The sequence below is a fragment of the Bombina bombina genome, chromosome 4, assembly GCF_027579735.1.
Source record: "Bombina bombina isolate aBomBom1 chromosome 4, aBomBom1.pri, whole genome shotgun sequence".
Taxonomy (NCBI): Eukaryota; Metazoa; Chordata; class Amphibia; order Anura; family Bombinatoridae; genus Bombina; species Bombina bombina.
This window is the reverse complement of record NC_069502.1, coordinates 1,211,035,771-1,211,179,949: the sequence shown is the minus strand read 5'-3', so window position 1 is coordinate 1,211,179,949 and position 144,179 is coordinate 1,211,035,771. Positions and strand designations below refer to the sequence as shown.

General features: G+C 40.7%; 1 protein-coding gene across 2 annotated transcripts; it reads left to right on the top strand.

Moving 5' to 3' along the window:
* The first annotated feature begins 37,529 nt into the window (after nucleotides 1-37,529).
* LOC128658189 (epoxide hydrolase 1) lies at nucleotides 37,530-124,059 on the top strand. Of its 2 annotated transcripts, none has more exons than XM_053712709.1 (10): nucleotides 37,530-37,587; nucleotides 52,551-52,703; nucleotides 62,020-62,233; nucleotides 85,825-86,005; nucleotides 96,572-96,799; nucleotides 99,354-99,483; nucleotides 106,533-106,747; nucleotides 120,320-120,428; nucleotides 121,604-121,729; nucleotides 123,305-124,059. In XM_053712709.1, exons 2-10 carry the CDS (start codon nucleotides 52,675-52,677, stop codon nucleotides 123,504-123,506), a joined length of 1,434 nt encoding a protein of 477 aa, XP_053568684.1. In that variant the 5' UTR covers nucleotides 37,530-37,587; nucleotides 52,551-52,674; the 3' UTR covers nucleotides 123,507-124,059. The 2 variants fall into 2 exon arrangements, with proteins under 2 accessions (XP_053568684.1, XP_053568685.1); XM_053712710.1 differs by having other exon boundaries at nucleotides 37,565-37,587; nucleotides 52,593-52,703.
* Nucleotides 124,060-144,179: the final 20,120 nt, after the last annotated feature.

Genomic DNA, 144,179 nt, shown 5'->3' with positions numbered 1-144,179 from the left:
GCCGACACCTACCTACACTTATTAACCCCTAATCTGCCGAGCGGACCTGAGCGCTACAATAATAAAGTTATTAACCCCTAATCCGCCTCACTAACCCTATCATAAATGGTATTAACCCCTAATCTGCCCTCCCTAACATCGCCGACACCTACCTTCAATTATTAACCCCTAATCTTCCGATCGGAGCTCACCGCTATTCTAATAAATGTATTAACCCCTAAAGCTAAGTCTAACCCTAACACTAACACCCCCCTAACTTAAATATAATTTACATCTAACGAAATAAATTAACTCTTATTAAATAAATTAATCCTATTTAAAGCTAAATACTTACCTGTAAAATAAACCCTAATATAGCTACAATATAACAAATAATTATATTATAGCTATTTTAGGATTAATATTTATTTTACAGGCAACTTGGTATTTATTTTAACTAGGTACAATAGCTATTAAATAGTTAAGAACTATTTAATAGTTACCTAGTTAAAATAATTACAAAATTACCTGTAAAATAAATCCTAACCTAAGATATAATTAAACCTAACACTACCCTATCAATAAAATAATTAAATAAACTACCTACAATTACCTACAATTAACCTAACACTACACTATCAATAAATTAAATAAACACAATTGCTACAAATAAATACAATTAAATAAACTAGCTAAAGTACAAAAAATAAAAAAGAACTAAGTTACAGAAAATAATAAAATATTTACAAACATAAGAAAAATATTACAACAATTTTAAACTAATTACACCTACTCTAAGCCCCCTAATAAAATAACAAAGCCCCCCAAAATAAAAAATTCCCTACCCTATTCTAAATTAAAAAAGTTACAAGCTCTTTTACCTTACCAGCCCTGAACAGGGCCCTTTGCGGGGCATGCCCCAAGAAGTTCAGCTCTTTTGCCTGTAAAAGAAAACATACAATACCCCCCCCCCAACATTACAACCCACCACCCACATACCCCTAATCTAACCCAAACCCCCCTTAAATAAACCTAACACTAAGCCCCTGAAGATCTTCCTACCTTGTCTTCACCATACCAGGTTCACCGATCCGTCCTGGCTCCGATATCTTCATCCAACCCAAGCGGGGGCTAGACATCCACTGAAGAAGTCCAGAAGAGGGTCCAAAGTCTTCCTCCTATCCGGCAAGAAGAGGACATCCGGACCGGCAAACATCTTCTCCAAGCGGCATCTTCGATCTTCTTCCATCCGGTGCGGAGCGGGTCCATCTTGAAGCAGGCGACGCGGATCCATCCTCTTCTTCCGATGTCTCCCGACGAATGACGGTTCCTTTAAGGGACGTCATCCAAGATGGCGTCCCTCGAATTCCGATTGGCTGATAGGATTCTATCAGCCAATCGGAATTAAGGTAGGAATTTTCTGATTGGCTGATGGAATCAGCCAATCAGAATCAAGTTCAATCCGATTGGCTGATCCAATCAGCCAATCAGATTGAGCTCGCATTCTATTGGCTGTTCCGATCAGCCAATAGAATGCGAGCTCAATCTGATTGGCTGATTGGATCGGCCAATCGGATTGAACTAGATTCTGATTGGCTGATTCCATCAGCCAATCAGAAAATTCCTACCTTAATTCCGAATCGGAATTCGAGGGACGCCATCTTGGATGACGTCCCTTAAAGGAACCGTCATTCGTCGGGAGACATCGGAAGAAGAGGATGGATCCGCGTCGCCTGCTTCAAGATGGACCCGCTCCGCACCGGATGGAAGAAGATCGAAGATGCCGCTTGGAGAAGATGTTTGCCGGTCCGGATGTCCTCTTCTTGCCGGATAGGAGGAAGGCTTTGGACCCTCTTCTGGACTTCTTCAGTGGATGTCTAGCCCCCGCTTGGGTTGGATGAAGATATCGGAGCCAGGACGGATCGGTGAACCTGGTATGGTGAAGACAAGGTAGGAAGATCTTCAGGGGCTTAGTGTTAGGTTTATTTAAGGGGGGTTTGGGTTAGATTAGGGGTATGTGGGTGGTGGGTTGTAATGTTGGGGGGGGGGTATTGTATGTTTTCTTTTACAGGCAAAAGAGCTGAACTTCTTGGGGCATGCCCCGCAAAGGGCCCTGTTCAGGGCTGGTAAGGTAAAAGAGCTTGTAACTTTTTTAATTTAGAATAGGGTAGGGAATTTTTTATTTTGGGGGGCTTTGTTATTTTATTAGGGGGCTTAGAGTAGGTGTAATTAGTTTAAAATTGTTGTAATATTTTTCTTATGTTTGTAAATATTTTATTATTTTCTGTAACTTAGTTCTTTTTTATTTTTTGTACTTTAGCTAGTTTATTTAATTGTATTTATTTGTAGCAATTGTGTTTATTTAATTTATTGATAGTGTAGTGTTAGGTTAATTGTAGGTAATTGTAGGTAGTTTATTTAATTATTTTATTGATAGGGTAGTGTTAGGTTTAATTATATCTTAGGTTAGGATTTATTTTACAGGTAATTTTGTAATTATTTTAACTAGGTAACTATTAAATAGTTCTTAACTATTTAATAGCTATTGTACCTAGTTAAAATAAATACCAAGTTGCCTGTAAAATAAATATTAATCCTAAAATAGCTATAATATAATTATTTGTTATATTGTAGCTATATTAGGGTTTATTTTACAGGTAAGTATTTAGCTTTAAATAGGATTAATTTATTTAATAAGAGTTAATTTATTTCGTTAGATGTAAATTATATTTAAGTTAGGGGGGTGTTAGTGTTAGGGTTAGACTTAGCTTTAGGGGTTAATACATTTATTAGAATAGCGGTGAGCTCCGATCGGAAGATTAGGGGTTAATAATTGAAGGTAGGTGTCGGCGATGTTAGGGAGGGCAGATTAGGGGTTAATACTATTTATGATAGGGTTAGTGAGACGGATTAGGGGTTAATAACTTTATTATAGTAGCGCTCAGGTCCGCTCGGCAGATTAGGGGTTAATAAGTGTAGGCAGGTGTCGGCGACGTTGTGGGGGGCAGATTAGGGGTTAATAAATATAATATAGGGGTCGGCGGTGTTAGGGGCAGCAGATTAGGGGTACATAGGGATAACGTAGGTGGCGGCGCTTTGCGGTCGGAAGATTAGGGGTTAATTATTTTAAGTAGCTGGCGGCGATGTTGTGGGGGGCAGGTTAGGGGTTAATAAATGTAATACAGGGGTCGGCGGTGTTAGGGGCAGCAGATTAGGGGTACATAAGTATAACGTAGGTGGCGGTCAGCAGATTAGGGGTTACATTTTTTAATCGAGTGGCGGCGATGTGGGGGGAGCTCGGTTTAGGGGTACATAGGTAGTTTATGGGTGTTAGTGTACTTTAGGGTACAGTAGTTAAGAGCTTTATGAACCGGCGTTAGCCAGAAAGCTCTTAACTCCTACTATTTTCAGGCGGCTGGAATCTTGTCGTTAGAGCTCTAACGCTCACTGCAGAAACGACTCTAAATACCGGCGTTAGAAAGATCCCATTGAAAAGATAGGCTACGCAAATGGCGTAGGGGGATCTGCGGTATGGAAAAGTCGCGGCTGCAAAGTGAGCGTTAGACCCTTTAATCACTGACTCCAAATACCAGCGGGCGCCCAAAACCAGCGTTAGGAGCCTCTAACGCTGGTTTTGACGGCTACCGCCGAACTCCAAATCTAGGCCTAAGTCTGTGAACATAGCTTACCCTCCCCTCATGGGGATCTTGTCAGTCTTCTAGCATTATCTCGGTCTTGTCTAGAAATAAATGACTGAACATACCTTATTGCAGATCACCCTGCAAACTGTTCCCCCCAACTGAAGTTTTCTGGTACTCCTCAGTCGTGTGTGGGAACAGCAGTGGATTTTAGTTACAACATGCTAAAATCATTTTCCTCTCAGCAGAAATCTTCATCACTTTTCTGCTAGAGAGTAAATAGTACAAACCGGTACCATTTAAAATAACAAACTTTTGATTGAAGATAATAAAACTACAATTCTAACACCACATTCACTTTACACTCCCGAGAATGACCCTAGTGCTTAGAGCCAGCAAAGAGAATGACTGGGGGGTGGAGCTAGAGGGGGAGCTATATGGACAGCTTTGCTGTGTGCTCTCTTTGCTACTTCCTGTAGGGAATGAGAATATCCCACAAGTAAAGGATGAATCCGTGGACTGGATACACCTTGCAAGAGAAAAGCAATTTCTTTTAGTCCTACTAAGTGCTATACAAATACTAGTTATTAAGACTGCATGAAGGTGCGGTTCTCGAACCAGTTCTTCTGGTGGGGGGCAGATTAAGTTATTTTTGGATGGATTCAGTCCAAAGTATATAGAATATTATTCTTAGGGTTTTGAATAGATTTTTAGAATGAGACCTTCTATGGGAAGATTCTTTCTCATGTTTCAATACACTCTGTGAAGGTTCAGGTTTTTTCTGAAATATATTTCAGAACTGGAATTTTTTTCAGGGGTGTTTGTACCAGTTCCTTAGCAGGAACAGGGTTTGAGTTTCTATTAAAATCTATTCTTTGTCCCAAAGAAGGAAGATTCATTCAGACCAATCTTGGATCTGAAAACTTTAAATCGTTTTGTGAGTATCCCAACTTTCAAGATGGCGACTATAAGGACTATTATGCATTTTGTTCAGCAAGGTCATTACATGTTCACAATAGTTGTATGGGATGCTTATCCTCACATTCCAATTCATTCAGGCCACTTTCGGTTTCTGAGATTCTCTTTTCTAGGCAAGCTTTACCAATTTGTCGCTTTTCCATTTTGTCTAGCGACAGCTCCAAGAATCTTTTCGAAGGTTCTCTGTGCCCTTCTATCTGTAATCAGAGAGCAGGGTATTGCGTTGTTTTCCTTATTTGGATGATATCTTGGTACTAGCTCAATCCTTTCATTTAGCAGAATCTAACACGAATCAACTAGTGTTGTTTCTTCAAAGACATGGTTGGAGGATCAATTTACCTAAAAGTTTTGTGATTCCTCAGGCAAGGGTAATCTTTTTAGGTTTCCAGATAAATTCAGTGTCCATGACTCTGTCTTTAACAGTCAAGAGATGAATGAAATTAGTTTTAGCCTGTCTAAACTTTCAGTCTCTATTATTCCCTTCAGTGGCTATGTGCAGGGAAGTTTTTAGGTTTCATGACTGCAGCATTGGACGCGATCCCCTTTGCTCATTTTCTTATGAGACCTTTACTGCTTTGCATGCTGAATCTATGGTGCAGGGATTATTCTCAGGTATCACAGATGATATACTTAAATCCCAACACTCAACTCTCTCTGACTTGGTGGTTAGACCATCATCATATTATTCAGGGGCCTTCTTTGTTTGTCCTTCCTGGAGTGTATTCTTATGGATGCAAGTCTTACAGGTTGGGGAGCTGTCTGGGGTTCGCTGACAGCACCAAGGGATGGAAACCTCAAGAGGCGAGGTTACCAATCATTATTTTAGAACTCCTTGCTATTTTCAAAACTCTTCAGGCTTGGCCTCATTTTAAGAGAGAATGTTTCATTAGTTTTCAGACAGACAATATCACTACTGTGGCATATGTCAATCATCAGGGAGGGACACTCAGTCCTTTAGCGATGAAAAGAAGTATCTTGAATACTTTTTTGGGCAGAATTCAACTCCTGTCTAATTTCTGCAATTCATATCCCAGGTGTAGACAATTGGAAGGTGGATTATCTCAGTCCCCAGACTTTACATCCATAGGAGTGGTCTGTCCATCCAGATTTGTTTTTTTTTCAGATTGTACAGATATGGGGCCTTCCAGAAATAGTTCTTATGGCCTCTAATCTAAACAAGACATTTCCCAGATACCTTTCCAGGTTCAGGGATCCTCAGGAGGAGATGGTGGATACATTAGCAGTTTCTTTCTTTTTTTTTTTTTTTCAATCTGCTTACATTTTTCCGCCTCTGGTTCTTCTTTAAAGGGTGATCTCGAGGATCATAATGGAACAGTCTCATGTGTTTCTGGTAGCACCAGCATGGCCTCACAAGTTTTGGTATGTGGATCTTGTCTGGATGTCCATATGCCAGCCTTGGACACTTCCTCTAAGGCCAGACTTTCTATCTCAAAGGCCGTTTTTCCATCAGGATCTCAAATTGTTAAATTTGAAGGTATGGAATTTAAACGCTTAGTGCTTAGTCATAGAGGTGTCTCTGACTCAGTCGTTAACACTATGTTACAGGCTCATACATTTGTTGCAAGAAAGATTTATTATCGTATTTGGAAAACCTATATTTCATGGAGTTCTTTTCATAAATTCTCTTGGCATTCCTTTAGAATTTCTAGAAATTTATAATTTCTTCAGGATGGTTTGGATAAGGTTTTGTCTGCAAGTACTTTGAAGGGACAAATCTCTGCCCTTTCTGTTTTCAGGCTTTGGTTCGTATCAAACCTGTTATTAAATTAATTTCTCCTCCTTGGAGTCTTAATTTGGTTTTAATGATTTTGCAGGCTCATCCTTTTGAGCCTATGCATTCTTTGGATATTATACTACTTTCTTGGAAAGTTTTGTTTCTTTTGGCTATCTCTTCTGCTAGAAGAGTTTCTGAGTTATCAGCTCTCTCTTGTAAACATCCTTATCTGATTTTTCATAAAGATAAAGCTGTTTTGCGGATTTCTTTCAAATTTCTTCTTAAAGTTGTGAATTCTGTCAACATTAGTATGGAAATTGTTGTTCCTTCTTTGTGTCTTAATCCTAAGAATTTTCTGGAAAGATCTTTACATTTTTTGGATTTCAGAAAGACTTCTAGTCTATTTGTTGTTTTTTTCTGTTTCTAGGAAAGGTCAGAAAGTCTTTGCCATTTCTTTCGCATCTTGGTTAAAGCTTTTTTGATTCACAAGCTTATTTGGGGGCGGGGAAGTCTCTGCCTCAGAGAATTACAGCTCATTCTACTAGATCAGTCATTTCTTCTTGGGCTTTTAAGAATGAAGCTTCGGTTGATCAGATTTGGAAAGCAGCAACTTGGCTTTCTTTGCATACATTTACAAAATTTTACCATTTTGATGTATTTGCTTCTTTTGAAGCAGTCTTTGGTAGAAAAGTTCTTCAGGCAGCTGTCTCAGTTTGTTTCTACTGCTTATGATTTAAGTTTTTTTTTAAGTTTATAAATAATAAATAAATAATAATAATAAATAAATAATAAATAAGGAATGAGGTGTATTTATAGGCATTTTGGGGTTTGAAAAACTTTGCCCCCTCCTGGTAGGAATGTATATCCCATACGTCACTAGCTCATGGACTCTTGCCACTATAAAAGAAATTAATTTATCAGGTAAGTTCTTACATAAATTATGTTATTGTGATGTAAGGGGTTGGCGGTTAAGGGGTTAATATTTGAATTATGTTATTTGTGGATTAGGGGTTAATTACTTTATTATTTAGCGATATGGGGGTTTGCGGAGGTTAGGTTTTTTTTGGTTATACTTCGTGCTGGCAGGTAGGTTTTTTTGTTATACTTTGTGAGGGCGGTTACATGTTTTTTATTTATTTCTTGCAGGGGATTACATGTTTTTTCGATATTACGTGCAGGCAGTTTTGTTTTAAGGCTTCGGGTTTGCCTACGCTGCATCTAGGTGGATTCCAAAAATGGCAGGGTGGTGAAAGAATCCACCAAATCTTTCACCACCCTGCCATTTTCGGAATCCACCGGGATGCAGCTTTGCTGCATCCAAGTGGATTCTTTTGGCTGCGTGCGCAGCCAACATTCTTTTGGTTGCCTCGTGCAGCCAACATTCCTTGAGGATGCGTGCGCAACTGGCGACACCGACGGATGCATTACAAATGTGATTATAATATAGATAAAAAACAATAGCAACTACCCCTTTAAGTAGTATACAGTTTGCCTTTTATTCACATATGTGATGAAGATGCTGTTATATATTTTATACTATATATTTTTTATATATCTAATATTTTAAATATTTTTTAAATTAGATTTTTTATATATTTACATATGGATTTTATAGAATTAGTGAAGGAGATTTATTATTATGTACATATGTGCTCGCATTAGTCCAGGATAAAATTATCTTTCCAATTCTTATCTACTTTCCATATATTTCATATTTGTTGTTGCTTGTACAACACTTGTTGTTGCTGGTAATGTAAAGAGAGAAATGAGGACATATCCATTTAAATACCCTGAAAAATTATTATTGGATTGGATGGCAGGTGATTTTGAATGCTTTAAAAGGCTCAACAGGAAATGAGAATATCATCTTGATAAAGGCAGTTTGAAAGGCTGAAACACGTAGATGATGCCACTAAACACATGGATTATAAATTTAGTTAAAACAGAGCGCTCTGTGTAACTCCAAAAAGGCTCAGTAACTTCCTGCAATGCGGAAGTAGAACCACAGTACACCATACCTCCCAACATTTCAAAATTCAAAAGAGGGACACACACACACACACACACCCCGCGGCAAAAAAAATGAAATGTGGTGGGCGGGGCTTAAAAAATCATAAGAGCAAAGTAATATAAATAAAATTCTTAATAAAGTCGTATATTTTAATACACTTGGGCAGCAAATCAAACAGAAGCTCAAACCACTGGTATGGCTATGTGAGCTATGTATTTAATTAGCCTTTGCAAAGACATTGCTAAATATTTTTATCTTAATTGGACATTTAATAATAAATTCTTTAAGACTGCTCTATGCATTCCCCAATAATATTCTAGATTCTGGCCTTTAAAGTCAGCAAAAATGCACAGTAGAACACTACATAGCATACACTTACACATTCAGATACACACACACTACATAGAATACACTTATACATGCAGATACACACACACTACATAGCATACACTTATACATGCAGATACACAAACACTACATAGCTTACACTTATACATGCAGATACACACACTACACAGCATACACTTATACATGCAGATACACATACACTACATAGCATACACTTATACATGCAGATACACAGACACTACATAGCACACACTTATACATGCAGATACACACACACACACTACATAGCATAGACTTATACATGCAGATACACACACACTACATAGCATACACTTATACATGCAGATACACAGACACTACATAGTATACACTTATACATGCAGACATGCACACACTACATAACATACACTTATACATGCAGATACACACTTATACATGCAGATACACATACACACACTACATAGCTTACATTTATACATGCAGACACACACACACTACATAGCATAAACTTATACATACAGATACACACACACAGTTATGGATACAGATAAACACACACTACATCATATATGGGTATCTGTAATTCATTGTATGGGCTCCTGGGGTTGGCAAGCACATCAGCTGGCAGTCTGCGGCTGCCACTGTTCGTTACCCTGGTATTAGCACTGCTCATTGTATAAAACTGAAGGCATGCTAGTATTATTATCACCAGGGGTTAGACATCATCACTACCAGAGGTAGGTTAGAGAGGTCACCATTACCCGTGGTCAGAGTGTATACAGCCTTTTTACTCCTGCTTAACCCACACACCATTCCTTTTCCACAGGGAATATAACAGGTATCTAACCCTGTGAGAGCAAAGCCTGCTGCTTCTGAGTATGGGCCCAATAGAATTAAAAAAAAATAAAAAATTTTTTTTTTTAAATGCCTGGGGCAAATCGGGACAGTTGGGGGGTACTACACTGAAGAGAGAACTGAGTCACCACTGAATACCCACACTAGGACTGGAGGACGCCTAAGAGGCAGAGCCGTAATCCATCCGAGATCAAGAGGTGATCAGCGGGGAAGGTCCGTAGTACATCAAGGGGTTCATTGCAGTCCATCTCTGGTAACGTATAACGTTAAGTTTTAGATCGCTCTCAGAGCCATAGGAAAGTGTAAAGCCAATTAGGCTTGCAGCGCCTTAAGGGTTAAGGCTGGCAGTGAGTGGGATAGAGGGATGGTAGTGGCAGTTAGCTGCAACAATGTTGCATGGTAGGGAGTGGCTTACCTTATGTCCTATTGAACCTGGAGTTCCTCCTCTTTTGCTGCAGGACAAGAAGCTGTCAAGTTGCTGTGGCTGCTCTGGAAATTTCTTTCATCATGAGGCGTTCTAAGCGTTATTCAGCTCTTCCTTTGAAGTTCAGGGATAGCATCAGTTCTCCTTCTGTATGCAGTGATCTGGATCAACAGATAAGTGTGCAAGAATTAGATGATATTGTTTTACCATCTCAAACACCCTCCCACAAAATTTCTAATCCCATTTCAGCTCCACAGTCTAATAAAGATCAAAATGCCCTTGTGGTGGAGGTTCATCAACCCCAAACAGGCATTTTACACAGCCCAATTCATAATCCAGAAAATGTGGTTATGGAAACCCCACCACACGAACAAAATCCTCAAATTGCAGGGTCTAATTTAACTGCTCATGATTTTTCAGCTTCTTTGGTGCAGCTATTTGCTGCATTACCTCAACCTGCGGCAGGTGCACTGGCATCCCTGCTTACTAACCTTGCTACTGCTATTTCTGGGGGGCATCTGGCTTCAGGCCCTGCTCCTATTTCAACTATAGTGAGGACAGGGCAGTTAGACACACAGGCTGCAGGGCAGGGGCCTGATTGTCCATCTAATATGCCTGGTCCTGTAGTTTCAGGACATCCACAGGCCTCTCAAATAGGGGAATTAACACCTAGTGTGGGCCCTCTCCCTAACCAAGCCGAAATTGTGCCCCCATTGCATTTAACTAATCCGACGGTGCTTTCTGCTCAGCAGCCGCCGATTTTGCCCCCAATAGCATCTACTGTGGATGCTCTGATAATTCCTGAGGGTCCGGGGGTCTCGGGCCTAGTTGCGCAAAATGGCGCTAACTTTCAGGCCCATTCCATATCTTCCCCTCGATTACTACCTGCCCACACTACTCCGACTTCAGATACAATACTTACCGTCACTTCCGGTCTTCATCCTGAGCATCCTCCGGGTCCCGTGCGTGCTCTGGTAATGGCCGCTCCTCTACTTCCGGCATCGATCAACGTCACTTCCGGTGACATCACGGGACCTCAGACACAGTGACGAACGGGCAGGACGACCATCAGGCGCATGGCAGGTGAGCACCACAAGCGCTCACCGCTCAGTAGCCAAAGAGCGCCTGGTGGGTCGCCTGCTAGGGAGGCAGCAGTCCATAAGAGGATCAGTTAGAGGGCGGAGGTTGGCTAGTAGATCGCTAGAAGGGTGCAGTGGAGCCATGCAAGGAGGAAGTAGGCAAAAGGTTATGGCACATGCTGATATGGGGAATACTGGTTATAGTGAAGGGCCATAAGGGGTGGCAGCACCTGTCAATCAAGCGCATCGTGTGTCTTTTACACACACGCAGGGTATTAATGTTGTGGCACAAGATGCTTACAATAAAGGGACACAGATCTTGGCACAAGATGCTTACAATAAAGGGGCACAGATTGCATTAACCCCTCTCAATAGGGCTCATACTGGTAACGCTTTACAGGATCAGTTATTGCAGGGAAAACAGTTGCCTCAGTTAGCTAGGGATAATGCAGTTAACGCTTTGCATCAAATAGCAAGTCAGGGACAGGGTGACCAGTTATTGCAGGGACAGCATCTGCAAGGTCAGTTAGTTAACCAGTATAGCATGGCAGGGATGCAAACATTTTCTGGTGCCAATTATGTACACAGTCAGGTAGCACAGGCAGGGAATAATGATGTTAGTCAAACAGGTTTGAATGTGGGGATGAATGTTGGTAGTGTGCCATATGAGGCTGCAAATATGTGTGGGGGAGTGCAGCAGTTTGGGGGGGGGGGGTTTCTCAGGCCACACCTGGGCTCTCTTTAGCTACTGGGCAAAGTGCTCGCAGTATCTTATCTGTTTTGCAGGAGGCCCTTTCAGCAGTGGATCCCACTCCTATGGCTCCAATGCTCTCCTCTGTGGTGGTCGGTTCCGGATTGCAGCCAGGGTCCAGACAAAGGGACAACTCAGTGCCAACCGCAGTCAATCCTCCTCTGCCTCCAGAGCCATCATGCCCATTTGCTCCATCTGCTCAAGCAACATCCTCAGGGCCAGCTGTTCAGGCAACTGCTGCAGGACCTTCCAGTGAGTCTTTTGCTACTAAACATCGTAGGGATCACACATCAGGCTCCTCCACATCAGATTCAGATTTAGACAGTGATACATCCCTTGGCTTAAGATCCAAAGGGCAGAAAAGAATGTACAAAATGCTCAAACAAATGAAGGCGAGTCAGGCAGGTAAAGAAAAGGCAGGGGAGGACCCCCCAGCATCAGCACAGACACAGCTAGCAGTGCTTGGAGACACTCGTAAGGCGGCATTAGCGGGGGATACACTTCCTTGTCCAATCTATTCCCTGCATGCGCATTTGAAAAGTAAAATAGTTAGGAGAATTCAGGAAGGGAGATATGTCAATATTTTTTAACTTTCCTTAGAGGCACACAGGCAAAAAGAGCGAAGTGCGGATGGCACAGGCCCGAAAAGAGTCAAGAGGCCGGAGACTTTTGACGAGTGGCTGAAGTGTTTAAGAATCTTATCTTCTTGCTACCTGGAGAAGCACCCGGACCAGGGTCAGGCACTTCTGAAGCACTCAGCCACTATTCATTGGATTTACCAGCACCACAGGGAGGGAGTGTGGCGCGATTATGACTCTGAGTTCAGGAGAAAAATGGCAGGTAGTAGTATTTTATCTTTCGGTTTTCAAGAGATGCATTTGTGGCCCAGAGAGATCTGTGTCTCCCCCTCCCTCATTAGGCCAGGGGGATCGTTTTCAAGGTAGAAATAGAAGACGGGGGAGAGAGATGTGAGAAAGGCACTTCTTGTATCTTCAGACATGTCTGTAAATTTTGCGGAGGGTACCATGCCGGCTCGGATTGTACCAGCAAAAAGACATCTAGTGCAGAGAGAACTGTCTCCAAGTTCACCCCTGCAGCTAAGGGCACCCACCCCAGTGAGGGTGGACGCTCTTAAGCCATGGCTTCAGTTATACCCAGATAGGCAGACAGCGGCCCTCCTGTTGTCAGGTTTCTGGGACGGTTTTGTTATACCGGTTAACAGACCGGTGGTGGGGTCACATACACATCGTAATTTAAAGTCTGCCTATAAATATCCAGGGGTAGTAAGGGAGAAGCTGGCAAAATAAATTGCCATGGGAAGGATCTTGGGCCCCTTCCCTAACCCTCCTCTTCACAATTTAGTCATCTTGCCATTAGGTGTAGTTCCGAAAAAGGAAGCTGGTAAGTTTTGCTTAATTCAGCATCTCTCCTATCCCAAGGGTAACTCAGTCAATGATGCTATTGATCCTGAGTTAAGCTCTGTGCACTATCAATCTTTCGATAGAGCTCTTGATTTGGTCCGTGGGGCAGGTAGAGATGCTTTATTGGCGAAACTGGATATAGAATCGGCCTTTCGCCTTTTACCTCTTCACCTGGTTTCATTTCCCCTTATGGGCTGCAAGTTTGAAGGTAGTTATTACATTGATCGCTGCTTACCTATGGGTTGCGCTATTTCTTGCTCCCTGTTCGAATGCTTCAGCACATTCTTACACTGGGCAATAGCTAAAGTTATGGGGGCAGACTCGGTGGCCCACTACCTAGATGATTTTTTGCTGGTAGGGGAAAGGGACTCTATGAGATGTTCCCTCATTATGTCTGAAATGAGAAGTTTGATGAAGCAGTTTGGGGTCCCCCTCGCGGAAGATAAATCCCAAGGCCCATGTACGAGACTTACATTCTTAGGGATTGAAATTGACACCGCGGACATGGTGTGTCGGTTACCGGTAGACAAGGTCCAAGAAATGCTAGTAGCAGTTCGGGCAGCTATGGCGCAACCGTTTATATCGCTGCGGAAACTCCAATCCCTACTAGGATTGTTGAATTTTGCGTGCAGGGTCATACCAATGGGTAGAGTATTTAATAGGAGGCTGTAAAGACAGCTTAAGGGCAGTCCACGAGTGTCCTCTAAGATTAGTATTTCTCAGGATATGTTAGAAGATTTGAAAGTGTGGGAGGCATTTTTAGTGCAGTTTAACGGAGTTAGTGTTTGGCGTTCGGGCCCTCTCTCTAGTCAATCCTTGCATCTGTTTACCGACGTCGCGGGCGCATTCGGCTATGGAGCTTACTTTCAAGGTGAATGGTGTGCCGGACCATGGGAAAGATTGGGCTTCACTAGGAACCTCACTCTGCTTGACTTGTTTCCCATTGTAGTTGCAGTTGAGCTCTGGGGGAGAGGCATGCAGAATCAGTCAGTAATTTTTTGGACGGACAACACCAGTGTGGTATTTTCCATTAATAGGCTATCTGCTTCCTCTCCTCCTGTGGTTCGCCTGTTGCGGCAATTGGTATTGAGATGCCTCCAGTTTAACATACACTTTCTTGCTAGACATGTCCCTGGTGTTAATAATGTTTTGGCAGACGTCCTTTCTAGATTCGACTGGCTGACATTTAGGAAGTTGGCTCCCTTTTAATTTGTTCCAATTTTCTCTGGCAGCTGGTGGATCCTGGCATTCCCTAACCCCCTTAGTGCGCTCTTCTCTAGCCCCAGCAACATGGCGGTCCTATGTCAGGTTATGGAAGGAGTGGGACCAGTTCTGCAGGGATCGCAACGTGGATGCCACAATCGCTTCTCAGGTGACCCTGTGTGAATGGCTTGCGCAGTTACACAAGACAGGTGTTAAAAAAACATAATTTATGCTTACCTGATAAATTCCTTTCTTCTGTAGTGTGATCAGTCCACGGGTCATCATTACTTCTGGGATATTACTCCTCCCCAACAGGAAGTGCAAGAGGATTCACCCAGCAGAGCTGCATATAGCTCCTCCCCTCTACGTCACTCCCAGTCATTCGACCAAGGACCAACGAGAAAGGAGAAACCAAGGGTGAAGTGGTGACTGGAGTATAATTTAAAAAATATTTACCTGCCTTAAAAAACAGGGCGGGCCGTGGACTGATCACACTACAGAAGAAAGGAATTTATCAGGTAAGCATAAATTATGTTTTCTTCTGTTAAGTGTGATCAGTCCACGGGTCATCATTACTTCTGGGATACCAATACCAAAGCAAAAGTACACGGATGACGGGAGGGATAGGCAGGCTCTTTATACAGAAGGAACCACTGCCTGAAGAACCTTTCTCCCAAAAATAGCCTCCGAGGAAGCAAAAGTGTCAAATTTGTAAAATTTGGAAAAAGTATGAAGCGAAGACCAAGTTGCAGCCTTGCAAATCTGTTCAACAGAGGCCTCATTCTTAAAGGCCCAAGTGGAAGCCACAGCTCTAGTAGAATGAGCTGTAATTCTTTCAGGAGGCTGCTGTCCAGCAGTCTCATAGGCTAAACGAATTATGCTACGAAGCCAGAAAGAAAGAGAGGTAGCAGAAGCCTTTTGACCTCTCCTCTGACCAGAGTAAACGACAAACAGGGAAGACGTTTGTCGAAATTCCTTAGTTGCCTGTAAGTAAAACTTTAGGGCACGAACTACATCCAGATTGTGCAGAAGACGTTCCTTCTTTGAAGAAGGATTTGGACACAAAGAAGGAACAACAATCTCCTGATTGATATTCCTGTTAGTGACTACCTTAGGTAAGAACCCAGGTTTAGTACGCAGAACTACCTTATCCGAATGAAAAATCAAATAAGGAGAATCACAATGTAAGGCTGATAACTCAGAGACTCTTCGAGCCGAGGAAATAGCCATTAAAAATAGAACTTTCCAAGATAACAACTTTATATCAATGGAATGAAGGGGTTCAAACGGAACGCCTTGTAAAACGTTAAGAACAAGGTTTAAACTCCATGGCGGAGCAACAGTTTTAAACACAGGCTTAATCCTGGCCAAAGCCTGACAAAAAGCCTGAACATCTGGAACTTCTGACAGACGTTTGTGCAACAGAATGGACAGAGCTGAGATCTGTCCCTTTAATGAACTAGCAGATAAACCCTTTTCTAAACCTTCTTGTAGAAAAGACAATATCCTAGGAATCCTAACCTTACTCCAAGAGTAACCTTTGGATTCGCACCAATATAGGTATTTACGCCATATCTTATGGTAAATCCTCCTGGTAACAGGCTTCCTAGCCTGTATTAGGGTATCAATAACTGACTCAGAAAAAACCACGTTTTGATAAAATCAAGCGTTCAATTTCCAAGCAGTCAGCTTCAGAGAAGTTAGATTTTGATGTTTGAAAGGACCCTGTATCAGAAGGTCCTGTTTCAGAGGTAGAGACCAAGGTGGACAGGATGACATGTCCACCAGGTCTGCATACCAAGTCCTGCGTGGCCATGCAGGTGCTATTAGAATAACTGATGCTCTCTCCTGTTTGATTCTGGCAATCAATCGAGGAAGCATCGGGAAGGGTGGAAACACGTAAGCCATCCTGAAGTCCCAAGGTGCTGTCAGGGCATCTATCAGGACTGCTCCTGGATCCCTGGATCTGGACCCGTAACGAGGAAGCTTGGCGTTCTGTCGAGACACCATGAGATCTATCTATGGTTTGCCCCACTGATGAAGTATTTGGGCAAAGACCTTTGGATGAAGTTCCCACTCCCCCGGATGAAAGGTCTGACGACTTAAGAAATCCGCCTCCCAGTTCTCCACTCCCGGGATGTGGATTGCTGACAGGTGGCAAGAGTGAAACTCTGCCCAGCGAATTATCTTTGTTACTTCCATCATTGCTAGGGAGCTTCGTGTCCCTCCCTGATGGTTGATGTAAGCTACAGTCGTGATGTTGTCCGACTGAAACCTGATGAACCCCCGAGTTGTCAACTGGGGCCAAGCCAGGAGGATATTGAGAACTGCTCTCAATTCCAGAATGTTTATTGGTAGGAGACTCTCCTCCTGACTCCATTGTCCCTGAGCCTTCAGAGAGTTCCAGACGGCACCCCAACCTAGAAGGCTGGCGTCTGTTGTTACAATTGTCCAGTCTGGCCTGCTGAATGGCATCCCCCTGGACAGATGTGGCCGAGAAAGCCACCATAGAAGAGAATTTCTGGTCTCTTGATCCAGATTCAGAGAAGGGGACAAGTCTGAGTAATCCCCATTCCACTGACTTAGCATGCACAGTTGCAGTGGTCTGAGGTGTAAGCGTGCAAAGGGTACTATGTCCATTGCCGCTACCATCAAGCCGATTACCTCCATGCATTGAGCCACTGACGGTTGTTGAATGGAATGAAGGGTGCGGCAAGCACTTTGAAGTCTTGTTAACCTGTCTTCTGTCAGGTAAATCTTCATTTCTACAGAATCTATAAGAGTCCCCAGGAAGGGGACTCTTGTGAGTGGAACGAGTGAACTTTTCTTTTCGTTCACCTTCCATCCATGTGACCTTAGAAATGCCAGTACTAACTCTGTATGAGACTTGGCAGTTTGAAAGCTTGAAGCTTGTATCAGAATGTCGTCTAGGTACGGAGCTACCGAGATTCCCTGCGGTCTTAGTACCGCCAGAAGAGCACCCAGAACCTTTGTGAAGATTCTTGGAGCTGTAGCCAATCCGAATGGAAGAGCTACAAACTGGTAATGCCTGTCTAGGAAGGCAAACCTTAGGTACCGGTAATGATCTTTGTGAATCGGTATGTGAAGGTAAGCATCCTTTAAATCCACTGTGGTCATGTACTGACCCTTTTGGATCATGGGTAAAATTGTCCGAATAGTCTCCATCTTGAACGATGGAACTCTTAGGAATTTGTTTAGGATTTTTAAGTCCAGGATTGGTCTGAAAGTTCCCTCTTTTTTGGGAACCACAAACAGATTTGAGTAAAACCCTTGTCCCTGTTCCGACCGTGGAACTGGATGGATTACTCCCATTAACAAAAGCTCTTGTACGCAGCGTAGAAACGCCTCTTTCTTTGTTTGGTTTGTTGACAACCTTGACAGATGAAATCTCTCTCCTGGAGGAGAGTATTTGAAGTCCAGAAGGTATCCCTGAGATATTATCTCTAGCGCCCAGGGATCCTGGACATCTCTTGCCCAAGCCTGGGCGAAGCGAGAAAGTCTGCCCCCCACTAGATCCGATCCCGGATCGGGGGCCCTCAATTCATGCTGTTTTAGGGGCAGCAGCAGGTTTCCTGGCCTGCTTGCCCTTGTTCCAAGACTGGTTAGGTCTCCAGCCTTGTCTGTAGCGAGCAACAGATCCTTCTTGTTTTGGAGCAGAGGAAGTTGATGCTGCTCCTGCTTTGAAATTCCGAAAGGAACGAAAATTAGACTGTCTGGCCTTAGGTTTGGCCCTGTCTTGCGGCAGGGCGTGGCCTTTACCTCCTGTAATGTCAGCGATAATTTCTTTCAAACCAGGCCCGAATAAGGTCTGCCCTTTAAAAGGTATATTAAGTAATTTAGACTTAGAAGTAACATCAGCTGACCAGGATTTTAGCCACAGTGCTCTGCGTGCCTGAATGGCGAATCCTGAATTCTTAGCCGTAAGTTTAGTTAAATGTACTACGGCCTCCGAAATGAAAGAATTAGCTAGTTTAAGGACTCTAAGCTTGTCCGTAATGTCATCCAGAGTAGCTGAATTAATGGTCTCTTCCAGCGACTCAAACCAGAATGCCGCCGCAGCCGTGACCGGCGCAATGCATGCAAGGGGTTGCAATATAAAACCTTGTTAAACAAACATTTTCTTAAGGTAACCCTCTAACTTTTTATCCATTGGATCTGAAAAGGCACAGCTATCCTCCACCGGGATAGTGGTACGCTTAGCTAAAGTAGAAACTGCTCCCTCCACCTTAGGGACCGTCTGCCATAAGTCCCGTGTGGTGGCGTCTATTGGAAACATTTTTCTAAATATCGGAGGGGGTGAGAACGGCACACCGGGTCTATCCCACTCTTTAGTAATAATTTCAGTTAGTCTTTTAGGTATAGGAAAAACGTCGGTACTCGTTGGTACCGCAAAATATTTATCCAACCTACACATTTTCTCTGGTATTGCAACTGTGTTACAATCATTCAGAGCCGCTAACACCTCCCCTAGTAATACACGGAGGTTCTCCAGCTTAAATTTAAAATTTGAAATATCTGAATCCAATCTGTTTGGATCAGAACCGTCAGCCGCAGACAGAAGCTCTCCGTCCTCATGTTCTGCAAGCTGTGACGCAGTATCTGACATGGCCCTAGTATTATCAGCGCACTCTGTTCTCACCCCAGAGTGATCACGCTTGCCTCTTAGTTCTGGTAATTTAGCCAAAACTTCAGTCATAACAGTAGCCATATCTTGTAATGTTATCTGTAATGGCCGCCCAGATGTACTGGGCGCCACAATATCGCGCACCTCCCGAGCGGGAGATGCAGGTACTGACACGTGAGGAGAGTTAGTCGGCATAACTCTCCCCTCGCTGTTTGGTGAAATTTGTTTAATTTGTACAGATTGACTTTTATTTAAAGTAGCATCAATACAATTAGTACATAAATTTCTATTGGGCTCCACTTTGGCATTGGAACAAATAACACAGGTATCTTCCTCTGAATCAGACATGTTTAACACACTAGCAAATAAACTTGCAACTTGGAATACAATTCTAGTAAAATATTATGAAAAACGTACTGTGCCTATAAGAAGCACAGAAGATTTATGACAGTTGAAAATTAATAAACTGAAACAGTTATAGCATCAATCCTTGTAAACAACACAACTTTAGCAAAGGTTTGTTCCCATTAGCAAAAGACAACAAACTCTGATAGCAGAAAAAAAATTACAGAATAAACGTTTTTTATCACAGTCAACTACAATCTCACAGCTCTGCTGTGAGAATTACCTCCCTCAAAACAAGTTTTGAAGACCCCTGAGTTCTGTAGAGATGAACCGGATCATGCAGGAAATACAATGAGCTGCTGACTGAAATTTTTGATGCGTAGCAAAAGCGCCAAAAAAACGGCCCCACCCCCTCACACACAACAGTGAGAGAGATCAGAAACTGTCAGAAATTAGATCAAGCAACTGCCAAGTGGAAAAATAGTGCCCAAACATTTATTCACTCAGTACCTCAGAAAATGAAAACGATTTTACATTCCAGCAAAAACGTTTAACATAAATTAAGAGTTATTAAAAAGCCTGTTGCTAGTCCCTGCAAAATAGGCTAAAGTTTTATGTACACAGTGTAATTCCAGTGAAGTACCATTCCCCAGAATACTGAAGTGTAAAATATACATACATGACATTATATCGGTATGGCAGAATTTTCTCATCAATTCCATTGTCAGAAAATAAAAGCTGCTACATACCTCTTTGCAGATTAATCTGCCCGCTGTCCCCTGATCTGAAGTTTACCTCTCCTCAGATGGCCGAGAAACAGCAATATGATCTTAACTACTCCGGCTAAAATCATAGTAAAAACTCTGGTAGATTCTTCTTCAAACTCTGCCAGAGAGGTAATAACACACTCCGGTGCTATTATAAAATAATAAACTTTTGATTGAAGATATAAAACTAAGAATAATCACCATAGTCCTCTCACACATCCTATCTAGTCGTTGGGTGCAAGAGAATGACTGGGAGTGACGTAGAGGGGAGGAGCTATATGCAGCTCTGCTGGGTGAATCCTCTTGCACTTCCTGTTGGGGAGGAGTAATATCCCAGAAGTAATGATGACCCGTGGACTGATCACACTTAACAGAAGAAAGGGGCAATACAGGCACGCCTGGCCGGGCTGACTTTATTTTACAAAGTGCTTGGTCTTCCGGACCCCAGTGGTTCCTTTTTTATAAGGCAGGCTTTGAAGGGTTGGGGTAGATCTCAAGGAAAAATAGCGGATAGCAGAGAACCTATTATGCTAGGCCGGTTGGAATGGCTGGTAGGGATCTTGCCAGAGGTGTGTGCTAACGCGTACGAGGTGTCGCTCTTTAAGGCAGAGTTTGTGCTGGCTTTTGCTGGAGCCTTAAGAATTAGTGAGCTGCTATCCCCTAGTAAGAAGCAAGTTAATAAGGTTAACATTGTTATAATAATACACGTTTTACCTCTGTAATTACCTTGTGTCTAAGCCTCTGCAGACTGCCCCCTTATTTTAGTTTTTTGACAAACTTGCATTTTAGTCAATCAGTGCTGACTCCTAGGTAACTCCAAGTGGGTGAGCACAATGTTATCTATATGACACATGAACTAACACCCTCTAGTGGTGAAAACTGTCAAAATGCATTCAGATAAGAGGCGGCCTTCAAAGTCTAAGGCCTAGATTTGGAGTTTGGCGGTAGATGGGCTGTTAACGCTCCGCGGGCTTTTTTCTGGCCGCACCATAAATTTAACTCTGGTATCGAGAGTTCAAAAAAATGCTGCGTTAGGCTCCAAAAAAGGAGCGTAGAGCATATTTAACGCAACTTCAACTCTCGATACCAGAGTTGCTTACGGACGCGGCCAGCCTCAAAAACGTGCTCGTGCACGATTCCCCCATAGGAAACAATGGGGCTGTTTGAGCTGAAAAAAAACCTAACACCTGCAAAAAAGCAGCGTTCAGCTCCTAACGCAGCCCCATTGTTTCCTATGGGGAAACACTTCCTACGTCTGCACCTAACACCCTAACATGAACCCCGAGTCTAAACACCCCTAACCTTACACTTATTAACCCCTAATCTGCCGCCCCCGCTATCGCTGACCCCTGCATATTATTATTAACCCCTAATCTGCCGCTCCGTACACCGCCGCTACTTACATTATCCCTATGTACCCCTAATCTGCTGCCCTAACATCGCCGACCCCTATATTATATTTATTAACCCCTAATCTGCCCCCCTCAACGTCGCCGACACCTGCCTACACTTATTAACCCCTAATCTGCCGAGCGGACCGCACCGCTACTATAATAAAGTTATTAACCCCTAACCGCCTCACTAACCCTATCATAAATAGTATTAACCCCTAATCTGCCCTCCCTAACATCGCCGACACCTAACTTCAATTATTAACCCCTAATCTGACGACCGGAGCTCATCGCTACTATAATAAATGGATTAACCCCTAAAGATAAGTCTAACCCTAACACTAACACCCCCCTAACTTAAATATAATTTACATCTAACGAAATAAATTAACTCTTATTAAATAAATTATTCCTATTTAAAGCTAAATACTTACCTGTAAAATAAATCCTAATATAGCTACAATATAAATTATAATTACATTGTAGCTATTTTAGGATTAATATTTATTTTACAGGCAACTTTGTAATTATTTTAACCAGGTACAATAGCTATTAAATAGTTAAGAACTATTTAATAGTTACCTAGTTAAAATAATAACAAATTTACCTGTAAAATAAATCCTAACCTAAGTTATAATTAAACCTAACACTACCCTATCAATAAATTAATTAAATAAACTACCTACAATTACCTACAATTAACCTAACACTACACTATCAATAAATAAATTAAATACAATTGCTACAAATAACTACAATTACATAAACTAACTAAAGTACAAAAAATAAAAAAGAACTAAGTTACAAAAAATAAAAAAATATTTACAAACATAAGAAAAATATTACAACAATTTTAAACTAATTACACCTACTCTAAGCCCCCTAATAAAATAACAAAGACCCCCAAAATAAAAAATTCCCTACCCTATTCTAAATTAATAAATGTAAAAGCTCTTTTACCTTACCAGCCCTGAACAGGGCCCTTTGCGGGGCATGCCCCAAGAAAATCAGCTCTTTTGCCTGTAAAAAAAAACATACAATACCCCCCCCCAACATTACAACCCACCACCCACATACCCCTAATCTAACCCAAACCCCCCTTAAATAAACCTAACACTAAGCCCCTGAAGATCTTCCTACCTTGTCTTCACCATCCAGGTATCACCGATCCGTCCTGGCATCCGGTGCTGAAGAGGTCCAGAAGAGGCTCCAAAGTCTTCCTCCTATCCGGCAAGAAGAGGACATCCGGACCGGCAAACATCTTCTCCAAGCGGCATCTTCGATCTTCTTGCATCCGGTGCGGAGCGGGTCCATCTTGAAGCAGCCGACGCGGATCCATCCTCTTCTTCCGGCGTCTCCCGACGAATGACGGTTCCTTTAAGGGACGTCATCCAAGATGGCGTCCCTTGAATTCCGATTGGCTGATAGGATTCTATCAGCCAATCGGAATTAAGGTAGGAATATTCTGATTGGCTGATGGAATCAGCCAATCAGAATCAAGTTCAATCCGATTGGCTGATCCAATCAGCCAATCAGATTGAGCTCGCATTCTATTGGCTGTTCCGATCAGCCAATAGAATGCGAGATCAATCTGATTGGCTGATCGGATCAGCCAATCGGATTGAACTTGATTCTGATTGGCTGATTCCATCAGCCAATCAGAATATTCCTACCTTAATTCCGATTGGCTGATAGAATCCTATCAGCCAATCGGAATTCGAGGGACGCCATCTTGGATGACGTCCCTTAAAGGAACCGTCATTCGTCGTTCAGTCGTCGGGCCGGATGGATGTTCCGTGCTGGAGGTCTTCAGGATCCTGCCGCTTCGCTCCGGATGGAAGACCATAGAAGATGCCGCCTGGATGAAGACTTCAATCGGATGGAAGATCCTCTTCTGCCCCGCTTGGATGAAGACTTTGACCGGATCATGGACCTCTTCAGCCCCCCGCTTGGGCTTGGATCAGGACATCGGAGGAGCTCTTCAGGACGGATCGGTGAACCTGGATGGTGAAGACAAGGTAGGAAGACCTTCAGGGGCTTAGTGTTAGGTTTATTTAAGGGGGGTTTGGGTTAGATTAGGGGTATGTGGGTGGTGGGTTGTAATGTTGGGGGGGGTATTGTATGTGTTTTTTTTACAGGCAAAAGAGCTGAACTTCTTGGGGCATGCCCCGCAAAGGGCCCTGTTCAGGGCTGGTAAGGTAAAAGAGCTTTTAACTTTTTTAATTTAGAATAGGGTAGGGCATTTTTTATTTTGGGGGGCTTTGTTATTTTATTAGGGGGCTTAGAGTAGGTGTAATTAGTTTAAAATTGTTGTAATATTTTTATTATGTTTGTAAATATTTTTTTATTTTTTGTAACTTAGTTCTTTTTTATTTTTTGTACTTTAGTTAGTTTATGTAATTGTAGTTATTTGTAGCAATTGTATTTAATTTATTTATTGATAGTGTAGTGTTAGGTTAATTGTAGTTAATTGTAGGTAGTTTATTTAATTAATTTATTGATATGGTAGTGTTAGGTTTAATTATAACTTAGGTTAGGATTTATTTTACAGGTAATTTTGTTATTATTTTAACTAGGTAACTATTAAATAGTTCTTAACTATTTAATAGCTATTGTACCTGGTTAAAATAATTACCAAGTTGCCTGTAAAATAAATATTAATCCTAAAATAGCTACAATGTAATTATAATTTATATTGTAGCTATATTAGGATGTATTTTACAGGTAAGTATTTAGCTTTAAATAGGAATAATTTATTTAATAAGAGTTAATTAATTTCGTTAGATTTAAATTATATTTAATTTAGGGGGGTGTTAGTGTTAGGGTTAGACTTAGCTTTAGGGGTTAATCCATTTATTATAGTAGCGGTGAGCTCCGGTCGTCAGATTAGGGGTTAATAATTGAAGTTAGGTGTCGGCGATGTTAGGGAGGGCAGATTAGGGGTTAATACTATTTATGATAGGGTTAGTGAGGCGGATTAGGGGTTAATACATTTATTATAGTAGCGGTGCGGTCCGCTCGGCAGATTAGGGGTTAATAAGTGTAGGCAGGTGTCGGCGACGTTGTGGGGGGCAGGTTAGGGGTTAATAAATATAATATAGGGGTCGGCGGTGTTAGGGGCAGCAGATTAGGGGTACATAAGGATAAAGTAGGTGGCGGCGCTTTGCGGTCGGAAGATTAGGGGTTAATTATTGTAAGTAGCTGGCGGCGACGTTGTGGGGGGCAGGTTAGGGGTTAATAAATGTAATACAGGGGTCGGCGGGGTTAGGGGCAGCAGATTAGGGGTACATAAGTGTTACGGTTGCCTCCAGGCTGGCTGGAAGTTGGACCGTAGAAAAGGATGCTCCTAGCGCTCACCAAAGGAGCAGCAGCACCGTGGACACTATAACTGCTGCGTAGCCACCATAAGTAATGCAGACTCTATGAACCACCGCTGCTGGGCTGGTATCTCGCCGTCTGCTCTGCGCCCTGGACCTATGACCAGGCTCCAGTAGGTGAACCTCTTCCTTCTGTAGCAATCCCTGTAGCTAAGGGAGTATGAAGAGCATAGCAATCCCTGTAGTGATTATAAGCTGTATCCTACAAACATGAGTCAAAGCTTCAAGTTAGAGGGTCAACATAGGTCTCATGTGCTGGAGCACACAGCCTGCTTTTATTCAGGTTACATGCAAACAGGACACTCTCAGGGGGAGGCATAAAATCCCCCATCACACATTTGATATTAGATAGAGAGACACTCCCTTTGACAGGCCACAACATTACTTCAGCAGATAACATTTTACACACAATAAAACAATGTAGTCCACCTTATCACTACTAGAAGTCTGATTAGACAATGGGAAAGTTGATCACTAAACCTAATTAGAGCTAATCCCAGCAGACTTGTATTTAGAATAGGTTTCTTGAAGCTGAACAAAATTTAACTCTTAATGGCACACAATGAAACTGAACCAAGTGGGAGAAAGCCAGGGACAAGTCATTTCACAGGTCTGGGGACATAGTCTTAAAGGGGGCATTGTTCACCAGAGTCACAATATGTCCCCAGACGTTTCCCAAAGGGCCACACACACCCAACAAAAGTCAATATACTCTCAGGGGCACAATCTTCCAGGGGCCATAGTCATGAGGAAGGAGGCTGGCAAATAGGCTTCTCCAAAATCCAGGGAAGCAGGGCAACCTTCCATTTAAAGGGCCAGTCACAAATAGCAGTTTGTAACATATCTCCCCTTTTGGAGGGAGACTAACAAGGCACCTGACCTTCTGTCGGTCAGTGCCTAAGTTAGTCTCGCAACCCACCCACAAATAAACACTAGCAGCAAAGCAGCCCCCCCACAACAAGTAGCACTGGCCTGTAGGTTCCAGGTTATAGGATGAAAGTGTAGCATCCTCTGCCTTCCTGGCGCAGCTGTGCAAATAGCTGATGGTACTTGGGGGGCAGAGGCCAGCGGCACTCTGCCCTGGTGCCAGCGCTTCTGCTGGGGTGAGGGGTTTGCAGGCCAGTCCTGTAACAAGGGGGTCTGTAGGGCAGAGGCCAGAAGCGCTCTGTTCTGATGCCAGCTCTTCTGCTGGGGGAATTGGGGCATAGTCCTGCCCGGTGGCAAAGGGAACGTGGGGGTCAGTGGGGGTTAACATCTCCACTGTTAACCCTGGGCCCAAGTTAGGAGTTAGCTGGGGAGGGGGAGATTGGCTTACCTCCTCCTCCTGATACTCCGGTGGCCGTTGGGAAGGGAGGTCGATGCTCTCCGCTTCCTGTGGAACATGCTGCGGCTGGGGAGAGAGACCGGCTGTCTCCTCTCCCTGGAAGGCACACTCCGTCTGGGGAGGGAGGTCGATGCTCTCCCCTCCCTGTAGCTGGGTCTGTCGCTGGGGATCTGGGCCGCCTGCCCAGCATCCCTGTAGGGCCGGTAGAGAGACTGCGGTCCCATCTCCACCTGCCTGCTGGGGGTCCTCCCAGGACCAGTCTATGAGGCCTGCTGCCTCTGGTATCTCTGGCTGGGGAAGGGGACTGGTTGTCTCTTCCCTCTGCACGGTATACTGCCGCTGGGGAGGGAGGTCGCTGCTCTCCTCTCCCTGTAACTCTGGCTGCCGCTGGGAAGGGAGGTCGTTGCTCTCCGCTCCCTGTGACTCACTTTCTCGCTGGAGACCAGGTGTCCAGACCCTCAAACTCCACAGTTGGCGCTCAAAGGCTCGTGCCGCTTTGTTCTCCGTATCCAATTCCCGGATGATGCGACTGACTACCTCCTGTGCAGGGTCTGGACCATATCGGACTAGCCGCCTCTTTACCTCTGGAACGAAATCCGCGCCCTCATAGCGACGGATCAGGTTGAGGTGCTCTTCACAGGGTTCTGAATAGTGTCTTGTCAGCTCCATGCTGCTGTAGGTAGGGACGCTGCGCAGTGGCTAGCGTTGCCCTCAATAACTCTCCTACGATACCAGTGCTGTTGTGGTGCTGCTCCTTGCGCTAGGACGCTATCCCACCGCTGCCGCCAAATGTTACGGTTGCCTCCAGGCTGGCTGGAAGTTGGACCGTAGAAAAGGATGCTCCTAGCGCTCACCAAAGGAGCAGCAGCACCGTGGACACTATAACTGCTGCGTAGCCACCATAAGTAATGCAGACTCTATGAACCACCGCTGCTGGGCTGGTATCTCGCCGTCTGCTCTGCGCCCTGGACCTATGACCAGGCTCCAGTAGGTGAACCTCTTCCTTCTGTAGCAATCCCTGTAGCTAAGGGAGTATGAAGAGCATAGCAATCCCTGTAGTGATTATAAGCTGTATCCTACAAACATGAGTCAAAGCTTCAAGTTAGAGGGTCAACATAGGTCTCATGTGCTGGAGCACACAGCCTGCTTTTATTCAGGTTACATGCAAACAGGACACTCTCAGGGGGAGGCATAAAATCCCCCATCACACATTTGATATTAGATAGAGAGACACTCCCTTTGACAGGCCACAACATTACTTCAGCAGATAACATTTTACACACAATAAAACAATGTAGTCCACCTTATCACTACTAGAAGTCTGATTAGACAATGGGAAAGTTGATCACTAAACCTAATTAGAGCTAATCCCAGCAGACTTGTATTTAGAATAGGTTTCTTGAAGCTGAACAAAATTTAACTCTTAATGGCACACAATGAAACTGAACCAAGTGGGAGAAAGCCAGGGACAAGTCATTTCACAGGTCTGGGGACATAGTCTTAAAGGGGGCATTGTTCACCAGAGTCACAATATGTCCCCAGACGTTTCCCAAAGGGCCACACACACCCAACAAAAGTCAATATACTCTCAGGGGCACAATCTTCCAGGGGCCATAGTCATGAGGAAGGAGGCTGGCAAATAGGCTTCTCCAAAATCCAGGGAAGCAGGGCAACCTTCCATTTAAAGGGCCAGTCACAAATAGCAGTTTGTAACAATAAGTATAACGTAGGTGGCGGTCGGCAGATTAGGGGTTAAAAAATTTTAATCGAGTGTCGGCGATGTGGGGGGACCTCGGTTTAGGGGTACATAGGTAGTTTATGGGTGTTAGTGTACTTTAGGGTACAGTAGTTAAGAGCTTTATGAACCGGCGTTAGCCCAGAAAGCTCTTAACTCCTGCTTTTTTCCGGCGGCTGGAGTTTTGTCGTTAGAGCTCTAACGCTCACTTCAGCCACGACTCTAAATACCGGAGTTAGAAAGATCCCATTGAAAAGATAGGATACGCAATTGACGTAAGGGGATCTGCGGTATGGAAAAGTCGCGGCTGAAAAGTGAGCGTTAGACCCTTTAATCACTGAGTCCAAATACCGGCGGTAGCCTAAAACCAGCGTTAGGAGCCTCTAACGCTGGTTTTCACGGCTACCGCCAAACTCTAAATCTAGGCCTAAGAAATTAGCATACGAACCAACCTAGGTTTAGCTTTCCACTAAGAATACTAAGAGAACAAAGCAAAATTGGTGATAAAGGTAATATGGAAACTTGTTTAAAATTACATGCTGAATATTGGATTGCCTTACTGTTGATGAACTCTGCTTGCCTCTGACTACGCTCCTGTTTAACCCCTGAACTGCTAATTCTTTGGATTGCCTTACTGCTGCTGAACTCTGTTTGTCACTGACCACTCTCTGCTTAACCCTTTGGTACTGTAAGGGATTGCACTGTCTGCCTGGTATTGACCTCTGCCTCCCACTGACCACTCTCTGCTTAACCCCTTGGTAATGTGAAGGGTTGCACTGTCTGCCTGGTATTGACCTCTGCCTCCCACTGACCACTCTCTGCTTAACCCCTTGGTAATGTGAAGGATTGCAATGTGTGTCTGGTATTGACCTCTGCCTCCCACTGACCACTCTCTGCTTAACCCCTTGGTAATGTGAAGGATTGCACTGTCTGCTTGGTATTGACCTCTGCCTCCCACTGACTGCTATCTGCTTAACCCCTTTGTACTGTGAAGGATTGCACTGTCTGCCTGGTATTGACCTCTGCCTCCCACTGACCACTCTCTGCTTAACCCCTTGGTAATGTGAAGGATTGCACTGTCTGCTTGGTATTGACCTCTGCCTCCCACTGACCACTCTCTGCTTAACCCCTTGGTAATGTGAAGGATTGGACTGTCTGCCTGGTATTGACCTCTGCCTCCCACTGACCACTCTCTGCTTAACCCCTTGGTAATGTGAAGGATTGCACTGTCTGCTTGGTATTGACCTCTGCCTCCCACTGACCACTCTCTGCTTAACCCCTTGGTAATGTGAAGGATTGCACTGTCTGCTTGGTATTGACCTCTGCCTCCCACTGACCACTCTCTGCTTAACCCTTTAGTAATGTGAAGGATTGCACTGTCTGCTTGGTATTGACCTCTGCCTCCCACTGACCACTCTCTGCTTAACCCTTTAGTTACACCTACTCTAAGCCCCCTAATAAAATAACAAAGCCCCCCAAAATAAAAAATTCCCTACCCTATTCTAAATTAATAAATGTAAAAGCTCTTTTACCTTACCAGCCCTGAACAGGGCCCTTTGCGGGGCATGCCCCAAGAAAATCAGCTCTTTTGCCTGTAAAAAAAAACATACAATACCCCCCCCCAACATTACAACCCACCACCCACATACCCCTAATCTAACCCAAACCCCCCTTAAATAAACCTAACACTAAGCCCCTGAAGATCTTCCTACCTTGTCTTCACCATCCAGGTATCACCGATCCGTCCTGGCATCCGGTGCTGAAGAGGTCCAGAAGAGGCTCCAAAGTCTTCCTCCTATCCGGCAATAACACTAAGCCCCTGAAGGTCTTCCTACCTTGTCTTCACCATCCAGGTTCACCGATCCGAATGACGGTTCCTTTAAGGGACGTCATCCAAGATGGCGTCCCTTGAATTCCGATTGGCTGATAGGATTCTATCAGCCAATCGGAATTAAGGTAGGAATATTCTGATTGGCTGATGGAATCAGCCAATCAGAATCAAGTTCAATCCGATTGGCTGATCCAATCAGCCAATCAGATTGAGCTCGCATTCTATTGGCTGTTCCGATCAGCCAATAGAATGCGAGATCAATCTGATTGGCTGATCGGATCAGCCAATCGGATTGAACTTGATTCTGATTGGCTGATTCCATCAGCCAATCAGAATATTCCTACCTTAATTCCGATTGGCTGATATAATCCTATCAGCCAATCGGAATTCGAGGGACGCCATCTTGGATGACGTCCCTTAAAGGAACCGTCATTCGTCGTTCAGTCATCGGGCCGGATGGATGTTCCGCGCTGGAGGTCTTCAGGATCCTGCCGCTTCGCTCCGGATGGAAGACCATAGAAGATGCCGCCTGGATGAAGACTTCAATCGGATGGAAGATCCTCTTCTGCCCCGCTTGGATGAAGACTTTGACCGGATCATGGACCTCTTCAGCCCCCCGCTTGGGCTTGGATCAGGACATCGGAGGAGCTCTTCAGGACGGATCGGTGAACCTGGATGGTGAAGACAAGGTAGGAAGACCTTCAGGGGCTTAGTGTTAGGTTTATTTAAGGGGGGTTTGGGTTAGATTAGGGGTATGTGGGTGGTGGGTTGTAATGTTGGGGGGGGTATTGTATGTGTTTTTTTTACAGGCAAAAGAGCTGAACTTCTTGGGGCATGCCCCGCAAAGGGCCCTGTTCAGGGCTGGTAAGGTAAAAGAGCTTTTAACTTTTTTAATTTAGAATAGGGTAGGGCATTTTTTATTTTGGGGGGCTTTGTTATTTTATTAGGGGGCTTAGAGTAGGTGTAATTAGTTTAAAATTGTTGTAATATTTTTATTATGTTTGTAAATATTTTTTTATTTTTTGTAACTTAGTTCTTTTTTATTTTTTGTACTTTAGTTAGTTTATGTAATTGTAGTTATTTGTAGCAATTGTATTTAATTTATTTATTGATAGGGTAGTGTTAGGTTTAATTATAACTTAGGTTAGGATTTATTTTACAGGTAATTTTGTTATTATTTTAACTAGGTAACTATTAAATAGTTCTTAACTATTTAATAGCTATTGTACCTGGTTAAAATAATTACCAAGTTGCCTGTAAAATAAATATTAATCCTAAAATAGCTACAATGTAATTATAATTTATATTGTAGCTATATTAGGATGTATTTTACAGGTAAGTATTTAGCTTTAAATAGGAATAATTTATTTAATAAGAGTTAATTAATTTCGTTAGATTTAAATTATATTTAATTTAGGGGGGTGTTAGTGTTAGGGTTAGACTTAGCTTTAGGGGTTAATCCATTTATTATAGTAGCGGTGAGCTCCGGTCGTCAGATTAGGGGTTAATAATTGAAGTTAGGTGTCGGCGATGTTAGGGAGGGCAGATTAGGGGTTAATACTATTTATGATAGGGTTAGTGAGGCGGATTAGGGGTTAATACATTTATTATAGTAGCGGTGCGGTCCGCTCGGCAGATTAGGGGTTAATAAGTGTAGGCAGGTGTCGGCGACGTTGTGGGGGGCAGGTTAGGGGTTAATAAATATAATATAGGGGTCGGCGGTGTTAGGGGCAGCAGATTAGGGGTACATAAGGATAAAGTAGGTGGCGGCGCTTTGCGGTCGGAAGATTAGGGGTTAATTATTGTAAGTAGCTGGCGGCGACGTTGTGGGGGGCAGGTTAGGGGTTAATAAATGTAATACAGGGGTCGGCGGGGTTAGGGGCAGCAGATTAGGGGTACATAAGTATAACGTAGGTGGCGGTCGGCAGATTAGGGGTTAAAAATTTTTAATCGAGTGTCGGCGATGTGGGGGGACCTCGGTTTAGGGGTACATAGGTAGTTTATGGGTGTTAGTGTACTTTAGGGTACAGTAGTTAAGAGCTTTATGAACCGGCGGTAGCCCAGAAAGCTCTTAACTCCTGCTTTTTTCCGGCGGCTGGAGTTTTGTCGTTAGAGCTCTAACGCTCACTTCAGCCACGACTCTAAATACCGGAGTTAGAAAGATCCCATTGAAAAGATAGGATACGCAATTGACGTAAGGGGATCTGCGGTATGGAAAAGTCGCGGCTGAAAAGTGAGCGTTAGACCCTTTAATCACTGAGTCCAAATACCGGCGGTAGCCTAAAACCAGCGTTAGGAGCCTCTAACGCTGGTTTTCACGGCTACCGCCAAACTCTAAATCTAGGCCTAAGAAATTAGCATACGAACCAACCTAGGTTTAGCTTTCCACTAAGAATACTAAGAGAACAAAGCAAAATTGGTGATAAAGGTAATATGGAAACTTGTTTAAAATTACATGCTGAATATTGGATTGCCTTACTGTTGATGAACTCTGCTTGCCTCTGACTACGCTCCTGTTTAACCCCTGAACTGCTAATTCTTTGGATTGCCTTACTGCTGCTGAACTCTGTTTGTCACTGACCACTCTCTGCTTAACCCTTTGGTACTGTAAGGGATTGCACTGTCTGCCTGGTATTGACCTCTGCCTCCCACTGACCACTCTCTGCTTAACCCCTTGGTAATGTGAAGGGTTGCACTGTCTGCCTGGTATTGACCTCTGCCTCCCACTGACCACTCTCTGCTTAACCCCTTGGTAATGTGAAGGATTGCAATGTGTGTCTGGTATTGACCTCTGCCTCCCACTGACCACTCTCTGCTTAACCCCTTGGTAATGTGAAGGATTGCACTGTCTGCTTGGTATTGACCTCTGCCTCCCACTGACTGCTATCTGCTTAACCCCTTTGTACTGTGAAGGATTGCACTGTCTGCCTGGTATTGACCTCTGCCTCCCACTGACCACTCTCTGCTTAACCCCTTGGTAATGTGAAGGATTGCACTGTCTGCTTGGTATTGACCTCTGCCTCCCACTGACCACTCTCTGCTTAACCCCTTGGTAATGTGAAGGATTGGACTGTCTGCCTGGTATTGACCTCTGCCTCCCACTGACCACTCTCTGCTTAACCCCTTGGTAATGTGAAGGATTGCACTGTCTGATTGCTGGGTACTGAGTTATGCACACTTGATCCTGCTGTCTGCTAAGGTATGTACACCAGACCCTGCTGTCTGCTGAGTTATGCACAACTGACCCTGTTGTCTGCTAAGGTATGCCCACCTGACCCTGCCTTCTGCTGAGTTACGCTCAACTGACCCTGCTGTTTGCTGAGGTATGCCCACCTGACCTTGCTGTCTACAGAGGTATGCACACGTGACCCTGCTGTGTGCTGAGTTATGCACCCCTGACCCTGATGTCTGCTGAGTTTTGCACACCTGACCCTGCTGTCTGCAGAGGTATGCACACTGTACCCTGCTGATTGCTGAGTTATGCACACCTGACCCTGATGTATGCTGAGTTATGCACACCGGAGCCTGCTGTGTGCTAAGTTATGCACACCTGACCCTGCTGTGTGCTGTATTATGCACACCTGACTCTGCTGTCTGGTGAGTTATGCACACCTGACCCTGCTGTGTGCTTAATTATGCACACCTTGCCCTACTGATTGCTGAGTTATGCACACTTGATCCTGCTGTCTGCTGAGTTATGCACAACTGACCCTGCTGTCTGCTAAGGTATGCCCACCTGACCCTGCCTTCTGCTGAGTTACGCTCAACTGACCCTGCTGTCTGCTGAGGTATGCCCACCTGACCTTGCTGTCTGCAGAGGTATGCACACGTGACCCTGCTGTGTGTTGAGTTATGCACCCCTGACCCTGATGTATGCTGAGTTAAGCACACCTGAGCCTGCTGTGTGCTAAGTTATGCACACCTGACCCTGCTGTTTGCTGTTATGCACACCTGACCCTGCTGTTTGCTGAGTTATGCACTCCCGAGCCTGCTGTGTGCTGTTATGCACACCTGAGCCTGCTGTGTGCTGAGTTATTCACACCTGACCCTGCTGTTTGCTGAGTTATGCACTCCTGACTTTGCTGTGTGCTGAGTTATTCACACCTGACCCTGCTGTGTGCTGAGTTATGCACTCCTGACCCTGCTGTGTGCTGAGTTATGCCCACCTGACCCTGCTGTGTGCTGAGTTATTCACACCTGACCCTGCTGTCTGCTGAGTTATGTACTCCTGACCCTACTGTGTGCTGAGTTATGCCCACCTGACCCTGCTGTCTGCTGAGTTATGCACACGTGACCCTGTTGTCTGCTGAGTGATGCACACCTGACCCTGCTGTGTGCTGAGTTATGCACACCTGACCGTGCTGTGTGCTGAGTTATTCACACCTGACCCTGCTGTCTGCTGAGTTATGCACACCTGACCCTGCTGTGTGCTGAGTTATGCACACCTGACCCTGCTGTGTGCTGAGTTATGCACACCTGACCCTGCTGTCTTCTGAGTTATGCACACCTGACCCTGCTGTCTGCTGAGTTATGCACACCTGACTGTGCTGTCTGCTGAGTTATGCACACCTGACTGTGCTGTCTGCTGAGTTATGCACACCTGACTGTGCTGTCTGCTGAGTTATGCACACCTGACTGTGCTGTCTGCTGAGTTATGCACACCTGACTGTGCTGTCTGCTGAGTTATGCACACCTGACCTTGCTGTGTGCTGAGTTATGTACACCTGACCGTGCTGTGTGCTGAGTTATTCACACCTGACCCTGCTGTGTGCTGAGTTATGTACACCTGACCCTGCTGTGTGCTGAGTTATGTACACCTGACCGTGCTGTGTGCTGAGTTATTCACACCTGACCCTGTTGTCTGCTGAGTGATGCACACCTGACCCTGCTGTGTGCTGAGTTATGCACACCTGACCCTGCTGTGTGCTGAGTTATGTACACCTGACCTTGCTGTGTGCTGAGTTATGTACACCTGACCTTGCTGTGTGCTGAGTTATGTACACCTGACCCTGCTGTCTTCTGAGTTATGCACACCTGACCCTGCTGTCTGCTGAGTTATGCACACCTGACTGTGCTGTCTGCTGAGTTATGCACACCTGACCCTGCTGTCTGCTGAGTTATGTACACCTGACCTTGCTGTGTGCTGAGTTATGTACACCTGACCTTGCTGTGTGCTGAGTTATGTACACCTGACCTTGCTGTGTGCTGAGTTATGTACACCTGACCCTGCTGTGTGCTGAGTTATGCACACCTGACCCTGCTGTCTTCTGAGTTATGCACACCTGACCCTGCTGTCTTCTGAGTTATGCACACCTGACCCTGCTGTCTGCTGAGTTATGCACACCTGACTGTGCTGTCTGCTGAGTTATGCACACCTGACCTTGCTGTGTGCTGAGTTATGTACACCTGACCTTGCTGTGTGCTGAGTTATGTACACCTGACCTTGCTGTGTGCTGAGTTATGTACACCTGACCTTGCTGTGTGCTGAGTTATGTACACCTGACCTTGCTGTGTGCTGAGTTATGTACACCTGACCTTGCTGTGTGCTGAGTTATGCACACCTGACTGTGCTGTGTGCTGAGTTATGCACACCTGACTGTGCTGTGTGCTGAGTTATGCACACCTGACTGTGCTGTGTGCTGAGTTATGTACACCTGACCTTGCTGTGTACTGAGTTATGTACACCTGACTGTGCTGTGTGCTGAGTTATGTACACCTGACCTTGCTGTGTACTGAGTTATGTACACCTGACCGTGCTGTGTGCTGAGTTATGTACACCTGACCTTGCTGTGTGCTGAGTTATGTACACCTGACCGTGCTGTGTGCTGAGTTATGTACACCTGACCTTGCTGTGTGCTGAGTTATGTACACCTGACCTTGCTGTGTGCTGAGTTATGTACACCTGACCTTACTGTGTGCTGAGTTATGTACACCTGACCTTGCTGTGTACTGAGTTATGTATGGATAATTTGTGTACACTTTTATTTTGTTATATTTTGATCACATTAATATCCATCTGGAGAAAGACTGAAGCCCTTGAACCTCTTTGTGAAATTAATTGTGGAGGTAAATCTCTCGGTGAGATTATTTATGTGTTATTTATTTGCCAAGTCATTACCCTCATTTGTGCAGCTCAACTAATCATAGTGCTAATAACTACAGTGATCTTTTTATTTTACAGAGTGCTGCAATGGGCTTCTCCGTTGCAGGTCAGAGGGAATTTTGAAATATGATTTATTTATACTAAATACTTATTGACATTTCCAGATACCTCAGGAGCCCTGATTTGTTTTTTGTACTATAAATTGTTTACAATGAGGGAATTTGTACACTTATTATAGAATGGGTGAATTAAGTTGTATTATTTTTTATAGTGATCTCACCTATATGTACAATTTGTATTGCTACTTAGCATTAATAAGTGTGAGCCAAAGGTGTTTCCTTGGTATTGATAACTTTTTATAATGAGACACATTAGGCTTGAATAGACACAGATATAGGATTACTTGTGTGCACGTAGGACCCCTTTATCTTTGTTAAAACATGTCAGGTTTACCCTCACTATAAGTAGGCTTACCAGAAGTCCCACTTTTACTGGGATTGTCCCGGTTTGGAGGCGCTGTCCCAGTGTCCCACCCAATTTTTCATTCTGTCCCAGTAGGGTTGCCACCTCCAGGTTTCAAATCATGTGTCCGGGTTTCAGACCTCCTGAAACCCAGACATATTATTCAAAATGACTGGACTGTGGCTCTCCAGCATAGTTGTATGCTGGTACTTTGTTACATACAGCCCTGCTTAGCTTAACGTTCGTGTCCTTCAAAGTTTACATTTAGTAATACAGGCTGATTAAGCAGCATAGGGTTTTTTAATTTTGTAGTACTACTTGGTTTATTTTTCTAAGAATTTAACCCCCCCCGCCGACCCTTGGTGTCATTGCCGGTAATACACCTTTAGGGGAATCATATGGGTATGACTAGGAAGTACAGACAGGCAGGATTTTTGGCCTGGATCTTGCTTTACTTCATGCAGGATAGCATTTTGGCTATAATCTTCCTGCATTATGGTATAGAGTAGCCTCATAAACAGCTTTAGCAGGTACGTGTTTCTTTTTTACTTTCATTCAATGTTGTATTTATGCTTTATCAGTATTTGGCTCTTTTCCTTAATTAGACACATAAAACACATATTACACTGCAGATATTAAATTGTGAAATTGATAATTATGAAAGTGATAATTATGCTTGATGTTTGGCATTATTTAGAATCTGAGATTTAGAGTAATGATTTATTTGCCATGACAACGTAATGGTGCCTTTTTCACTAGGGGGTGGTGTTATGGTCTATTTAAACTGTGTGATTCACTTGTTTGACTGAGGAAGGGTAGAGTATCCACAAAACATTACACACATAAAAGCTACTACTTTAAAAGGACCGGTAATTGCCATGCCCCCTTGACCACGCTCCTGACCACACCCCCACTGGCACCGCACCAGGTGGTCCCAGTTTCACCTCTAAAAATTATGGTAAGCCTAACTATAAGATAAGCAGGATTCAGTTTCCTGAATGTAACCAGATTCTAAACCAGACTTTTACAAATGGATTTTCCTGCCTCAAACCCAGAGCCCAGGTGCATGCTGGGAAAGATGATGAAATAAGATGTAAACGCCCATGGGAGGCCCATATTGTTTTATACTAAACTTAGAAGAGACTTGTTCACTCCCACTCTCCCAGTAGCTTAACTCAAGTTCAGGTCAGTGCTGTTTTATCTTTGTGTTTAGTTAACTACTTATTGCTTTATTACACACAGGCTACAGATATGTAACAGAACCACACAGGGCAGCTGTAGGAATGTGTAACAGAACCACACAGGGCTGCTGTAGGAATATGTGTAACAGAACCACACAGCATACAGCTGTAGGAATATGTGTAACAGAACCACACAGGGCAGCTGTAGGAGTATGTGTAACAGAACCACACAGCATACAGCTGTAGGAATATGTGTAACAGAACCACACAGGGCTGCTGTAGGAATATGTGTAACAGAACCACACAGCATACAGCTGTAGGAATATGTGTAACAGAACCACACAGGGCAGCTGTAGGAGTATGTGTAACAGAACCACACAGCATACAGCTGTAGGAGTATGTGTAACAGAACCACACAGCATACAGCTGTAGGAATATGTGTAACAGAACCACACAGGGCAGCTGTAGGAATATGTGTAACAGAACCACACAGGGCAGCTGTAGGAATATGTGTAACAGAACCACACAGCATACAGCTGTAGGAGTATGTGTAACAGAACCACACAGGGCAGCTGTAGGAATATGTGTAACAGAACCACACAGGGCAGCTATAGGAATATGTGTAACAGAACCACACAGGATACAGCTGTAGGAATATGTGTAACAGAACCACACAGGATACAGCTGTAGGAATGTGTAACAGAACCACACAGGGCTGCTGTAGGAGTATGTGTAACAGAACCACACAGGCTACAGCTGTAGGAATATGTGTAACAGAACCACACAGCATACAGCTGTAGGAGTATGTGTAACAGAACCACACAGGGCTGCTGTAGGAGTATGTGTAACAGAACCACACAGGGCAGCTGTAGGAATATGTGTAACAGAACCACACAGGGCAGCTGTAGGAATATGTGTAACAGAACCACACAGGGCAGCTGTAGGAATATGTGTAACAGAACCACACAGAGCAGCTGTAGGAATATGTGTAACAGAACCACACAGCATACAGCTGTAGGAGTATGTGTAACAGAACCACACAGGGCAGCTATAGGAATATGTGTAACAGAACCACACAGGCTACAGCTGTAGGAATATGTGTAACAGAACCACACAGGCTACAGCTGTAAGAATATGTGTAACAGAACCACACAGGCTACAGCTGTAGGAATATGTGTAACAGAACCACACAGGCTACAGCTGTAGGAATATGTGTAACAGAACCACACAGGGCAGCTGTAGGAATATGTGTAACAGAACCACACAGGGCAGCTGTAGGAATATGTGTAACAGAACCACACAGGGCAGCTGTAGGAATATGTGTAACAGAACCACACAGGGCAGCTGTAGGAATATGTGTAACAGAACCACACAGGCTACAGCTGTAGGAATATGTGTAACAGAACCACACAGGCTACAGCTGTAGGAATATGTGTAACAGAACCACACAGCATACAGCTGTAGGAATATGTGTAACAGAACCACACAGGGCAGCTGTAGGAATATGTGTAACAGTTGTGTCAGTACCTCTGTATTACATTGTCACTACTTATCCCTGCATTGTGTCAGTACCTCTGTATTACATTGTCAGTACTTATCCCTGTATTGTGTCAGTACCTCAGTATTACATTGTCACTACTTATCCCTGCATTGTGTCAGTACCTCTGTATTACATTGTCACTACTTATCCCTGTATTGTGTCAGTACCTCTGTATTACATTGTCACTACTTATCCCTGTATTGTGTCAGTACCTCTGTATTACATTGTCAGTACTTATCCCTGTATTGTGTCAGTACCTCAGTATTACATTGTCAGTACTTATCCCTGTATTGTGTCAGTACCTCTGTATTACATTGTCACTACTTATCCCTGTATTGTGTCAGTACCTCTGTATTACATTGTCAGTACTTATCCCTGTATTGTGTCAGTACCTCAGTATTACATTGTCACTACTTATCCCTGCATTGTGTCAGTACCTCTGTATTACATTGTCACTACTTATCCCTGTATTGTGTCAGTACCTCTGTATTACATTGTCACTACTTATCCCTGTATTGTGTCAGTACCCCTGTATTACATTGTCACTACTTATCCCTGTATTGTGTCAGTACCTCAGTATTACATTGTCACTACTTATCCCTGTATTGTGTCAGTACCTCAGTGTTACATTGTCAGTACTTATCCCTGTATTGTGTCAGTACCTCTGTATTACATTGTCAGTACTTATCCCTGTATTGTGTCAGTGCCTCTGTATTACATTGTCACTACTTATCCCTGTATTGTGTCAGTGCCTCTGTATTACATTGTCAGTACTTATCCCTGCATTGTGTCAGTACCTCTGTATTACATTGTCACTACTTATCCCTGTATTGTGTCAGTACCTCTGTATTACATTGTCACTACTTATCCCTGTATTGTGTCAGTACCTCTGTATTACATTGTCACTACTTATCCCTGTATTGTGTCAGTACCTCTGTATTACATTGTCAGTACTTATCCCTGTATTGTGTCAGTACTTCTGTATTACATTGTCAGTACTTATCCCTGTATTGTGTCAGTACCTCTGTATTACATTGTCACTACTTATCTCTGTATTGTGTCAGTACCTCTGTATTACATTGTCAGTACTTATCCCTGTATTGTGTCAGTACCTCTGTATTACATTGTCACTACTTATCCCTGTATTGTGTCAGTGCCTCTGTATTACATTGTCAGTACTTATCCCTGTATTGTGTCAGTACCTCTGTATTACATTGTCAGTACTTATCCCTGTATTGTGTCAGTACCTCTGTATTACATTGTCAGTACTTATCCCTGTATTGTGTCAGTACCTCTGTATTACATTGTCAGTACTTATCCCTGTATTGTGTTAGTACCTCTGTATTACATTGTCACTACTTATCCCTGTATTGTGTTAGTACCTCTGTATTACATTGTCACTACTTATCCCTGTATTGTGTCAGTGCCTCTGTATTACATTGTCACTACTTATCCCTGTATTGTGTCAGTACCTCTGTATTACATTGTCACTACTTATCCCTGTATTGTGTCAGTGCCTCTGTATTACATTGTCACTAATTATCCCTGTATTGTGTCAGTACCTCAGTATTACATTGTCAGTACTTATCCCTGTATTGTGTCAGTACCTCAGTATTACATTGTCACTACTTATCCCTGTATTGTGTCAGTACCTCTGTATTACATTGTCAGTACTTATCCCTGTATTGTGTCAGTACCTCAGTATTACATTGTCAGTACTTATCCCTGTATTGTGTCAGTACCACTGTATTACATTGTCAGTACTTATCCCTGTATTGTGTCAGTACCTCAGTATTACATTGTCAGTACTTATCCCTGTATTGTGTCAGTACCTCAGTATTACATTGTCAGTACTTATCCCTGTATTGTGTCAGTACCTCAGTATTACATTGTCAGTACTTATCCCTGTATTGTGTCAGTACCACTGTATTACATTGTCAGTACTTATCCCTGTATTGTGTCAGTACCTCTGTATTACATTGTCAGTACTTATCCCTGTATTGTCAGTACCTCTGTATTACATTGTCACTACTTATCCATGTATTGTGTCAGTACCTCTGTATTACATTGTCAGTACTTATCCCTGTATTGTGTCAGTGCCTCTGTATTACATTGTCAGTACATATCCCTGTATTTTGTCAGTACCTCTGTATTACATTGTCACTACTTATCCCTGTATTTTGTCAGTACCTCTGTATTACATTGTCACTACTTATCCCTGTATTGTGTCAGTACCTCTGTATTACATTGTCAGTACTTATCCCTGTATTGTGTCAGTACCTCTGTATTACATTGTCAGTACTTATCCCTGTATTGTGTCAGTACCTCTGTATTACATTGTCAGTACTTATCCCTGTATTGTGTCAGTACCTCAGTATTACATTGTCAGTACTTATCCCTGTATTGTGTCAGTACTTATCCCTGTATTGTGTCAGTACCTCAGTATTACATTGTCAGTACTTATCCCTGTATTGTGTCAGTACCTCAGTATTACATTGTCAGTACTTATCCCTGTATTGTGTCAGTACCTCAGTATTACATTGTCAGTACTTATCCCTGTATTGTGTCAGTACCTCAGTATTACATTGTCAGTACTTATCCCTGTATTGTGTCAGTACCTCTGTATTACATTGTCAGTACTTATCCCTGTATTGTGTGAGTACCTCTGTATTACATTGTCACTACTTATCCCTGTATTGTGTCAGTACCTCAGTATTACATTGTCACTACTTATCCCTGTATTGTGTCAGTACTTATCCCTGTATTGTGTCAGTACCTCAGTATTACATTGTCAGTACTTATCCCTGTATTGTGTCAGTACCTCAGTATTACATTGTCAGTACTTATCCCTGTATTGTGTCAGTACCACTGTATTACATTGTCAGTACTTATCCCTGTATTGTGTCAGTACCTCAGTATTACATTGTCAGTACTTATCCCTGTATTGTGTCAGTACCTCTGTATTACATTGTCACTACCTATCCCTGTATTGTGTCAGTACCTCTGTGTTACATTGTCAGTACGTATCCCTGTATTGTGTCAGTACCTCTGTATTACATTGTCAGTACATATCCCTGTATTGTGTCAGTACCTCTGTATTACATTGTCAGTACATATCCCTGTATTGTGTCAGTACCTCTGTATTACATTGCCAGTACTTATCCCTGTATTGTGTCAGTACCTCTGTATTACATTATCATTACTTTTCCCTGTATTGTGTCAGTACCTCTGTATTACATTGTCAGTACTTATCCCTGTATTGTGTCAGTACCCCTGTATTATATTGTCAGTACCTCTGTATTACATTGTCAGTACTTATCCCTGTATTGTGTTAGTACATCTGTATTACATTGTCACTACTTATCCCTGTATTGTGTCAGTACTTCTGTATTACATTGTCAGTACTTATCCCTGTATTGTGTCAGTACCTCTGTATTACATTGTCACTACTTATCCCTGTATTGTGTCAGTACCTCTGTATTACATTGTCACTACTTATCCCTGTATTGTGTCAGTACCTCTGTATTACATTGTCACTACTTATCCCTGTATTGTGTCAGTACCTCTGTATTACATTGTCAGTACTTATCCCTGTATTGTGTCAGTACCTCTGTATTACATTGTCACTACTTATCCCTGTATTGTGTCAGTACCTCAGTATTACATTGTCACTACTTATCCCTGTATTGTGTCAGTACCTCAGTATTACATTGTCACTACTTATCCCTGTATTGTGTCAGTACCTCAGTATTACATTGTCACTACTTATCCCTGTATTGTGTCAGTACCTCTGTATTACATTGTCAGTACATATCCCTGTATTGTGTCAGTACCTCTGTATTACATTGTCACTACTTATCCCTGTATTGTGTCAGTACCTCTGTATTACATTGTCAGTACTTATCCCTGTATTGTGTCAGTACCTCTGTATTACATTGTCAGTACTTATCCCTGTATTGTGTCAGTACCTCTGTATTACATTGTCACTACTTATCCCTGTATTGTGTCAGTACCTCTGTATTACATTGTCACTACTTATCCCTGTATTGTGTCAGTACCTCTGTATTACATTGTCAGTACTTATCCCTGTATTGTGTCAGTACCTCTGTATTACATTGTCAGTACTTATCCCTGTATTGTGTCAGTACCTCTGTATTACATTGTCAGTACTTATCCCTGTATTGTGTCAGTACCTCTGTATTACATTGTCAGTACTTATCCATGTATTGTGTCAGTACCTCTGTATTACATTGTCACTACTTATCCCTGTATTGTGTCAGTACCTCTGTATTACATTGTCACTACTTATCCCTGTATTGTGTCAGTACCTCTGTATTACATTGTCACTACTTATCCCTGTATTGTGTCAGTGCCTCTGTGTTACATTGTCACTACTTATCCCTGTATTGTGTCAGTACCTCTGTATTACATTGTCACTACTTATCCCTGTATTGTGTCAGTGCCTCTGTATTACATTGTCACTACTTATCCCTGTATTGTGTCAGTACCTCTGTATTACATTGTCACTACTTATCCCTGTATTGTGTCAGTACCTCTGTATTACATTGTCACTACTTATCCCTGTATTGTGTCAGTACCTCTGTATTACATTGTCAGTACTTATCCCTGTATTGTGTCAGTACCTCTGTATTACATTGTCACTACTTATCCCTGTATTGTGTCATTATCCCTGTATTGTGTCAGTGCCTCTGTGTTACATTGTCAGTACTTATCCCTGTATTGTGTCAGTACCTCTGTATTACATTGTCAGTACTTATCCCTGTATTGTGTCAGTACCTCTGTATTACATTGTCACTACTTATCCCTGTATTGTGTCAGTACCTCTGTATTACATTGTCGGTACTTATCCCTGTATTGTGTCAGTACCTCTGTATTACATTGTCACTACTTAGCCCTGTATTGTGTTAGTACCTCTGTATTACATTGTCAGTACTTATCCCTGTATTGTGTCAGTACCTCTGTATTACATTGTCAGTACTTATCCCTGTATTGTGTCAGTACCTCTGTATTACATTGTCACTACTTATCCCTGTATTGTGTCAGTACCTCTGTATTACATTGTCACTACTTATCCCTGTATTGTGTCAGTACCTCTGTATTACATTGTCAGTACTTATCCCTGTATTGTGTCAGTACCTCTGTATTACATTGTCAGTACTTATCCCTGTATTGTGTCAGTACCTCTGTATTACATTGTCAGTACTTATCCCTGTATTGTGTCAGTACCTCTGTATTACATTGTCAGTACTTATCTCTGTATTGTGTCAGTACCTCTGTATTACATTGTCACTACTTATCCCTGTATTGTGTCAGTACCTCTGTATTACATTGTCAGTACTTATCCCTGTATTGTGTCAGTGCCTCTGTATTACATTGTCAGTACGGATCCCTGTATTGTGTCAGTACCTCTGTATTACATTGTCAGTACTTATCCCTGTATTGTGTCAGTACCTCTGTATTACATTGTCACTACTTATCCCTGTATTGTGTCAGTACCTCTGTATTACATTGTCACTACTTATCCCTGTATTGTGTCAGTACCTCTGTATTACTTACATTGTCAGTACTTATCCCTGTATTGTGTCAGTACCTCTGTATTACATTGTCAGTACTTATCCCTGTATTGTGTCAGTACCTCTGTATTACTTACATTGTCAGTACTTATCCCTGTATTGTGTCAGTACCTCTGTATTAAATTGTCAGTACTTATCCCCCTGTATTGTGTCAGTACCTCTGTATTACATTGTCAGTACTTATCCCCTGTATTGTGTCAGTACCTCAGTATTAAATTGTCAGTACTTATCCCTGTATTGTGTCAGTACCCCTGTATTACATTGTCAGTACTTATCCCTGTATTGTGTCAGTACCTCAGTGTTACATTGTCACTACTTATCTCTGTATTGTGTCAGTACCTCTGTATTACATTGTCAGTACTTATCCCTGTATTGTGTCAGTACCTCTGTATTACATTGTCAGTACTTATCCCTGTATTGTGTCAGTACCTCTGTATTACATTGTCAGTACTTATCCCTGTATTGTGTTAGTACCTCTGTATTACATTGTCACTACTTATCCCTGTATTGTGTCAGTACCTCTGTATTACATTGTCACTACTTATCCCTGTATTGTGTCAGTGCCTCTGTATTACATTGTCAGTACTTATCCCTGTATTGTGTCAGTACCTCTGTATTACATTGTCACTACTTATCCCTGTATTGTGTCAGTGCCTCTGTATTACATTGTTACTACTTATCCCTGTATTGTGTCAGTACCTCTGTATTACATTGTCACTAATTATCCCTGTATTGTGTCAGTACCTCAGTATTACATTGTCAGTACTTATCCCTGTATTGTGTCAGTACTTATCCCTGTATTGTGTCAGTACCTCAGTATTACATTGTCAGTACTTATCCCTGTATTGTGTCAGTACCACTGTATTACATTATCACTACTTATCCCTGTATTGTGTCAGTACCTCTGTGTTACATTGTCAGTACATATCCCTGTATTGTGTCAGTACCTCTGTATTACATTGTCAGTACATATCCCTGTATTGTGTCAGTACCTCTGTATTACATTGTCAGTACATATCCCTGTATTGTGTCAGTACCTCTGTATTACATTGCCAGTACTTATCCCTGTATTGTGTCAGTACCTCTGTATTACATTATCATTACTTTTCCCTGTATTGTGTCAGTACCTCTGTATTACATTGTCAGTACTTATCCCTGTATTGTGTCAGTACCCCTGTATTATATTGTCAGTACTTATCCCTGTATTGTGTCAGTACCTCTGTATTACATTGTCAGTACTTATCCCTGTATTGTGTTAGTACATCTGTATTACATTGTCACTACTTATCCCTGTATTGTGTCAGTACTTCTGTATTACATTGTCAGTACTTATCCCTGTATTGTGTCAGTACCTCTGTATTACATTGTCACTACTTATCCCTGTATTGTGTCAGTACCTCTGTATTACATTGTCACTACTTATCCCTGTATTGTGTCAGTACCTCTGTATTACATTGTCAGTACTTATCCCTGTATTGTGTCAGTACCTCTGTATTACATTGTCACTACTTATCCCTGTATTGTGTCAGTACCTCTGTATTACATTGTCACTACTTATCCCTGTATTGTGTCAGTACCTCTGTATTACATTGTCACTACTTATCCCTGTATTGTGTCAGTACCTCTGTATTACATTGTCACTACTTATCCCTGTATTGTGTCAGTACCTCTGTATTACATTGTCAGTACTTATCCCTGTATTGTGTCAGTACCTCTGTATTACATTGTCACTACGTATCCCTCTATTGTGTCAGTACCTCTGTATTACATTGTCACTACTTATCCCTGTATTGTGTCAGTACCTCTGTATTACATTGTCACTACTTATCCCTGTATTGTGTCAGTACCTCTGTATTACATTGTCACTAATTATCCCTGTATTGTGTCAGTACCTCTGTATTAAATTGTCAGTACTTATCCCTGTATTGTGTCAGTACCTCTGTATTACATTGTCAGTACTTATCCCTGTATTGTGTCAGTACCTCTGTATTACATTGTCACTAATTATCCCTGTATTGTGTCAGTACCTCTGTATTACATTGTCACTAATTATCCCTGTATTGTGTCAGTACCTCTGTATTAAATTGTCAGTACTTATCCCTGTATTGTGTCAGTACCTCTGTATTACATTGTCAGTACTTATCCCTGTATTGTGTCAGTACCTCTGTATTACATTGTCACTACTTATCCCTGTATTGTGTCAGTGCCTCTGTATTACATTGTCACTACTTATCCCTGTATTGTGTCAGTACCTCTGTATTACATTGTCACTACTTATCCCTGTATTGTGTCAGTACCTCTGTATTACATTGTCACTACTTATCCCTGTATTGTGTCAGTACCTCTGTATTACATTGTCACTACTTATCCCTGTATTGTGTCAGTACCTCTGTATTACATTGTCACTACTTATCCCTGTATTGTGTCAGTACCTCTGTATTACATTGTCACTACTTATCCCTGTATTGTGTCAGTACCTCTGTATTACATTGTCACTACTTATCCCTGTATTGTGTCAGTACCTCTGTATTACATTGTCACTACTTATCCCTGTATTGTGTCAGTACCTCTGTATTACATTGTCACTACTTATCCCTGTATTGTGTCAGTGCCTCTGTGTTACATTGTCAGTACTTATCCCTGTATTGTGTCAGTACCTCTGTATTACATTGTCAGTATTTATCCCTGTATTGTGTCAGTACCTCAGTATTACATTGTCAGTACTTATCCCTGTATTGTGTCAGTACCTCTGTATTACATTGTCACTACATATCCCTGTATTGTGTCAGTACCTCAGTATTACATTGTCACTACTTATCCCTGTATTGTGTCAGTACCTCTGTATTACATTGTCACTACTTATCCCTGTATTGTGTCAGTACCTCTGTATTACATTGTCACTACTTAGCCCTGTATTGTGTCAGTACCTCTGTATTACATTGTCACTACTTAGCCCTGTATTGTGTCAGTACCTCTGTATTACATTGTCACTACTTAGCCCTGTATTGTGTTAGTACCTCTGTATTACATTGTCACTACTTATCCCTGTATTGTGTCAGTACCTCTGTATTACATTGTCACTACTTATCCCTGTATTGTGTCAGTACCTCTGTATTACATTGTCATTACTTATCCCTGTATTGTGTCAGTACCTCTGTATTACATTGTCACTACTTATCCCTGTATTGTGTCAGTACCTCTGTATTACATTGTCACTACTTATCCCTGTATTGTGTCAGTACCTCTGTATTACATTGTCACTACTTATCCCTGTATTGTGTCAGTACCTCTGTATTACATTGTCACTACTTATCTCTGTATTGTGTCAGTACCTCTGTATTACATTGTCAGTACTTATCCCTGTATTGTGTCAGTACCTCTGTATTACATTGTCAGTACGGATCCCTGTATTGTGTCAGTACCTCTGTATTACATTGTCACTACTTATCTCTGTATTGTGTCAGTACCTCTGTATTACATTGTCAGTACTTATCCCTGTATTGTGTCAGTGCCTCTGTATTACATTGTCAGTACGGATCCCTGTATTGTGTCAGTACCTCTGTATTACATTGTCAGTACTTATCCCTGTATTGTGTCAGTACCTCTGTATTACATTGTCACTACTTATCCCTGTATTGTGTCAGTACCTCTGTATTACATTGTCACTACTTATCCCTGTATTGTGTCAGTACCTCTGTATTACTTACATTGTCACTACTTATCCCTGTATTGTGTCAGTACCTCTGTATTACATTGTCACTACTTATCCCTGTATTGTGTCAGTACCTCTGTATTACATTGTCACTACTTATCCCTGTATTGTGTCAGTACCTCTGTATTACATTGTCACTACTTATCCCTGTATTGTGTCAGTACCTCTGTATTACATTGTCACTACTTATCCCTGTATTGTGTCAGTACCTCTGTATTACATTGTCACTACTTATCCCTGTATTGTGTCAGTACCTCTGTATTACATTGTCACTACTTATCCCTGTATTGTGTCAGTACCTCTGTATTACATTGTCACTACTTATCCCTGTATTGTGTCAGTACCTCTGTATTACATTGTCACTACTTATCCCTGTATTGTGTCAGTACCTCTGTATTACATTGTCACTACTTATCCCTGTATTGTGTCAGTACCTCAGTATTACATTGTCACTACTTATCCCTGTATTGTGTCAGTACCTCTGTATTACATTGTCAGTACTTATCCCTGTATTGTGTCAGTACCTCTGTATTACATTGTCAGTACTTATCCCTGTATTGTGTCAGTACCTCTGTATTACATTGTCAGTACTTATCCCTGTATTGTGTCAGTACCTCAGTATTACATTGTCAGTACTTATCCCTGTATTGTGTCAGTACCTCTGTATTACATTGTCAGTACTTATCCCTGTATTGTGTCAGTACCTCTGTATTACATTGTCAGTACTTATCCCTGTATTTTGTCAGTACCTCAGTATTACATTGTCAGTACTTATCCCTGTATTGTGTCAGTACCTCTGTATTACATTGTCACTACTTATCCCTGTATTGTGTCAGTGCCTCTGTATTACATTGTCACTACTTATCCCTGTATTGTGTCAGTACCTCTGTATTACATTGTCAGTACTTATCCCTGTATTGTGTCAGTACCTCTGTATTACATTGTCACTACTTATCCCTGTATTGTGTCAGTACCTCAGTATTACATTGTCACTACTTATCCCTGTATTGTGTCAGTACCTCTGTATTACATTGTCACTACTTATCCCTGTATTGTGTCAGTACCTCTGTATTACATTGTCACTACTTATCCCTGTATTGTGTCAGTGCCTCTGTATTACATTGTCACTACTTATCCCTGTATTGTGTCAGTGCCTCTGTATTACATTGTCACTACTTATCCCTGTATTGTGTCAGTGCCTCTGTATTACATTGTCACTACTTATCCCTGTATTGTGTCAGTACCTCAGTATTACATTGTCACTACTTATCCCTGTATTGTGTCAGTACCTCTGTATTACATTGTCACTACTTATCCCTGTATTGTGTCAGTACCTCTGTATTACATTGTCACTACTTATCCCTGTATTGTGTCAGTGCCTCTGTATTACATTGTCACTACTTATCCCTGTATTGTGTCAGTGCCTCTGTATTACATTGTCACTACTTATCCCTGTATTGTGTCAGTACCTCTGTATTACATTGTCAGTACTTATCCCTGTATTGTGTCAGTACCTCTGTATTACATTGTCACTACTTATCCCTGTATTGTGTCAGTACCTCAGTATTACATTGTCACTACTTATCCCTGTATTGTGTCAGTACCTCTGTATTACATTGTCACTACTTATCCCTGTATTGTGTCAGTACCTCTGTATTACATTGTCACTACTTATCCCTGTATTGTGTCAGTGCCTCTGTATTACATTGTCACTACTTATCCCTGTATTGTGTCAGTGCCTCTGTATTACATTGTCACTACTTATCCCTGTATTGTGTCAGTACCTCAGTATTACATTGTCACTACTTATCCCTGTATTGTGTCAGTACCTCTGTATTACATTGTCACTACTTATCCCTGTATTGTGTTAGTACCTCTGTATTACATTGTCACTACTTATCCCTGTATTGTGTCAGTGCCTCTGTATTACATTGTCACTACTTATCCCTGTATTGTGTCAGTGCCTCTGTATTACATTGTCACTACTTATCCCTGTATTGTGTCAGTGCCTCTGTATTACATTGTCACTACTTATCCCTGTATTGTGTCAGTACCTCTGTATTACATTGTCACTACTTATCCCTGTATTGTGTCAGTACCTCAGTATTACATTGTCACTACTTATCCCTGTATTGTGTCAGTACCTCTGTATTACATTGTCAGTACTTATCCCTGTATTGTGTCAGTACCTCTGTATTACATTGTCACTACTTATCCCTGTATTGTGTCAGTACCTCAGTATTACATTGTCACTACTTATCCCTGTATTGTGTCAGTGCCTCTGTATTACATTGTCAGTACCTCTGTATTACATTGTCAGTACTTATCTCTGTATTGTGTCAGTACCTCTGTATTACATTGTCACTACTTATCCCCTGTATTGTGTCAGTACCTCTGTATTACATTGTCAGTACTTATCCCTGTATTGTGTCAGTACCTCTGTATTACATTGTCACTAATTATCCCTGTATTGTGTCAGTACCTCTGTATTACATTGTCAGTACTTATCCCTGTATTGTGTCAGTACCTCTGTATTACATTGTCAGTACTTATCCCTGTATTGTGTCAGTACCTCTGTATTACATTGTCAGTACTTATCCCTGTATTGTGTCAGTGCCTCAGTATTACATTGTCAGTACTTATCCCTGTATTGTGTCAGTACCTCAGTATTACATTGTCAGTACTTATCTCTGTATTGTGTCAGTACCTCTGTATTACATTGTCACTACTTATCCCTGTATTGTGTCAGTACCTCTGTATTACATTGTCACTACTTATCCCTGTATTGTGTCAGTACCTCTGTATTACATTGTCACTACTTATCCCTGTATTGTGTCAGTACCTCTGTATTACATTGTCACTACTTATCCCTGTATTGTGTCAGTACCTCTGTATTACATTGTCACTACTTATCCCTGTATTGTGTCAGTACCTCTGTATTACATTGTCAGTACTTATCCCTGTATTGTGTCAGTACCTCTGTATTACATTGTCAGTATTTATCCCTGTATTGTGTCAGTACCTCTGTATTACATTGTCACTATTTATCCCTGTATTGTGTCAGTGCCTCTCTATTGCATTGTTACTACTTATCCCTGTATTGTGTCAGTACCTCTGTATTACATTGTCAGTACTTATCCCTGTATTGTGTCAGTACCTCTGTATTACATTGTCACTACTTATCCCTGTATTGTGTCAGTACCTCTGTATTACATTGTCACTACTTATCCCTGTATTGTGTCAGTACCTCTGTATTACATTGTCAGTACTTATCCCTGTATTGTGTCAGTACCTCTGTATTACATTGTCAGTACTTATCCCTGTATTGTGTCAGTACCTCTGTATTACATTGTCAGTACTTATCCCTGTATTGTGTCAGTGCACAGGTGAAATAATCATCTGATTAATAAACATGGTTATTTTACCTGCTCTCACCCAAAAGTGATCCTGCAAATCTGACCTGTTAGGGAGGTCTGAGGACAGACTGACAACCAGAACTTTAGAAGCATGTGATTCAGTCATGAGATTTATTCCCCAGTTAAAAGCAAATCACACTTTGTAATGATCGTTCAGCTACGCAGCTCTTCTCTCAGGGGTTTGGATTTCTGGCACTTTACAATTTACTTATAAACAATTATTTTTCTTTTGTTATGTATTTAAAGGGACATTATTCACTCGATTTTATTTGCATAAATGTTTTGTAGATGATCCATTTATGTAGCTTACAGCTTTTTAAAAAAAATAAAAGTGTAGTTTTGCTTGTTTTTAAATAAGATTGCGCTGATTTTCTAACCAAGCCCCAAGGTTTTATGAGAATACAAACGTATACCTACTCCAGCTTGCTCCTGTTTGTGTAAAGATTCTTTTCATATGCAGGGGGAGGGGGGGGGGAAGTGTCTGAATAGTTCCCACTTTCAGTGGGTGTTCTAGCTAATCCTTTTAATAGTGCTAAACTACGAGCTTCTAAGTAAGTTTGCATACTGTTTAATACTGGATTTTTTATATCAGTATCTGTGCATATTATTCTTTACAGTAGTGTATATTACATGCAGTTAAATGACAATTGGTGTATACTGTCCCTTTAAGTAATGCGTGATATATAATTCCCCCTTCCCTAATAGGCGTGTTTACTATTGTGCAACCTGATCCTGGTTACCTTGCAGACGCTAAAAGGTGTGTAAGGAGGAGTGGCTTATTGTCACAGCCATCGGACAAAGTACAGCAGACACAAACAGCCAAGGTGACATGTGGCGACAGCTTCTGGACAATGGCAGGTGAGGGGTTAATAATTAGGATTCATGGTTACTGTGATGTCAATTTCAATTTGAAATGAGATTATTTTATCAATCTTGTGTTTCTCATAGACTCTTTATTGCATTGTGCAGCCACAAGTTATTAGGGTGTATAATTATTAGGGTGTATAATTATTACGGTATATAATTACCCTTTTTAACACATGGGCCTGATACGCTATAGCACCCTGCTCAGGCGATCTGTCAGTGCTCTACTGTCCTTTACATAAATTTTACCTTAAAAACTGTGCATCTCCCTAAGGCGTGTAACCTACAGATGAAATACATATAGTATAGCACTCACTATAATTACAATTGTACCACAAAAGTTCAAAATTCAAAGCATACTGATTTTTTTATTTTAATTTATAAAATGAGTCTAGCAGCTTTGGCACGTGGGCTGAACAGAGACATTCTGAAATTCTCTCAATTACACCTACAGTCTCGCTGCTTTATTTTGCCAATTGTAAGCTGGGAAGATTGTCTCAAAATACGCTATGTGCCTATTGCACTCTTAGAAAGACAAACATGCAAAACTAGAAGCAATTGTAAAATCAAACATGCTGAAAAGACAACCTGATTTGTATTTGTTACAATATAACAGTGCCGGGTGCTTAACTCTTAATAGGCAGATTTAGTTTAATAAACCATATTTAGAAAAATCAATTCAATAAATAAATTGATTAATAAAAAATAAAATTTATGGACAAATTAAAAAGCACACTATTAAATGATATATGAATATATAGCTATATCTCTCCCCTGTTAAATAAAGGTCTACATGACCTATATTATATGGGGACTGAGATGATTCCAGAAGCCTCACTGCTGCAATGCTGTCACTTTACCTTAGTCAGTGTGATGTCATTTGTCACTTCAAGATGATGTCACGTCAGTTCACTACTGGGAATGAAAGAATGAAGATGTTTCTTATATATAATCCTTATGAATGTATTTCTACCCATAAAGATGCACTTCAAGAAACAAATTCAGCAAATCTAACATTTTCAAAAGCTAATTATTTTAGGGCAAGAAAAATGGAATTTAAAATAAAGCCTCTTGTTAATCTCTTTATGTGTTTGGCGTTAGTATTCTCCATTTACTGTCTTCTTTTGCCTAGTAGTGAACAGGTTAACCCAGATACATATATATAATTTATTGCTGGGGGTTTAACAGCTATGTGTACAGACAACATAATGTGGGATTATAGGTGTAGATTGTAAGCTCTTTAGACCTTCTGCCTCCTTTACTCATTTACATTTAGTCCATTTTATAATTCAGTTTTTTTCTCTTCTGAATCAGTTCTGATGTATTTTACTCATGTACCCAGCACCATGAACGTATGGATGATGATGATAATAAGCTATTATTAATAAACACTAACATTCATTAGTGTATTTGTCAGCATTTTCATTAAAAAAGCGGTTCAGGAGTAAACTACTTTCTTCTGTTATGTGTGATCAGTCCACGGGTCATCATTACTTCTGGGATATAACTCCTCCCCAACAGGAAATGCAAGAGGATTCACCCAGCAGAGCTGCATATAGCTCCTCCCCTCTACGTCACTCCCAGTCATTCTCTTGCACCCAACGACTAGATAGGTTGTGTAAGAGGACTATGGTGATTATTCTTAGTTTTTATGACTTCAATCAAAAGTTTGTTATTTTACAATGACACCGGAGTGTGTTATTGCCTCTCTGGCAGAGTTTGAAGAAGAATCTACCAGAGTTTTACTATGATTTTAGCCGGAGTAGTTAAGATCATATTGCTGTTCTCGGCCATCTGAGGAGAGGTAAAAACTTCAGATCAGGGGACAGCGGGCAGATGAATCTGCATAGAAGTATGTAGCAGTTTTTATTTTCTGACAAGGAATTGATGAGAAAATCCTGCCATACCGATATAATGTCATGTATGTATACTTTGCACTTCTGTATTCTGGGAATGGTACTTCACTGGAATTACTCTGTAAAAAGTACATAAGAATTTTTTTATATGTATTGATTATGTTAAACGTTTTTGCTGGAATGTAGAATCGTTTACATTTAGTGAGGTACTGAGTGAATAAATGTTTGGGCTATTTTTCCACTTGGCAGTTGCTTATTCTAATTATGACAGTTTCGTTTCTCCCTCACTGCTGTGTGTGAGGGGGAGGGGCCGTTTTTGGCGCTCTTTGCTACGCATCAAAATTTCCAGTCAGTTGCTCATTGTATTTCCTGCATGATCCGGTTCATCTCTACAGAACTCGGGGGTCTTCAAAACTTCTTTTGAGGGAGGTAGATTCTCTCAGCAGAGCTGTGAGAATTATATATTGACTGTGATAAAAAACGTTACTCTGTAATTTTTTTTTTTTTTTTTTTTTTCTGCTTCAGATTTAATTAATTTTGCTTTGCTAATGGGAAACCTTTGCTAAAGTTGTGTTGTTTACAAGGATTGATGCTATAACTGTTTTTCAGTTTATTATTTCAACTGTCATTAATCGTTTAGTGTTTCTTTGAGGCACAGTACGTTTTTATTAAATAAAATTGTAGCCAAGTTGCAAGTTTATTTGCTAGTGTGTTGAACATGTCTGATTCAGAGGAAGATACCTGTGTCATTTGTTCCAATGCCAAGGTGGAGCCCAATAGAAATTTATGTACTAACTGTATTGATGCTACTTTAAATAAAAGCCAATCTGTACAAATTGAACAAATTTCACCTAACAGCGAGGGGAGAGTTATGCCGACTAACTCGCCTCACGTGTCAGTACCTGCATCTCCCGCTCGGGAGGTGCGTGATATTGTGGCGCCCAGTACATCTGGGCGGCCATTACAGATAACATTACAAGATATGGCTACTGTTATGACTGAAGTTTTGGCTAAATTACCAGAACTAAGAGGCAAGCGTGATCACTCTGGGGTGAGAACAGAGTGCGCTGATAATACTAGGGCCATGTCTGATACTGCGTCACAGCTTGCAGAGCATGAGGACGGAGAGCTTCATTCTGTGGGTGACGGTTCTGATCCAAACAGATTGGATTCAGATATTTCAAATTTTAAATTTAAATTGGAGAACCTCCGTGTATTACTAGGGGAGGTTTTAGCGGCTCTGAATGATTGTAACACAGTTGCAATACCAGAGAAAATGTGTAGGTTGGATAAATATTTTGCGGTACCGGCGAGTACTGATGTTTTTCCTATACCTAAGAGACTTACTGAAATTGTTACTAAGGAGTGGGATAGACCCGGTGTGCCGTTCTCACCCCCTCCAATATTTAGAAAAATGTTTCCAATAGACGCCACCACACGGGACTTATGGCAGACGGTCCCTAAGGTGGAGGGAGCAGTTTCTACCTTAGCTAAGCGTACCACTATCCCGGTTGAGGATAGCTGTGCTTTTTCAGATCCAATGGATAAAAAACTAGAGGGTTACCTTAAGAAAATGTTTGTTCAACAAGGTTTTATATTGCAACCCCTTGCATGCATCGCGCCGGTCACGGCTGCTGCAGCATTCTGGATTGAATCTCTGGAAGAGAACATTAGTTCAGCTACGCTGGACGAGATTACGGACAGGTTTAGAGTCCTTAAACTAGCTAATTCTTTCATTTCGGAAGCCGTAGTACATTTAACCAAACTTACGGCTAAGAATTCAGGATTCGCCATTCAGGCACGCAGAGCACTGTGGCTAAAATCCTGGTCAGCTGATGTTACTTCTAAATCTAAATTGCTTAATATACCTTTCAAGGGGCAGACCTTATTCGGGCCCGGGTTGAAGGAGATTATCGCTGACATTACAGGAGGTAAAGGCCATGCCCTGCCTCAGGACAAAGCCAAAGCTAAGACTAGACAGTCTAATTTTCGTTCCTTTCGTAATTTCAAAGCAGGAGCAGCATCAACTTCCTCTGCACCAAAACAGGAAGGAGCTGTTGCTCGTTACAGACAAGGCTGGAGACCTAATCAGTCCTGGAACAAGGGCAAGCAGGCCAGGAAACCTGCTGCTGCCCCTAAGACAGCATGAATCGAGGGCCCCAGATCCGGGACCGGATCTGGTGGGGGGCAGACTTTCTCTCTTCGCCCAGGCTTGGGCAAGAGATGTTCAGGATCCCTGGGCGCTAGAGATCATATCTCAGGGATACCTTCTGGACTTCAAATTCTCTCCCCCAAGAGGGAGATTTCATCTGTCAAGGTTGTCAACAAACCAAATAAAGAAAGAGGCGTTTCTACGCTGCGTACAAGATCTTTTATTAATGGGAGTGATCCATCCGGTTCCGCGGTCGGAACAAGGACAAGGGTTTTACTCAAATCTGTTTGTAGTTCCCAAAAAAGAGGGAACTTTCAGGCCAATCTTGGATTTAAAGATCCTAAACAAATTCCTAAGAGTTCCATCGTTCAAAATGGAAACTATTCGGACAATTTTACCCATGATCCAAAAAGGTCAGTACATGACCACAGTGGATTTAAAGGATGCTTACCTTCACATACCGATTCACAAGGATCATTACCGGTATCTAAGGTTTGCCTTTCTAGACAGGCATTACCAATTTGTAGCTCTTCCATTCGGATTGGCTACGGCTCCAAGAATCTTCACAAAGGTTCTGGGTACTCTTCTAGCGGTCCTAAGACCGCGAGGAATTTCGGTAGCTCCATACCTGGACGACATTCTGATACAAGCTCCAAGCTTTCAAACTGCCAAGTCTCATACAGAGTTAGTACTGGCATTTCTAAGGTCGCATGGATGGAAGGTGAACGAAAAGAAGAGTTCTCTCTTTCCACTCACAAGAGTTCCCTTCTTGGGGACTCTGATAGATTCTGTAGAAATGAAGATTTACCTGACAGAAGACAGGTTAACAAAGCTTCAAAATGTATGCCGTGTCCTTCATTCCATTCAACACCCGTCAGTAGCTCAATGCATGGAGGTGATCGGCTTAATGGTAGCGGCAATGGACATAGTACCTTTTGCTCGCCTACATCTCAGACCTCTGCAATTGTGCATGCTAAGACAGTGGAATGGGGATTACTCAGATTTGTCCCCTACTCTGAATCTGGATCAAGAGACCAGAAATTCTCTTCTATGGTGGCTTTATCGGCCACATCTATCCAGGGGGATGCCATTCAGCAGGCCAGACTGGACAATTGTAACAGACGCCAGCCTACTAGGTTGGGGCGCTGTCTGGAATTCTCTGAAGGCTCAGGGTTTATGGAATCAGGAGGAGAGCCTCCTTCCAATAAACATTCTGGAATTGAGAGCAGTTCTCAATGCCCTTCTGGCTTGGCCCCAGTTAACAACTCGGGGGTTCATCAGGTTTCAGTCGGACAACATCACGACTGTAGCTTACATCAACCATCAGGGAGGGACAAGGAGCTCCCTAGCAATGATGGAAGTATCAAAGATAATTCGCTGGGCAGAGTCTCACTCTTGCCACCTGTCAGCAATCCACATCCCGGGAGTGGAGAACTGGGAGGCGGATTTCTTGAGTCGTCAGACTTTTCATCCGGGGGAGTGGGAACTTCATCCGGAGGTCTTTGCCCAAATACTTCGACGTTGGGGCAAACCAGAGATAGATCTCATGGCGTCTCGTCAGAACGCCAAACTTCCTCGCTACGGGTCCAGATCCAGGGATCCGGGAGCGGTTCTGATAGATGCTTTGACAGCACCTTGGACCTTCGGGATGGCTTATGTGTTTCCACCCTTCCCGATGCTTCCTCGATTGATTGCCAGAATCAAACAGGAGAGAGCATCAGTGATTCTAATAGCGCCTGCATGGCCACGCAGGACTTGGTATGCAGATCTAGTGGACATGTCATCCTGTCCACCTTGGTCTCTACCTCTAAAACAGGACCTTCTGATTCAGGGTCCATTCAAACATCAAAATCTAACTTCTCTGAAGCTGACTGCTTGGAAATTGAACGTTTGATTTTATCAAAACGTGGTTTTTCTGAGTCGGTTATTGATACCCTGATACAGGCTAGGAAGCCTGTTACCAGAAGGATTTACCATAAGATATGGCGTAAATACCTATCCTGGTGCGAATCCAAAGGTTACTCTTGGAGTAAGGTTAGGATTCCTAGGATATTGTCCTTTCTACAAGAAGGTTTAGAAAAGGGTTTATCGGCTAGTTCATTAAAGGGACAGATCTCAGCTCTGTCCATTTTGTTGCACAAGCGTCTGTCAGAAATTCCAGACGTCCAGGCTTTTTGTCAAGCTTTAGCTAGGATCAAGCCTGTGTTTAAAACTGTTGCTCCGCCATGGAGTTTAAACCTGGTTCTTAACGTTTTACAAGGAGTTCCGTTTGAACCCCTTCATTCCATTGATATAAAGTTGTTATCTTGGAAAGTTCTATTTTTAACGGCTATTTCTTCGGCTCGGAGAGTCTCTGAGTTATCAGCCCTACATTGTGATTCTCCTTATTTGATTTTTCATTCAGATAAGGTAGTTCTGCGTACAAAACCTGGGTTCTTACCTAAGGTAGTCACTAACAGGAACATCAATCAAGAGATCGTTGTTCCTTCTTTGTGCCCGAATCCTTCTTCAAAGAAGGAACGTCTTCTGCACAATCTGGATGTAGTTCGTGCCCTCAAGTTCTATTTGCAGGCAACTAAGGAATTTCGACAAACGTCTTCCCTGTTTGTCGTGTACTCTGGTCAGAGGAGAGGTCAAAAGGCTTCGGCTACCTCTCTTTCCTTCTGGCTTCATAGCATAATTCGTTTAGCCTATGAGACTGCTGGACAGCAGCCTCCTGAAAGAATTACAGCTCATTCTACTAGAGCTGTGGCTTCCACTTGGGCCTTTAAGAATGAGGCCTCTGTTGAACAGATTTGCAAGGCTGCAACTTGGTCTTCGCTCCATACTTTTTCAAAATTTTACAAATTTGACACTTTTGCTTCTTCGGAGGCTATTTTTGGGAGAAAGGTTCTTCAGGCAGTGGTTCCTTCTGTATAATGAGCCTGCCTAGCCCTCCCGTCATCCGTGTACTTTTGCTTTGGTATTGGTATCCCAGAAGTAATGATGACCCGTGGACTGATCACACATAACAGAAGAAAACATAATTTATGCTTACCTGATAAATTCCTTTCTTCTGTTGTGTGATCAGTCCACGGCCCACCCTGTTTTTTAAGGCAGGTAAATATTTTTTAAATTATACTACAGTCACCACTTCACCCTTGGTTTCTCCTTTCTCGTTGGTCCTTGGTCGAATGACTGGGAGTGACGTAGAGGGGAGGAGCTATATGCAGCTCTGCTGGGTGAATCCTCTTGCATTTCCTGTTGGGGAGGAGTTATATCCCAGAAGTAATGATGACCCGTGGACTGATCACACAACAGAAGAAAGGAATTTATCAGGTAAGCATAAATTATGTTTTTCATTACTTTCCCGGCTGTTTAACGCTTTAGTCTGTATTCAGTAAATATGCAAAGAACTGTGCGACACAAATCTATTCATTGTGCCATGCGCAGCGGATTCCCTGATCTCTAGAGATGCTGTTTCAGTGCATAAGCCGTATTACATCTGCCATATACACAACTGGCTGCCTTTTGGGTTTAGTAATTAGCTTAAAGGGACATGAAACCCAAACATTTATTTTATCATTCAGACAGAACAGACCATTTAAAAAAAAAAGATTCCAATTTACTTCTATTATAAAATTAGCTTTGTCCCCATGGTATTTTGTGCTGAAAATGAGTGTTGCAAATGGGTAACGTTCTTGCAAAACTGATACCATATAGTGCTCCAGACACGAGCTCGCTTCTGAGCTTAGCTCCCTGCCTTTCAACAAAAGATACCAAGAGAACAAAGACCATTTGATAATAGAAGTAAATTAGAAAGGTGATTACATTTGCTGCTCTATCTGAATCATGAAAGAAACCTGTTTGGGTTTGTGTCCCTTTAAAGACCGTTAGACAAAGTTTAATGAGAAGCAACTTTATGCCTGAATCATGTAGCTGCGTCACAAAGATACTTTAGCACTGAGCTGGATATTCGTATAGAAGCCCATCCGGTGTTCTGGGGAAATCTAAGCTTTGCTCTACCTGCGGGGAGGGGCTAATGTACCTAGGTGTATGCACCATATTCATTCACTGTTCTGATGCTAATGAACCATAAAATAATATACACTAGCAACTCTCTCCTGCTGCTGCCACTTGGGGCATTCTCATTTTTTTGCCCCGTCTCAGAAACATTTCTATGGGCAACCTGTGAGCTTCATTTATATTCTAGAGTTTTATTAGTGGGTGTTGTGCTATTGACATCTGGAGTTGTGTGAGGGGCCCAGAACATCTTGCACATCACACACAAACCACTAGAATATTTACAGCCGCATCACTTGCAATGTGTTTTATGTGACTGTCCCCTGGCTCGTCTCACTATTTCACAGCTTACAAGGTTCTCTCCTTTTTTATTTTTCATTCGTTTCTCTTTTACTGTTTTCAAGTTTTTTTCTTTTGCATAAGTGAGAGTGGTCTGTTTAATAGGGAGTTTTTGTTTCATTTGTTCTGTAAGGTTTTGTAGGATATTTTATCGTCTCCTTCACAGTGGAGCTCTGTGCTGAGAAGTGATCACTTACTAGATAGATATGTTCCACTGATTATAATAGAGCTTAACTCACATCTGTTTTGAGGGGTGAGTACACATAATGAGTTCTGCAGTTGTTGGGTTGCAGGGATTTTTTTCTGCAAGATATTAGATGCACAAAGAGGTTTTCATTGAATGTCGGACAATGACTATCAGTTGTTACAGTATGAGCTTAAAACTTGAGCTTAGTGAAAGCACCTTATGTCTTCCTGTGGGAGTGCCACACTGTTGTGAGCTTTGTATCCTGACCGCGATCCAGCCGGTGTTGCTTAACCAGGAGAGAGGGTGAGCTGATACACCCCAAGATATCAGCCTGCCACCATTAGCACACTAGGGTTCTATTGCCAAAATTGAGTACCTTTTTGGCTTCTGTTGCATACTCTTCATACATTTGGTTGATCTGTTTTGTGTCTCACTTTATAGCTTAACCCGGATTTGTCTGTGAGGAGTAGAGCAGCCATCTTTATCCTGTCACCTGTGGAGGTTTCTACATATTGTGAATAGTGCATTTGCACTGACCCTATCTTGGGACACTCAATATACATCTTAGTATGGTTGTAGACAGTAATATTTGTACATATATTCTTTTTTATATATTACTGTTCATTTGTCCTTTGTGCGCCCCCTTATTAGGTTTTATATTGTGTTCTCTCCCTATGTATCTCTGCACAGTTGTTTGTAGGGAACTAGTTACTGTAACACAGGATCTGTGCTCAACTGACCTCAGTACTGGTCTTTATGTCTCTCTTTACACAGGTCAGCCTTCAATGACCACTGGCCCCAGAGCTTGCTGGTACCAGCTGCAGTCGGGGTCGGGTCGATTCTGGTTTGCTGGAAGCTGTGTGGAAGTAAAAGGAAAACTATTGAGATTGGAGATGGATGGTGGGGACCCGGCGAGAGACCTTCCCTGCAGAGCGAGGACACCAGTGTGAGACCATTCCGCATAGCAGTGTCAGATGCTGAAATTAAGGTAACCAGATCACTTAGCGTTCAGATGGGTGAATGTGTTTCCATACTATAGCCCTATATATATATATATATATATATATATATATATATATATATATATATATATATATATATATATATAAAACCTTCTGCAATAACAGCAACCAGACAGGATTTCTTCAAAAAACAGGGGTCAAATTTATTGACGTTTCGGGGAGTAAACCTCCCCTTCCTTAGAACATGTTATTTATTTCACAGAACCCACAGGTGGTTGACTCACGGAGGGCAGATTCGCATTGAGAGATTTGTATGTATGTGTGTATATATATATATATATATATATATACATAATCTATCTCGATATATATTTATATTAAAATATTCTATATTAAGACCCATCGAGTGCTGTTCAATCCTTGCTACTATATGACTACCTAATGAGCAGCCTGGGCAATTTGCATTTGCTTTTGTTTCTTGGATACCTGGAGTGCTTCACTAACTTCTTGATAGATAGATAGATATATACAAATATCTGGCCTAGTGGAAAATATTCTTAATCCCTTAGGCCCTTAGACACCACTATATTTTATTAACAAAATCAGCCAGAAAAAGCCAAAAAAAATACTGGACAGCCAGCAGCTAATGTGGTGATGGGAAAAAAGCATGCAAATTATTTTAGATTTTTATAAAACAAAATATATAGACATATACAGTGAGTGTATGTATATGTGTGTGTGTATATACAGGGAGTGCAGAATTATTAGGCAAATGAGTATTTTGACCACATCATCCTCTTTATGCATGTTGTCTTACTCCAAGCTGTATAGGCTACTACCAATTAAGCATATTAGGTGATGTGCATCTCTGTAATGAGAAGGGGTGTGGTCTAATGACATCAACACCCTATATCAGGTGTGCATAATTATTAGGCAACTTCCTTTCCTTTGGCAAAATGGGTCAAAAGAAGGACTTGACAGGCTCAGAAAAGTAAAAAATAGTGAGATAACTTGCAGAGGGATGCAGCACTCCTAAAATTGCAAAGCTTCTGAAGCGTGATCATCGAACAATCAAGCGTTTCATTCAAAATAGTCAACAGGGTCGCAAGAAGCGTGTGGAAAAACCAAGGCGCAAAATAACTGCCCATGAACTGAGAAAAGTCAAGCGTGCAGCTGCCAAGATGCCACTTGCCACCAGTTTGGCCATATTTCAGACCTGCAACATCACTGGAGTGCCCAAAAGCACAAGGTGTGCAATACTCAGAGACATGGCCAAGGTAAGAAAGGCTGAAAGACGACCACCACTGAACAAGACACACAAGCTGAAACGTCAAGACTGGGCCAAGAAATATCTCAAGACTGATTTTTCTAAGGTTTTATGGACTGATGAAATGAGAGTGAGTCTTGATGGGCCAGATGGATGGGCCCGTGGCTGGATTGGTAAAGGGCAGAGAGCTCCAGTCCGACTCAGACGCCAGCAAGGTGGAGGTGGAGTACTGGTTTGGGCTGGTATCATCAAAGATGAGCTTGTGGGGCCTTTTCGGGTTGAGGATGGAGTCAAGCTCAACTCCCAGTCCTACTGCCAGTTTCTGGAAGACACCTTCGTCAAGCAGTGGTACAGGAAGAAGTCTGCATCCTTCAAGAAAAACATGATTTTCATGCAGGACAATGCTCCATCACACGCGTCCAAGTACTCCACAGCGTGGCTGGCAAGAAAGGGTATAAAAGAAGAAAATCTAATGACATGGCCTCCTTGTTCACCTGATCTGAACCCCATTGAGAACCTGTGGTCCATCATCAAATGTGAGATTTACAAGGAGGGAAAACAGTACACCTCTCTGAACAGTGTCTGGGAGGCTGTGGTTGCTGCTGCACGCAATGTTGATGGTGAACAGATCAAAACACTGACAGAATCCATGGATGGCAGGCTTTTGAGTGTCCTTGCAATGAAAGGTGGCTATATTGGTCACTGATTTGTTTTTGTTTTGTTTTTGAATGTCAGAAATGTATATTTGTGAATGTTGAGATGTTATATTGGTTTCACTGGTAAAAATAAATAATTGAAATGGGTATATATTTGTTTTTTGTTAAGTTGCCTAATAATTATGCACAGTAATAGTCACATGCACACACAGATATCCCCCTAAAATAGCTATAACTAAAAACAAACTAAAAACTACTTCCAAAACTATTCAGCTGTGATATTAATGAGTTTTTTGGGTTCATTGAGAACATGGTTGTTGTTCAATAATAAAATTAATCCTCAAAAATACAACTTGCCTAATAATTCTGCACTCCCTGTGTGTGTATATATATATATATAATGTGTATGTGTGTGTATATACACATATATATATACAGTGAGGCCTCGGTTTACGAATTTAATTCGTTCTCCGGGTCGTTTCGTATTGCGAAAAATTCGTAAACCGAAACACGGTTTCCCATAGGAATGCATTGAAAATCAATTAATGCGTTCCGGAGGTCCGAAAAAATTCAAATAAAGTGTCAAAAAAATGCTCCAAAAGGCTTAACAACTTGCTGCAAATGGCTCCAATGTCTCCAAAAGGCTCCACAACTTGCTGCAAATGGCTCCAAAAGGCTTAACAACTTGCTGCAAATGGCTCCAAAAGGCTCAACAACTTGCTGCAAAATGGCTCCAAAACCTCTCCAACACCTCCACACTGGTACCCAAACTTCATTAATTCAATATTAATTCAATCATACTTGAGTATGCAGGGGGCACAGGGGCCACTGGTTTCGTATTGCGAAAAATATTCGTAAACCGAGGGGGGCAAACCGGCATTTTGTTTCGTATTGCGAAAAAAATTCGTAAACCGAGTCAAATTTTCTTCAAATTTCGATTTCGTAAACCGAGTCGTGCGTAAACCGGGGCCTCACTGTATGTATATATATATATATATATATATATATATATATATATATATATATATATATATATATATATATATATATTATATAAATAAATGTAAAAAATATATATATATACTGATAAACAGATACATGTATATCATATATATTTATATGCACATACACTAATATATACATAGATAGTATATTTGCAGTGTCACTCCATTTGTATTCCTCTCTCTCTTTTTTGATATGACTGTTGCTCCATCTGCCTCATTAAAATTACAAACTGATAGCCCTATAATCACTGCTTTAGATCCATAATCAAGCAGAATTCAGTAGGTATTTTGACCTTATCTTCCACATGTCAATTATAAGGTGTGTCCTCAACCCCTCCTGTTCAAATTCATACATGTGTTATTTTTGACGTATGGGATATACAATCCTACCAGGATGGGCAAAGTTTCACAAACCTCAAAATGTCTATAAATACACCCCTCACCACACCCACAATTCAGTTTTGACAAACTTTGCCTCCTATGGAGGTGGTGAAGTAAGTTTGTGCTTGATTTTCTTCTGTGATATGCACTTCTCAGACCGATTCCTCTCAGAGTACAGTGTTTGTCAGAGGGATGTGAAGGGAGTATCACCTATTGATTCTGTTGTTCTGCTCACGGGAAATCTTTTCAAAGGTTCTCTGTTATCAGTCATAGAGATCCATCACCTACCTCCCCTTTTCAGATCGACGATATACTCTCATATTCCATTACCTCTACTGATACTTTTTCAGTACTGGTTTGGCTATCTGCTATATGTGGATGGGTGTCTTTCGGTAAGTATGTTTTCATTAATTAAGACACTCTCAGCTATGGTTTGGCACTTTATGTATTAATATAAAGTTTTAAATATATGTATTGTACTTATATTTGCCATGAGTCAGGTTTATGTATATTTCCTTTTGCAGACTATCAGTTTCAAAATTGGGAAACATATTTAGGAAGTTATTTTTTCTTACCTGGGGTATAGTCTTTTCTACAAATTGACTATTCTTTCATTAATTTTCTCAGGCACAATTAGGCTCGCGAGGTCGCAAAATGCTGATATTTATTGCGTCCTTCTTGGCGAGATAATTTTTTTGGCATGAAGGTACGTTCGGTGGCGCAAATTCATCATTTCCGGCGTCTTAGTTGACGCCAGGCTTTCTTGCACAAGGTTGCGTCTGCCATGACGCGAGTTGCGTCATTTCCGGATGTTGTTAGCGCCAAAAAATTTCATTTTGCGTTGCGCGTCATACTTGACGTCAAATAATTTAATTATTTAAACCCCACTTCCTATATGCCTCTTGCCTTTTTTATGCTCAGAGGGCTATGCTGTTTGCATTTTTTTGCCATTCCTGAAACTGCCATACAGGAAATTGATAATTTTGCTTTATATGTTTTTTTTTTTTCCTCTTACATTTGCAAGATGTCTCAATCTGATCCTGTCTCAGAAAGCACTGTTGGAACCCTGCTGCCTGATAACAGTTCTACCAAAGCAAAGTGCATTTGTTGTAAATTTGTGGAGATTATATCTCCAGCTGTGGTATGTAATAGTTGTCATGATAAGCTTTTACATGCAGAGAATGTGTCCATCAGTAATAGTACACTGCATGTTGTTGTTCCTTCAAAATCTAATGTACATGTGAATTTAAAAGATTTTATTGCTGATTCTATTCAGAAGGCTTTGTCTGCCATCCCGCCTTCTAATAAACATAAAAGGTCTTTTAAAACTTCTCATAAAATTAATGAAATTTCAAATTACTGACAACATACTGAATTATCCTCTGAGGATCTATCTGATTCAGAAGATCCTACCTCAGATATTGACACTGACAAATCTACTTATCTTTTTAAGATGGAATATATTCGTTCCTTGTTAAAAGAGGTGTTGATTACTTTTGGATATTGAGGAAACTAGTCCTCTTGATATTATAACTAGTAAATGTTTAAATTCTGTTTATAAACCTCATGTGGTTACTCCAGAGGTATTTCCAGTGCCTGATGTTATTTCTGATATGATTTCAAAGGAATGGAATAGGGCTGGTACTTCTTTTATTCATTCTTCTAGTTTTAAAAAGTTGTATCCTTTGCCAGCAGTTAGATTGGAGTTTTGGGAAAAGATCCCCAAAGTTGATGGGGGTATTTCTACTCTTGCCAAACTGTCAGGGTTTTCCCCTGCTTTGTTTGCCATATGCTGCTGGCAGCCATTTTACTCACCTCTCTTGCTGACTCTGGTGCATACTGTGTGATGCTGCTCATTTCCTGCACTTCCTTTTATGGCCAGACTGGTGTGCATCATCCATGTGAGACAGGATGCAGTCTCAGAATTGTGATGTCATCACTTATTATTTAAAGGGCCTCTGTTCAGTATGCTTTGCCCTTGCTTTGTCCCAGACCTGTTTGTGAGAGCTCCTGTGTATTACCTGGCTGTCTGACGTCCCTCCTGGTTCCTGATCCCTGGCTTGTTCCTGACTATGCTGTTCTCCTTGTTTCTGATTCCGGCTCGTCTGACTACTCGCTTTGGCTCCTGACTCAGCTCGTCTGACTATTCGATTTGGCTCATCTGACTACCAGCTCTGGTTTTGATTCCTGGCTTGTTATTTGACTTGTGGACTTTTTCAGTTATTTTTTGCTATTAATTAAGGTGGGATCATTTTTGCACTTCTCATCTCAGTCTGAATCCTGGCATCCTGACACAAACGTACTACTATTCCAATGGAAGACAGTGCTTCTTTTAAGGATCCTTTAGACAGGAAACTTGAATCTTATCTAAGGAAAGCTTATTTATATTCTGGCTATATTCTCAGGCCTGCCATTTCTATGGCTGATGTTGCAGCTGCATCAACTTTTTGGTTGGAAAGCTTAGTGCAGCAGGAAACAGATCCTGATTTGTCTAGCATTGTTGCTTGCTTCAACATGCTAACCATTTTATCTGTGATGCTATTTTTGATCTCATCAAAATTGATATTAAATCTATGTCTTTAGCTATTTTAGCTAGAAGAGCTTTGTGGCTTAAATATTGGAATCCTGACATGGTATCTAAGTCTAGATTACTATCACTTTCTTTCCAAGGTAACAATTTATTTGGTTCTCAGTTGGATTCAATTATTTCAACTGTCACTGGGGGGAAGGGAGTTTTTTACCTCAGGATAAAAGATCTAAGGGTAAATCCTAAAGCTTCTACTTGTTTCCGTTCTTTTCGACAGAATAAGGAACAGAAAGCTAATCCTTTCCACAAAGAATCTGGTTCCAATTGGAAACCTTCAAGTTGGAATAGATCCAAGCCTTTTAAGAAACCAAAGCCAGTCCCCAAGTCTGCATGAAGGTGCGGCCCTCATTCCAGCTCAGCTGGTGGGGGAGCAGACTAAAATTTTTCCAAAACATTTGGGCAGATTCTGTCCAAAATCAATAAATTCAGAGTATTGTCTCTCAAGCGTATCAAATAGGTTTCAGAGTAAGACCTCCTGTGAGAAGAGTTTTTTTTTCTCTCACACGTTCCAGCAAATCCAGTGAAGGCTCAGGCTTTTCTGAAGTGTGTTTCAGATCTAGAGCTTTCAGGGGTAATCATACCAGTTTAGTTTCAGGAACAGGGTCTGGGGTTTTATTCAAATCTATTCATTGTCCCAAAGAAAGAAAATTCTTTCAGGCCAGTTCTGGATCTAAAAATTTTGAATCGTTATGTAAGAGTGCCAACTTTCAAAATGGTGACTATAAGGACTATTCTACCTTTTGTTCAGAAAGGGCATTATATGTCCACAATAGACTTACAGGATGCATATCTTCATATTCCGATTCATCCAGACCACTATGAGTTTCTGAGATTCTCTTTTCTAGATAAGCATTACCAATTTGTCGCTCTTCCATTTGGGGTAAACTAAAAGAAGCGCTAAAAGCAAAAACACATCAACCAGTAATGGGTATACAAGATATCAGATTATTTATTCCATACAATAATAATAAAATTCATGTATTCAACCACCGGTGGTAAAGAAATTTAAAGTAATCGATTCAGTATTAGAACCTATGGTGCTTAAAAACTATATGCACATATAATTATAAAATAAATTGACTCTAAGAAAAAGCCATGTATAAAAAAAAAAAAAGGATAGTGCCAATCTCCTCTATAGGTATTGATGAAACTATATTTCGCAATGGTTTCAATTTATCCAAAAGAAGGATGCATACTGTAGTTCCTTAAAATGTAACACTGTGTGTCAGTAGTATCACTCTCTATAGCCATTTTGAATACTATATAGCACGAAGGAAAACTCTACAGAGTATCTATAACTACACTGAGGCTCACTATCATACCTTAACGATCTGTGAGGTAACTGTTAATTTCCCAGGCTTGCTCCCAAAGTCTGTCAGGCTGCAAGTTAAATAAAAACCCTCCGTTATTTTAACTTGCTCTTTTCTGGTCAAACTAATGAATATTTATCACATTCAACTTTAAATTTATAATTTTAACTACCGCATTCCTGGTGCAAAGCCAGGGCGGCAGTTAGATTTTGTAGCGTAACTGTTAGGCTATCTATTAGCAGTTTATAAAGCAGTCTCTAGCTTAATATCATATGATCTGGTACGTTAGTACCCTCTGTGTATAGGGCTCTAAGCTTATTACAATCTGTTACGACCGGAGTTCTTTGGAAGTTTAAATATTAATTGTGAGAATCCATTGCAGAATGCAGTGACATATAAGCATTTACCACGCCTGCAAAATATTATTTCCTACTCGGTCAAAGATTAACAGTATTATCGTTGGCAATATTGTAGCTCTTTAAACGAAGCTTGAAAGTTCACAGTAATACTTGATGAATGATACATTTAACACGCTAGATATCTAGGCCAATATATTCTGTCCAAGAGTGTATAACCAGTTACCTCAAACTACCTACTAATAAAGTTTGAATTTAACTGGATTTACTCTCATGACCAGTATTGTAGTGTTTTTAAATTTTGCAGGGAAGCGAATTCTCTTGCTGTCTATTCTTATAATTTATATCAATAAAAGTTAATTTTTAAAATATATACATCTGAGCTATATACTTTTTCTAATTGTGCTTAAAGGCATTTCTTTTTACCTACTGTTGTGGGTTATCTTTTTTTGTAAATCAAAACCCTCACTGACAGCCAGACTGCCTGACTCACTCCGTTGAAAGTTTTCAAAGCACAGCACCGGTGCTGCACTTGGTGATGTCACATACCACGCCTACCCCAGCCGGCACTGCGGCACAACACCTGACTCACGGTCACTGACACTAATGCTTGGACATACACACACCCTGGATGGCTCAGATTATCTAACCTCAGTGCCCACTGCCTTACTCAGTTGCTACCGCTCCTGCCTACCCTAGCTGGCACTGCAGCGCATCACACCACCGAAACCCACGGCAATTGAGCAGAAGTGGTGTCCGGTTGTCTTCTATAGACATTACCGGCCAGAAAATTAAAATACCGGACTGTCCGGTCTAATACCGGACACCTGGCAACCCTAATCACATCAGGCCACCAGATATCACAGAATTTGCTCAGACACCAAGGACCATGACAAACATCTCATCACACTGTCCCAATCATTCAGAGATAAAGGTTACAAAACAAGGGTTACAAACAAATTAACTCTGCCCTCAATACCCCACGTGAACGCTTGCTACAATACAGGGAGAAGAAAAACATATTGCGTATCCCATTAGTAATCAAATATAACCCTGCTGTAGAAGGAATACGAAAAATCATAAAAGACTTACAGCCACTACTCTTAGAGGATCCCACACTCAAAAAAATCTTTCCAAAACCCCCTATCCTGGCACTCAGACAACCATCCAACCTAAAACAGAAACTGGTCCACAGAAAGCTACCCCTTGATAAAAAGAACACTCAAAATGGAACCAAGCGCTGCAACAAAGCTCTCTGCAAACTATGTCAACACATTTATGAAAGCAGCACAGCTAATCACAAGAGTAAATCCTATAAGATTAAAGGGGCATATTCATGTATATCTGCAAATGTGGTATACATAATACATTGCACTGCATGTGAAATGGGATGTTATATTGGAGAAACAAGCCAAAAACTGCACCTTCGGATGAACTTACACAGACACTCAATCAAAAACCACTGTGAAACAAAATACTGCACCCCTGTTGGTCACCATTTCACCCAACCTGACCACTAGATCCAAAACCTCAAAATCAAGATTCTCAGAGGCAACTTCAAAAACGCCATGGAAAGAAAAACCTTTGAAATGAAAATGATAATGCACTTCAGCTTGTTTTATTTCTGGACTAAATGTGGACTCTGGTTTCTTAACACATTATTATCAAACATTTTTGTAATGTACTTTCATTTAGTCAATTACATTGTACATTCCACACTCTCTATGCATAGGTATGCAGGTAAGCCTATGTCCACACTTTTGTCATTATTATTATTATTGCCTTTTTTTTCTTTCTCTCCTTTCTCCTTTTTTGACTATTTTATATTCCCCCTGTATACCTAATTTCACATCTTTATACATATTGATTTCATGTTGATATATAACTTTGAACTAATAAGGTATACCAAAGCGCCAACTATACGAAGGCTGGGTCTGGACCAAATGCAATATTATCAAACAATTACAATAAACAATTTATTGAGTACACAAATAAGTTAAAAACATGGATCCATGTATAAACAATCAAATTTATACAACAATAATAACTAAATGAATAGTTAAAACAAATAGTTATGTAACAGATATAGCATTTAAAATTTTGCAAACATTGCTCTTAAAAATATTCCTAAAAAATTCCAAATTTAGTATAAGGCTCACAACAGAAATTCAACTTTGTGTTTACCACATACACAAATTTATACAGCAATAATAGCTAAATGAATAGTTAAAACAAATAGTTATATAGCAGATATGGCATTTAAAATTGTGCAAACATTGCTCTTTAAAAATATTCATAAAAAATTCCAAATTAAGTATAAGGCTCACAACAGAAATTCAACTTTGTGTTTACCACATACACATAATAGGTGAAATATATTAGTCAGTTACCGGTATATAATATTATCTAACCAATAATGTTCTTGATTTCACTGTTGGACTATTTTTTGGACTATTATTTACATTTATATAAGTCACTATTTGAACACACCACAATGTTTTTGTAAATTTTTGTTTTTTCATTTTTCACAATCTTTGTTCTTAATTCACGTTTTTTGAAGATCAACCTAATTTTTTTGACCATTAATAAGTCTTGTACACTAGTTTTTGCACACAACTTTTTTGATACACATTTTTTACATTGGCATATTGCTGTCACAATATTTTTTACTTGACAATGCGTATGTGTTAAACACAGAGTTAAAGGTCTTACTCGGAGCCTTACACATTAGTTACTATTGGCAATATTTTGGAGCATTGCATAGAATCAAGAACATTATTGGTTAGATAATATTATATAACTGACTAATATATTTCACCTATTATGTGTATGTGATAAACACAAAGTTTAATTTCTGTTGTGAGCCTTATACTAAATTTTGAATTTTTTAGGAATATTTTTAAGAGCAATGTTTGCAAAATTGTAAATGCTATATCTGTTACATAACTATTTGTTTTAACTATTCATTTAGCTATTATTGTTGTATAAATTTGATTGTTTATACATGGATCCATGTTTTTAACTTATTTGTGTACTCAATAAATTGTTTATTGTAATCGTTTGACAATATTGCATTTGGTCCAGACCCAGCCTTCGTATAGTTGGCGCTTTGGTTTAGACCCAGCCTTCGTATAGTTGGCGCTTTGGTATACCTTATTAGTTTCATCTTTCCATTTTGACAACTAGGTGTCAAATTATCAAAGCCAGAGGTCTTATTTAGTAGGCGCTAGGTGCACTCCACTATTGATATATAACTTTGTAAGTATATGCTTTGTGTATAACCATATATTTCCCCTGTCTGTAATCCTTTACTGACACTGTCTGCCTCTGTCTCCTAAACCCCCCTCTGTAACACTTTCTGTCTTTTTAGCCTGTGTTTTAAAATATAATCTGTAAATTCCATCAAATTGGTCAGTATTGCTTCAGACTTGAAAAAGGAAGACATTCTCCCGCAAGCTTGTCATCTTATAAATGTATAGTTAGTCCAATAAAAAAGTATCATTGCTCAATGCAGTACTTTTGTTATTTTGATATCTGAATCTCTGGACTAACACGGCTACTCCCAATCAACGTGTGTGTGTATATATGCAAGACTGTATAAATACGTATCCAGATTTTTTTTTTTTAACTGTACCTTTATAGAGCCAGGGAGATGAGAAGCTTTTCAAAGGGTTTGTTCCTAGACTTTACAACAATGCAAACTTTACAAATAAAACTAAAGTTTTAAATGACTATAAAACATTTCTGACCTAGATTACATGGGGCCGCCATTGTTAACATGCAGAGTGTTATGTAGAAATCCCCCTCTGCTCCATATGGTATCACAAGTTGTTTAACCCAATCCTTTCACGTACCTGATACATGTAATCTAGACCTTATATTGTTTGCAGACCTTTTGCAATGCAGTGATTCATTACTGATATAAATCTATAGATAATTTATAATTGTGCCTTTTGTTCCCGTTATCAATAAGTACAGATACTAACAAGTAAATGTAAAGATAACCGTTAAAGATTAATTCCAGTAAACCAACAGAGTGGCGTGCTAACTGTAGTGACGGAAATAGCGCATGTAGTACGAGTTGAAAGTAAGCCTGTTCGCTCGAGCGAAATCGTGATTTACGTTCCAGCGGTTAGCACAACTTGAGAGCTTGCGTAAAATGAAATAGTACAGTTACTAATAAAAACTCTGATAAAAATTATTTTTAAAAAATTATTTGAAAAGTAGGAAGGGATCAAAAATAGATGGTATATGGTGTTTGGGAAAAAAAGGCTACAAAGGGCTTTAACATATATAAGCATAGGTATACATGTCTAAATGTGTGTATGTATGTGCAATAAAATATATATATAATTTTAATTTCTTTCATGTAATTGGCAAGAACTCCATGAGCTAGTGACGTATGGGATATACAATCCTACCAGGAGGGGCAAAGTTTCCCAAACCTCAAAATGCCTATAAATACACCCCTCACCACACCCACAATTCAGTTTTTACAAACTTTGCCTCCTATGGAGGTGGTGAAGTAAGTTTGTGCTTAGATTCTACGTTGATATGCGCTTCTCAGCATTTTGAAGCCTGATTCCTCTCAGAGTACAGTGAATGTCAGAGGGATGTGAAGGGAGTATCACCAATTGAATGCAATGGTTTTCCTTACGGGAGATCTATTTCATAGGTTCTCTGTTATCAGTCGTAGAGATTCATCTCCTACCTCCCTTATTCAGATCGACGATATACTCTCATATTCCATTACCTCTACTGATAACTGTTTCAGCACTGATTTGGCTATCTGCTATACGTTCAATGACGCCGAGCTCCTTTCACAAGCTTGCGTCTTTAATGACGCGAGTGTGTCATTTCCGGATGTTAGCGCCAAAAAAAATTCTGTTTGCGTTGTGCGTCATATTTGGCGCCAAATATTTTCATTATTTAAAACCCCATTCCTATATGCCTCTTGCCTTTTTCGTTATCAGAGGGCTATGCTGTTTGCATTTTTTTTCCTATTCCTGAAACTGCCATATAAGGAAATTGATAATTTTGCTTTATATGTTGTTTTTTCTCTTACATTTGCAAGATGTCTCAATCTGATCCTGTCTCAGAAACCACTGTTGGAACCCTGCTGCATGATAACCGTTCTACCAAAGCTAAGTGCATTTGTTGTAAATTTGTGGAGATTATATCTCCAGCTGTGGTATGTAATAGTTGTCATGATAAGCTTTTACATGCAGAGAATGTGTCCATCAGTAATAGTACATTGCCTGTTGTTCCTTCAACATCTAATGTACAAGATATACCTGTGAATTTAAAAGATTTTATTGCTGATGCAATTCAGAAGGCTTTGTCTGCCATCCGTGTGTGGTGGTGGGTAATTGAAGTGCGCTTAGTGTAGGGTATCAAACACCTTAACTAAATAACAGATCCTTCAGACTGTTACAATGGAAATTTAGGCAATCTCTAGAGAAGAAGTAAGGGCGCTAGAGAAGCTTAAAATACCCCTTAAAAGCTTGACAATTGGTTATAAACAAAAAATGACCAGGGACTTAGATAAATTATATGTATATTTTATAAATCTCTGAAAGGTGTGAAACGCGTAGAAAACACTAGTACCACATACCGAACCACCATTAGACAGAGGAAAAGTTATCAACCCGGGTTGTAATTTCATCTTTCTCTATCCCCTGGCGGATAGCATAAACAGAGGTTGCATGCAGAGCATTAAGAGCAATCTCCAACTGTAATCCAAGCATTAAGAAACGGACCGGACAACAGCAGATAAATAGACTGGAACCCATGGAGGTTCTGGTTGGCTGGGTAGAGACGAGCCCCTGATCCGGAAACTGTGACGTCAGACGCCGAGATCTCGAGGAACACCCACGAAGCACCTTTGACAAAGATCGGCTACCGGTAAAGTGTTACCATAAATGTAAGACGTTTTAACTTGATAAATTACAGATAAAGTGCAGATGTTTATACCTGCAAATACAATATAGACCGGCTATCAAGAGTTTTGTAGACCTGACATCTGAGACTAAATATAGACATTATCCGATAAACGGCAATGTCCTAAGGAGTGAACTATCTTAAAAAATACCAGTATCTATCACTATTGCACTCTGGTATCCATATAAATATTGATTTTATTAATACAAGTGTATTTTTGAAATTATAGGGAGACGTCCCTTTTAAAATATTTCTGTGTTTTTTAAGTTTGTTGTTTGTCTAATTCTGAGATTTATAAAATATACATATAATTTATCTAAGTCCCTGGTCATTTTTTTGTTTATAACCAATTGTCAAGCTTTTAAGGGGTATTTTAAGCTTCTCTAGCGCCCTTACTTCTTCTCTAGAGTTTGTCTGCCATCCTGCCTTCTAATAAACGTGAAAGGTCTTTTAAACTTCTCATAAAGTTGATGAAATTTCAAACAACATACTGAATTATCCTCCTCTGACAAGGATCTATCTGATTCAGAAGATCCTTCCTCAGATATTGACACTGACAAATCTACTTATTTATTTAAAATGGAGTATATTCGTTCTTTGTTAAAAGAAGTGTTGATTACATTGGATATTGAGGAAACTAGTCCTCTGGATGTTAAAACTAGTAGACGTTTAAATTCTGTTTATAAACCTCCTGTGGTTACTCCAGAGGTTTTTCCAGTTCCTGATGCTATTTCTGATATGATTTCTAAGACATGGAATAGGCCTGGTACTTCTTTTATTCCTTCTTCAAGGTTTAAAAAATCATATCCTTTGCCAGCAGTTAGATTGGAGTTTTGGGAAGAGATCCCCAAAGTTGATGGGGCTATTTCTACTCTTGCTAAACGTACTACTATTCCTATGGAAGATAGTACATTTAGATAGGAAACTTGAATCCTATCTAAGGAAAGCCTATTTATATTCTGGTCATCTGCTCAGGCCTGCAATTTCTTTGACTGATGTTGCAGCTGCATCAACTTTTTGGTTGGAAAGTTTAGCGCAACAGGAAACGGATACTGATTTGTCTAGCATTGTTCGCTTGCTTCAACATGCTAATCATTTTATTTGTGATGCCATTTTTGATATCGTCAAAATTGATGTTAAATCTATGTCTTTAGCCATTTTAGCTAGGAGAGCTTTGTGGCTTAAATCTTGGAATGCTGACATGGTATCTAAGTCTAGATTACTTTCTCTTTCTTTCCAAGGTAATAAGTTATTTGGTTCTCAGTTGGATTCAATTATTTCAACTGTCACTGGGGGAACGGAGTTCTTTTGCCTCAGGATAAAAGACCTAAGGGTAAATCTAAAGCTTCCATCCGTTTTCGATCCTTTCGACAAAATAAGGAACAGAAAGCTAATCCTTCCCCCAAAGAATCTGGTTCCAATTGGAAACCTTCTTCAAGTTGGAGTAAGTCCAAACCATTTAAGAAATTAAAGCCAGCCCCCAAGTCTGCATTAAGGTGCGGCCCTCATTGCAGCTCAGCTGGTAGGGGGCAGTTTAAGATTCTTCCAAAATATTTGGGGAGATTCTGTCCAAAATCAATGGATTCAGAGTATTGTCTCTCAAGGGTACCCAATAGGATTCAGAGTAAGACCTCCTGTGAGAAGATTTATTCTATTATGCATCCCAGCAAATCCAGTAAAGGCTCAGGCTTTCCTGAAGTGTTTTTCAGACCTGGAGCTTTCAGGGGTAATCATACCAGTTCCGTTTCAGGAACAGGTTCTGGGGTTTTATTCATATCTATTCATTGTCCCAAAGAAAGAAAATTCATTCAGGCCAGTTCTGGATCTGAAAATTTTGAATCGTTATGTAAGAGTGCCAACTTTCAAAATGGTGACTATAAGGACTATTCTGCCTTTTTGTTCAGCAAGGGCATTATATGTCCACAATAGACTTACAAGATGCATATCTTCATATTCCGATTCATCCAGATCATTATCAGTTTCTGAGATTCTCTTTTCTAGACAAGCATTACCAATTTGTCGCTCTTCCATTTGGTGTTTCCTTATTTGGATGATATCTTGGTACTAGCTCAGTCTTTACATTCTGCAGAATCTCACACAAATCAACTAGTGTTGTTTCTTCAAAGACATGGTTGGAGGATCAATTTAACAAACAGTTCTTTGATTCCTCAGACAAGGCTCACCTTTTTAGGTTTCCAGATGGATTCAGTGTCCATGACGCTGTCTCTAACAGACAAGAGAAGATTAAAATTGGTTTTAGCTTATCGGAACCTTCAGTCTCAGTCATTCCCTTCAGTAGCTATGTGCATGGAAGTTTTAGGTCTCATGACTGCAGCATCGGACGCGATCCCCTTTGCTCGTTTTCACATGAGACCTCTCCAGCTTTGTACGCTGAACCAGTGGTGCAGGGATTATACAAAGATATCATAATTAATATCCTTAAATCCCAATGTTAGACTATCTCTGACTTGGTGGTTAGATCACCATCATATAGTTCTAAGGGCCTCTTTTGTTCGTCCAACCTGGACTGTAATCACAATAGATGCAAGTCTTTCAGGTTGGGGAGCTGTCTGGGGATCTCTGACAGCACAAGGGGTTTGGAAATCTCAAGAGGTGAGATTACCCATCAATATTTTGTAACTCTGTGCGATTTTCAGGGCTCTTCAGGTTTGGCCTCTGTTGAAGAGAGAACCATTCATTTGTTTTCAGACAGACAAGATCAGAACTGTGGCATATGTCAATCATCAGGGTGGGACCCACAGTCCCCAAGTTATGAAAGAAGTATCTCGGATAGTTGCTTGGGCGGAATCCAGCTCCTGTCTAATTTCTGCAGTTCATATCCCTGGTATAGACAATTGGGAAGCAGATTTTCTCAGCCGTCCGACTTTACATTCGGGGGAGTGGTCCCTCCATCCGGATGTGTTTTCTCAGATTGTTCAGATGTGGGATCTTCCAGAAATAGATCTGATGGCTTCTCATCTAAACAAGAAACTTTCCAGGTACCTGTCCAGGTCCAGGGATCCTTAGGCGGAAGCAGTGGATGTGTTGACAGTTCCTTGGTATTACCAACCTGCTTATATTTTCCCGCCTCTAGTTCTTCTTCCAAGAGTGATCTCCAAAATCATCATGGAACAATCATTTGTGTTGCTGGTAGCTCCAGCATGGCCTCAAAGGTTTTGGTATGCGGATCTTGTTCGAATATCCAGTTGCCAACCTTGGCCACTTCCATTAAGGCTAGACCTTCTGTCTCAAGGTCCGTTTTTCCATCAGGATCTCAAATCATTAAATTTGAAGGTATGGAAATTGAACGCCTAGTGCTTAGTCGTAGAGGTTTCTTTGACCCGGTGATTAATACTATGTTACAGGCTCGTAAATCTGTTTTTAGGAAAATTTATTATCGAGTTTTGAAGATTTGTATTTCATGGTGTTCTTCTCATAAATTCTTTTGGCATTCTTATAGAATTCCTAGAATTTTACAGTTTCTTCAGGATGGTTTGGATAAGGGTTTGTCTGCAAGTTCCTTGAAGGGACAAATCTCTGCTCTTTCTCGCCTAGATTTAGAGTTTTGTCGGTAAAGACCCGCGTAGCTAACGCCGCTTTTTTTCCCAACGCACCCTTAAGACAACGCTGGTATTTAGAGTTGTCTGAGTGGCTGCGTTAGGCTCCAAAAAGGGTACGTTGCGCCTAATGTACCGCCACTTCAACCCTCAATACCAGCGTTGCTTACAGTAGCGGTAAGCTGGCAAAACGTGCTTGTGCACGATTCCCACATAGGAAACAATGGGGCAGTTTGGGATGAAAAAAAACCTAACACCTGCAAAAAAGCAGCGTTAAGCTCCTAACGCAGCCCCATTGTTTCCTATGGGGAAACACTTTCTAAGTCTGCACCTAACACCCTAACATGAACCCAGAGTCTAAACACCCCTAACCTTACACTTTATTAACACCTAATCTGCCATCCCCGCTATCGCTGACACCTGCATTATATTATTAACCCCTAATCTGCCGCTCCGTACACCGCCGCAACCTACATTATACCTATGTACCCCTAATCTGCTGCCCCTAACATCGCCGACCCCTATATTATATTTATTAACCCCTAATCTGCCCCCCCCAACGTCGCCGCTACCTTACCTACACTTATTAACCCCTAATCTGCCCTCCCTAACATCGCCGCCACCTAACTTCAAGTATTAACCCCTAATCTGCCGACCGGACCTCGCCGCTACTATAATAAATGTATTAACCCCTAAAGCTAAGTCTAACCCTAACCCTAACACCCCCCTAAATTAAATATAATTTTATTCTAACAAAATAAATTAACTCTTATTAAATAAAGTATTCCTATTTAAAGCTAAATACTTACCTGTAAAATAAACCCTAATATAGCTACAATATAACGAATAATTACATTGTAGCTATTTTAGGATTTATATTTATTTTACAGGCAACTTTGTATTTATTTTAACTAGGTACAATAGCTATTAAATAGTTATTTACTATTTAATAGCTACCTAGTTAAAATAATTACAAAATTACCTGTAAAATAAATCCTAACCTAAGATACAATTAAACCTAACACTACACTATCAATAAATTAATTAAATAAATTACCTACAATTAAATAAACTAAACTAAATTTCAAAAAATAAAAAAAGATTACAAGAATTTTAAGCTAATTACACCTACTCTAAGCCCCCTAATAAAATAACAAAGCCCCCCAAAATAATTTTTTTTTCCCTACCCTAATCTAAATTACAAAAGTTAACAGCTCTATTACCTTACCAGCCCTTAAAAGGGCTTTTTGCGGGGCATGCCCCAAAGAAATCGGCTCTTTTGCCTGTAAAAAAACACAAAATACCACCCCCAACATTACAACCCACCACCCACATACCCCTACTCTAACCCAAACCCCCCTTAAATAAACCTAACACTACCCCCCTGAAGATCTCCCTACCTTGAGTCGTCTTCACCCAACCGGGCACCGATGGACCAAAAGAGGGCATCCGGAGCGGCAGACATCTTCATCCAAGCGGCATCTTCTATCTTCATCCATCCGATGAGGAGCGGCTCCATCTTCAAGACCTCCGGCGCGGAACATCCTTCTTCAACGACGACTAGATTGAATCAGCCAATCAGATTCAAGTTCAATCGGATTGGCTGATCCAATCAGCCAATCAGATTGAGCTCGCATTCTATTGGCTGTTCCGATCAGCCAATAGAATGCAAGCTCAATCTGATTGGATCAGCCAATCCGATTGAACTTGAATCTGATTGGCTGATTCAATCAGCCAATCAGATTTTTCCTACCTTAATTCCGATTGGCTGATAGAATCCTATCAGCCAATCGGAATTTGAGGGATGCCATCTTGGATGACGTCACTTAAAGGAACCTTCATTCGTCGTCTAGTCGTCGTTGAAGAAGGATGTTCCGCGCTGGAGGTCTTGAAGATGGAGCCGCTCCTCGTCGGATGGATGAAGATAGAAGATGCTGCTTGGATGAAGATGTCTGCCGGTCCGGATGTCCTCTTCTGCCCGGATAGGATGAAGACTTCTGCCGCTCCGGATGCCCTCTTTTGGTCCACCGGTGCCCGGTTGGGTGAAGATGACTCAAGGTAGGGAGATCTTCAGGGGGGTAGTGTTAGGTTTATTTAAGGGGGGTTTGGGTTAGAGTAGGGGTATGTGGGTGGTGGGTTGTAATGTTGGGGGGTGGTATAGTTTTTTTTTTTACAGGCAAAAGAGCTGATTTATTTGGGGCATGCCCCGCAAAAAGCCATTTTAAGGGCTGGTAAGGTAATAGAGCTGTTAACTTTTGTAATTTAGATTAGGGTAGGGAAATTTTTTTTATTTTGGGGGGCTTTGTTATTTTATTAGGGGCTTAGAGTACGTGTAATTAGCTTAAAATTCTTGTAATCTTTTTTAATTTTTTGTAATTTAGTTGCAAAATAGTGATCCACTCATAATCTAGCCCAAAGATAGCACACCTGTTTACATAATACGATGGTTTATATCAGTCTGCGTGTCAGTCAAAATTATAACCAGACATTAATATTGTATAATACTGTCTGTCACTTGTACCTACAGAAATATAAGGATATTCATAAAGCTGACGCCCTCTTTTAGTAATCCTGAAGGATCAGTATTCTACTAGTTCTTTCCCAGAAGACCAAACCACCAGACAGTATTTATATAGATAATACTATGGACCTGGTTTTAGGGGCTTCCAAGTAATAGAGAGCCTAGTTTCTCAACCTGTGGTACGTGTATCCCTGGGGGTACTTGAAGAATTGGCAAGGGGTACTCCAGCGATTGGAGAAAGCCTCAAGAACTCCTAACAGTGTAGAGTGTGAGTATTTCACTGCCTAGGTTAGAACACTGCTCAATCACTGATTAACCTCAAATTGGTAAAACCTTAGATTCTGGCTTGTTAGTGACATATGAGGGCTGGTATTGAGTTCACTGATATGAACAGAGAAAGTGTATTACTGTGACCAAGTGTCACAGAGACAAGTGGCAGATAAATGTGCCACTGTGACATAGGTACAGTGCATCATACTGAAGCATGCCACAGTAAAACAAGACAGATAAACTGTGTATGAAATGGTTCTTAAATATAGAAAGATGGTACCACAAATATTACTTTCCTTATCATGCAGAAGAGTTTATTTTCCTCTTTATTAATGTAAGAAGCACATTAATTGCATATAACTGTTAATATCAATGGACTATATATCTATGTTTTATGTGTTTATTATTCCTTTTGTCATATTGCCACATATTTAATTCCGGAAAACATTAACCAATATCTGATTCTGATACAGTTGGGGAACATAAAAAAATCAATGGACAGCTACAATTATTCAGCTCCTGTTCACTGCAAGTTTTCATCCTATTGCTATAGGTTTTTTCTAAAGTGTCTAGTAAGGTTCTTAAAGGTCTTTAAACATCTAGTTTTCCTCATTACCATGTGACCTCTACTGACCATGCCAGTGTCACAGAAATATCCTCTCCTATTAACAAACTAATAAATAAAGAGATATATTTGTGGTGAATATTAAAGGTCTCAGTTTATTAGATTAAAAACCAAATCGCTGAGTTTATGGCAGAATTATGAGCAACCATCTTAACAGGTAAACACTAAGAACAGATCCAATCAACCAAATAAGCAAAGAAGCCCTTGTGGTTAGGGGTTTATTGATCTTTCAGTATTCTTTGTTACCCTTATGCTACAAACCTTCATGTATCTCCTTTGTAAAATCCTGATCTTGCCACTGAATTTTCTGTATTAAAAGCAGGATCCCTCTCATTATCAGATTCCCAGAGTTATAAACTGCAAGGATTATAGACCTGAACTTGATCTGCCACTAACTGGATACTTGTGTTTTTAAAGGGATATCAACGCCATACTTTTTCTTTCATGATTTAGCATACAACAACTTTACAATTGACTTATATTATCTAATTTGCTTAATTCTTGTTATCGTTTGTTGAAAAGAATACCTAAGTAGGCTCAGGACTGCTGATTGGTAGCTGCATGTATATGCCTCTTGTCATTGTCTCAGATGATGTGCTCAGCTTGCTCCCAGGAGAGCATTACTGCTCTTTTAACAAAGGATACGAAGAGTGTGAAACAAATGTTTTAATAAAAATACACTAGAAAGTTGTTTAAGATTGTATACTCTGTCATGAGAGAATTGTTTGGGTATGTCCCTTTAAGCATATACATAACAGATTGTATACTCTGTCATGAGAGAATTGTTTGGGTATGTCCCTTTAAGCATATACATAACAGATTGTATACTCGGTCATGAGAGAATTGTTTGGGTATGTCCCTTTAAGCATATACATAACAGATTGTATACTCTGTCATGAGAGAATTGTTTTAGTATGTCCCTTTAAGCATATACATAACAGATTGTATACTTGGTCATGAGAGAATTGTTTTAGTATGTCCCTTTAAGCATATACATAACAGATTGTATACTTGGTCATGAGAGAATTGTTTGGGTATGTCCCTTTAAGCATATACATAACAGATTGTATACTCGGTCTTGAGAGAATTGTTTGGGTATGTCCCTTTAAGCATATACATAACAGATTGTATACTCTGTCATGAGAGAATTGTTTGGGTATGTCCCTTTAAGCATATACATAACAGATTGTATACTCTGTCATGAGAGAATTGTTTGGGTATGTCCCTTTAAGCATATACATAACAGATTGTATACTCTGTCATGAGAGAATTGTTTGGGTATGTCCCTTTAAGCATATATATAACAGATTGTATACTCTGTCATGAGAGAATTGTTTGGGTATGTCCCTTTAAGCATATACATAACAGATTGTATACTCTGTCATGAGAGAATTGTTTGGGTATGTCCCTTTAAGCATATACATAACAGATTGTATACTCGGTCATGAGAGAATTGTTTTAGTATGTCCCTTTAAGCATATACATAACAGATTGTATACTCTGTCATGAGAGAATTGTTTTAGTATGTCCCTTTAAGCATATACATAACAGATTGTATACTTGGTCATGAGAGAATTGTTTTAGTATGTCCCTTTAAGCATATACATAACAGATTGTATACTCTGTCATGAGAGAATTGTTTGGGTATGTCCCTTTAAGCATATACATAACAGATTGTATACTTGGTCATGAGAGAATTGTTTGGGTATGTCCCTTTAAGCATATACATAACAGATTGTATACTCAGTCTTGAGAGAATTGTTTGGGTATGTCCCTTTAAGCATATACATAACAGATTGTATACTCTGTCATGAGAGAATTGTTTGGGTATGTCCCTTTAAGCATATACATAACAGATTGTATACTCTGTCATGAGAGAATTGTTTGGGTATGTCCCTTTAAGCATATACATAACAGATTGTATACTCTGTCATGAGAGAATTGTTTGGGTATGTCCCTTTAAGCATATACATAACAGATTGTATACTCTGTCATGAGAGAATTGTTTGGGTATGTCCCTTTAAGCATATACATAACAGATTGTATACTCTGTCATGAGAGAATTGTTTGGGTATGTCCCTTTAAGCATATACATAACAGATTGTATACTCTGTCATGAGAGAATTGTTTGGGTATGTCCCTTTAAGCATATACATAACAGATTGTATACTCTGTCATGAGAGAATTGTTTGGGTATGTCCCTTTAAGCATATACATAACAGATTGTATACTCTGTCATGAGAGAATTGTTTGGGTATGTCCCTTTAAGCATATACATAACAGATTGTATACTCTGTCATGAGAGAATTGTTTGGGTATGTCCCTTTAAGCATATACATAACAGATTGTATACTCTGTCATGAGAGAATTGTTTAGGTATGTCCCTTTAAGCATATACATAACAGATTGTATACTCTGTCATGAGAGAATTGTTTAGGTATGTCCCTTTAAGCATATACATAACAGATTGTATACTCTGTCATGAGAGAATTGTTTGGGTATGTCCCTTTAAGCATATACATAACAGATTGTATACTCGGTCATGAGAGAATTGTTTAGGTATGTCCCTTTAAGCATATACATAACAGATTGTATACTCGGTCATGAGAGAATTGTTTGGGTATGTCCCTTTAAGCATATACATAACAGATTGTATACTTGGTCATGAGAGAATTGTTTGGGTATGTCCCTTTAAGCATATATATAACAGATTGTATACTCTGTCATGAGAGAATTGTTTGGGTATGTCCCTTTAAGCATATACATAACAGATTGTAGGAGATTTGACTTGTGTGCATCTAATTTCGGATACAATATTAACGCTGATGATAATTTACAGCTAATTCTACTCTGTGAGCTCACAGGATGCAGCTTTCACACCTCCTGCAGGATATTTATGTGAGCAATGCATTAAACCTGTATTATAGTTAGAGAAGAAAACTCTCCTTTATCATCTTTTGAGCATAATGATAATATCTGCAATATGACGGCATTAGGCTGAACCAGAGGAACTAGATATAGATATTAATGTCATTGTGTATCAGAGCTGATCTGGGCTGCAGTGTCTGTAACTTTCAGAACATAAAGCTATACACAGTCTGTACCAGCCATATAACCTTTTTATTACTGTTTTTTTATTTCAGGACTTACATGAGCGCCTGGATCGGACACGATTCTCCTCACCACTAGAGGATTCACAGTTCCATTATGGCTTTAACAGCACCCACCTCAAGAAAGTGCTCTCCTATTGGAGGAATGATTTTGATATACACAAGCAAATTGATCATCTCAACATATATCCCCACTACAAAACAACCATTGAAGGTACGTGCGCCATATGCCACTTAGCGCATTCCAAGATGTATCACCTTTTCTTGGAAACTCAAAGAAATATAAAGATTATGGAGCAAACCTTTAGATATGATGGTGTGAGGCTGGAGATGTTACCAAGCCAAAAAAGAAAAATGTACCAACCCATTATGGCAAATGTACAGAAGCAGATTTTGTTAGCAATGCAAGGCCTCGATCCGATATACAGCGTTGCCCGCAGAAGCCGGCGACGCCAAAATTTGCGTGGGTTTGGTATCCTATATACGGCGTAACCTAGAAGTTACGCTTGTATATTTCTGCCTTCGGCCGTAGTTTTTTGGCCCATAGGCAGGTATACCACACCCGCGCAGTTTGGTATCCAATATACAGCGTAAGGACTTACGTGGCGAAAATGGAGAAATCTTACTCCATTTTCACCTCGCCACAAAATGCAGCCGTAGTAAGCCTTACGCTGTCTTTTGGAGCCCCGTAACTCCCTAAACTAGCTGCTAAATAAAACCTAACACCTAACGCATGCGCAATGTCTATCTACCTGTCAACCGCGATCCCCCGCCGCAATCCCTAATAAATTATTTAACCCCTAAACCGCCGCTCCCGGACCCCGCCGCCACCTACATTAAAAGTATAACCCCCTAATGTGATCCAGCTACACCGTTGCCACCTACATTAACTACCCCCTAATGTGAGCTCCTACCCCGCCGCCAGCTACATTACCTACCCCCTAATGTGAGCCCCTTACACCGCTGTCAGCTATATTAAAATTATTAACCCCTAATCTAATCCCCCTACACCGCCGCTAGCTATATTAAATTAATTAACCCCTAATCTAATCCCCCTATACCGCCGCCAGCTATATTAAATTAACCCCTAATCTAATCCCCCTATACCGCCGCCAGCTATATTAAATACATTAACCCCTAATCTAATCCCCCTAAAGTAATTACCTCTATTACCAGCTCTTAAAAGGGCCTTTTGCGTGACATTGCCCCAAAGTAACAGCTCTATTGCCAGCCCTTAAAAGGGCTTTTTGTGGGTCATTTCCCCAAAGAAATCAGCTCTTTTACCAGCCCTTAAAAGGGCTTTTTTGCGGGGCATTGTCCCAAAGAAATCAGCTCTTTTGCATCTAATCTAAATCCTTCTACACCGCCACCACCTATAATAAATGTATTAACCCCTAATCTAATCCCCCTACACCGCCGCCACCTATATTAAATAGATTAACCCCTAATCTAATCCCCCTACACCGCCGCCAGCTATATTAACTATATTAACCCTAATTATATTAGGGTTAATATAGTTAATATAGTTATTATATATATATATTAAGTATAATAACCCTTTCTAACTCTAACATCCCTAACTAAATTCTTATTAAAATAAATCTAATTAATATTATTAATTAAAATATTCCTATTTAAAACTATATACTTACCTATAAAATAAACCCCAAGATAGCTACAATGTAATTAATAATTACATTGTAGCTATTTTAGGGTTTATATTTATTTTACAGGTAACGGTATTTATTTTAACTAGGTACAATAGCTATTAAATAGTTATTAACTATTTAATAGCTACCTAGTTAAAATAATTTACCTGTAAAATAAATCCTAACCTAAGTTACAAATACACCTACACTATCAATAAATTTAATAAACTACAAATATCTAAACTAAAATACAATTAAATAAACTAAATTACAAAAAACAAACAAACACTAAATTACAAAAAATAAAAAAAGATTACAAGATTTTTAAGCTAATTACACCTATTCTAAGCCCCCTAATAAAATAATAAAGCCCGCAAAATAAAAAAATTTCCCTACCCTATTCTTAATTAAAAAAAAGTTAACAGCTCTATTACCTTACCAGCCCTTAAAAGGGCCTTTTGCGGGGCATGCCCCAAAGAAATCAGCTCTTTTGCCTGTAAAAAAAACACAAGACATCGCCCGGATGGAAGACTTCTTCTCTGCCACTTGATTGAAGACATCGCCCGGATGGAAGACTTCTTCTCTGTCGTTTGATTGAAGACATCGCCCGGATCGGATGAAGAGTTCTGCCCGGCTGGGTGAAGACAAGGTAGGGAGATCTTCAGGGGGGTAGTGTTAGGTTTTTTAAGGTAGGTTTGGGTGGGTTTAGAATAGGGGTATGTGGGTGGTGGGTTGTAATGTTGGGGGGTGGTATTGTGTTTTTTTTTTTTTACAGGCAAAAGAGCTGATTTCTTTGGGGCATGCCCCGCAAAAGGCCCTTTTAAGGGTTGGTAAGGTAATAGAGCTGTTAACTTTTTTAATTTATTATAGGGTAGGGACATTTTTTTATTTTGGGGGGCTTTATTATTTTATTAGGGGGCTTAGAATAGGTGTAATTAGCTTCAAAATCTTGTAATCTTTTTTTATTTTTTGTAATTTAGTGTTTGTTTTTTTTGTAATTTAGTTTAGTTTATTTAATTGTATTTTAGTTTAGATATTTGTAGTTTATTTAATTTATTGATAGTGTAGGTTTATTTGTAACTTAGGCTAGGATTTATTTTACAGGTAAATTGGTAATTATTTTAACTAGGTAGCTATTAAATAGTTATTAACTATTTAATAGCTATTGTACCTAGTTAAAATAAATACCAAGTTATCTGTAAAATAAATATAAACCCTAAAATAGCTACAATGTAATTATTAATTACATTGTAGCTATCTTAGAGTTTATTTTATAGGTAAGTATTTAGATTTAAATAGGAATATTTTAATAATATTAATATTAATTAGATTTATTTTAATAAGAATTTAGTTAGGGATGTTAGAGTTAGATAGGGTTATTATACTTAATATATATATATATATATAATATAATAACGATATTAACTATATTAACCCTAATATAATTAGGGTTAATATAGTTAATATATATAATATAATAACTATATTAACCCTAATATAATTAGGGTTAATATAGTTAGTATAGCTGGCGGCGGTGTAGGGGGATTAGATTAGGGGTTAATCTATTTAATATAGGTGGCGGCGGTGTAGGGGAATTAGATTAGGGGTTAATACATTTATTATAGGAGGCGGCGGTGTAGGGGAATTTAGATTAGATGCAAAAGATCTGATTTCTTTGTGACAATGCCCCACAAAAAGCCCTTTTAAGGGCTGGTAAAAGAGCTGATTTCTCTTGTAAAGGTGTAGTCCACAGGTTCATCCATTACTTGTGGGATATTCTCCTTCCCAACAGGAAGCTGCAAGAGGACACGCACAGCAGAGCTGTCTATATAGCTCCTCCCCTAACTGCCACCCCCAGTCATTCTCTTGCAGCTCTCGACAAGAAAGGAAGTATCAAGAGAGATGTGGTGAATTAGTGTAGTTTTTGACCTTCAATCAAAAGTTTTTTATTTTTAAACGGTACCGGCGTTGTACTTTTTACTCTCAGGCAGAAATTGGAAGAAGAATTCTGCCTGGAGGTTTGATGATCTTAGCGGTTTGTAACTAAGGTCCAGTGCTGTTCTCACACATAACTGAAGAGTATGGAAAGAAAACTTCAGTTGGGGGGACGGTCTGCAGATTGCCTGCTTTGAGATATGTTCAGTATATTTTTTTTCTAGAGAGATAAGGTCTAGAAAATGCTGACAGTGCCTGGTATATTTGAGGTAAGCCTGATACAGTGATTTAACAGCAACTGGGATCATGCTTGCAAAAAAGGGTAATATTCATGTTAATACTCTTATTACTTAGTGTAAAAACGTTTGCATGTTTTAGAGTAAAAACGTTTTTTCTCTGAGGGTGATAAATCTTTATTTTGGGGCCTAGTTTTCCACATGGCTTGTTAGATCACTCAGGGAAGGCGTTACTCCAGTCTAACTCTGAAATGACAGCATTTAAATTTAAGCTTGAACACCTCCACTTATTGCTCAAGGAGGTTTTAGCAACTCTGGACGACTGTGACACCATTGTAATCCTAGAGAAATTGTGTAAAATGGACAAATACTTTGCAGTGCCTGTTTACACTGATGTTTTTCCAATCCCTAAGAGGTTTTCAGAAATGATTACGAAGGAATGGGATAGACCAGATGTACCGTTCTCTCCCCCTCCTGCGTTTAAAAGGATGTTTCCCATAGATGCCGCTACATGGGATTCGTGGCAGACGGTCCCTAAGGTGGAGGGAGCAGTATCTACCCTAGCTAAGCGTACAATTATCCCCGTCGAGGACAGTTGTGCTTTCCTAGATCCAATGGATAAAAAATTAGAGGGTTTGCTTTAAGAAAATCTTTATACAACAAGGTTTTATTCTCCAGCCTCTTGCATGCATTGCCCCAGTCACTGCTGCAGCGGCTTTCTGGTTCGAGTCTCTTGAAGAGGCTCTTCAGGTGGAGACCCCGTTGGATGATATCCTAGACAGGCTTAAAGCTCTTAAGTTAGCCAATTCATTTATTTCTGATGCCGTGTTTCATTTAACTAAGCTAACGGCTAAGAATTCAGGTTTTGCCATTCAGGCGCGTAGGGCGCTATGGCTTAAATCCTGGTCAGCTGACGTTACTTCAAAGTCTAAGCTTCTCAACATTCCCTTCAAGGGGCAGACCCTATTCGGGCCTGGACTGAAGGAGATCATTTCTGATATTACTGGAGGGAAAGGCCACGCCCTTCCCCAGGATAGGTCCAACAAATTAAGGACCAAACACACTAATTTTCGTTCCTTTCGCAACTTCAAGAGTGGTGCAACTTCAACTTCCTCTACTACAAAACAAGAAGGAAATTCTGCCCAGTCCAAACCAGTCTGGAGACCTAACCAGGCTTGGAGCAAGGGAAAGCAGGCCAAAAAACCTGCTGCTGCCTCTAAGACAGCTTGAAGGAGTAGCCCCCGATCCGGGACCGGATCTAGTTGGGGGCAGACTTTCTCTCTTCGCCCAGGCTTGGGCAAGAGACATCCAGGATCCCTGGGCTCTGGAGATTGTTTCCCAGGAATACCTCTGGATTTCAAAGCCTCATCTCCAAAAGGGAGATTTCATCTTTCACAATTATCTGCAAACCAGATAAAGAGAGAGGCATTCTTACGTTGTGTTCAAGACCTTCTGGTCATGGGAGTGATCCACCCAGTTGCAAGGGAGGAACAGGGGCAAGGATTCTATTCAAATCTGTTTATAGTTCCCAAAAAAGAGGGAACTTTCAGACCAATCTTGGATCTCAAGATCCTAAACAAATTTCTCAGGGTCCCATCCTTCAAGATGGAGACTATTCGAACCATCCTACCTTTGATCCAGGAGGGTCAATATATGACTACCGTGGATTTAAAGGATGCTTATCTGCACATTCCGATACACAGAGATCATCATCGGTTTTTCAGGTTTGCCTTCCTAGACAGGCATTACCAGTTTGTGGCTCTTCCCTTCGGGTTAGCCACGGCACCAAGAATCTTTATGAAGGTTCTAGGGTCCCTACTGGCGGTTCTAAGGCCACGGGGCATAGCGGTGGCCCCTTACCTAGACGACATTCTGATTCAGGCGTCGACTTTTCAAATCGCCAAGTCCCATACGGACATTGTTCTGGCCTTTCTGAGGTCTCACGGGTGGAAGGTGAACGAAGAAAAGAGTTCTCTCTCCCCTCTCACAAGAGTTTCCTTCCTAGGAACTCTGATAGATTCAGTAGAAATTAAGATTTTTCTGACAGAGGTCAGGTTGTCAAAGCTTCTAACTTCCTGCCGTGCTCTTTATTCCACTTCTCAGCCGTCAGTGGCTCAGTGTATGGAAGTAATCGGCTTAATGGTAGCGGCAATGGACATAGTTCCATTTGCCCGCCTACATCTCAGACCACTGCAACTTTGCATGCTCAATCAGTGGAATGGGGATTACACAGATTTGTCCCCTCTGCTAAATCTTGATCAAGAGACCAGAGATTCTCTTCTCTGGTGGCTATCTCGGGTTCATCTGTCCAGGGGAATGAGCTTCCGCAGGCCAGAATGGACTATAGTGACGACAGATGCCAGCCTTCTGGGCTGGGGCGCAGTCTGGAACTCCCTGAAGGCTCAGGGTTCGTGGACTCGGGAGGAAGCCCTCCTTCCGATAAACATTCTGGAACTAAGAGCGATATTCAATGCTCTTCAGGCTTGGCCTCAGCTAGCTGCGGTCAGGTTCATCAGATTTCATTCGGACAACATCACGACTGTAGCCTATATCAACCATCAGGGGGGTACAAAGAGCCCCCTGGCAATGTTGGAGGTTTCAAAGATAATTCTATGGGCAGAGGTTCACTCTTGCCATCTCTCAGCTATCCATATACCAGGAGTAGAGAACTGGGAGGTGGATTTTCTAAGTCGGCAGACTATTCATCCGGGGGAGTGGGAACTCCATCCGGAGGTATTTGCCCAGTTGATTCAACTATGGGGCAAACCAGAACTGGATCTCATGGCGTCTCGTCAGAATTCCAAGCTTCCTTGTTACGGGTCCAGGTCCAGGGATCCCAAGGCAGCGCTGATAGATGCTCTAGCAGCGCCCTGGTCCTTCAGCCTGGCTTATGTGTTTTCACCTTTTCCTCTGCTCCCTCGTCTGATTGCCAAGATCAAGCAGGAGAGAGCTTTGGTGATTTTGATAGCTCCTGCGTGGCCACCCAGGACTTGGTATGCAGATCTGGTGGACATATCATCCTTTCCACCATGGACACTGCCACTGAGACAGGACCTTCTACTTCAAGGTCCTTTCAAACATCCAAATCTAATTTCTCTGCGTCTGACTGCTTGGAGATTGAACGCTTGATCCTATCAAAGCGTGGTTTTTCCGAGTCGGCCATTGATACCTTAATTCAGGCTCGAAAGCCTGTCACCAGGAAAATCTATCATAAGATATGGTGTAAATATCTTCATTGGTGTGAATCCAAGGGTTACTCATAGAGTAAAGTCAGGATTCCTAGAATATTATCTTTTCTCCAGGAGGGATTGGAGAAAGGATTGTCTGCTAGTTCCTTAAAGGGACAGATCTCTGCTCTGTCTATTCTTTTACACAAACGTCTGGCTGAGGTTCCAGACGTTCAGGCGTTTTGTCAGGCTTTAGTTAGAATTAAGCCTGTGTTTAAACCTGTTGCTCCGCCAGGGAGTTTAAATTTAGTTCTTAAGGTTCTTCAAGGGGTTCCATTTGAACCTCTGCATTCCATAGATATTAAACTTTTATCTTGGAAAGTTATGTTTCTAGTAGCTATCTCCTCGGCTCGAAGAGTTTCAGAGTTATCTGCTTTACAGTGTGATTCCCCTTATCTGATTTTCCATGCATGTACCAAACCTGGGTTTCTTCCTAAGGTAGTATCTAATAAGAACATCAATCAGGAGATTGTTGTTCCTTCATTATGTCCTAATCCTTCCTCAAAGAAGGAACGTCTTTTACACAATCTTGATGTGGTTCGTGCTTTAAAGTTTTTATTTACAAGCTACGAAGGATTTTCGTCAAACATCTGCTTTGTTTGTCTACTCTGGACAGAGGAGAGGCCAAAAGGCTTCGGCAACTTCTCTATCTTTTTGGTTAAGAAGTATAATACGCTTAGCTTATGAGACTGCTGGCCTGCAGCCTCCTGAAAGAATTACAGCTCATTCCACTAGATCGGTAGCTTCCACATGGGCTTTTAAAAATGAGGCCTCTGTTGAACAGATTTGTAAGGTGGCGACTTGGTCTTCGCTTCATACCTTTTTTTTCTAAATTCTACAAATTTGATACTTTTGCTTCTTTGGAGGCTATTTTTGGGAGAAAGGTCTTACAGGCAGTGGTAACTCCGGTTTAAGGGCCTGCCTTGTCCCTCCCTTCATCCGTGTCCTAAAGCTTTGGTATTGGTATCCCACAAGTAATGGATGAACCCGTGGACTGGATACACCTTTACAAGAGAAAACAAAATTTATGCTTACCTGATAAATTTATTGCTCTTGTGGTGTATCCAGTCCACGGCCCGCCCTGTCATTTTTAGGCAGGTGTTTTTTATTTTTAACTACAGTCACCACTGCACCCTATAGTTTCTCCTTTTTTCTTGCTTGTCTTCGGTCGAATGACTGGGGGTCGCAGTTAGGGGAGGAGCTATATAGACAGCTCTGCTGTGGGTGTCCTCTTGCAGCTTCCTGTTGGGAAGGAGAATATCCCACAAGTAATGGATGAACCCGTGGACTGGATACACCACAAGAGAAATAAATTTATCAGGTAAGCATAAATTTTGTTTTCTTTGGGGAAATGCCCCGCAAAAAAGCCCTTTTAAGGGCTGGCAATAGAGCTGTTACTTTGGGGAAATGTCACACAAAAGGCCCTTTTAAGGGCTGGTAATAGAGGTAATTACTTTAGGGGGATTAGATTAGGGGTTAATGTATTTAATATAGCTGGCGGCGGTATAGGGGGATTAGATTAGGGGTTAATTAATTTAATATAGCTGGCGGCGGTGTAGGGGGATTAGATTAGGGGTTAATAATTTTAATATAGCTGGCGGCGGTGTAAGGTTCTCACATTAGGGGGTAGTTAATGTAGCTGGCGGCGGGGTAGGAGCTCACATTAGGGGGTAGTTAATGTAGGTGGCGGCGGTGTAAGGGCTCACATTAGGGGGTAGGTAATGTAGCTGGTGGCGGGGTAGGAGCTCACATTAGGGGGTAGTTAATATAGGTGGCGGCGGTGTAAGGGGCTCACATTAGGGGGTAGGTAATGTGGCGGGGTAAGAGCTCACATTAGGGGGTAGTTAATGTAGTTGGCGGCGGGGTCCGGGAGCGGCGGTTTAGGGGTTAATACATTTTTTATTGTTAAGATAGTGAGGGGGATAGAGGGTTAGATGTGTCGGGCTATGTTTGGGAGGCGTGTTAGACAGTACGGGTGATTTTATAACTTAGTCAGGTTTTGTAGGCGCCGGCAGTTTCTAAAGTGCCGTAAGTCACTGGCGACTCCAGAAATTTGTACTTACGCAGATTTCTGGACATCGCTGGTTTATCTGACTTATGGCACTTTAGCATCTGACGGCGCCGTATATGGGATAGCTCGAGTTGCAAGCTGAAACTACGGGCGGCGGAGGTTCCCTCGCTTGCGCCGCAAACTACGATCTATATCGGATCGCGCCCCAAATAACTTAAAATATTGCCCTGCTTTATTACAGGGTGATTATTATTATTATTATTATTATTATTATTATTATTATGCTATATTACCGGATTATTTATATTATTTTTCTATGTTACAGGATTATTATTATTTATTATTATGCTATGTTAAAGGATTATTATTATTTATTATTATGCTATATTACAGGATTATTTATATTATTTTTCTGTATTACAGGATTATTATTATTTATTATTATGCTATGTTACAGGATTATTATTATTTATTATTATGCTATATTACTGGATTATTTATATTATTTTTCTATATTACATGTTTATTATTATTTATTATTATGCTATATTACCGGATTATTTATATTATTTTTCTATATTACAGGATTATTATTATTTATTATTATGCTATATTACCGGATTATTTATATTATTTTTCTATATTACAGGATTATTATTTATTATTATGCTATGTTACAGGATTATTATTATTTATTATTCTGCTATATTACAGGACTATTATTATTATTATTCTGATATATTACAGGACTATTATTATTATTATTTTGCTATATTACAGGGTGATGATTATTATTATTATTATGCTTTATTACAGGGTGATTATTATTATTATTATTATTATGCTATATTACTGGATTATTTATATTATTTTTCTATATTACAGGATTATTATTATTTATTATTATTATTTATTATTATGCTATATTACAGGATTATTATTATTTATTATTATGCTATATTACAGGACTATTATTATTATTATTTTGCTATATTACAGGGTGATTATTATTATTATTTTGCTATATTACAGGGTGATTATTATTATTATTATTATTATTATTATTATTATTATTATTATGCTTTATTACAGGGTGATGATGATTATTATTATTATGCTATATTACAGGGTGATTATTATTATGCTATATTACAGGGTGATTATTATTATTATTATTATTATTATGCTATATTACAGGGTGATTATTATTATGCTATATTACAGGGTGATTATTATTATTATTATTATGCTATATTACAGGGTGATGATGATTATTATTATTATGCTATATTACAGGGTGATTATTATTATGCTATATTACAGGGTGATTATTATTATTATTATTATTATTATGCTATATTACAGGGTGATTATTATTATTATGCTTTATTACAGGGTAATGATTACTATTATGCTATATTACAGGGTGATTATTATTATTATTATGCTATATTACAGGACTATTATTATTATTATGATTTATTACAGGGTGATTATTATGATTATTCTGCTTTATTACAGGGTGGTTATTATTATTATTATTATTATTATTATTATTATTATTATGCTTTATTACAGGGTGATTATTATTATTATTATTATTATTATTATGCTATATTACAGGACTATTATTATTATTATTCTGCTTTATTACAGGGTGATTATTATGATTATTCTGCTTTATTACAGGGTGATTATTATGATTATTCTGCTTTATTACAGGATTGGAGGTACATTTTATTCATGTGAAGCCTCCACAGCTTGCTCCAGGAAAGAAGGCTCGTCCTCTTCTCATGGTTCATGGATGGCCTGGCTCTTTTTATGAGTTTTATCGCATTATCCCACTTCTGACTGAGCCAGAGAAGCATGGTCTAAATCCTGACCTCTCATTTGAGGTCATTTGCCCATCTATACCAGGATTTGGCTTCTCAGAGGCTTCGCACAAGAAGGGTGAGACATGGGGGGGGGGAGTAGTATCAGTAGTGGGTGTAGAGAGGTTGCAGAAGATTGAAACTGTGATCAGATGGTGAGATCATTGTGTAGGTCCATGCAGAAAACCTGTGCTAATGATAATCACAAACTTTTATTCAATAATTATCTTCATGTTTGCAGTGGAAGATGCCAACTTGATCACAGTCAGCTGTTTTTATTTTTATTGGAAGAACATTTAACATTCCACAGCTAAAAAGACTTGATAAACCCACAGTCAAAAGTTTTTCACTTATTACTGATACCCCAAAATGTTTTAAATGTAACCCTGGATTTATGCAAAACACACTGAAATTGCCCCCCGCCATATTGAATGACATTAGAAAGCAATTTCATCAAACAGATACAAACACTAACTGCTCAAACAATCAATAATAACAAGCACTTTTACACTACTAAAAATGAAAAAAAAAATCTATAATTTGACAAACACACATTCTGACTATACTGATAATGCCTCGTTAAAATTCTTGTAAAAGACACACACACGCAGAGTCACACACGCAGAGTCACACACACACACACACATGCAGAGTCGCGCGCACGCAGAGTCGCACACAGGCACACACACGCACACACACGCGCACGCACAGACACACGCACACACAGATACACGCACGCACAGACGCACGCACGCACAGACGCACGCACGCACAGACGCACGCACGCACAGACGCACGCACGCACAGGCGCACGCGCACACAGGCGCACGCGCACACAGGCGCACGCGCACACAGACGCACGCACGCGCACACAGACGCACGCACGCGCACACGCACAGACGCACGCACGCACAGACACACGCACACACAGACACACGCGCACACAGACACGCGCACGCACACGCACGCGCACAGACGCACGCACACACACACACAGACGCACGCACACACACACAGACGCACGCACACACACACAGACGCACGCACACACACACACACAGACGCACGCACACACACACACACACAGACGCACGCACAGACACACACACAGACGCACGCACAGACACACACACAGACGCACGCACAGACACACACACAGACGCACGCACAGACACACACACAGACGCACGCACAGACACACGCACGCACACACACGCACAGACACACGCACGCACACACACGCACAGACACACGCACGCACACACACGCACAGACACACGCACGCACACACACGCACAGACACACGCACGCACACACACGCACAGACACACGCACGCACACACAGACACACGCACGCACACACAGACACACGCACGCACACACAGACACACGCACGCACACACAGACACACGCACGCACACACAGACACACGCACGCACACACAGGCGCACACACAGGCAGACACACAGACACTCACACAGGCGCACACACAGGCACACACACAGGCAGACACACAGACACTCACACAGGCGCACACACAGGCACACACACAGACCCACAGACACTCACACGCACACACAGGCACACACACAGACACACAGACACACACAGACACTCACACACAGGCGCACACACAGGCACACACACAGACACACAGACACTCACACACACAGACACACAGACACTCACACACACAGACACACAGACACTCACACACACAGACACTCACACACACAGACACTCACACACACAGACACTCACACACACAGACACACAGACACTCACACACACAGACACACAGACACTCACACACACAGACACACAGACACTCACACACACAGACACACAGACACATACACATACTGCTACTGTATTGCACACATCACCTATTAGTATCACTACACACTATAAAAAGCAATCAGTTAACATACAAGCACTTTAACCTGTGATGTAATCTCTATACCTCAGAATTTTGTTTGTCCCTAAAGGGACAGTAAAGTAAAAATTAAACCTTTATGATTCAGACAGAGCATACAATTTTAAACCACTTTTCAATTTACTTCTATTATCAAATTAGCTTTTTCCTCTTGGTATCCTTTGTTAAAGAGCATACCTAGGTAAACTTAGAGCTAGCTGCTGATTGGTGGCTGCCCATATATGTGTCTTTTCATAGGCTCTCCAGATGTGATCAGCTAGTTCCCAGTAGTGCGTCCTTACTGCTTAGCCTACTCTTGAACAAAGCATAGCAAGAGAACAAAAAGTTAATTGAAAAGTTACTATTGTGTGCTCTGTCTGAATGATGAAATAACAAGCTTAATGTCCTCTGTATCCTGCACATTTGTTTGTTTAGAGTAGGAGATCAGCATTGTAGATAATGATTTTGTGGTGTTTTCAGGGGTAATAACGGCAGAAGTATTTTGCTGGATCACACTAATACCGTTTAAACTTCAGAAAGCGCCATCTGTAGAAACAGCCGCAAGAGTGTGATTAACCCCTTAATTCTAAAGCACAAATTGTATGCTTCACGGCTACTAGTTTTAATGAAGTAGTTCATGGTCTATTAATGCTAAAAATGTGCATAAGCTATGATTTAGACTCGGAGCTTAAACACCAGGCTTTCTTCCCATGCCCAGGATTTAATACTGTTGCTGCTGCTCGGATCTTCTACAAACTGATGCTAAGACTGGGATTTAAGGAATTTTACCTGCAAGGAGGAGACTGGGGAAGTGCAATTGCCACCAATTTATCTCAGATGAAACCAGAGTAAGTGTAACTCTTTAGTCACAGAACTAATCAATAGCGTTTAGAGAGGAGCGTCTAAACTCTTTACTTAGATAAGGGGAATTTGTGAACTATTAAACAATATTTGTTTTTGAGTGATTGTTTTTGGCACAGGCTTCCTTAAAAAATCATAATTATTTTGTTGTTTTTGTTTAAATCAATATTTCTTGAAGTACAAGGTAATTACATGGAAACAATCCTACAAACCACAGACGGTACATGTGCCAAATAAATCAATTGTACTTACTCATCATGTGCTCATTGTGTACCATTTTCAGGGCTACAGTGTCAGTCCCTAATACATAAGTTTAGAAAAATCTTAGGTCTAGTACTGTCCATCCTTGTGAGACCTCTACATTTACTGGTTTACTGGCTAATTTAGTGAACTATATGGTTTTCCCAGGTCTTGGATTAGGCTCCAAGTAGATGGAGACTCCCCTGTTTCTCTAAATATGTCGGTAGAATCTAATGACTCTGTTTATTCGTAGAGCTTGGGATAAGTCTGCAAATCCCTTTTCTTTCTATGTTTTTATCAGTTTGTAGGCTTACCCCATCCCTACAATGAGCAAGAGTGTGTAGGCTTACTCACAACCCTACAAGGAGCAAGAGTGTGTAGGCTTACTCACAACCCTACAAGGAGCAAGAGTGTGTAGGCTTACTCACAACCCTACAAGGAGCAAGAGTGTGTAGGCTTACTCACAACCCTACAAGGAGCAAGAGTGTGTAGGCTTACTCACAACCCTACAAGGAGCAAGGGGGTGTAGGCTTACTCGCAACCCTACAAGGAGCAAGAGTGTGTAGGCTTACTCACAACCCTACAAGGAGCAAGAGTGTGTAGGCTTACTCACAACCCTACAAGGAGCAAGAGTGTGTAGGCTTACTCACAACCCTACAAGGAGCAAGAGTGTGTAGGCTTACTCTCAACCCTACAAGGAGCAAGAGTGTGTAGGCTTACTCTCAACCCTACAAGGAGCAAGAGTGTGTAGGCTTACGCTCAGCCCTACAAGGAGCAAGAGTGTGTAGGCTTACGCTCAGCCCTACAAGGAGCAAGAGTGTGTAGGCTTACGCTCAGCCCTACAAGGAGCAAGAGTGTGTAGGCTTACGCTCAGCCCTACAAGGAGCAAGAGTGTGTAGGCTTACGCTCAGCCCTACAAGGAGCAAGAGTGTGTAGGCTTACGCTCAGCCCTACAAGGAGCAAGAGTGTGTAGGCTTACGCTCAGCCCTACAAGGAGCAAGAGTGTGTAGGCTTACGCTCAGCCCTACAAGGAGCAAGAGTGTGTAGGCTTACGCTCAGCCCTACAAGGAGCAAGAGTGTGTAGGCTTACGCTCAGCCCTACAAGGAGCAAGAGTGTGTAGGCTTACGCTCAGCCCTACAAGGAGCAAGAGTGTGTAGGCTTACGCTCAGCCCTACAAGGAGCAAGAGTGTGTAGGCTTACGCTCAGCCCTACAAGGAGCAAGAGTGTGTAGGCTTACGCTCAGCCATACAAGGAGCAAGAGTGTGTAGGCTTACGCTCAGCCCTACAAGGAGCAAGAGTGTGTAGGCTTACGCTCAGCCCTACAAGGAGCAAGAGTGTGTAGGCTTACGCTCAGCCCTACAAGGAGCAAGAGTGTGTAGGCTTACGCTCAGCCCTACAAGGAGCAAGAGTGTGTAGGCTTACGCTCAGCCCTACAAGGAGCAAGAGTGTGTAGGCTTACGCTCAGCCCTACAAGGAGCAAGAGTGTGTAGGCTTACGCTCAGCCCTACAAGGAGCAAGAGTGTGTAGGCTTACGCTCAGCCCTACAAGGAGCAAGAGTGTGTAGGCTTACGCTCAGCCCTACAAGGAGCAAGAGTGTGTAGGCTTACGCTCAGCCCTACAAGGAGCAAGAGTGTGTAGGCTTACGCTCAGCCCTACAAGGAGCAAGAGTGTGTAGGCTTACGCTCAGCCCTACAAGGAGCAAGAGTGTGTAGGCTTACGCTCAGCCCTACAAGGAGCAAGAGTGTGTAGGCTTACGCTCAGCCCTACAAGGAGCAAGAGTGTGTAGGCTTACGCTCAGCCCTACAAGGAGCAAGAGTGTGTAGGCTTACGCTCAGCCCTACAAGGAGCAAGAGTGTGTAGGCTTACGCTCAGCCCTACAAGGAGCAAGAGTGTGTAGGCTTACGCTCAGCCCTACAAGGAGCAAGAGTGTGTAGGCTTACGCTCAGCCCTACAAGGAGCAAGAGTGTGTAGGCTTACGCTCAGCCCTACAAGGAGCAAGAGTGTGTAGGCTTACGCTCAGCCCTACAAGGAGCAAGAGTGTGTAGGCTTACGCTCAGCCCTACAAGGAGCAAGAGTGTGTAGGCTTACGCTCAGCCCTACAAGGAGCAAGAGTGTGTAGGCTTACGCTCAGCCCTACAAGGAGCAAGAGTGTGTAGGCTTACGCTCAGCCCTACAAGGAGCAAGAGTGTGTAGGCTTACGCTCAGCCCTACAAGGAGCAAGAGTGTGTAGGCTTACGCTCAGCCCTACAAGGAGCAAGAGTGTGTAGGCTTACGCTCAGCCCTACAAGGAGCAAGAGTGTGTAGGCTTACGCTCAGCCCTACAAGGAGCAAGAGTGTGTAGGCTTACGCTCAGCCCTACAAGGAGCAAGAGTGTGTAGGCTTACGCTCAGCCCTACAAGGAGCAAGAGTGTGTAGGCTTACGCTCAGCCCTACAAGGAGCAAGAGTGTGTAGGCTTACGCTCAGCCCTACAAGGAGCAAGAGTGTGTAGGCTTACGCTCAGCCCTACAAGGAGCAAGAGTGTGTAGGCTTACGCTCAGCCCTACAAGGAGCAAGAGTGTGTAGGCTTACGCTCAGCCCTACAAGGAGCAAGAGTGTGTAGGCTTACGCTCAGCCCTACAAGGAGCAAGAGTGTGTAGGCTTACGCTCAGCCCTACAAGGAGCAAGAGTGTGTAGGCTTACGCTCAGCCCTACAAGGAGCAAGAGTGTGTAGGCTTACGCTCAGCCCTACAAGGAGCAAGAGTGTGTAGGCTTACGCTCAGCCCTACAAGGAGCAAGAGTGTGTAGGCTTACGCTCAGCCCTACAAGGAGCAAGAGTGTGTAGGCTTACGCTCAGCCCTACAAGGAGCAAGAGTGTGTAGGCTTACGCTCAGCCCTACAAGGAGCAAGAGTGTGTAGGCTTACGCTCAGCCCTACAAGGAGCAAGAGTGTGTAGGCTTACGCTCAGCCCTACAAGGAGCAAGAGTGCGTAGGCTTACGCTCAGCCCTACAAGGAGCAAGAGTGCGTAGGCTTACGCTCAGCCCTACAAGGAGCAAGAGTGCGTAGGCTTACGCTCAGCCCTACAAGGAGCAAGAGTGCGTAGGCTCACGCTCAGCCCTACAAGGAGCAAGAGTGCGTAGGCTCACGCTCAGCCCTACAAGGAGCAAGAGTGCGTAGGCTCACGCTCAGCCCTACCAGGAGCAAGAGTGCGTAGGCTCACGCTCAGCCCTACCAGGAGCAAGAGTGCGTAGGCTCACGCTCAGCCCTACCAGGAGCAAGAGTGCGTAGGCTCACGCTCAGCCCTACAAGGAGCAAGAGTGCGTAGGCTCACGCTCAGCCCTACAAGGAGCAAGAGTGCGTAGGCTCACGCTCAGCCCTACAAGGAGCAAGAGTGCGTAGGCTCACGCTCAGCCCTACAAGGAGCCGTAACACAAAACTCATAACTAAAGTGCTACAAAGTACACTAACACCCATAAACTACCTATTAACCCCTAAACCAATGCCCTCCTGCATCACAAATACTAAAATAAAATTATTAATCCCTAATCTGCCGCTCCCCGACATTGTCACCACTATACTAAACCTATTAACCCCTAAACCGCTGCACTCCCACATCGCAAACTTTATTTAAATATTGTTAACCCCTATTCTGCCGTCCGCCAACACCACCGCTAGAATAAACCATCTTCAAGACATCCAGCATGGAGAATCCGCTGTAGAATAAAGTTTCCCTTTAAGTGACGTCATCAAAGATGGCGTCCCTTACATTCCGATTGGCTGATAGAATTCTTTCAGCCAATAGGAATTAAAGGGGAAAAAATCCTATTGGCTGTTGCAATCAGCCATTAGGATTGAGCTTTCATCCTATTGGCTGATCCAATCAGCCAATAGAATGCGAGCTCAATCCTATTGGCTGATTGGATCAGCCAATAGGATGAAAGCTCAATCCTATTTTACTGTTTAGGGGGTACACTAACACCCATAAACTGCCTATTAACCCCTAAACCAAGGCCCTCCTGCATCGCAAATACTAAAATTATTAATCCCTAATCTGCCGCTCCCGACATCGCCGCCACTTAATTTTTTTTATTAACCCCTATTCCCCATATCCCAGACATTGTCACCACTATACTAAACCTATTAACCCCTAAACCGCTGCACTCCCGCATCGCAAACTTTATTTAAATATTATTAACCCCTACTCTGCCGTCCGCCAACACCGCCGCTAGAATAAACCTATTAACCACTAAACCGCAAGCCCCCCACAACAAAATATACTAAAATAAACTATTAACCCCCTAAACCTCTGGTCTCCCACATCACTACATAAATATATTAACCCCTAAACCTAACCCTAACGTAACCCTAAGCCTAACACCCCTAACTTAATTATAATTAAAAATAAATCTAAATAAATCTTAGAATTATTACCTAAATAATTCCTATTTAAAATGAAATACCTATAAAATAAAACCTAAGCTAGCTACAAAATAAATAATAGTTACATTGTAGCTAGCTTAGGTTTTATTTTTATTTCACAGGTAAGTTTGTATTTATTTTAACTAAGTAGACTAGTTAGTAACTAGTTATTAACTATTTACTAACTACCTAGCTAAAATAAATACAAATTTACCTGTAAAATAAAACCTATCATGCCTTACACTAAAAACTAACATTACAATCAAATAAATTAAATTAATAAAATACAATTATCTAAATTACAACCCCCCCCCACTAAATTACACAAAATAAAAAACAAAATTATCAAAAATAAAAACAAATTACTCCTATCTATTAGCCCTATCAAAATAAAAAAGCCCCCCCCCCAAAATACCCCCCCCCCCTTAGCCTACACTAAACTGCCAATGGCCCTTAAAAGGGCCTTTTGCGGGGCATTGCCCCAAAGAAATCAGATCTTTTACCTGTTAAAAAAAATTACAAACAACTCCCCAATAGTAAAACTCAACACCCACCTAACCAAACCCCCCAAATAAAAACCAAATCAAAATAAACCTAAGCTAAACATTTCCCTGAAAAGGGCATTTGGATGGGCATTGCCCTTAAAATGGCGTTTAGCTCTTTTACATTGCCCAAAGTCCTTAATCTAAAAATAAAACCCACCCAATAGACCCTTAAAAAAACCTAATACTAACCCCCGACGATCCACTTACAGTTTTCGAAGACCGGACATCCGTCTTCATCCAAGCGGGCAGAAGTCTTCATCCAGATGGCATCTTCTATCTTCATCCATCCGGCGCAGAGCGGGTCCATCTTCAAGACATCCGGCATGGAGAATCCGCTGTAGAATAAAGTTTCCCTTTAAGTGACGTCATCCAAGATGGCGTCCCTTACATTCTGATTGGCTGATAGAATTCTTTCAGCCAATAGGAATTAAAAGGGAAAAAATCCTATTGGCTGTTGCAATCAGCCAATAGGATTGAGCTTTCATCCTATTGACTGATCCAATCAGCCAATAGAATGCGAGCTCAATCTTATTGGCTGATTGGATCAGCCAATAGGATGAAAGCTCAATCCTATTTTACTGTTGGGGGGTTGTTTGCATTTTTTTTTTTTACAGGTAAAAGAGCTGATTTCTTTGGGGCAATGCCCCGCAAAAGGCCCTTTTAAGGGCCATTGGCAGTTTAGTGTAGGCTAGGTTTTTTATTTTGGGGGGCTTTTTTATTTTTATAGGGCTATTAGATTAGGAGTAATTTGTTTTTTTATTTTTGATAATTTCATTTTTTATTTTGTGTAATTTAGTGTTTTATTTTTTTTGTAATTTAGATAATTGTTTTTTATTAATTTAATTTATTTTATTGTAATGTTAGGTTTTAGTGTAACTCAGGTTAGGTTTTATTTTACAGGCAAATTTTTATTTATTTTAGCTAGGTAGTTAGTAAATAGTTAATAACTATTTACTAACTAGTCTGCCTAGTTAAAATAAATACAAACTTACCTGTGAAATAAAAATAAAACCTAAGCTAGCTACAATGTAACTATTATTTATTTTGTAGCTAGCTTAGGTTTCATTTATAGGTAAGTATTTAGTTTTAAATAGGAATTATTTAGGTAATAATTGTAAGTTTTATTTAGATTTTAATTATATTTAAGTTGGGGGGGGGGGGTAGGGTTAGACTTAGGCTTAGGGTTACATTAGGGTTAGGTTTAGGGGTTAATATATTTATTTATTGTTAGTGATTTTGGAGGCCAGAGGTTTAGGGGTTAATAACTTTAGCATATTGGGGCGGAAGATTAGGGGTTAATAACTGTAATGTAGGTTGCTGAGATGTTGGGGGCAGCAAATTAGGGGTGTTTAGACGTGGTTTTTATGTTAGGGTGTTAGGTTTAAACATAAATTTTTCTTTCCCCATAGACATCAATGGGGCTGCGTTACGGAGCTTTTTTTTCCGCGACCGCAGGTTTAGGCTTTTTTTTTTGCCGGCTCTCCCCATTGATGTCTATGGGGAAATCGTGCACTAGCACGTCAAAGCAGCGATTGTATTTGGGTGAGGTATGGAGCTCAACGCAACCATATCGCCCGCGCAAGCCTGCTTTTTGTAAACCTGTAATAGCAGCGCTATAGGGAGGTGAATTAACGCCGCTTTTGTGGCGCTTGTTAATTTCCCTATAGTGCTCAAAACTCAATCTATCTGAAAGTTTCTTGCAATTACACAGTCTTCAGTGTTCCTTTAAATTCACTGTAATAACATAATGTCCTCATTTATCCTTTTTAGCGTGTTCTTATTATGACAACTTTATAATCTAGTTCTATACTGATTCCTGATCAATATTCACCATGAATCTGTTTTTTTTACAGGGCTGTAAAGGGCCTTCATTTGAATGTAGTTTTTCTGGAGAACGGAAGCCTGGGGATGTTCATATCTGTGCTTCTTGGGCGATATGTGCCGTGGCTAGTTGGTTTCACAAGAGAGGATGTCAGGCGTTTATTCCCGTACTTGGAGAAGAATCTGTATGCGATATTAAGAGAGTCTGGCTATTTCCACCTTCAGGCTACCAAGCCGGACACTGTAGGTGAGAGCTATAAACTACCTGTTTGTATGCGCAGCTGATTTGTATGCACAGCTGATTTGTACGCGCAGCTGATTTGTATGCACAGCTTATATGTACGTGCAGCTGGTTTCTACGCACAACTTATATGTACGCGCAGCTGGTTTGTATGCACAGTTTATATGTACGCACAGCTGGTTTGTATGCACAGTTTATATGTACGCACAGCTGGTTTGTACATGCAGCTTATATGTACCCGCAGCTGAATTGTACGCGCAGCTTATATGTACGCACACCTGATTTCTATGCACAGCTTATATGTACCCGCAGCTGATTTGTACGTGCAGCTTATATGTACGCACACCTGATTTCTATGCACAGCTTATATGTACCCGCAGCTGATTTGTACGCGCAGCTTATATGTACCCACAGCTGGTTTGTACGTGCAGCTTATATGTACCCACAGCTGGTTTGTACGTGCAGCTTATATGTACGCACACCTGATTTCTATGCACAGCTTATATGTACACGCAGCTGATTTGTACCCGCAGCTTATATGTACACACACTTGATTTCAATGCACAGCTTATATGTACCCGCAGCTGATTTGTACGTGCAGCTTATATGTACCCACAGCTGATTTGTACATGCAGCTTATATGTACGCACACCTGATTTCTATGCACAGCTTATATGTACCCGCAGCTGATTTGTATGCACAGCTTATATGTACGCACATCTTATATGTACCCACAGCTGATTTGTACGTGCAGCTTATATGTACCCACAGCTGATTTGTACGTGCAGCTTATATGTACGCACACCTGATTTCTATGCACATCTTATATGTACCCGCAGCTGATTTGTATGCACAGCTTATATGTACGCACATCTTATATGTACCCACAGCTGATTTGTACGTGCAGCTTATATGTACGCACACCGGATTTCTATGCACATCTTATATGTACCCGCAGCTGATTTGTACGTGCAGCTTATATGTACCCGCAGCTGATTTGTATGCACAGCTTATATGTACGCACATCTTATATGTACCCGCAGCTGGTTTGTACGTGCAGCTTATATGTACCCGCAGCTGATTTGTATGCACAGCTTATATGTACGCACATCATATATGTACCCGCAACTGGTTTGTACGCACAGCTGGTTTATACGCGCAGCTGATTCATACACACATCTAAAGATATTAATATGTCTTTGTAAATGTTTTCTCTAATGTTCTGTTTAGGTTTTTACACTTCAACTTCCATATTAATATTGATTGGTATCTATAAGTAGCTATAACACCAGGAGCAAAAGGGTTAACACCTAATCCTAACTGTGTTCGTTGACCTTGCATAGTGCCAGCCTTTAACCTGCATCACACAACATCTTAGCTTTTTACCACAAACTAAAAGGGACAGTAAACACCTTGCAATTGCAATATAAAAGCTTTAGGGTTAGATTATTACACGTTACATATTACAAGTTGAAAGTAAAAAGTTAGTGTAGGAGCGAAACACAACGCCTAGATAACGTTTTTTGCATTATGAGTCAAATAGCAGCGTTGTGGCCCATAACGCATCTTTTTCCCTAACGCAGCCATTACTAGTCTTGTCGGCATAGATGTCAGTAGTTATGTGTTATGCTACAAAGCCGTAGCATAAAACTCATAACTAAAGTGTTAAAAAGTACACTAACACTCATAAACTACCTATTAACCCCTAAACTGAGGACCTCCCGCATTGTAAACACTATTTCTTCTGTTATGTGTGATCAGTCCACGGGTCATCATTACTTCTGGGATATAACTCCTCCCCAACAGGAAATGCAAGAGGATTCACCCAGCAGAGCTGCATATAGCTCCTCCCCTCTACGTCAGTCCCAGTCATTCTCTTGCACCCAACGACTAGATAGGATGTGTGAGAGGACTATGGTGATTATACTTAGTTTTTATGACTTCAATCAAAAGTTTGTTATTTTACAATAGCACCGGAGCGTGTTATTACTTCTCTGGCAGAGTTTGAGGAAGAATCTACCAGAGTTTTTTACTATGATTTTAACCGGAGTAGTTAAGATCATATTGCTGTTCTCGGCCATCTGAGGGAGGTAAAAGCTTCAGATCAGGGGACAGCGGGCAGATGAATCTGCATTGAGGTATGTTGCAGTTTTTATTTTCTGAATGGAATTGATGAGAAAATCCTGCCATACCGTTATAATGACATGTATGTATACACTTCAGTATTCTGGGGATGGTATTTCACCGGAACTACTCTGTTAAAAGTCACTAATCCTTTTAATAAGTATTTATCATGTTAAACGTTTTTGCTGGAATGTAGAATCGTTTACATTTCTGAGGTACTGAGTGAATAAATATTTGGGCATTATTTTCCACTTGGCAGTTGTTTGGTTTTAATTGTGACAGTTTCGTTTCTCTTCACTGCTGTGTGTGAGGGGGAGGGCCGTTTTTGGCGCTCTTTGCTACGCATCAAAAAATTCAAGTCAGTTACTCTTATTTTTCCTGCATGATCCGGTTCATCTCTGACAGATCTCAGGGGTCTTCAAACTTCTTTGGAGGGAGGTAGATTCTCTCAGCAGAGCTGTGAGAATTTTATATTGACTGTGAATAAAAACGTTGCTCTGTAATTTTTATGTCAAATTTAATTATTGTTATTTTACTAATGGGAACAAACCTTTGCTAAAAGTTGTGTTGTTTTAAAGTTTGATGCTATAACTATTTGTCAGTTCATTATTTCAACTGTCATTTAATCGTTTAGTACCTCTTTGAGGCACAGTACGTTTTTGCTAAAAAAGATTATAACCAAGTTGCAAGTTTATTGCTAGTGTGTTAAACATGTCTGACTCAGAGGAAGATATCTGTGTCATTTGTTCCAATGCCAAGGTGGAGCCCAATAGAAATTTATGTACTAACTGTATTGATGCTACTTTAAATAAAAGTCAATCTGTACAATGTGAACAAATTTCACCAAACAGCGAGGGGAGAGTTATGCCGACTAACTCGCCTCACGCGGCAGTACCTGCATCTCCCGCCCGGGAGGTGCGTGATATTATGGCGCCTAGTACATCTGGGCGGCCATTACAGATAACATTACAAGATATGGCTACTGTTATGACTGAAGTTTTGTCTAAATTACCAGAACTAAGAGGCAAGCGTGATCACTCTGGGGTGAGAACAGAGTGCGCTGACAATACTAGGGCCATGTCTGATACTGCGTCACAGCTTGCAGAGCATGAGGACGGAGAGCTTCATTCTGTGGGTGACGGTTCTGATCCAAACAGATTGGATTCAGATATTTCAAATTTTAAATTTAAATTGGAGAACCTCCGTGTATTACTAGGGGAGGTCTTAGCAGCTCTCAATGATTGTAACACCGTTGCAATACCAGAGAAACTGTGTAGGTTGGATAAATACTTTGCGGTACCGGCGAGTACTGACGTTTTTCCTATACCTAAGAGACTAACTGAAATTGTTACTAAGGAGTGGGATAGACCCGGTGTGCCGTTCTCACCCCCTCCAATATTTAGAAAGATGTTTCCAATAGACGCCACCACTCGGGACTTATGGCAAACGGTCCCTAAGGTGGAGGGAGCAGTTTCTACTTTAGCTAAGCGTACCACTATCCCGGTGGAGGATAGCTGTGCCTTTTCAGATCCAATGGATAAAAAACTAGAGGGTTACCTTAAGAAAATGTTTGTTCAACAAGGTTTTATATTGCAACCCCTTGCATGTATCGCGCCGATTACGGCTGCGGCAGCATTTTGGATTGAGTCTCTGGAAGAGAACCTTAGCTCATCTACGCTAGACGACATTACGGACAGGCTTAGAGTCCTTAAACTAGCTAATTCATTCATTTCGGAGGCCGTAGTACATTTAACCAAACTTACGGCTAAGAACTCAGGATTCGCCATACAGGCACGTAGGGCGCTGTGGCTAAAATCCTGGTCAGCTGATGTTACTTCTAAGTCCAAATTACTTAATATACCTTTCAAGGGGCAGTCTTTATTTGGGCCCGGTTTGAAAGAAATTATCGCTGACATTACAGGAGGTAAGGGCCACGCCCTACCTCAAGACAAAGCCAAAGCTAAGGCTAGACAGTCTAATTTTCGTCCCTTTCGGAATTTCAAAACAGGAGCAGCATCAACCTCCACTGCACCAAAACAGGAGGGAGCTGTTGCTCGTTACAGGCAAGGCTGGAAGCCTAACCAGTCCTGGAACAAGAGCAAGCAGGCCAGGAAACCTGCTGCTGCCCCAAAGACAGCATGAACCGAGAGCCCCCGATCCGGGACCGGATCTAGTGGGGGGCAGACTTTCTCTCTTCGCCCAGGCCTGGGCAAGAGATGTTCAGGATCCCTGGGCGCTAGAGATCATATCTCAGGGATACCTTCTAGACTTCAAATTATCTCCCCCAAGAGGGAGATTTCATCTGTCAAGGTTGTCAACAAACCAGATAAAGAAAGAAGCGTTTCTACGCTGTGTACAAGATCTGTTATTAATGGGAGTGATCCATCCGGTTCCGCGGTCGGAACAAGGACAAGGGTTCTACTCAAACCTGTTTGTGGTTCCCAAAAAAGAGGGAACTTTCAGGCCAATCTTAGATTTAAAGATTCTAAACAAATTCCTAAGAGTTCCATCGTTCAAAATGGAAACTATTCGGACAATCTTACCCATGATCCAAAAGGGTCAGTACATGACCACAGTGGATTTAAAAGATGCTTACCTTCACATACCGATTCACAAGGATCATCACCGGCATCTAAGGTTTGCCTTCTTAGACAGGCACTACCAGTTTGTAGCTCTTCCATTCGGATTGGCTACGGCTCCAAGAATCTTCACAAAGGTTCTGGGTGCCCTTCTGGCGGTACTAAGACCGCGAGGGATTTCGGTAGCTCCGTACCTAGACGACATTCTAATACAAGCTTCAAGCTTTCAAACTGCCAAGTCTCATACAGAGTTAGTTCTGGCATTTCTAAGGTCGCATGGATGGAAAGTGAACGAAAAGAAGAGTTCTCTTTTTCCTCTCACAAGAGTTCCATTCTTGGGGACTCTTATAGATTCTGTAGAAATGAAGATTTACCTGACAGAAGACAGGTTAACAAAACTTCAAAATGCATGCCGTGTCCTTCATTCCATTCAACACCCGTCAGTAGCTCAATGCATGGAGGTGATCGGCTTAATGGTAGCGGCAATGGACATAGTACCTTTTGCACGCCTACACCTCAGACCGCTGCAATTGTGCATGCTAAGTCAGTGGAATGGGGATTACTCAGATTTGTCCCCTACTCTGAATCTGAATCAAGAGACCAGAAATTCTCTTCTATGGTGGCTTTATCGGCCACACCTGTCCAGGGGGATGCCATTCAGCAGGCCAGACTGGACAATTGTAACAACAGACGCCAGCCTACTAGGTTGGGGCGCTGTCTGGAATTCTCTGAAGGCTCAGGGACTATGGAATCAGGAGGAGAGTCTCCTTCCAATAAACATCCTGGAATTGAGAGCAGTTCTCAATGCCCTTCTGGCTTGGCCCCAATTAACAACTCGGGGGTTCATCAGGTTTCAGTCGGACAACATCACGACTGTAGCTTACATCAACCATCAGGGAGGGACAAGAAGCTCCCTAGCAATGATGGAAGTATCAAAGATAATTCGCTGGGCAGAGTCTCACTCTTGCCACCTATCAGCAATCCACATCCCGGGAGTGGAGAACTGGGAGGCGGATTTCTTGAGTCGCCAGACTTTTCATCCGGGGGAGTGGGAACTTCATCCGGAGGTCTTTGCCCAAATACTTCGACGTTGGGGCAAACCAGAGATAGATCTCATGGCGTCTCGCCAGAACGCCAAACTTCCTCTCTACGGGTCCAGATCCAGGGATCCGGGAGCGGTTCTGATAGATGCTTTGACAGCACCTTGGAACTTCGGGATGGCTTATGTGTTCCCACCCTTCCCGCTGCTTCCTCGATTGATTGCCAAAATCAAACAGGAGAGAGCATCAGTGATTCTAATAGCGCCTGCATGGCCACGCAGGACTTGGTATGCAGATCTAGTGGACATGTCATCCTGTCCGCCTTGGTCTCTACCTCTAAGACAGGACCTTCTGATACAGGGTCCATTCAAACATCAAAATCTAACTTCTCTGAAGCTGACTGCTTGGAAATTGAACGCTTGATTTTATCAAAACGTGGTTTTTCTGAGTCGGTTATTGATACCCTGATACAGGCTAGGAAGCCTGTTACCAGAAGGATTTACCATAAAATATGGCGTAAATACCTATACTGGTGCGAATCCAAAGGTTACTCTTGGAGTAAGGTTAGGATCGCTAGGATATTGTCCTTTCTACAAGAAGGTTTAGAAAAGGGTCTATCAGCTAGTTCATTAAAGGGACAGATTTCAGCTCTGTCCATCTTGTTACACAGGCGTCTGTCAGAAAATCCAGACGTCCAGGCCTTTTGTCAGGCTTTAGCTAGGATCAAGCCTGTGTTTAAAGCTGTTGCTCCGCCATGGAGTTTAAACTTAGTTCTTAACGTTTTACAGGGTGTTCCGTTTGAACCCCTTCATTCCATTGATATAAAATTGTTATCTTGGAAAGTTCTGTTTTTAATGGCTATTTCCTCGGCTCGAAGAGTCTCTGAGTTATCAGCCTTACATTGTGATTCTCCTTATCTGATTTTTCACTCAGACAAGGTAGTTCTGCGTACTAAACCTGGGTTCTTACCTAAGGTAGTCACTAACAGGAATATCAATCAAGAGATTGTTGTTCCATCCTTGTGTCCAAATCCTTCTTCAAAGAAGGAACGTCTTCTACACAATCTGGATGTAGTTCGTGCCCTCAAGTTCTACTTGCAGGCAACTAAAGATTTTCGCCAAACTTCTTCCCTGTTTGTCGTTTATTCTGGACAGAGGAGAGGTCAAAAAGCTTCTGCTACCTCTCTCTCTTTTTGGCTTCGTAGCATAATACGTTTAGCCTATGAGACTGCTGGACAGCAGCCTCCTGAAAGAATTACAGCTCACTCCACTAGAGCTGTGGCTTCCACTTGGGCCTTTAAGAATGAGGCCTCTGTTGAACAGATTTGCAAGGCTGCAACTTGGTCTTCGCTTCATACTTTTTCCAAATTTTACAAATTTGACACTTTTGCTTCTTCGGAGGCTATTTTTGGGAGAAAGGTTCTTCAGGCAGTGGTTCCTTCTGTATAATGAGCCTGCCTATCCCTCCCGTCATCCGTGTACTTTTGCTTTGGTATTGGTATCCCAGAAGTAATGATGACCCGTGGACTGATCACACATAACAGAAGAAAACATAATTTATGCTTACCTGATAAATTCCTTTCTTCTGTTGTGTGATCAGTCCACGGCCCGCCCTGTTTTAAGGCAGGTAAATATTTTTTAAATTATACTCCAGTCACCACTTCACCCTTGGTTACTCCTTTCTCGTTGATTCTTGGTCGAATGACTGGGACTGACGTAGAGGGGAGGAGCTATATGCAGCTCTGCTGGGTGAATCCTCTTGCATTTCCTGTTGGGGAGGAGTTATATCCCAGAAGTAATGATGACCCGTGGACTGATCACACAACAGAAGAAAGGAATTTATCAGGTAAGCATAAATTATGTTTTTAAATGTATTAACCCCTAATCTGCCGCTTCCGGCATAGCCGCCACTACATTTTTTTTATTATCCCCTATTTCGCAGCTCCCCGACATCATCACCACTATGCTAAAGTTATTACCGCCTAAACCGCTGCCCTCCCGCATCGCAGACACTATTTAAATATTATTAACCCCTAATCTGCCGTCCGCCCACATCGACCCAGCTATACAAAGTTATTAAGCCTTAAACCGCAAGCCACTATAATAAACCTATTAACCCCTAAACCGAAAGCCCCCCAACAACGAAATATTCTAAATAAAACTATTAACCCCTAAACCGAAATCCCCCCCCCACATCGCAATAAACTAATTTTAAACTAGTAACCCCTAAACCTAAAGCCACCCTAACTTTATATTAAAATTACAATTTCCCTATCTTAAATTAAATTTAAACTTACCTGTCAAATAAAAAAAAACCTAAGTTTAAACTAACAATTAAACTAATATAATTATTAAACTAAAATTAAACTAACTACCAATTAAATAAAACTAAACTGCACATTAAAAAAATCCTAACACTACTCTAAAAATTACAAAGTATCTCATTACAAAAAAAATACTAAGTTACAAAAAATAAAAAACGAAATTATCCAAAATAAAAAAGAATTACACCTAATCTTATTGCCCTATCAAAATAAAAAAGAATTACACCTAATCTTATTGCCCTATCAAAATAAAAAAGAATTACACCTAATCTTATTGCCCTATCAAAATAAAAAAGAATTACACCTAATCTTATTGCCCTATTAAAATAAAAAAGCCCGCCCAAAAAAAAAAAAAAAAAAGCCTACAATAAACTACCAATGGCCCTTAAAAGGGCCTTTTGTGGTGCATTGCCCCAAAGATATCAGCTCTTTTACCTGTAGAAAAAAAACACAAAAAACCCCAACAGTAAAACCCACCACCCAGGGCCGGACTGAGACCAAAAATAGGCCCAGGCATTTTAAGGCAAAGCAGCCCACTCCCCCCCCCCCCCCCGTTTCTTATTTAACCGTATACCGAATATGACAAGTATAATATATATATTTTGTGAATATATGAAAAAAAACTAAAATATAAAAAAAACAACAAAAACAATACAAATTTGCATATTTTTAATGAAAAACACAAAGTGTTCATTTGTAAACACAAGACATATTCAATAAACTAATTATTTAGTGCACATAACTCTCAGTATTCAAGCTCAGAGACCTGGCGGTGGTGTGTGTTGTGTCTGTATAGATTTAATAAGCGTCATAGAAGCCCCTGCTGACTCTGAGACTGTGTGGGGTTTGAAAACTAGTTCACAGGGCCTCAGAGCATATGTGCGTATGCTGCTAAAGACCAGCAATAACTTACTAAAAGCATTTTTGCTAATGGAATTATATTACAAAAATACTGCTATTTAAAATTAAAATACACCCATGCACATATCAATTTTGACCTTTCCTTCCCTTAAAGGCAACCTTAGATAAAGCATACCAAACTTATATATAAAATATTAATAGGATAAGAGAGTTGCTGTAACCAAACGTGAATACAATTGGAATATTTGTGAATAGTTATACCAATTATAATCACTATCAGATATGTCAGGGACCTGAAAAGCTGACTTAAAATATGTCAACATGAATTTAATGGGACAATTTACTCATAAAATGTCTCCCCTTTAATTTGTTCCCAATGATCCACTTTACCTGCTGGAGTGTATTAAATTAGTTACAAATATTTCCAATAGCCTTATATTAGCATTTTAAATAGTTTATTTAGCCTGTGGTATCCCCACCCATCCTGAAAGTTTTTGGTCTCGAGGCCAAGCTGTGTTAACATCCAGTAGAAGAAATTACACTCCCAGTGGGTTATAGAAGAGATAAGGTAATACAATGTTAATTTTCCATTGTTCTCTCCAAGTACTGATGATTGGTTTATGGACAGATATAAGATAAAGAAGCAGGTATATGTACACAATGTGATAATGTAATGAGATCTGATTATACCTACAGATATAAGATAAATACACATGTATATGTACACAATGTGATAAAGTAATGAGATCTGATTATACCTACAAGCTCAACCCAATTTATTAGGTTGTGGCTTCAAAAGACAAAATCAGCTAATCCATATACACAAATAAGCCTTAAAAAAACAAATCTCATACATTTTATATTTTGCAACTGGAAAAATAAGTAATTGGAAACACATTAAGAGAAAAACTATTTTATAGTATACTGCCCCTTTAAATACAAATCTTTAGAATGAAAAGGTGATATATTGAAAACTCAATAATAGTTAATAGTTGAAAATAAGTAGGGGTTAAGGTTAGGGTTAGGGTTATGGCTAGTTTTGGAATTAGGGTAAGAACCAGGATTAGGATTGGTGTATGGGGTTAGGTTTATGGCTAGGGTTGGAATCTGGGTAAGCACCAGGGGATTAGTGTATAGGGTTAGGGTTATGGCTAGGATTGGAATTAGGGTAAACGCCAGGGGATTAGTGTATGGTGTTAGGGTTATGGCTAGAGTTGGAATTAGGGTAAGTACCAGGGGATTAGTGTATGGGGTTAGGTTTAGGGTTATGGTTGGAATTAGGGTAAGAACTAGGGTTAGGATTAGTGTATGAGTTCAGGTTTAGGGTAATGGCTAGGGTTGGAATAAGGGTAAGCACTAGGGGATTAGTGTATGGGGTTATGGTTATAGTTGGTATTAGGGTAAGAACCAGGATTAGGATTGGTGTATGGGGTTAGGTTTATGGCTAGGGTTGGAATCTGGGTAAGAACCAGGGTTAGGATTAGTGTTTAGGGTTAGGGTTATGGCTAGGGTTGAAATTAGGGTAAGAACCAGGGGATTAGTGTATAGGGTTAGGGTTATGGCTAGGATTGGAATTAGGGTAAACACCAGGGGATTAGTGTATGGTGTTAGGGTTATGGCTAGGTTTGGAATTAGGGTAAGCACCAGGGGATTAGTGTATGGGGTTAGGTTTAGGGTTATGGTTGGAATTAGGGTAAGAACTAGGGTTAGGATTAGTGTATGAGTTTAGGTTTAGGGTAATGGCTAGGGTTGGAATAAGGGTAAGCACTAGGGGATTAGTGTATGGGGTTAGGGTTATAGTTGGAATTAGGGTAAGAACCAGGGTTAGGATTAGTGTAGGCTAAGGTTTAGGGTAATGGCTAGGGATGGAATTAGGGTAAGGATTAGGTTTAGGGTAATGGCTAGTGTTGGAATTAGGGTAAGGTTTAGGGTTATAGCTAGGGATGGAAATAGTGCTTTCTGTTTGTTGCCATTGCCAATGGGAAAAGGCGCTATGAAGGTAGTAAAAGAGCCCAATATGCACTAGTTACATTGTGGCTGTGGTATTCATTGACACATACCCACAAAATAAATACAGTGCAGTCAAGTAATTTTAAACCCCAAATGTCAATATAAACTGTAAAAGAAAAAACAAAAAAACAAATAAAACCATTTAAATAACACTTCCACTAAACTTTCATTTTGTAATTTGCCTACCTGAAATTCCGATTTCAAGAAGTAATGAGCCTCTGAAAATTGTGGTTCCCCACCCCCAGTAAACTTAAGCTTGAGTGTGCAGGCAGCCTCTATTCCCTCCTGTGCGCGGCTACACTTGGAGAATTCGGGAAGTGATGAGGGAGCGGGAGGTCACGTTCTCCCTTTTTAGTTCCGGCCAGTAGCCAGCAGCAGGCCAGCACAGATCTCGGAGGCCTCTGCTGCTCCTCCCACCCGACCCATGGCCACCCGCATCATTAGCACTGCAGCATGGCATGTCTCACTCGTGGTCCTCCACCCACCCTTGGCCGCTGGTGCCCACATCAGTAGTACTGTAGCAGCATGTCTCTTGCATACAGCGGCCGTCCGTGAGGCAAAATTGTAAGCAGTTGCTCTTAGTCTCACGACTGCTGTATGTAAGTCTGGAGTGTCTGTGTCCCTGCTCCTTATAAGGCGGTATGGCCGTTTAACAGTGCTGCAAAATTTACAAATAATATGTGAAAAGTATTATTTGTAAATTTTGCAGCACTGTTAAACGGCCATACCGCCTTATAAGGAGCAGGGGACACAGACACTCCAGACTTACATACAGCGGCCGTGAGACTGAGAGCATCTGCTTGCAATTTTGCCTCATGGGCGGCCGCTGTATGCAAGACACATGCTGCTACAGTACTACTGATGCGGGCGCCAGCAGCCAAGGGTGGGAGGAGGACCGTGAGTGATCAGCGGACACAGTCTGCAGAGACAGACTTACATACAGCGGTAACAGCGGCCGTGAGACTGAGAGCATCTGCTTACTTGCAATTTTGTCTCATGGCCGCTGTATGCAAGAGAAAAAAATTTGGGGCACGCACTATGAGTGGTAATAGTGGGAGGGGCTAAGATAACCGGCGGCCCACCGGGCAAATGCCCGGTATGCCCTATGGTCAGTCTGGGCCTGCCACCACCCAACCAACCGCCAAAATAAAAAACCTAATTCTAAAAAAACCTAAGATACTCATTGCCCTGACAAGGGCATTTGTATGGGCATTGCCCTTTAAAGAGCATTTAGCTCTTTTACTGCCCAGACCCTAAACTAAAAAATAAAACCCACCCAATAAACCCTTAAAAAAGCCTAACACTAACCCCCTGACGATCCACAGTTTTTAAAGTCCGGCTTGAATGATCTTCATCCTGGAGTTGAAGTCCTAATCCAGGTGAAGAGTCTTCATCCTATCTTAGGTTTTATTTCACAGGTAAGTATTTAGTTTTAAATAGGTATTATTTAGTTAATAATAGTAACTTTAATTTAGATCTTATTTCATTATGTTAAAGTTAGGGGGTTAGGTTTAGGGGTTAATTTAGTTTATTTTAGGTTGTTGGGATGTGGGGGGCTGGCAGTTTAGGGGTTAATAGGTTTATTTAGTTAATAATTGTAAATTTAATTTAGATCTATTTTAATTATGTTAAAGTTGGGGTGTGTTAGGGTTACATTAGGGTTAGGGGTTAATAGTTTAATTTAGGTTGTTGCGATGTGGGGGGCTGGCGGTTTAGGGGTTAATAGGTTTATTTAGTGGTAGTGATGTGGGAGGCCAGAGGTTTAGAGGTTAATAGCTTTATTTAGGTGGCGGCGATATCGGCGGAATAGGGGTTAATAACTTTAATATAGTTGTGGCGATGTTGGGGTGCGGCGGATAAGGGGTTAATAACTTAAGTATAGTGGCGGCGATATCGGGAGCGGCATATTAGGGGTTAATAACTTTAGGCAGGAGTCGGGGGCAACAGATTAGGGGTGTTTAGACTCAGGGTTTATGTTAGGGTGTTAGGTTTAAATTGTCTTTTCTTTTTCCCCATAGACATCAATGGGGCTGCGTTACTGAGCTTTTGTTTCCGCAATCGCAGGTGTTAGACTTTTTTTTTTGCCGGCTCTCCCTATTGATGTCTATGGGGAAAGCGTGCACGTGCACGTCAAAACACTGTTTGTTTTGTGTGCGGTATGGAGCTTAATATCTTCATATCGCCCGCGCAAGAAGTGTTTTTCAAAACTTGTAATGGCAGCGCTATAGGGGGTTAAATAACACCACTTTTGTTGCGTTCTTTACTTTCCCTATAGCGCTCAAAACTCGTAATCTAGGTGAATGTGTGCTAACAAAATATCACGACAGTGTTAACGTATTCACCCCATAGAAGTCATTGGAGAGTACAAACTGAATAACCTAACACCTATACTTGCTTGATAACCTGACAGGAGAATATAGGAATGTAAAATATGCGTAACGTGCATTGTAGTTTGCAATTTAGGACTAATGTGATAGGGTTAGGGCACATGAAGAATTGCTATCTTCAAAGCATGTTATTGTTATATTAAATATTTTTTTGAATTAAATAAAATGATTATACATACTGTAAAATGTTCTAAATGATCAATAGAATATATATTTTTGTGTGTAACACAGACCCCTCTTGTATTACGTTGCAGGCTCGGCCCTGAATGACTCTCCTGCTGGACTCGCTGCCTATATTCTAGAGAAGTTCTCCACGTGGACAGACTCAAGCTTCCGGGAACTTGAGGATGGAGGTCTTGAAAGGTCGGTTTTCATGATAAACCCTCCTGGTCAGAACCATTTGTTTGTGAAAATGATTCCCTGTGAAATCTGGCACTTTGTACCACCGTTTCTAAGTGAAGAATTACAAACTGACATGTTTTGCTTAATGTACGGTTGTCGCTCACTGACTTCTGGTTCGTTTAACCCTTTGAGCACATTACAGCTGTCTGATTGGCAGACTGCGCTGTATAATTATGCCACTAACCTAACAGTTTCCAGTTCCAATGATCACTGCCCTGTGAAAGTGTCAGGTTTGAGGGACGGTGCAATCTGTTTGTTTTTCTGCTGAAAAACTGGATATCACATTTTCATAAAACTAATTGTAACAAATATTGCTGTACAGATATTTTGCCAGATTTGCTTGGATGAAACAGCTTAATATAAAGCAGGTGTGCTTGTTCACACCTAAAAGGTAACAGCACATACTTCTACAGTATGTTGTGCTTTATGGTTGCTCAGTGCTTTCCCCCGTCCCCATCATGTTAATCACGTGTAAATCCTACTTCACCGCCCTTTAACTCTCTGACTGCTGGAGAGGCCTGCAGCACATTGCATAGTAACATAGCTGTTCTTTTGGCCAGACAAAGAGTTAAACACTGAAATATGAAAACAAGGTGGCGCTCTAATGGCACAGTATAACCTGTAAATGATTCCTCTCCCAGGCACTTCCACATCCACTCAGGACAAATACTGACAAGTGTGGAGCACTAAGAAATAGTTCTAACAACGCAAATTCAGTTTAATGAGCCCCCCCCCAACATACTCTAAATTCTAGCAACCCTTTTAATGCTATGTGTTTATCGCCTGCAAAAGGGTTTAACAGACAGTATAAGTACTGCTTGGGACCCACAGAGCACTACTGTTCCTGAGTAGAAACTGCCATTGGCCCAATGAGCAGTGCTAGTCACACAGCTAGGTCACTAGTCTTAACATGACATGCTCAAATGAATTATAAAATTGAATTTTTCTGCTATAATGGACCTTTAATCAGCCTCGCTCTCATCTGTTCAGGAAACACCTCTCAGAAGTACAATATCTCATGATGTGTTTCTTTAAAGCCAATAATTTAACATAAAGAAGCCCCAGGGCAGTACTGTGCATGAGTACTCACCATCTGACCTCCAGTCCTGCTAATGATTGTTGTTCTCCTTATACAGGAAATACACCATGGATCATCTCCTTACCAATGTCCTGATCTACTGGCTAACCGGATCCATCACATCCTCTATGAGGTTCTACAAAGAGAACATAGTACGGGGTATGGGTGACACTCCACAAGCCAAGTAAGTGACATGATAAAGGTTTTGTGTGTACTAAAGGTTGTATGGTCAAGAAAAAAAGAAACCTGAACCTCGTACAACAAAAGGAAACCTGAGGGACACCGTAGAATTGTGTTTGTTATTTGGTACTATGCAGAAGCCACTGACCAACTGGCCAACTTCATTCTGTTTAAAATGATCCTCCTAAGCATCTGTAATCTATATGTAACATAGCTAAAAGCATATATAGGTATGCCGGATCCCTATATGCTGTAAAGATACATATAAATTGGCACTTTAATTATTTAACCTTCTTGAAAATGTAAAATTGCCCTATACATAATTCTTTCACTGCTTCACATCCTTATGCTAGAGCCTTTACTTATTTTTTGGATTCAGTTTTAGTGTTTTTCTGTGAAGTAACCACACAAATCACATCTTGTTTTTTTTCAGCAGATCAAGAAATGTTAGTAAATCACTAGAGTATATGGGAAAATACACCATACTAAATGATATGTATATAAAGCATACATGGTAAACGACATCAGTCGTCCATTTCATAAACGATGTAGGGTGTAACCTGCTATACAACAACATTTCTAACTGAAAATTAGATGAAAAGATCTATTATTTTTTGCCACTTTATAAACTTTATATAATACTGTAATTTAGAAATAAAATGTCTAATCATAAAAATATCAGATTTGACATCTTTTGACTCATTTTTACAATCTATAAATTCTCCTAACACCCAGTCAAAAATAAACTACTTGCACCAAATATCCTATAAAGATGATATCTATTTTTTTAAACAATTCTCTCAAGTGTCTTTTTCTGTCATCAGGGGACAATAAGGACCTCTTTAGATTTGCCAGAACTTCCAAAATAGGACCAGCTCTGTGGGTATTTGTCATTGGCAGATAGATGGACCCAGGACTTCTCATTTGAAGCATCAACATTTCTGCTTTCATATAAAAGGTTTCATACCTGCTATGAATTTTGGGTACAAAAGAAGGATGCCCCCTACTGATATTCTATGTGTCTCTGTCATGTGATCACTGTTGTCAGCTTAAAGCCATCTAGCTATGCTATAGGGTCCCTTTCAGAGCACCATAAAAGTCCTCTAGTAGATAGGGTATTGCTATTTATATCCACCTGCTACCAAGGTAGGCACAAGACTCCTCATATTGTGTTTATATGTTGTATGGTGTCTAGGTAGGTAATTGCCACTTTTATTATTATTTAATTAGGATTAAAGACCTTTTTTTTTTTTTTTTGCTGGATTTGGAAATACAGTATGATGTAGCCTAATGTTAAATAGAAAGGTACATGCTTAAAACTGTGCACACAGCTTGTATATAAAACACACAGAAAACGGAAGTGCAATATAATAAGCACTAAGGTTTCTGTATAGACACAGCAACCATGACAGTAATGCAGTAACTACTCTGATTGCATTGATACAATAACAGAGGAGACCACAAACCATTTAGAGCTCTGTGTGTTTGTTAGAATACTGACGTATTCTGTTCCAGTGCTACGCTTTGTATAACAGCTGCCTTCCTACTACCTACCTAACTGGGTGTCTCTGATTTACAGGACTGGAGTGTACGTCCCCACAGGTATCGCTGCTTTCCCGTGTGATATAATGCACGTTCCCCAGTCGTGGATTAAAATGAAATACAAGAACATTGTCACATACACCTTTATGCCGAGCGGAGGTCACTTTGCTTCTTTCGAGGAACCTGGGTTACTGGCAAAAGATATCCAGCACTTTGTGTCCCGTGTAGAGAAGAAATGAGATGGATCAGCCTCAGCTGTTTATATACGTACGAGCTGATAATTATGACTACTTGGTTTGTGATTGGTTGTGCAGAAACAGAGAAGCCCTGAGCTTGTAGCACATTTAAAGGGATACTATAAGGTAAATTGTTAGAAGATGTCACTTGTACATTACTGACCCTAGCCTACTCGGTGCTTAACCCCGGCAATTGGTTAAACAAGCATTGTAATCATCTAGCAGGAAATGGCTGATGATTGGCGGCTCTCTGCTACTGCCTGATTGACCATGTTCTGCTGGGAGCTGTAATCCTTTCAGCTCCTGAGGTGGAATTTACCTATGCCTTTAACCCTTTACATGGGTTAAACATTGTAAGCTCAGGTCAGTATTGCAAACATTACAAGCACTTAAAATTTAGCGTTTTATTTTTGTATTAAATGGTTACTTTAATCTGTTCTTTTCCAATACCACTATTTTGTATTCTTAAAAAAAGTTTGACTTCACTGATTTCTTTATTTTGCTTTTTGATTATTATTAACATTCTATTAAAATATTTCTACAAAATGGCCATAAAGATTGTTTGTTGTTATTTAGAGATAAATTAAGAGAGTGCATCATATCTGCCTAGCTGGGTCATCATCCGTGCAGACCATAGAGTCCTCTCACCAACAGAGTAACAGTGCTGACAAATGTATTTACAGTATAGGAGCTAGTTAAATTACTGAGGAGAAAATGATAATTATTAATAGACATATCTAGATTAATCTAGTAATCTGCCAGAATGACAATGCTATGAGCCAGGGGGCACTTTTTGTCAAGCCCTGAAATAGAGAGATATTTTTCCAAACCTCCATCACCTACCAAATATTTTGTATTTTGTACCAAAGCTCCCTAGAAACCAAAGCTTGCGTTTTTCACGTTCATATTAATAACTGAAATGCAAGAGGTTTGTTGTTTCTGAGCTTTTCTAATTGCTTATACAAGACCCAGTCACCTATTGTGAGGATACTTAAAAGCCAATAGTCAAATTTCTTAAAGGGTCATGAAACCCAAACTATCGGCTAGATTACGAGTTTTTGTCGGTAAGGCTGTGCGGTGCTAACGAGCAGTTTAAGCTCACCGCTCACCTACAGACAACGCTGATATTACGGGTTTTTACAAACCCGGCGTTAGCCGCAGAAAAGTGAGCAGAGAGCAAAATTTAGCTCCACATCTCACCTCAATACCAGCGCTGCTTACAGTAGCGGTGAGCTGGCTAAACGTGCATAATTTCCCCATAGGAATCAATGGGGGAGAACCGGCTGAAAAAAAAAAAAAGAAGCAGCATTTATCTCCTAACGCAGCCCCATTGATTCCTATGGGGAAATACTTTTTTTTTTTTTTTAAATAGTTTTTTATTTGATTTAAAAGAAAAAGATAACAATTGGGGTCACGCAGGACCCCTGCACAAATATCTGTAAACATAAAGTACATACACATATATCCAGGGAGGAATAGCGTACATCAGACACATAAGAAAATAACATTATATAAATCATAGTTCCATACCCAAAGACTAAGCAACAAAATTCAAATCGGTGAGAACACATATTTATAAAATAAGAAAGATTGAGGCGAAAGTAGTCCGCCTAGTTGGAACCCTAGAGTGGGCTCTGCTTTAGGGGGGGGGAGGGGAGGTGGGCTAATGCTAGGTATCTCATATCTATAAACATAAGGGTTGATAGGCTGAACAGAATATAAAAGGTAAAGATAGGTGTTGCTTGCTCTAGGAATAAAATATTGTCCATAGCTTTCTTTAAAACTAAGACGCATAACAAGAACTTGGGCATCCTGCAAGGCTGAGAGCCCTTCTATCGTACTATGGGCCTTAACTGTATAGCATCTCTAGATTACATAGTTTAAGCTAAGATCAGTCTTGAGTGGATGCGTTGTAACACAATGTTCAGCTGCCGTTTACAACTTAGGGATCTCGTGATAATTAACCAAACGTTTGGATGTTCGTGGTTTATGCTTCCTTTACAAGGACTCCCTCAGGGCCTTGGCCACTGGCCCAGAAGGAGAAACAAATACCGTGTAATTGTAACCTTGGACTGTGTAATAATGAATATACTTGTCCCCGCTAAGGGCCCCCTCTCACCCCCAGGGCGGATAGACTCATAAGGATGGTATGACAATATCATTAAAAGTATCGTGCTTATGACCCCCAGTTGGTAGAATTATAATATAGCTGCCATGACATCAATTTCACATATTGATGAAAATATCTCCCCCGAGGCTCTCCCCTAATCCACGGGTAGGAGAAACAGATAAGATGTCCGCAACCTATGTTGGAAATAGCTAACGGCAAACTGCATAGGCAAGACAAACAACAAGATAGAGCAACATCAAGGTCTCACAATAGTGCCATCGGGGATGACCCCAGGTGGCACTATATCATGTTCCTCGGGATACCCCCTATAAGGGAAATGAGGTGACCCAGACTATATTAGTATGCGCTTAAAACACCTATTTTTGGGGCGCTTAGTATGGTGAGCCAGAACATAGAACATGTTAACACTAGCATATTAAAGATGCAACACATTATAAATGAACCGGAGCTATTGGAATCGGCATAGAAGCTAAAGGAAAATTCCCATAGCGAATAATGGCACAGTGAGACAGCATTGGGATAAGGGTTGTGAACAGCAGTAAACATGAAGCATACTTGTAGCGATTATGCAGGTAACATAGATACAAAAACAATGTGAATGATGTGCACAAGACAGAGAATTGTGGATATCAAGATATAGCATTCACGTTTACATGAGCTAAATAGCCAGCACCAGTCTGAAGAGTCAGACTAACTGTATTCCCCCACATTCATAAGCTGCAAGTATATTGACATTGACATTATGCTATCAGTGACTACGAGGCAGTACAGGTTCAGTAATAGGTAAAATACAGCATGCAAAAAAGGGAAAAATCACAAACTATCAGTGAATGGGTTATGGCTAAAGTAAATAAGTCATTACACTTAAAGAGCAGTGATTCAGACCTGTGGTCATCATATTCCTTTATCTCTAGAATTCTTAGAGGTGTAATTGCAAACAAAGGCTTAAGTCTAAAACCCGTAGTTATATCTAATAAATAGAGCAGTCATAAACAAGAGTTCAAGGCTCAAGCCTACAGCTATACTCAGTGAGAAGCCATGAGTCCACTCAGGAGACTGCCTGAACCCACAAAGGATCATACCTTCATCCTATTCCAGTCTTATTATTAGGGCCCCAGGCAGGAGAGAATAAAGAACGCTGCTCTACCAGCACCAGAAACAGCAGCTCTTGTCTCATGTAGGTCGCTTCAATTTTTATTTCAGTCAGCAGTTTCGAGGATAACTGACGCTGAGCCTCTGGCTTCCGCGTGTGGCCCATGGCACATCTCTCTGCCGCAGGCTCACCCGCAGGCCTTTGAGTGAACGGTCTCACCCTTGCATGGACTCGACCCGCAACTCTATTGTTTTGTCCTGCTTGTACCCTCATAGACAACTCACTGTGGGCCAATGTAGATGAAGGTGCTCTCCTCCCAGTGGACCCCCGGCTTTTGGGGTCAAATACAACTCGCTTGCTGGGGCTCTGGGTAGGGAGTTTCCCTCTCCTGTCTTCTTGTAGTGCTGCCGCTGCTGCCCCATCCACTGAGGACCCACGCGTTCGGGAGCGTGTAACTGCATTCACCGCTTCTGTGACCTGGGTTAGCTGTTCCAAAAAAAGTGCCTGAAGGGTCTTGTATGACACACGTGCCATATTTTTAGTTATCAGGGGATGTTCCACTTGCTGTCAATCACAACCCTTTGCAGAAAGGCCGGGTGCCGGTCTCACAAAGGCTCAAACCTCTCACCTTTGAGCCTTTGTTATGCCTTGTGCTGAGACTCTTTAAAAGGGAAGGCTGCGATGGTGCGGTTAAGCCTCAGGAGTTGTGGCGTAGTTACAGATCTGCTATGGCGACTCCATTTCTGTCCCGCCGGGTGTTCAAACAGCTATGGCGATTGCGTTGATAGCTTGTAGGGATAGTTAGCCATCTATTTATCACCTTGTAGCCAGATATTAGCTCCCACAATGTTCAAAGACCTAATTTCTAAGATTTCGCTACCCGGAGCTTCACACTGTTGCGGCCATGTTGGTTGCCGGCCGGCTCCGCCCCCCCGGGGAAATACTTTTTATGTCTACACCTAACACCCTAACATGAACCCCGAGTCTAAACACCCCTAATCTTACACTTATTAACCCCTAATCTGCCGCCCCCAAAATCGCCAACACCTGCTTTATATTATTAACCCATAACCTGTTGCTCCGGACACTGCTGCCACCTATATTATATGTATTAACCCATAATCTGCTGCCCCCAACATCGCTGAACCCTACGTTATATTTATTAACCCCTAATCTTCCATCCCTAACATCGCTGCCACCTACCTACACTTATTAACCCCTAATCTGCCGCCCCCAATGTCGCCGCCACTAAATTAAAGTTATTAACCCCTAAACCTAAGTCTAACCCTAACCCCCCTTAACTTAAATATAATTTAAAATAATCTAAATAAAATAACTACAATTAACTAAATTATTCCATATTTAAAACTAAATACTTACCTATAAAATAAACCCTAAGCTAGCTACAATATAACTAATAGTTACATTGTATCTAGCTTAGGATTTATTTTTATTTTACAGGCAAGTTTGTATTTATTTTAACTAGGTACAATAGTTATTAAATAGCTATTAACTATTTAATAGCTACCTAGCTAAAATAAATACAAATATACCTATAAAATAATATGTAACATAAGTTACAATTACACCTAACACTACACTATCATTAAATTAATTCCCTACATTAACTACAATTAAATAGAATTAAATACAATTATCTAAAGTACGAAAAAAACAATCACTAAATTACAGAAAATAATACAATAATTACACCTAATCTAATCCCCCAAATAAAATAAAAAAAGCCCTACCCTATACTAAACTAGAAATAGCCCTTAAAAGGGCTTTTTGAGGGTCATTGCCCCAAAGTAATCAGCTCTTTTACCTGTAAAAAAAAAGTACAAAACCCCCCCAACATTAAAACCCACCACCACACAACCAACCCTACTCTAAAACCCACCCAATCCCCCCTTAATAAAACCTAACAATAACCCCTTGAAGATCACCCTACCTTGAGAAGTCTTCACCCAAGCGGGCAGAAGTCCTCCACGAAGCCGGGCAAAGTGGTCCTCCAGACGGGCAGAAGTCCTCATCGAATCCAGGCAGAAGAGGTCCTCCAGACGGGCAGAAGTCTTCATCCAGGCGGCATCTTCTATCTTCATCCATCCGGTGCGGAGCGGCTCAATTTTCAAGACATACGACGCGGAGCATCCTCTTCAAACGACATCCAACTGAAGAATGAAGGTTCCTTTAAATGACGTCATCCAAGATGGCGTCCCTTCAATTCCGATTGGCTGATAGAATTTTATCAGCCAATCGGAATTAAGGTAGAAAAAATCCTATTGGCTGATGCAATCAGCCAATAGGATTGAAGTTCAATCCTATTGGCTGATTCAATCAGCCAATAGGATAGAGCTGGCATTCTATTGGCTGATTGGATCAGCCAATATAATGCAAGCTCAATCCTTTTGGATGATTGCATCAGCCAATAGGATTTTTTCTACCTTAATTCCGATTGGCTGATAAAATTCTATCAGCCAATCGGAATTGAAGGGGCGCCATCTTGGATGACGTCATTTAAAAGGAACCTTCATTCTTCAGTTGGACGTTAGTGTTAGGTTTTATTAAGGGGGATTGAGTGGGTTTTAGAGTAGGGTTGGGTGTGTGGCTGGTGGGTTTTAATGTTGGGGGGGTATTGTACTTTTTTTTTTTTACAGGTAAAAGAGCTGATTACTTTGGGGCAATGCCCCGCAAAAAGCCCTTTTAAGGGCTATTCGTAATTTAGTATAGGGTAGGGTTTTTTTTTATTTTGGGGGGCTTTTTTATTTTATTAGGGGGATTAGACTAAGTGTAATTAGTTTAAAAACCTTGTAATTATTTTATTATTTTCTGTAATTTAGTGTTTGTTTTTGTACTTTATTTTATTTAATTGTAATTAATTTAATGTAGGGAATTAATTTAATGATAGTGTAGTGTTAGGTGTAATTGTAATTTATGTTAGGTTTTATTTTACAGGTACTTTTGTATTTATTTTAACTAGGTAGTTATTAAATAGTTAATTACTATTTAATAACTATTTTACCTAGTTAAAATAAATACAAAGTTGCCTTTAAAATAAAAATAATCCCTAAGCTAGCTACAATGTAACTATTAGATATATTGTAGCTAGCTTAGGGTTTATTTTATAGGTATTTAGTAAATACCTTAAATAGGAATAACTTATTTAATTGTAGTAATTTTATTTAGATTTATTTAAATAATATTTAAGTTAGGGGGGTGTTAGGGTTAGACTTAGATTTAGGGGTTAATACATTTAATATAGTGGTGGCGACGTTGGGGGCGGCAGATTAGGGGTTAATAAATGTAGGTAGGTCTCAGGTTTCTTAGGGACTGCAGATTAGGGGTTAATAAAATTTAACTAGTGTTTGCGAGGCGGGAGTGCGGCGGTTTAGGGCTTAATATATTTATTAAAGTGGCGGCGATGTCCGGTTCAGCAGATTAGGGGTTAAAAATTTATTTTAGTGTTTGTGATGTGGGGGGGGCCTCGGTTTAGGGGTTAATAGGTAGTTTATGGGTGTTAGTGTACTTTGTAGCACTTTAGTTAAAGGGACACTGAACCCAAATTTTGTCTTTTGTGATTCAGATAGAGCATGCAATTTTAAGCAACTTTCTAATTTACTCCTATTATCAATTTTTCTTCGTTCTCTTGCTATCTTTATTTGAAAAAGAAGGCATCCTAACTTTTTTATTAGTTCAGAACTCTGGACAGCACTTTTTTACTGGTGGATGAATTTGTCCACCAATCAGCAAGAACAACCCAGGTTGTTCACCAAAAATGGGCCGGCATCTAAACTTACATTCTTGCATTTCAAATAAAGATACCAAGAGAATGAAGAAAATTTGATAATAGGAGTAAATTAGAAAGTTGCTTAAAATTTCATGCTCTATCTGAATCACAAAAGAAAAAAATTGGGTTCAGTGTCCTTTTAAGAGTTTTATGCTACGGCGTTAGACCATAAAACTCTTAACTACTGACTTTCAAATGCGGTACCAGGCTTGACAGAGAGGGTCTACCGCTCACTTGTATGAAGACTCGTAATACCGGCGTTGGGAAAATCCCATGGAAAATATGACGTAAGTGGATTTGCGGTATTTTAGAGTCGCGAAAAAAAAGTGAGCGGTACACCTGTACCTGCAAGACTCGTAATACCAGCGGGTGTTAAAAAGCAGCGTTGGGACCTCTCAACGCTGCTTTTTAAACCTAATGCAAGACTCGTAATCTAGGTGTAAGTTTTTAATAATAGAGCGTGCAAATTGTCAAATTTACTTTATTTTGTTTCCTTTGTTGAAGAGCATACCTAGGTAGGCTGAGGAGCTTGCATGATTGGAACACTATATGGCAGCAATTTTGCAACAATGCTTTTAACAATTTACTGCTACTGTCAAGTACTTCAACTGCTGCCCAACAGTGCTCCAGACATGCAAGCTCATGAAAAAACATTTAGGTTTCATGTCCCTTTAAGAAACAGGGTAGGCAAACACAATTTACCCTATAATATGCATGATTAACAGTGTGATACTGAATGAGAAAGTGATCTTCATCTCATCCTTAGGTTAACTGCTCCAGACTGTGGGTATCTGTCCTCAACATCAGACACCTCCTTGCTGCTATGACCTCACCATGCAAGAATGATATAAAGCAGATTTGGGGATTAGAGTTTGGTCTAGGGTTAGGTTTAGAGATAAATGATAAAGTTAGGGTTAGGATCAGAAAAGAGCTAGGGTTTGGTCTAGGGTTAGGTTTAGAGATAAATGATAAAGTTAGGGTTAGGATCAGAAAAGAGCTAGGGTTTGGTCTAGGGTTAGGTTTAGAGATAAATGATAAAGTTAGGGTTAGGATCAGAAAAGAGCTAGGGTTTGGTCTAGGGTTAGGTTTAGAGATAAATGGTAAAGTTAGGGTTAGGATCAGAAAAGAGCTAGGGTTTGGTCTAGGGTTAGGTTTAGAGATAAATGATAAAGTTAGGGTTAGGATCAGAAAAGAGCTAGGGTTTGGTCTAGGGTTAGGTTTAGAGATAAATGATAAAGTTAGGGTTAGGATCAGAAAAGAGCTAGGGTTTGGTCTAGGGTTAGGTTTAGAGATAAATGATAAAGTTAGGGTTAGGATCAGAAAAGAGCTAGGGTTTGGTCTAGGGTTAGGTTTAGAGATAAATGGTAAAGTTAGGGTTAGGATCAGAAAAAAGCTAGGGTTTGGTCTAGGGTTAGGTTTAGAGATAAATGATAAAGTTAGGGCTAGGATCAGAAAAGAGCTAGGGTTTGGTCTAGGGTTAGGTTTAGAGATAAATGATAAAGTTAGGGTTAGGATCAGAAAAGAGCTAGGGTTTGGTCCAGGGTTAGGTTTAGAGATAAATGATAAAGTTAGGGTTAGGATCAGAAAAGAGCTAGGGTTTGGTCTAGGGTTAGGTTTAGAGATAAATGATAAAGTTAGGGCTAGGATCAGAAAAGAGCTAGGGTTTGGTCTAGGGTTAGGTTTAGAGATAAATGATAAAGTTAGGGCTAGGATCAGAAAAGAGCTAGGGTTTGGTCTAGGGTTAGGTTTAGAGATAAATGATAAAGTTAGGGTTAGGATCAGAAAAGAGCTAGGGTTTGGTCTAGGGTTAGGTTTAGAGATAAATGATAAAGTTAGGGTTAGGATCAGAAAAGAGCTAGGGTTTGGTCTAGGGTTAGGTTTAGAGATAAATGATAAAGTTAGGGTTAGGATCAGAAAAGAGCTAGGGTTTGGTCTAGGGTTAGGTTTAGAGATAAATGATAAAGTTAGGGTTAGGATCAGAAAAGTGCTAGGGTTTGGTCTAGGGTTAGGTTTAGAGATTAATAATAAAGTTAGAGCTAGGGTTAGGACAGCGTTAGGATTAGGGTTTGATCTAGAGATTAATGGTGAAGCTAGGGTTAGGTTTAGAGATTAATAATAAAGTTAGGGCTAGGATCAGGAGAGCGCTAGGATTAGGGTTTGACCTAGAGATTAATGGTGAAGCTAGGGTTAGGATCCAGGAGAGGTTTAGGAATTGGTCTAGCATTAGGTTAAGATACTAAAAATAAAGTTAGGCCTAGGATCAGGTTAAGAGATTAATGATAAAGTTTTGCCTAGGATCAGAAGAAGGCTAAGGTTAGGGTATGATCTAGGGTTCAGGTTATGGATAGGAACAAGAATAGTATTAAAACAAGTAATAGGTTTAGGGCTAGTATAAGGAATACGCATATTAATTAAGCTTTGGTCTAGGATTAGGTTTTGAGATTTATTATAAAGTTAGGCCTAGAATCAGGAGAAGGCTAAAGTTAGGGTCTGGTCTAGGGTTCATCTTATGGATAGGGATAAGATTAGGATTAGGACAAGAAATAGGTTTAGTACTAGGATAAGGAATATTATTTTAAGCATATTAATTAAGCTTTGGTCTAGGATTACGGTTTAGGTTATGGATTATGGTTTGTCTTACAGTTAACCACTTGGATCTTAGATAGGGATGCCTTACAATGAGATTCAATGTGATGATCCAGTTATGCAATCAATGGGTTAACAGTAGTTTGCCCCTTCATGTCATTTGTAATAGTTCTGCACAGGTGACATTAATGAGGCCACACGGGCAAAGAAGTACAGTCTGGAAATGCAAACATACTAATTGATCTTTGTTTCTTATACAGATACTTCATTCTATCAAGGTTTGCTGGAATAATAACATTGGAGAGTTTTCTATTTAGAGCTTTAGACACAAGTGGCTCTTCATTCCAGCCTATCAACACGAACCACTATAGGAATTTGAGAGTGTGTAGTTCTCTACAGTTTTTCTACCTGCTGAAGCGGACAAAGGGGCCTATCTATCAAGCTCCGAATGGAGCTTGAGGCCCCGTGTTTCTGGCGAGCCTGCACCATAACTCTGTCCGCCTGCTCTGATGAGGCGGACAGGAATCGCCAGAATTCAACCCGATCGAGTACAATCGGGTTGATTGACACCCCCTGCTGGCAACTGATTGGCCGCGAGTCTGCAGGGGGCGGCGTTGCAACAGCAGCTCTTGTGAGCTGCTGGTGCAATGCTGAATACGGAGAGCGTATTGCTCTCCGCATTCAGCGATGTCTCAATGATAAATAGGCCTCATTGGGTGTACTAAGCAGTATTAACCCAATGATGATTTTTCTAACAGCAACAATGTCTTTTGAAGGGAGTCAGATTGAAGAGTGGGTAACTCCTCAGGATCATATGTGTAGATTATGGGTTCACCGTTCAATTAAGCTACTATAGTGACTACATTACTAGGCCACACAATATAAATGAGACAATAGCAAAATAATAATTTACAGCACCAGTGTCCAATACCCGTAATCCTCTAGACTTATAGAAGGATTCCGAACATGATTCCAAGAGGCTGGATGCTTAATGAGGCCCCAGTCTTAGGATTAATGAAAACATTTCCTAGGTGAGCACTATACAGATAAAGGAGCTGATGAGTTATAAAGTTCAGTGACTATATGTGAGGTTAAGTTGGAGAGTAAGCATACAAATTGTGGTCACTTTAGCAAGATCTTTAGCAAGATCATCTGGGCTCTTTCCACTGGGCAGTCACATTCTATGGACAGTTATAGCCCAAAGAAGAATGCAGGGTCATTGTTCTATAGGGCTGTTGGGTGGAGAAGTAATATCTGCATATAGGTAGTCAGCAATCATATGGAAGAAATACATACAGAGAGAAGCACACCCACAGGAATGAACAACCGGCTCAATACCATTGTTAGCCTGTTCTATGGCGATTTACCACCTGGGTGCAGCTTCTTTTTAGCCCAGTAATGATTTTTACAGAGTAGAACTTTCCTGTAGCATATCCGTCTGAACCTGCTTATTATGGTCAGTCCAGCTCCGAAATACCAGGCAATTCCTCTCTGAACAAGGAACACAGCAACCCCAGACAATCGTTTCGGCCTTCATTGGGCCTCGTTAGTAAGGTGTAGCCATATTCCTCTAAGCACACTGAGCAAGGAGTCCACGTCTGGTTGACATTTTTTTCCCTTAGGGAGACTAAATACATTCAGAGGGAAGCACACTCACAGTAACAAACAACCGGCTCAATACCATTTTGAGAATGTTCTATGGTGTTTTACCACCTGGGTGCAGCTTCTTATTTTAGCCTAATAATACTAATTGGTTTTAGCTTACACCATATTTATAGATGGTGTTTTCTATTCTACAGAAAAGTGATGCATCGCCTCAGCATTTGCTCTAAAGGGATGTATCTAACTGCTCACTAAAGGCTGATGATAGGATTGCCACAATAGTCTTATGTTGTAAAGGTATCCGCATCACAGTCGTTCCATGGTAGTAACCTGTATACAATAGGGAATCTTCAAACGCAAGTTCTAATGTTTTAAAGAATATCTGCTAGCTTAAGTGAACATTTTCACACATACCTGCCTCTATTTCACTTGTTTTACAGTTTTCTACTTACCTGTTATGTCTAGTTCCCATTGAAGTCCAATCAAAAGGCTTTATTTAATGTCTGTTTACTAGATAACTGTATAGGTGTCTTCGCTGAACACCTTCCTCTATAGATGTAAGGGTGCCAGAATGTGAAGGCCCAGGGGAATGGAGTCTCTCCCTGAACTTAGGAACTTTCTTCCCTGCTGTTTAGTGGAAAGCATGGAATGTCTCTTGTGGAGCAGACTACAGAGCATCTCAAGTGGTCTCTTTTGAAAGTGTTGATTGAACTTCCGCTGTGTGGTTCTGCCTTTGGTCTGCTATTCTACAGACCTCTGTTGTGAAGGGGTCAGTTTCTTATCTTTCTAGGTCTCTGATTTCCAAACTGGTTAAACTTGCGCTTGTGTCTTATTCCTTCTCCGTTGGATAGCTTTGGTGCTTCATGTGTAGTGATGTGTTGGTGTGAGGATCCCTTTTTAAACTATTGTATGGATTTTTTATTTTGTAATGAGGCTGGACAGGGTTAGGCTGAAGCTGCTGTATTTTGGGTGTTGGCATTGTGCAGTTTAGGGTTAGTAGCACTGGGGTTCCCGTCGCACCTGTTTAAGTCAACTGCTGAATCTGCAGCAGCAATATCTGACCTATGTGGTCTCCCTTTAGTCCCATAATTAGAGGGCCATGGGATTTGATCCTGGAGAGTCATTAGGAATATTGACCATGGCAGCTGGGGACATGTCTTCTTGGATGGTTCATATTTCAATTTTTCAGTAACTCCACCTTTTCCTTTATGGGAGGGAGAGGAAAGACTCAAAATCTGACATTACCAGAAGGTCCCTAATGTCTTTGTGTATTGGCTTTAAGCATTCATGCTAGTATCTGAGCTTTGTTCTCTGAAATGTAATTTAAGTGGCCTAATTGCAATAGTTCTGCAACAAAAAGGGACAATTGCAAAATAGCTTTTTTTAAATTTATTTTTGTAATATTTAATTATTCTCTCAGTGACATTAGCAATGTACAGGAATATACACTTCAGGTACAATACAACAGGATTCATTGTTGTTAACAGGTATGTTTGTAAGAGTTTGTATTGCTCCAGTCAATAATAATTGATAAAATAGTCCTTCCTGCAAGGATTGAAGCGCAAAATGAAAGCCAATGTCTTCTGAGGTTTTTAGTTTAGTAAACAAAACGTACAAAGAAGCAAAATTAAATTAACTTAAATGCAGTACAAAATACATTTTTAATTTCCATCAGTTGTGATATCTTTTAGCGTGTTGCCAACAGTTATATAACTTTGATTTGAAGTTCCTAATTATCCATTTTGAGTTAATCAAAATGTATCATCCATTCTCCTCTAAGCCGTGCAGTTAACATAAATTCAGTGTTTCTCAGTGGGTACAACAGCTGTGTTTTTAGTTGCTGAGACAGTCTGAGCAAATAGCATTCCCATTTACCTACAAATTGAGATGTTCTAGGTGACATATCCCCAACTGAGTTATACAATTCCATTGTCAATTGGTGTAGGATAGAGTTATTAAGCTGAGTTACAGTGGGAATGGTTGAGGTGTTCCATGTCTTGAATACCAGTTTTCTGGCTATCAGTATAACCGTACCTAGCAACTTATCTCTCCTTGTTAGGCCCTTAGGTAACTGTAAAAAGAATATGGTATCAGTGTCTGGCGTGAAACCTATACTGCATTTTATTTTAAGCCAATATGCTATCGATTTCCGATATCTTGTTAGGCGAGGACAACACCATATTAAGTGTATTAGGTCAGGGTTTTCTTTTCTACATTTAGGACAAATATTAGCTGCCTGTTGTGCCCATTTTTGGAATGTTTTTGAAGTTATGTATGCCTGATGTATTAGTCTGACATGTGAGAGTCTCTTAAGTCTTGAGATAATGTTACTTTACGCATAGTTTTTATGCTTGATTGGATTAATGTTGCGCCTATCTGCTCACCTTTGGTTTAAGACTAATTTTCAGCTATTTGTACAGTTGTATTGGTATTTGATGATTCCAATAATAGCCTATATATTGGAGATATTGTATGTATTCCCTGAGTAACTAGCGAGACCAATTGGGTTATAGGTCTTGTTTTTTAAGAAAATCTTTTCTTTTTAAGAAATCTGTCACGTAATGTCGGGCTTGTACTGTAAATATGCAAAGTGATGGTTATTTGGTAATGAGTATTCTGTCTGAAACTTTTAACAGAGTTGTCAGATTTGTCTAATATGTGAGAAACCGTGCAGAGTCCCTTTAGGTGCCATGCAAAATAGCTTTATTGTTGTCAGTGCTGTCTGTATGTCCAGGTTAATGAACTGGCTTGATGACTACTTGGCCGATTCTGGTTATATAAAGGTATTATCCAAATATGTGTATAATAAATTATTTTGCTATGTGAATTATTATTTTTTTTACAAGGGAGGGCAAGATACTATCAGGAAAATACTAAGACGCCTATATAAATTACATAGTTAGAAGTCGGTTTACCATTTGTGATGGAAACAAAAAAAAGTATCAATGAGAATCCTATAATCATCTAGGGGAAGGAGGCAGTTAGAGAAGTCATAACTCCTTTGAACTAACAAAAGAGAGGGCATTTCAACAGGCATTAATCTTTTTCAGGACTCACTGGGTCACTCCACCACATAAACCAATTTATCTAAATATATATATATTCGAAATAAATCTATGGTTTAGAATTTAACAATGGATTCCAATAGAACTCCATATCAAGGAAAAGGTCCGATTTACCTTTCAAGCTATAATGAGTCTTTTCCAAGGAGAGGGTACAGGAAACTAGGTTCACCCACTCTGTAATAGTGGTAGCAGTCGGTTTCTTCCAATACGTCGGTATCAGGCACTTTTGTCATCAACTTTATAGTGTCCAATACCAAGAACCACAAGGACTTAGTAAGTTGGCAGTCCCACCAGATATGCTGAAAGAAACCCCCTGCATCACAACCCCTCCAGCATTTGAGCATCACAAATAAAAATGGTGCAGATGTTGTAAACTGAGATACCACCTTGTGATTCATTTAATATTGGTTTCTACTTCTGTTGAGGAGTTTGATGATTTTTTGATGGCAAGGAATATCTTTATCCATGTTTTGTCTGGTAGAGAAACATATAAGCTTGCCTCCCATTTAGTCACATAAGAGGGTTATTGTGATATCAAGCTAATGTAAATAATTTATAGAAGATTGATAATAGTCCACTTACAGGAGATTTACTGTTACATAATTTCTACAACAAAAAGTGTGGAAACTTCCACAACCCTGACAATTATTATTGTTTTATACACACGCACACACTGTGTTTATATGTATATCATCTACACACAATGAAAGCAATTTAAAGCAAATTAAAACACTCTGGTTAATGAAAGCAAATTAAAACCAATGAATGGCTGAATGGTTGCTTTTACTGGAGCCAGAGTAGCTGGACCAACAAAAGTAGTTGGGGGAACTGCTGTTAGTTATTCTCTGAACAGGAGTAGGCCTTTCTGTTTATGTATTTTTTATTTTTTTGTCGCTGCTGAAACTAAATTTGTGGTTTCTTCCTAAAGTGGTTTTGGATAGAAATATTAATCAGGAAATTATTGTTCCTTCTCTCTGTCCTAATCCTTCTTCTCATAAAGAACGTCTGGTGCACAACTTGGATGTGGTGCGTGCTCTAAAATTCTACCTACAGACGACTAAGGATTTTCGCCAGTCTTCTGCCCTGTTTGTTTGTTTCTCAGGAAAGCGTATGGATCAGAAGGTTAGTTCTACTTCTCTTTCCCCCTGGTTGAGAAGTATGATTCATTTTGCTTATGAGACTGCTGGACAGCAGCCTCCTGAAAGAATCACAGCTCATTCCACTAGGGCTGTCTCCTCTTCTTGGGCTTTCAAAGATGAAGCTTTTGTGGAACAGCTTTGCAAGGCTGCAACTTGGTCCTCTCTGCATATTTTTTTCCAAATTTGATACTTTTGCCTCGGCTGAGGCCTCTTTTGGGAGAAAGGTTCTTTAAGCAGTGGTGCCTTCTGTTTAGGTCTGCCTGTCTTGTTCTCCCTCCCTGTTCATTCTGTGTCCTCTAGCTTGGGTATTGGTTCCCACTAGTAATTAAAGGACGTTGTGGACTCTCCATATTTTAGGAAAGAAAGCAAAATGTATGCTTACCTGATAAATTTCTTTCTTTCCGGATATGGAGAGTCTACGACCCCACCCTTTATTAAGACAGTTATTTTTTACTAAACCTCAGGCACCTCTACACCTTTGTGTTATTCTTTTTCTATTTCCCTTCGGTCGAATGACTGGGGATTATGGGTAGGGGAGTGACACTTAACAGCTTTGCTGTGGTGCTCTTTGCCTCCTCCTGCTGACCAGGAGTGATATTCCCACTAGTAATTGAATGACGTTGTGGACTCTCCATATCCGGAAAGAAAGAAATTTATCAGGAAAGAATAAATTATTAATGTTTTTTTTCGCTGCTGAAAAGCCTTTTTTGTTTTAAGGGAAAGTGTACCCGGACTTTAGAAATACTTTATTTAACTTCTATTAAAGAAAAATTGCATTAAAAAAAACAGATATGTACGTCACTGTGTTTTCAGTGGTTTTACCACTATATATATATATATATATATATATATATATATATATATATATATATATATATATATAACAAGTGGAAGAAGGCACTCTCTGGTCTTTTCAAGTGTACTTTATTTGAAAAAGCGTGACATTTCGGGACACACTCCCTCTTCCTTAGACACGCTTTTCCCAATAAAGTACACTTGAAAAGACCTTCTTCCACTTGTTATAGCTAACTGTTGGCACCCTGGCAGTTGTTATTAAGGTGAGAGTTCTCTTTTTTAACTGTATATATAAAAATATATTATAGCCCTTTGCAGTTAAACACCTTGTCATATACTATATATCTATGAACTTTTATTTTATAAATCTTAAATGAATATTTTTTATTAGATAATATTTATATGGAAATGTATTTTTATATATTAATGTTTTTTTTTTGTTTTTGTTTTTTATTAGCCAGCAGTGTAAAAAATTAACATGTGATTTGTGTCATGCAAGTCCAGTAATCATTTGTCTAATAAAAAATATATATTCCCTCAAGAGAGAGGATATATCTAAGTAACCCAGTAGATGGTGCTGTTGTTTAAGGCAAAAAGCACCCAAAAAAACACAGTCGGCTAGATTTAGAGTTCTGCGGCCAAAGTGGTGCGTTAGCTACGCGTGCTTTTTTTCTCCCGCACCTTTTAAATACCGCTGGTATTTAGAGTTCACAGAATGGCTGCGTTAGGCTCCAAAAAGGGAGCGTATAGCATATTTACCGCCACTGCAACTCTAGATACCAGCGTTGCTTACGGACGCGGCCAGCTTCAAAAACGTGCTCGTGCACGATTCCCCCATAGAAAACAATGGGGCTGTTTGAGCTGAAAAAAAAACTAACACCTGCAAAAAAGCAGCGTTCAGCTCCTAACGCAGCCCCATTGTTTGCTATGCGGAAACACTTCCTAAGTCTGCACCTAACACCCTAACATGTACCCCGAGTCTAAACACCCCTAACCTTACACTTATTAACCCCTAATCTGCCGCCCCCGCTATCGCTGACCCCTGCATATTATTATTAACCCCTAATCTGCCGCTCGGTACACCACCGCAAGCTACATTATAGCTATGTACCCCTAATCTGCTGCGCATAACACCGCCGACCCCTATATTATATTTATTAACCCCTAATCTGCCCCCCTCAACGTCGCCTCCACCTGCCTACACTTATTAACCCCTAATCTGCCGAGCGGACCACACCGCTACTATAATAAAGTTATTAACCCCTAATCCGCCTCACTCCCGCCTCAATAACCCTATAATAAATAGTGTTAACCCCTAATCTGCCCTCCCTAACATCGCCGACACCTAACTTCAAGTATTAACCCCTAATCTGCCGATCGGAGCTCACCGCTACTCTAATACATTTTTTAACCCCTAAAGCTAATTCTAACCCTAACCCTAACACCCCCCTAAGTTAAATATAGTTTTATTCTAACGAAATAAATTAACTCTTATTAAATAAATTATTCCTATTTAAATCTAAATACTTACCTGTAAAATAAACCCTAATATAGCTACAATATAAATAATAATTATATTGTAGCTATTTTAGGATTAATATTTATTTTACAGGCAACTTTGTATTTATTTTAACCAGGTACAATAGCTATTAAATAGTTAAGAACTATTTAATAGTTACCTAGTTAAAATAATTACAAAATTACCTGTAAAATAAATCCTAACCTAAGTTACAATTAAACCTAACACTACACTATCAATAAATAAATTAAATAAAATACCTACAATTATCTACAATTAAACCTAACACTACACTATCAATAAATTAATTAAATAAAATACCTACAATTATCTACAATTAAACCTAACACTACACTATTAATAAATTAATTACATAAAATACCTACAAATAAATACAATTAAATAAACTAACTAAAGTATAAAAAATAAAAAATAACTAAGTTACAAAAAATAAAAAAATATTTACAAACATTAGAAAAATATTACAACAATTTTAAACTAATTACACCTACTCTAAGCCCCCTAATAAAATAACAAAGACCCCCAAAATAAAAAAATGCCCTACCCTATTCTAAATTAAAAAAGTTCAAAGCTCTTTTACCTTATCAGCCCTTAAAATGACCTTTTGTGGGGCATGCCCCAAAGAATTCAGCTCTTTTGCATGGAAAAAAAACACATACAATACCCCCCCCCCAACATTACAACCCACCACTCACATACCCCTAATCTAACCCAAACCCCCCTTAAATAAACCTAACACTAAGCCCCTGAAGATCTCCCTACCTTGTCTTCACCTCACCGGGTCCCGATCTGTCCAGAAGAGCCTCCGATGTCTTGATCCAAGCCCAAGCGGGGGGCTGAAGAGTGACGTCCATCCTCGGGCTGAAGTCTGGATCCAAGCGGCGGCTGAAGAAATCCATCATCGGGCTGAAGTCGGAAGTCCATCATCGGGATGAAGTCTTCTATCAAGCAGCATCTTCAATCTTCTTTCTTCCGGTGCGGAGCCATCTTCTTCACAGCCGACGCAGATCCATCCTCTTCTAACGACGCCTACTAGCCGAATGACGGTTACTTTAAATGACGTCATCCAAGATGGCGTCCGTCGAATTCCGATTGGCTGATAGGATTCTATCAGCCAATCGGAATTAAGGTAGGAAAATTCTGATTGGCTGATGGAATCAGCCAATCAGATTGAGCTCGCATTCTATTGGCTGATCGGAACAGCCAATAGAATGCGAGCTCAATCTGATTGGCTGATCGGATCAGCCAATCGGATTGAACTTGAATCTGATTGGCTGATTCCATCAGCCAATCAGAATTTTCCTACCTTAATTCCGATTGGCTGATAGAATCCTATCAGCCAATCAGAATTCGACGGACGCCATCTTGGATGACGTCATTTAAAGGAACCGTCATTCGGCTAGTAGGCGTCGTTAGAAGAGGATGGATCCGCGTCGGCTGGGAAGAAGATGGCTCCGCTCCGCTCCGGAAGAAAGAAGATTGAAGATGCTGCTTGATAGAAGACTTCATCCCGATGATGGACTTCCGAGTTCAGCCCGATGATGGATTTCTTCAGCCACCGCTTGGATCGAGACTTCAGCCTGAGGATGGACGTCACTCTTCAGCCCCCCGCTTGGGCTTGGATCAAGACATCGGAGGCTCTTCTGGACAGATCGGGACCCGGTGAGGTGAAGACAAGGTAGGGAGATCTTCAGGGGCTTAGTGTTAGGTTTATTTAAGGGGGGTTTGTGTTAGATTAGGGGTATGTGGGTGGTGGGTTGTAATGTTGGGGGGGGTATTGTATGTGTTTTTTTTCCATGCAAAAGAGCTGAATTCTTTGGGGCATGCCCCACAAAAGGTCCTTTTAAGGGCTGATAAGGTAAAAGAGCTTTGAACTTTTTTAATTTAGAATAGGGTAGGGCATTTTTTTTATTTTGGGAGTCTTTGTTATTTTATTAGGGGGCTTAGAGTAGGTGTAATTAGTTTAAAATTGTTGTAATATTTTTTTAATGTTTGTAAATATTTTTTTATTTTTTGTAACTTAGTTCTTTTTTATTTTTTGTACTTTAGTTAGTTTATTTAATTGTATTTATTTTTAGGTATTTTATTTAATTAATTTATTGATAGTGTAGTGTTAAGTTTAATTGTAGATAATTGTAGGTATTTTATTTAATTAATTTATTGATAGTGTAGTGTTAGGTTTAATTGTAACTTAGGTTAGGATTTATTTTACAGGTAATTTTGTAATTATTTTAACTAGGTAACTATTAAATAGTTCTTAACTATTTAATAGCTATTGTACCTGGTTAAAATAAATACAAAGTTGCCTGTAAAATAAATATTTATCCTAAAATAGCTACAATATAATTATTATTTATATTGTAGCTATATTAGGGTTTATTTTACAGGTAAGTATTTAGATTTAAATAGGAATAATTTATTTAATAAGAGTTAATTTATTTCGTTAGAATAAAATTATATTTAACTTAGGGGGGTGTTAGGGTTAGGGTTAGAATTAGCTTTAGGGGTTAAAAAATGTATTAGAGTAGCGGTGAGCTCCGATCGGCAGATTAGGGGTTAATACTTGAAGTTAGGTGTCGGCGATGTTAGGGAGGGCAGATTAGGGGTTAATACTATTTATTATAGGGTTATTGAGGCGGGAGTGAGGCGGATTAGGGGTTAATAACTTTATTATAGTAGCGGTGCGGTCCGCTCGGCAGATTAGGGGTTAATAAGTGTAGGCAGGTGGAGGCGACGTTGAGGGGGGCAGATTAGGGGTTAATAAATATAATATAGGGGTCGGCGGTGTTAGGCGCAGCAGATTAGGGGTACATAGCTATAATGTAGCTTGCGGTGGTGTACCGAGCGGCAGATTAGGGGTTAATAATAATATGCAGGGGTCAGCGATAGCGGGGGCGGCAGATTAGGGGTTAATAAATATAATATAGTGGTCGGCGGT

Bases quoted from the DNA above. Each gene is read 5' to 3' on its own strand.
- LOC128658189 (XM_053712709.1), top strand. From the start codon at position 52,675: ATGTGGCGACAGCTTCTGGACAATGGCAG. The intron at 52,704-62,019 runs GTGAGGGGTTAA...CTCTTTACACAG, and splicing joins CAGCTTCTGGACAATGGCAG to GTCAGCCTTCAATGACCACT. The intron at 96,800-99,353 runs GTGAGACATGGG...TCCCATGCCCAG, and splicing joins AGAGGCTTCGCACAAGAAGG to GATTTAATACTGTTGCTGCT.